The 142,199-nt window shown below is 44.9% G+C and overlaps 4 protein-coding genes and 1 long non-coding RNA gene across 13 annotated transcripts in view; 2 read left to right on the top strand and 3 right to left on the bottom strand.

The window, feature by feature from the left end:
* Positions 1–37,612, bottom strand: part of PKNOX1 (PBX/knotted 1 homeobox 1) — a 47,286-nt gene extending 9,674 nt beyond the window's left edge. The window contains exons 1-6 of one of the 5 annotated variants that reach the window (XM_069020405.1): positions 37,591–37,612; positions 15,751–15,832; positions 11,377–11,478; positions 9,163–9,290; positions 7,869–8,040; positions 251–421 (exon numbers count right to left, since the gene is read on the bottom strand). In XM_069020405.1, coding sequence (XP_068876506.1) covers positions 251–421; positions 7,869–8,040; positions 9,163–9,290; positions 11,377–11,427 — 522 coding nt within the window. In that variant the 5' untranslated portion in view covers positions 11,428–11,478; positions 15,751–15,832; positions 37,591–37,612. Of the gene's footprint in view, positions 1–250; positions 422–7,868; positions 8,041–9,162; positions 9,291–11,376; positions 11,479–14,268; positions 14,340–15,750; positions 15,833–19,422; positions 19,475–26,500; positions 26,588–37,590 lie in introns of those variants that run through there. The other 4 variants (XM_069020259.1, XM_069020351.1, XM_069020467.1 and 1 more) reach the window with 4 other exon arrangements.
* Positions 37,613–43,746: 6,134 nt separating this feature from the next.
* Positions 43,747–52,179, bottom strand: NDUFV3 (NADH:ubiquinone oxidoreductase subunit V3). Its single transcript, XM_069020127.1, has 4 exons — positions 52,085–52,179; positions 51,919–51,985; positions 47,764–48,720; positions 43,747–44,034 (listed from the first exon to the last, which is right to left on the bottom strand). Exons 1-4 carry the CDS (start codon positions 52,139–52,141, stop codon positions 43,877–43,879), a joined length of 1,239 nt encoding a protein of 412 aa, XP_068876228.1. The 5' UTR covers positions 52,142–52,179; the 3' UTR covers positions 43,747–43,876.
* Positions 52,180–52,235: 56 nt separating this feature from the next.
* On the top strand, positions 52,236–72,113 carry WDR4 (WD repeat domain 4). Its single transcript, XM_069019995.1, has 11 exons — positions 52,236–52,357; positions 53,877–53,939; positions 54,651–54,797; positions 57,063–57,219; positions 57,781–57,893; positions 59,944–60,004; positions 61,018–61,116; positions 66,083–66,147; positions 66,799–66,982; positions 67,872–67,941; positions 70,979–72,113. The coding sequence occupies exons 1-11, from the start codon at positions 52,236–52,238 to the stop codon at positions 71,158–71,160; spliced, it is 1,263 nt and encodes a 420-aa protein (XP_068876096.1). The 3' UTR covers positions 71,161–72,113.
* Positions 72,114–88,428: 16,315 nt separating this feature from the next.
* PDE9A (phosphodiesterase 9A) lies at positions 88,429–124,465 on the bottom strand. Of its 5 annotated transcripts, XM_069019535.1 has the most exons (17): positions 124,409–124,465; positions 122,521–122,598; positions 121,616–121,659; positions 114,568–114,622; positions 113,673–113,743; positions 109,488–109,572; positions 105,250–105,331; positions 102,518–102,592; positions 99,443–99,529; positions 96,324–96,428; positions 95,159–95,241; positions 94,159–94,315; positions 92,922–93,035; positions 92,148–92,252; positions 91,292–91,420; positions 91,004–91,099; positions 88,429–89,421 (listed from the first exon to the last, which is right to left on the bottom strand). In XM_069019535.1, exons 1-17 carry the CDS (start codon positions 124,441–124,443, stop codon positions 89,371–89,373), a joined length of 1,452 nt encoding a protein of 483 aa, XP_068875636.1. In that variant the 5' UTR covers positions 124,444–124,465; the 3' UTR covers positions 88,429–89,370. The 5 variants fall into 5 exon arrangements, with proteins under 5 accessions (XP_068875636.1, XP_068875546.1, XP_068875879.1 ...); XM_069019445.1 differs by lacking the exon at positions 124,409–124,465 and having other exon boundaries at positions 122,521–123,030; XM_069019778.1 differs by lacking the exons at positions 121,616–121,659; positions 122,521–122,598; positions 124,409–124,465 and adding an exon at positions 116,238–116,317.
* LOC138112565 (uncharacterized) lies at positions 112,991–116,534 on the top strand. The gene is made up of 2 exons (XR_011151771.1): positions 112,991–113,077; positions 116,107–116,534. It is a non-coding gene; the product is annotated as an uncharacterized lncRNA (long non-coding RNA).
* Positions 124,466–142,199: the final 17,734 nt, after the last annotated feature.

Genomic DNA, 142,199 nt, shown 5'->3' with positions numbered 1-142,199 from the left:
GGCACATTTCAACAAATTTGTCCATCAGGCAGTGGCACACAGGTGTGCACAAAAAAAAAACCCACAAAACCAAGAAACAACAACAAAAAAACCCAAACAAAACCCCAACTCTTTGTATTCTTAGTAACTGATTTGAGAAAATACAGGAAACTGCAGAACCTCTGTTTGCAAACTGATAGCAACACAAGTGTAGCTATAGGTTCCTAAGGAAATCTAAGCAAAAATCCACTGAACAGCACTTGAAACACACCTGAGATTGCACAGGTGAATAAGGACTTCCAGGCTCTCCACTTAATAGAGTTTCACTGTTCATTTTTGTCTTCAGGCAGGCAATGTAACGACTGCAGAAATCCTTGCAGAGTTCATTAACCTTTTCTAGCTCGAGCAGATGGATACGTAGAACTTGGATTGCTTTAACCATCTGAGGGAGAGAAAAAAAATTAGCACCAAAATAACTGTTCGTTAAAAAAGAAATATTTAATGTGAGATTTAAGCAAACACTACTTTCCAGTAACATCCAGATCACCCAATTAAAGCAGAGGTACTAATTGCTAGGTCCTGGAATGTGAAAGGAACACAAGTAAACTGCCACACAGGGAAAACAAAACAGGAAACAAAGTCATCTTTGTCACATGTGACACATCAGAAAGACAGAGCAGCTCAGGTGTCACAGGGCACAGGATGAGCCTGGATGTTCATGTGGTCTTTAACCCCCTCGTACAACTCTGGGTCACAGACCACACAAGACTGGAAGTGATGGAAAGCAATCCCATCCACACAAATTATCTGGAAAGCAGGGCTGGGACAGGCTTGGCCAGCAGCAGTTCTCTTGAGATGTATAAATCAGAACTCCCAGGTTCAGCTGCATGTTACACCCTGACAAGGAAACCAGAAAGGTACAGATGAGCTTGACATACAGTGAGAAAGAAGATTCTCCTGTGATTAAGCATAAATTTGTCACACAGATTGTTAGGGAGGATGAAAGCTTTTATTTTTCCATAAAATTAGAATTAAGAGGTCCCAAATTTAGTCACACTGTTCAACAAAGCTTAAAGTAATCAAACAGCTCTTCAGTGCTACAGCTTTCAAGTTCCTCTGTGATTGTATGTGAAAGATGAACAACTCTCAGGTAAAATCTTGTAAGAACTTCCAGGTGAGGAGACTGATTCTGAAATACAAAACATTAAATACAGAGCACTAAACCAAATTAAAAAACCCCCCATGTTTAAATGGAAATCCAAGTACAGGAGATATGTATGTGAGGAGAATACTTGCCATGCTTCATGTGAGAAAAACACTGTAAGCCTGGATAACCAATGGCATTACATACTGCATAAAAATAGCTTAGGTGATTGTAAGGGTCATGGCAGAACATCAGAAGCTAAAACCAAATCCAGATGGTCTAAAAGCAGTAGGAAATCCAGGACATTCAAATATGTACACAACACACCAGCAAAGCAATTATTTTTTATACAACATGCCACCCCCAACATTTCTGTGCTGTGCTGGATCTCTGAGAAAAATATCCTTCAGTTTTATGAAACTGAACAATCGTCATTTTGAAGCATAGTACAGAGCTTGACTTTACAATTATTTGGAAAAACCTGTCCTATACAAGGGGTTATTTACCTGGGCAGACCACTGAACCCAGTGAACAGAAATTATACCTTCCAAACTAAGCTACCCATGACTTCCAACTCAAGAAGCCAAATGGGAGCTGAAGATGCCTTCACCCAAAGGAGATCAAGGCAGAAAACTTCTGGGCGTGCTCCCCTCTCCACCATGACACTTTATCTTTCACTGAGACACATCTTTTACTTGTTTTTTCAGCAGAATATATTCCACTTCTAGGACACCCACTCAGTGTAGACTATTGTGTGTTAAAACAAACAAGATGAAAAAAATTTAAGAAATTAAGTGATTAAAAAGAAAAAAAAAAAGGAAATTGTGCTTCTTCTCAGGGTCAGAAAGGATAAAAACTCTCATACATCTTTCAAAAAAGAGCTGCAGAAAAACCTGAGCTGTAGATTTGAGGGAGTTGATCCAAATGAATATCTGGTAACTCTTTTGACCTATGACACTGAAAGCCTTTGAAACACTATGAGCAATGACCCAGCACTGAGACACAAACCAGTGATCTAACCCAGCCCAGGTTGCTGTTTAAACAGTGCTTAAGCACCTTTAAACACAGCAAAGTTAAAGCATGCAAATTTAAATAAATTTTAACACGAAACAAAGCTCATCTGTGTTTCAAGAAATTCTGTCTCTATTTCAGAGACAAAAAAGCTTGAAATAGAAAATTCTTCATGTGTGACAATCAACAAATTGCACATAATATTAGTGAATGCTTTAAACATTCAGTTAAAACTGAGGTAACAAAATATGCTTTTGGACACATAATATTTGACCAGGCTAGAGATTAGTTTATTTTTGCTTAGTCAAGAGAGTTGGGGTTTCTTAAACATTAGCCATATATGTATTATTTATTTATCAGCATGTGCTTGGAGGAAAAATGAAAGTCCTTTCTTCAGCTTAAACTTAGTTTAAAATTGATGGTTGATACTTGAGATGAAAATTGAATTAAAGTCAAAATTAACCACAAACCCAGACTCAGTAACACTACCCAGGTTTCTGCAGAGCTCCTCTCCATCACACTACTCCTGCAGGAAGCTGTGCTACTGTGGTTAGGAGGAAAGCAAAACTTTGTAAATATGCCATGCCTGTCACCAGGACTTATTGACTCATTTACAACTACATTAACTGTGGCCATATGGCTGCTGCTCTCTTGCAGCATGGGTGGACTGAACTTAATGTTAGCAGAAGTTCACTTTTCCCTTAAAACTACAAAAAAATCAAGAACTCCTGATAAAATCACCCATGTTGGACAAAAGTAAGACAAAGAAATGTTTTCAGACAGGCCACAGCAGCAGTAATATTTCATTATTCAGTGCTGCTGTGTAGAACATGCCACAGAATAATGTATTTTTATAACCAAATTGATTTAGTCTTTTCAGCTGTCTAAATAAACCTGGAGTATAATTTCAGAGAAATGCACAAAGATGAAGTAACCATGAGATTTGTGTATATTCACAGAATCCTAGAATGGTTTGGGTTGGACAGGACCTTAAAGACCATCCTGTTCCAACCCCTGCCATGGGCAAGGACACCTTCCACTATTGTTGCAATTGTTTTAAGTAAAGATAATGGTAAATTATTGAGCAGAGAAAGAAAAGTTATTGAAAAACTTCCAGTTCTTGCTATCCAGAGCCTATTCATATATAAGTATGTCTCCAAATTTAAGAAATGGTATCTTTAACCCTAAATATGCTTCAGATTGTGGCTGTGTCCTGCCTTCAGTGCCTCAAGCCCGTGGTGCAAAGGCACAGACGCAGCATGCACTGCCTTGGTCATGATCCCCAGCTCACCTTTGCTGATGTGAAACACAGAGTCACAGTTTTTTATGGATTTCAGACCACACAGCAACTACATATGTGGGCAACATACACGAAAGAATCTCCATATACTGACACATATCTTCTCATGCAAATGACTCTTTTCAAAAAGCCCAATTAAAAGATGTACATTCACAGCTCACCTAGCTTGCTGACCCAAATCTCCTGGGACAATTTAGATTTTCAGGGGAAGAACACAAACTCTGGGAGAAGGGGTATTTTGCTTTCATTTGTTTTGCTTTGATAACCTCTCTCTTCTATTTTGAGTCCCCAGCTATGAGACATAGATAGAAAAGGTATAGCTAGACATTTATGGGACAGTTCTGCAAATTAAACAGCAAAAGCACTATTCAGAAAGGCTTGTTCAGTCAATATTCAAATGACATCAGCTGACTTCACCACTACAATTCTTCCTGACACAACTAAAAATTCAATAGAATTGAGAAGAGGGTACTGAACCAAAAATCCTTACCCCAAACGAAACAAAAAACTCAGGGTCTTCAAAAAAGGCAGTGTCCTGTTCAAATACAAAAGGCAGAGTATATTTAACACTCCTTTTTTTGTATTGTGTCTAGACTTGACAAAGCCATAATGTGGGGAAATTTAAAAAACCCACTCATATGTGGGAAAAGTTTACTCTGAACAGAAGCAACACCAGAGGCAGGAACCACCCTGAGGCAATGTGGTATTTCTGCAGCGTCTGGGTTAGCAGTGAGCAACAAAAAAGTGTAAAGCAATGGATATCTTAAAACATAAAATAATCTGTGAAAGGTCTAAAAAAACTCTCTGCAAGCACTCATGCTGAACAACTTCTCAGACATGGAGGAATCTGTGTATGTCCTATGCACAAAAGGAGACTAATGGAGAACAAAGAGCAGCTGGTGCCTTTTCAATCCAGGATCTGTTTTATCTGTGAAAATGAGGCAGAGATAGCAAAGGGCAAGGGGCAAAGGGTGTGGAGCTCTGACAGATGACACTCCATGTTATGTGGATACAGCTGAGCACACTTCCAGAAAGCATGTGCACTTCAGAACCTCTGGCAGCAGTACAGACCACCAAAATCTGGTTATTGACAGCAAACACATGTCTTCTGACACTGATGCTTGATGTAAGGATTAAGGGGGATGTAAAGAACATTCCAAGATGGTATGGAGGAAGTTAGATCTCTAGGACAGCACATTTGCAATGTACTAAGAGCATGAGCACAACCTTCAGCTTCCACTTCCTTCCCACAGGATTTGAAAACAGGAGCTCTGCAGCACAGAATCACAGGGTCATCCCAGAGCACATGGCACAGGATTGCACTCAGCCTTGGGAAAGACACTGCAGAAGTAAAAGGCCTGGTAACAACTCTCCTGGATTGACCACGACCATTTGCCCTGCTGCTTAAGATCACCAACTGATGCTGTTGGAGAGCTTAACTGGGAAGAACAGAACCTCTAGAACAGAATCCCTCCATGCAGATAGTAACAAGGGTTTGAAACCTGGCTTACAAGCCAGGCCTAGCAATATCCTTAAAGTTAAGTTTCAGGTGGATGCTACCTGCATTTCCCAGTGCTGAAATCCTTTTTAATACGAATGCAGGAAGCCACCAATTAATTCAGAATGGGAATTATAATACCAAAGTAACGAGATAATCTAGACCATAGCTTAGTAAGAGCTACACAAATTGAAGCAAGCATCCATTGCTCTTAATGAACTTCCTTTCTGGTCAAACTGATCTAATGCCTGTGCCACCCAGATTAACATTCTGTGGTTCTCTGGATGAACTCCAAACTCCTCTTGTGGAGTATTCAAGATGTTTCAAGTGAGTGAGTGCACAATGTGGAACATTGCCAGGACTGTAAGTGACTCTACAATCACTATCTATGACTCTTCATAATTTCTGTTATTTAGTTAATTAGCCCACAGGCAGCATGGAATTATATTCTGCTGTTTTGGAGCTGTCAGTTGAAGCTCTGTCACAGAAACTGCAGTCTGGTTGAGTTCTACTTCCCAAAGAGGTAAAAGGAAAAAAAATGAAGCAGCTGACCAATGTCCTTAGTGTAGCAGGCCTGTGACTCTCAGATTGGACGTGAATTTGGCTCTTTAGAGTGTTGTGATGCTCAATTCATCTCAGTTTAGCTCTGGCTCCAAGTTGATCCTACTGAGCGAGCATTTACACCTTATTTGTTTGACTCTGCTCCACCCTCTAGCCCAGTCTAATTATCAGTCTTAACAGCTTCTCCTTTCAGATGAACGGCTGAATTAACATTGGAGTTAAAAAGGGAAGGACAGCAAGAGCAGAAGATGTAACAAAGGTGCACAATAGTGTTTCTCTCTACTAAAGAGAGACTTTTTATCGCTATAAAAAATATGTATGTGACAGAAGGCAGAAAAAATTGCCCATCTACAGCCTCCCCTGAGGCAGGCACCAGTATTTCAAGCTGAAAAAGAGACTGAAAGCCATGCTAGCCACTTCACAGCCTGACAGAAACTTGTGCTCCCTGCCCCAGACCAAACGAAGAGCCTGTAGGAACTCAGCTGTTCAGAGCTCCCAGCCTCCAGGACAGGCAGAGGACACGCTGCACTCAGGTTTCACTTGGTATCCAGTAGCAGAAAGTCACAGCTAACAATACGACCACAGGACAGGAGTTCAATGCCAAAGACTTTTGATTTTGCAACGTGGTTCCACTTTAAGCTGCTACTGACCTCAGCAGCCACGGAATCCAGGACATAAACAAATACCTCCTCACCCACCTCAAGCAAAACCAGCCAGAGTTGTGCAGCCCATCGGCAAAGGGAAAGGCCACATAAACCAAGGGACTTGGTCACTAAAACCACAAACAGGTCAAGGACAGGAAGGACTATCTGAACACACCAAGCCCAACTACAACCAAAGCAAGCTGGATCTGAGAGAATGTTTATGCATGACCAAAAGCAAGGGAACAGGCCAAGGCAAGCAGAATCTTTGGGAAACCAATCTTTGGAGGCTCACGGAAGCCACAGAATAGCTGAGGTTGGAAGGGACCTCTGGAGATTGTTTCATCCAACCCTCCTGCTCAGAGCAAGGTCAGCTAGGGCAGGTTCCTCAGGGCCATGTCCAGCTGAGTTTGACTGTGTCCAAGGATGGAGATTCCACAACTCTCTGGGCAGTATTCAGTCACCCTCACAGTAAAAAGCTTTAATGGAACTTCCTGTGTATCAATTTATGCCCATTTCCTATTGCCCTTTTAGTGGGCACCACTGAGAAGAGTCAGTCTGTCTTTTTATTCCCCTGTTAGTACTTGGCATTTCCCTTTGCTGAATTCCAGGAGATTCCCATTTTTCTGCTTTGCCGAAAGCAACAAAGTACCTTTGAACGGTGGCAGAGCCACTTGTGGATCAGCTCCTCCTCCCAGTTCTGCAACACCTGCAAACTTGCTGAGGGTTCATTCTGCCCCATCACCCCAGTCACTAATGGAGATGTTAAACAGCTCTGGTTCCACAACCAGTCCCTGGGGAACAGCACTTCTGAGCAGCCCTCAACTGGACTTCATGCTGCTGACCAGAATCCCTTGAGCCCAAGGGTTCACCCAGTTTTCAGTCCATCTCACTGCTCATTGATCCTGTCCATGTCTTACCAGTTTGTCTATGAGAACACTGTAAGAGACATCCAAAGTCAAGATAAACCACAACCACTGCTCTTTCCTCACCCACTGAGCCACAGCTACTACATTCCAACTACTAGATTTCAGCTGTGCTTCTGAAAGGAAACTGTGATTAGAGAGATACAGGAAAACAGTGTTTTTGTGTTAAATTCAGAGAGTTACAAATTAAGAAAATAACCTGAGGCTTAGCAAGTCAGCAGACCTGCTTCATGCAGAACAGAACTAACTCTCATTTTTGAGTAAAATATTGAAGGCAAGTATATTCGAAATGGGGAAATCACAGCTTCATCAAAGGAAGGACTTTCAAAAAGCCTAAAGGAGTCAACGACATGAAAGAAAAAAATTGTATATGTTAAAGACTTTCTAAGCTCATCTTATAACAGCTCATCTCTAACTAGGTGAACCATGATTTAAATAAAATTGGAAAAAAATTTACATCAATTACATGTTTTCGATAAATAAGTTAAACACCCAACACTCTAAAATTAATTTGCAGAGTCAATCTGGCTATGGAAAGGATTTGTTTCTTCTTGTCTCCAATACATTCATGTCAGCCAGCTGAGAATAGGAAACAACTGTGAAGAGCCTGATGTAAATTTACAGATAATAGGGAAAAGGGCATCAGAAGAAACGGAAAAAAATATTTTTAAGCATTAATATAAGGAAGAATCTCTCACAGGCAGAAAAATATGAGGAGAAACTATGATTACCAGTTGAGATCAGAAATTAGGAAGAAGCTGCAAATGTGATGATTGTTTGAGAAATGAAACAAACAGCTAATACTTACCAAATTGTCGGTTTCTGGATCTTCACAGAAAAAAGGTTTTCCTTCTTTCTCCTGCTTCCTTACAAAGTTTTCGATATCTACATCAAAGCTGGCAGAAGTTGTGCCTTCTGAGCCTTGTGTAGATTGTTCACATTTTTCAAATAATAGTGCTAACAAGGGAAATAGTGGGTGCCTAGAAAAAAAAGTTTATATACATGAATAAGTATTTTCACTGATGTGAAAATTAAGGCATCTAGCTCAGAAAAGCTCACAGTCACTCATGGGTGTGACAAGTTCTGGAAGAGAAGGCATATAACACCACTGGCTAGAGCAAAATAAGATAGGAGTTTATTTTCATTTTGATTTACCACACTCCAGAGGCAAATACAGCAGTAAAATACATATATATTTAATTAAAGAGAACAGTCAAAAGCAAAAAAGCTCTGACTATTTAATTCACTGTAATTGAGTGGCATTGAGATAGATTAACACAGTGCACTAGAAACAAGATTTAGGATTTACAAATAGGATGAATGCAGATTTAAATGAAGCCTGCTAAAATTCATTTATTCTTTAATGTGAGCCATACTTATACATCATGAAATAACTTTAAAAAATTGAGAAGAGTATTCAGGCTGAGCTCAGAAGCCTCCTGTGAAATCATGCACTGAGGAGAAGATGATGTAGTTAGCACAAGTCTGTAAATGAATGGATACATCCTTCTGCCTCAGGTTGGGGTTCTTTTTGGTGTTTTGTTTGGCTTCTTCCCTTTTTTTTTTCTTTAACCTGAAAACCAGTAATAATTCTGTCTTTATAAAGTAGTTAAAGAACACCCAGCCCCATCAAAACTCAGCAAACTGCTTAGCACAGCACTTAACACTGAAAAGTCTCAAATTAGTGTGTTCATACATCAATATTTAATCCATTTTGAGCTAATTACTGGGGAATAGATTGTTATCCCTCAAGAAAAAGGAGTAAAGATTGACCCAAATACAATAAAAGTAAAAACTTGTATTAAAGATAAAAGCTACAATATGACAAATAGTGACCACAGTTTAAAGTCTAAGTAGCTTGCTAAATTTTGCAGCCACCCTTGGAATACCCTTGGAATTGAAGAATCCCACCACCTCAGGAGGTTTTTCCTTGGCTGATGACTGACAGTGAAGCCTTTTTGATCTCCTTCTTTCCCTACAAACTACGGAGACAGCCAAGAGATCACCTTATTTTAAGCTACTTATTATTTCTTTATTAAAAAAAATAAATCCTCTACTCTATCCTTTACCCTTCAAAACACAGAACACGAGTCCATCACTACCTGTAAATGGCCTGCTTGTCTGCATCCATTGGAGTCTGAGATTCTACAGGGGCAGGACTCACCCCTTCGGCATCAGTTTCAGAGCAGTTGGGATCTTGTTCAGTTTTTAACTCTGTTACCACTTGCATCTGTAGAAAAAAGGGTAAGTTCTAAGTAAATCTGTAGCCCTGACGTAAAATAAGGGTACTGTGTTCTAAGGGAAGAGCAGTGCAAAGGGCTCCTAAATTGCCAGAAGGTTGGTGTGACTTGGCAGTGACTCAAGAAGTTGTAGCAGTAACAAAACCCATCTTTTAATCCCTGACACTTTTTGATGGATAAAGGTCACTTGAAGTTTTAGCATTTGGCTTTAAAATGGGAATGACAGATATTAGCAAATTGTTAAAGCATTTTGTTTCTGCAGTGGCTGTTTTTGGAACAGCCTACAGTACACTGCTCCAAGAAGTTTATGGGAATGTCTGCATAAAAATCCTTTAGGATGAAATCAATGTAAAGAAATTTATCCTCTTAAGTTTTCTTTCTTATTTCTTACTGTGCCTTGTATCAGGATACTGAGGAAAAGGATCTTCTTGGGTTTTCTGCCCATTAAAATGCACATTTTCTTAAAAAGATCTGAAATATTCTGTGTCCCTCAAGTCCTTCAATTATAGGAGCATAATCTCCCATGACCTTCAGCACTCCATTTTACATATTGTAATGACCAAGTATTTTAGGACTATCAAACTACATGAAAACAGCAGTAACTCCTTCTACACATCCATTTACCACACATTTATACCATGGAAAAGTGACACAGAGCCACAGCTTCACCTGACCACCTCCTAAATTGCATTAGGAGGCTGGGTATACCTTTGGGGTGCTTTGAAGGTGCTGAAAGTGGTTTTTCCATCACCTCCAGCTAAACACCTTTTGGACTAAAAGGTCTTACAGGAACCTGAACTGTGAAAGTCACAGTTCCCACCCCTCAGCCTAAACTCTTTGGTTTTCTCCCGTTTGAGCATCTGCACAAAGACATGAAACCACTGCAATCTTTTCTCTTACTTCTCTTTTATCTCAAGTAGAGGACAGATGCTGTTCTAGGTATCTCCAGGCAGCCAGAACTGACAGCTACAGAGAGGAAGGCCTCCTGAAACTATTAGAGAACCTGACTTTAACAGAATTTAATTTATTTCCACACAACAGGAACAGAAAATTTTTTACTATTCTGAACACAGTCTGGAAGAACCAAAAGGTTTGTGCTGTATTACCTGCTGGGGCCAAGCCACCTCCTAGCAAAGTCAGAAACTGAGAAAATCCAGCATCTCTCACCCAACAGAGCAGCCTGCCTTGCAAAGAGCTCCCTCAGCAAGCAAAAATGATTTTCAAGCCAGAATGCTTGCAAAAAAAAAAAAAAAAAAAAAGATGCAACTAAAGGACTCATTTCTTGGCTAATGACAGGAAGGAGGAGCAAATTAGGGGATGACTCAGACAAGTGATTATAAATGTTGGCCATAAATCTGCAGAGTTCTGTTAGGGTTCTATCTCCCTAGGAGGAGGAAAAAGCTCACTTAAAACTTCAAGGTTTTTTTCTGTGGGCCATTTCCAAACTAGAAAAACAGCAGGCACTCAATTTACCTGTCTACCTTGGACACCAAGAGCTTGAAATATGCAACAAACAGGAAGAAAAAGCTCTCTCCCAGTGTGTTATTTAGAAAAATACATATTTGACTTTCACTGCCACAGGATGGTATGTATTTGCTGGGGGAATAAAGTCAAATGCGTAAGGTAGGTAAGAGGAGAGAGAGAAATCACAATTGCAATAAAAGAAACAAACAATAAAACTAAAAATCAAAAATCTGACTGCGTTCAGATTAACATTTTATAAGAGATGTGGAAGGCTGCTGGTTTTCTTCTGACTGTTCCCTGTTGTTGCCATCTGCTGACAGAAGTACTTTTATTTGTTGCTTAGGGCTGACACAGAGTGACAGAAAAATGGGTCTTCAGAGTACAGGTCACCTCCAGACTTGTCTCCAGTTAACAACATTTTAATTTGGCAATTTAAAGTGTACAAATACACAGCCTGTTGTACAAAAAAAGAAACAACATGACCAGACATAACATGAGTATGTTTCATTATTCCAGCTTAAACAAGACCAAAGCAGGCACTAAGCACAAAGTCCCTATTTTTTCCTTCCTCCTAACTGTATTTAGCTCCTAGAGAAATGAAAACACACCTACCTGTTGTCCATCTTGATAGTTGTCTATACTTAATGTCTGTGTTGCCATCATGGTTATTAAGACATTAATTATGTCAAATCATCATAAGCGTGAACAAATATTCTTTAAAGAAAAAAAAAAGAATCAGTTACAAAAGTGGCCACTTAGAATCCAGTTCTAAACGATGAAGAAAAAATAAAGGTAAAATTTAAGACTTATGCACACCTCTTGGAGAGTTTATTGATAACAATGGCCATGTGCACATTCAAACAACAAAAAATTCAGTTTGGAAATATAGCAGGTTTCATTAGCAAAAAGTTCATAGCATCTTTTTATATTTTAAAGTAAAAATTTTAATAAGAGGCTGAGGTTCTTTTGCACTCACAAACTTCAAGTAAACTTTAGCACTAATTTCTGCACTACTTAATGGGCATTCTAAGATAAAACATGAAATCTAGAAACAGGCAGGTTTATGTTTCTGTGTTTTGAAAAGGCTACCAACCCATTGAGCATTGCTGAAATAATAATAGTTAAAAATGATGAACCAAATGCAAAATGTTAAGGAATACCCTGTTCACTTATGAGTGTGAATCCCATATTCTAAAGTAGGACCTGAAATTACTTTCAGAGACCCAAGGCTCAAATCACTTCTGAAACCAGGAATTTGCCATCCAAGCCATTTAAGGTTCAACAAAGAATGGGACAGTATCTAACAATATCTTAGATAATAACAATAGCTAAATAATTTTAAGCAATTGGGCCCACGTGATTATAAAGTTTCAAAAGCGACCAAAGAATTCAGAAGTCTCAATTTCAGAGACACTTGATACTTTGGGAAATACTAATTACAACAGGATTTAAACACAAGTATGTGTTATGCATCATGTCATTCCCTCTAGGCATTAGCTGGAGTTTGGTGCCCAGATGAGTTAAACATTTTTAAGTTAAGACACACAGTAATTAAAAAAAAATAAATTAGCAAAGCACCACCATCAGACAGTGTGCACCCATCAAATTACTACTTCACATTTCATTTTCTTGTCAGATTTGCAGCCATTACAACTGAAATCACATAGCTCATTAAGCTATTACCAGTAACTATTAACAGAGAAGTCAATTTTCCTTGACACATAGGAGTCCTAATGTTTAACTACTATTAAAAAAAAAATCCATATTAAAAAAGAAGTCACAGCTTATGTCTTGAAAAAGATAACAGCCAGATAGTAATTCCAGGTTTTCTGCTCTTTTCCACTTATGTCAGTACTGAAAAAACTAAGTTTTAAAATTTTTACCAGTTTAAGATCTGAAACAGAGTAATTTTTTTTTTTAATGTGTTCCATCACTACAAATTTTTCAATTATTTTTAAGTCCTTCCCTTACTATTCCATACTGCATATGACCAATTTTAAGAGCAGCTTTTACATTTCTGGATATCTTCCCCTACAGATTATAATAGTCTCAAGTGAGTGTTTCATTTTGGAAACACAGGACAAATTTCAAGGTTCCCTTCTTTGGATAACAGTTTCAGGCACAGAGACAAACCAAACTCCTCAGAAGAAACCTCAAAAAGCCTTACTTTGCATCAAATTCACTCACTGTAATTCCTACGTATGAGTGCAATGTTTAAAATCTTTTTTTAAACAGCTTCAAAGACCAGGGAAGTTCACCAGGATGATGTAAGCATGGCTTCCTCTACAAACTAGGTTAATATCTGTTTTTACAGAACATCAGTATTCTTTCTTTGAAACTCCAAAAACGTTACTGATTCCTCCACGAAAATTAAAAATACAAAGGGAACAACATAAGTGCACTCACTGGTAGAAGTACTTCAGATTTAAAAATCTTTTTTACAGTTATGAATCATTTAGGGTTAGAAGTTAAATCAGCATTAGCCACAATAAGTGAGACAGCTCTCAAAATACTTTAAGGGAACACATTCTAAAACATGAGCCCTGTAAGCATTTGCCTAATGTTTAAACATTTATTTTCTTTCATAAATGGCAGCTGACAGCCAGGGCAAGTGTCTGTCTGTATTGATAGACTGAACAGGCACATAGAAAATGCTGCTTTTCTTCCTTCTCAAAAGACTTATATTTAATTTATGACTGTGACATCCACAGCATGGACCAGACTATCTTCAAAATAAAAGCAGAATAGTTGAAACGATCAACAAAAAAAGAGCAAACACTATTTAATGATTATTTCAAAGCTGAATAAGTTCCACACAAAACACTGCTAAAGAAAGAAACTGGCTGTGGGGGAAAGATGAAATTCTTAGGCAAAAATGAGAAAATAAAAAGTAAAACAGTTGTAGGAGAAGGTCTTAAGAGTTCACAGGGATGTGAGATCATGGTAGTGGCATGAAGAAAAACCTGGAGAGCGAGGCCACAGAGATTATACATGTAAACTAGTAAAGACAGTAGGACATGGCAAGAATTTCTGGAGAACAAGACAAGCTGGACCAACCCCTCCTTCCAAATCTCCATAAGGAAGAGATGTTCCACATCTGGAAGGCCCTCAGGCCACACAAAAGAAGAAAGGAGGTGCACAGCTTTGAGCTAGATCCATAGATAATTTCATCTAGAAGGACTTTTGCCCTATTTTATCCCAGGGGAATGACTGGAAAGGATTCTACATGGGTATATCCTTTATTTCCCACAAGAACTTCCCCTCTGACTTATAATTACAGTAGAAAAAGATTAAGCTATTAGGCAAGATAGGAAGTGATGAGATTTAGTGAAGACAACCACCGCAAATCAAGAAGAACAAATTGAGCTAATCACACACTTAAATTGAGGGAATTAACTGAGGAATTACTTCGGTTCACTAAAAAGAAACATTTCTTCAGTACTCAGTAGAGGCAAGAAACAAACTATGTTAAACTTTAAGAAAAGTAACTGAAAAAGTATTTACAGATTTAGCTTTTATAACTCCATTTGGGATGCAGCACCCAGGGCTCGTTAGCAGGCACAGCCTCAGCAGATGCTCAGGCTGCAGACAGCGACGGGGCTCCTATCACTCCCAGATGTTTATCACTGCCATCCTGCCACAGCTAATTACTTCCACAGCTCCACCATCGAGCTCACACAACACATGGATGGTTTCTGATCCTTTTTACATCTAGTCAGCCAGGCTAGTTCAGGCCTCTCCCTGTTAAAGGTGGCTATGATGGAAAGCAGCTGACTTGGTCTGAAGTGGTTGTGGTGCACTCATACAACCCCTGCTCCTGGCTGACCTACTCGTGTGGTAATTTCTGGCTGATGTGCGTTGATTCTCAGCTCACAGCAGGACCACCTCTAACCAGCACACTGTGCCTTAGGACAGAGTATTTGGTTATCTGAGGGGAACCCAAGAATACATGACTTGAGAACAACTTAGCTTTCAAATGCCAATTATTCTCTGTGAAAGAAATTGAGAGTAGAGGGAAAACTGTGCGTTTGTGTTATATTCAAAGACTTACAAATAGCAAAAATAACCTGAGGGTGAGTCTGCCAGTCTGCTTCACACAGAACAGAACCAACTCTCATTTTATTTATTTTGAAAGCAAAGCATGTGGAAAACCCAAGGAAAAACTTAAGGTCATGTAACTGGAAGCTGATGCATGAACTGCAATCAGAAACTCCACTGGATACCTGTGGCGAAAGGGAATTCATAAAAGCATTGTGTTCTACAAAGCAAAGGGGAAAAAAAGGGAAGCCTTTAATACATTGAGGTATGAAGGGAAAACATAAAGCAGAAAGGAAGCTAAACGAGGAGGGGTAATCATAATTAGAAATGTGGCGACTATGTGCAAGTTGAGTGTGTAAGAGGAGAGATTAAAGGTGAGCTGAAACATACACACGAAGTGATCACTTGACATACATCACTCCTCACTTGTTCCACTCACTCCTTTATAATTAAGGGCACAGGGACCACCCAGTAACGTTAACAGAAGGTGCAAGTGAGCTGGTGGAGATCAGTGGTATCATTTTTAACATATACAAGCTACAACAGATGTTTGTAAGAGATATAAATAGTTATGCTTCAGGCTAGGAACTAACCACCAACCCTCTCAGGGTTGTGAGGGAACTGCCCAACAGACTAACAAGTAATCATGCTTTCTAATTTTCCCTCATACATGTTTCTTTGAAGTCCTTCAGAGAGAAATGCATGACTGGCAGATTTGGCATGGCTCTTTGTTCATTCTTATTTAACTTTAGTCCTGGTGCTTGCTATATAACATTAGATCCTTACATTCACACACCAAGTTAAAAAGAAACAAACATCAATTCTCTCTGACACATGAAAAGCATCTAGAACTGGCTTCCTTTTCAATACAGTACATGATGATAGTTGTTTCCAGGGCACGCTGTTTTCTAAAGAAGATAAAATATTGGCTGTGAGAAAGCTGCTCACCCCTTTCCTTCAATGAGTTGAAGAAGACATTATCTTGTTCCAGCAGAGAGATCCCACTGATGTACAATGTGAAGACAGAAACCTAAAAACCAACAGAGAAATAGTCAGAAGAAAACAACACCACAGAACACACATTCTAAGACTGAATATGATTTTTAAAAAATTGTTTTATTATGTTACAACCCCTCAAGTTTAAATGAACAGACAGGAATTTTTTTTGCACACTTTGCAAATTTTTGCATTGTTAATAATCTCTAATCACAGCCAGTATCCCACGCTTGAACTTCTTATCCCATTATTTGATCTTTCTCTCATCTTATTCCATTCTCTACATTCACCTTTGTCTCTGCTGACACCTCTAACAGAAGGCTCCATTTGGATAATAACTCACTCACTGTTCAACCTTCATATTTTACTCTTTGGCTCGGTGTCTGTCTGCCAAGACTAGACAAGACACATCCCAAAAATAAAACTACAAAATGCAAATAGGAATAACTTGCCACTGTTGAGAAAATTAAGCATGAAATCAAGAAAGGTGAGAGATTCTTTTTCCCCCATTTAAATCTCCTTCATCATAATCTAAAAACAATCCATGGTAAAATCAAAGCATGATGCTAGAAATGGGCCATTGTTAGGATCCTGTGTTCTGTGAAGACAAGTTCTGCTACAGGATTATTTGGCAATTTTAAAAAGCTTTCCAAAAATTACCACTTAAAATTACTTTAATTATATTTAATAGCACCCACTTGGTGCATTGAAGCTACTTTTAAAAGTAGTAAGGATTGCGAAAGCAGAGTAGCAAAGATTGTGAAAACGTACTTAAAAAACACAACTGCTGAAAAGCATTAAAAAAACCATCTCAGGGGAAGTTCCAGACCCTAAGGTTGCACAGAGGCCACCAGAAATTATATGATGGCTAAAACACAGCTGAAATCTTGAATCAGATTGTTTTTCACACAAAGTTCACAATAAGAACTGGAGAGAAGTAACTCCAACATTTTTGAAAGCAAGATGAAATTGGTCTTTGGATTTGAGAACCAATTCATGCACGTGTTGTTTTTCAAAAAGTGATGGTTTTCAGACAAGTTCACAGAAAAACAAAATGTGAAAGGCCACTCAATCTAGATGCCATCTCTGGTTCATGAAACCTGGCTCTAAACAGAGCAGGGAAGATATCTGAGACGTTTTAAGGCAGTTTAAATTTCAGCCATTGGTTAGAGATTGAACACTGAGCAAGAAGGAGTTTCAGTCCAAAGTGATATACCTGGTGTTGAAGGCTCAAGGAGCAGATGGCACATTAAAAGTTCTTACCACTTTTCCTTAAACTGTCAAAGATCTATGTCTTCAGAAAATGGGCTTCTCTCATTTTTGCAGCTTCTTAATTCTGTTCTGAGGACAGTGTAGTAACCCTCTTATTCCCTTCTTTGCATGCCATGCATTTTGGTACTCATTCTCCCTTCAATTTACTGGGCTATTTTTCAAACAAAAGACTTCTCACTATTCATGGCATCTTCAGAACGGAGGTCACTGCCAGATTAATTGGGACAGATAAATAGATAAATTATCCATTCCTTGTCTCTGGTCAGACATAAGGTGGACTATTGCAAATCTGAAAATCCTGCTCCTCCATCCTGAAAACAACTGCAGCCAAGAACCGATGGTGCCACTGCTGCCTGAGCTGCTCAGTCAAAAATATTCAATGTATCAAGAAGTAGCCCTTGCCTCCAAAGCCTTCAGCTGAAACTCTGAAGTTTCTGGACAGTTTATGAGATATGGAGGGCAGGAACAAAGAGGTGCTAAAGAAATGCAGGCCCAGCTGAAAGATGCTGCAGAGAGAAGGATGTGGCTGAGAAGGAAGTAGAGGATATTGCAGTGATATTGCCCTCTTCCAAGAGACACTGGACAACATTTAATACTGCTGTCTACCCTAAAGCTTATCAGCAAGAGAGATCTGAGCTTGCAGATCATGTCTTCTTGCACATCTCAGTGGGGGCAAGAAGAGGGAGTAGATACACCTGTTCAAGGGTGGAGACAACACCAAGGCACTCTGGAGTCTTAACCTGGACTTGCTATTGTCAATTTTTGTTTTCCTTTTATCCCTCTTGCAGACAAGCTTTAAAGTAATGCCATCATAATAAAAATACCTAACTATGAAACCAAAATGAAGGGCAACTTTGTCTCTCAGAAAGTGAATCACCACTGAGGTTTTTACTACAAAGTAAAATAGGAACTTGTTCATGCAAGTGTCCAAGAACCCTCGTTTGAGTCATCCTCTCATTCTGCACTTCAGCTCGCGGGAAGCAAAGACTTGTGTGTACATTCACTTGTACAAATATGAGCAGACACTAAGATCAGTGTATTTTTCTAGGTTCAAATAATGACAGTAATAATTGATTCCAATAATGAAGCAGTAAGCAGAGCACCCACGGCAGGACTCATTCCACCGTTGCTTCGGTGGTTATCCAGCTCCAACGACCCGCCCACGCAGAGTCATTCAGAGGAATTAAGAAAAACAAATCAATATGAAGTTGATGCAGACAAGTTTATGAAAGCTGTGCTCAGTGAGGATGTTCTCCTCATTCAGCACCAAGGTGGCTTCCATTTCCTCCATCTCATGTACTTACAAAGTAGAGTCATTATTCAGAATATTATACTTTGAAGAAAGACAATGTTCCTGCTCAGGAACATAATACCAGCCTCAGGGAGTTCCATCACAGAGATACAGCCACTCAGTTACTCTACAACAGCTATGCTGTCAATTGCCCTGGGAGTCAAGCCCTAAAAAGCCACAAAACCAATTTTTGGCTGCAGTAAAATGAGATTTATTTTGTGTCACTTTGTTCCCTTTATTGTTTGGTGGTGCAATAGAGTTATTTATATGTTAATCTTGATGAATATGAGATTACATTAAAAAGAGGAATGCAAATTATACTTTAGGAAACTGAAAATTAAAAATAAATTAAAATCCACAACTAAAGTTGAATTTCTTCAGAAATACAGGCTACACTCCAAGCTACCATCATGTAGGATTTTGAACATACGTACTGTGCAGCACTGACTTTATTCAGCAAGATGTCTCCAACAGTGGACCTACAGCTTTGTTGTCCCATTAATCTTTCACAGCATCCTCTTTATGTATCCCTCCATTTCAGATCTTAACAAGGCATACAAAGTATTCATATCACAGACCACCTTCCAAGCACCACCACACATTGTCACACAGCATGACCAACAACAAACCACCTCATTAAAAGATCTGTGTTCCTTTAGCAACTCACGCTTTGTTTAAACTCTGCTTTTGGTACATTTAATTCTGTAAATTCTCCTATTTGCAAATACCAAATACCAAAAAATATTATAAAAAATGTGCCAGTTTATAAGCTAAAATTGCATATGCAGTTAACTGATAAAATGAATATTAAGGATGCACAGAGCATAGGAATTCCTCCCGGCACAACAACAGAAATAAAATTGAGGGGATCTGGGTCTTATGAAGAACTCCAGCTTCTAATTCTGCACACATCCTTGGTGTGTACACCAGTGTATTTCTTGGGAAAGGTGCATAATCATGGGTCACACTCCTGATTCATGTCATCACCAATTTACCACAATCATCCTTAACAAGGATGAGAAAGATGAGGAATTCTACCTAACCCAGTCATAAAACGTCACCTCAGTATGCCAGGTATCCTGCCCAAGGTAGCTCTTGGAATTCTGGAAGGAAATCCTCAGGTTGCTCTCCTATTTCCTGCAAAATAGAATCCTCATTCTTCTGACTCTAGAAAGGTCCTCAAATTCAAGGAACTTCCTGCAGCATCTCATTTCTCCTACCCAATTCACACAGCAATTTGACCCTGTTTTATTAGCCCCATAAAGTAATAGTGAGGAATTCAGGGGACTAAACAGCAATTTTGGCAAGAGAAAAACAAAACTTGGGGGAAAGAAAACCTCCCTCTTTAATTATTCTAAGACTCCTGAGGGGTTAGGGTATGAGGGAGCAAAAATATTTCCCATCACTCCCTCATCCACTGCCAATATTCACATAATAAATGCAGATTCCTTTTTTCTGTATTTTTAATATTACAAACTGGAGGACTTTTTATGGGTCCAGCATGAGAATCCTCACACACACATCATGAATCCTCACACGTATTTTTTTGTTAAAGGACAGAGAATGATTTTTTTGCCGTCAGTTTTTATGTGCTGTCATAATGTGTTGGACCCAAAAACCAGGAAGATGGTGTCACATCTGCCTTGCTGCTCTCGTGGCAAGAGGGTGGCATTGGAAAGACTACAAACACCCCTTACAGACCAGCACTTCCACAGCTGGAACTGATTCTGTACAACTTTCCTACTTACTGATATTTACTTACTTTTTCAAACACAATTACATTTAAAATAATTAAAAAATCAATAAACAGAAAAAAAGGTGAGAACCCCACCACTCTCCCCATTTCCCTGGCATTCCCCACATGGATAAACAGGGTTGCTTATGTCCTAGACACAACTCCATCCCTTTGCCACTGAAGCCTTTGGAATATCCACACAAGCACATCCCGAATCTCTTACTTTTGGAGACACTCATGGAACCATATCCTTCCAGGCAAATTAAACCAAAGCAACAGGAAATCCTATTTTCATCATGATTTGCATCAGCACCCAATAAACTATGACTGAAATGAATCTTGTTTTGTGTTTATGCTTTGTGGTTTCATAAAGAAGACACAGAATAACCACCAGTCTCTCTGCCTTTATTGCTATTGAATACTTTACAATGTGAGCAGTTTGTGTAAGCATATGTTATGTTTTCCAACATTTTTATTATAAAACCATAAAAGTTTCCAATTATTCTATGAAGGGCTGAATTCCTGATGCTATTGAAGTACAGTTGAAGGGTGAGGAGGAGTTTTATTAAAATAATAACTAATTTAAAATGGACTTTGGATGTCGAATGGGTAAGAAAATGTTCTCTACACATTTTTGGCATTTAAACAATTCATCAAGATCAAGATGTTCCCTTATCAATTACTTCATTTTTATGTCTTTTACGATTTCTGGAATAACAACCCCATTAATGAATCAAGAGTTAACTTGGACTAGCCAAAAAACCTGAAAGTGACACAAAATCCTGGTCCTGCAACTCTGTGTCAAATCCAGTTCCAATCCATCACTACCTTTCCCAGAATCCTCCCTGGTTTGACACTAACATTGGGTCAAACCTGAACAACTAACTTTGTTTTCCTACTAAGTGTAGGCCTTAAAATGAACTGTTATTTTTTTTTTACAAAAATGATGATTAAATAAAAACTCTTCCTTTCCTGCTTGACTCTTGCTTCCTACCTCTCCCAAACACAAGTCTCTATCCCTCCAGGAGTTATGACTGCTGCCTAAGTGTTCTGGGGTAAAGAAAGACTATTTAGGATTAAACTTACCCATCACCTACTGCTGTGAGCTGCATCATGCTGAACTACTTGGTCCAGGTGATGACTGCACAGTCAGGTGACATGCAAGGACCAACAGTCAGGAAGATACTCATGTCACATGGAATATTCAGATAATTTAGTTAATAAATATTTGCCCAGAAACATATATAAGCCATGTTTTCCAAGAGCTCATGGTCTGTTGAAGTTTTTCAAGGAACAGCCATATGCTCCATGTGAATGCTTATGCTCCTTTCCCCTCTGCAACACTAAAATCCACAACTCAACTGCTGATATGCTCTTAAATAAGAATTCCCCCCTTCTTTTAAATTAAGACATTTACCTTCTCTTAGAGTCATTTTCAAGATGCTGAGTCATTTTAAAGTTGGCAGACTAACCCTGCTCAAACATATTCATCATGGCAAATTTCAGCAGGACTAAGAACTAAACTACATAAACCCCTCAAAATAATAATAATAAAGATAACCAGGTAATCTTCTTTCTGATATTGCTGCTAATATGGCCTAGAATGCAGAAAACTGGGCTAGAACACCTAAATTAAGTGATCACAAACTGACCCAGAAGTTCTTCAGTTACAAAAAAATACAACACAGCACACACATTTTCATTCCCCCGTTCTCTAGGCATGTTAAACATATACAAAGCTGCAATTTCTGTTCTCTAATTGCCTCTGTTTCCTTGGAATATAAAAGGCTTGGACTTTATTTTTCAGTAAATATGATAATATCCTTTTCCCTTTGCTTTGTTTGCTATGTAAGTCGTAAAAAGCCAAGCAGGATGTGAAGCATAGCCACACTTCCTAGCTTCTTCTGCCCTCAAGAAAAAACACAGGCAATTCCAAAAGCTCACCAATAAAATATATTGGAATTTGGAGGTTTAAAAGAAATGGATCCCTCTTTCAGTACACCAGAAGTAAGCTGCCATATTCTACTTTTTTGCCTGAATTTCCCATCAGCTGCAGAAGAGAGAGCTGCAGATCTCTGGGCACAGCAGGGTAAGGGACAGTCGGTGATTATCACACTCAACTCCCATTTTCAAAACTCACCTTTTGATTCTCTGTGTACTTAAATGGCCCTCAGGTTTAATAGCAAATACCTCTTTTGTACACCTAGGTACTAAAAAATGAGAACACCATGGCCTGGAGCAGCTGCCACATCAAACCCCAAACAATGTGTTCCTGTAAAGGATAAGAACCAACCATGCGAGAACAAGACCTAAGTTTTAATTCCCTTTCTAACACCAACTTTTGCCTCTCAGTGCCATACATGACGTGGTATCCCCTTGCTGCTGGCAGGGGAACCAAGTTACTGCCCCTCACCAACTTCATAAAAATGTGTCACAGCTCCATAACAACAAAATTGGCAGTTCCAGATCCGTGGTGCCATTATTTCACTTTCTACCCCACCCCCAGTTCCACCTCATGAGTCCCGTGTTCCACAGTTCTGGTATGAAACTGCCTCAGTGAACAAAGTGAAGAACCCACTACAGGTGTGAATATTTTAGTGTTCAGTTCCCTTGGGGACATCTAGAATGGTCGGGGTAAAAGATTTTGGCAACATCTGGCACCAAGTAAGCAAATGAAAGAACTCCATCAGCAGCTTTTTCTCCTTGCTCTTGGCATCCTCTTGCTTAGAAGAGCAGTAAGTTGTTTTACATTTTGTACAGCACTGAGCTGTGGCAAAATAAACCCCTCTGAGACTTCTCATTTTTAAACCTATAGACTCTTTGAACAAGTGAGACTGAAGTAACCAGCTGCTGCTGCAAGAGAGAGAGAGAGAGAAGTAACATTTGCAACATTTTTAATTTCACACAAAAGATTGCATTTGGTCTTACTTACACCAAAATAAAAATATTAATCTGCTTTACTGTAAGCTTTCACATATGTGCCAGTTTTGCAGAGGCAACATTTGGCTCCCAGACCACGACATAATATTCTGAAATACAATTTGGACTGCTTCATTCAGGACATTAACATGGCCATTAAAACAGGCAGTTCCACTGCCACAGTGGTGGTTCTGTGATCATTCACCCTCGGCCACTAATACAGGGCTTAATTTCACCAAAGAGTTACTCTTTTCCAGGAAATTGAACTGCTCCTGAACACTTCTAAACTTGCTGTGGTAGCAATCAGAATTATTAGGGCTTTATTAGAGCACTGCATTGACAGCACAGAAAAATACAGTTGGAAAGCAAAATTCTGAAGAAGGAATTACAGCTTGTAGAAGACTATCCATTTTAGAAGACTAAAGCATTTAAAATAAATTTAAATTTATATTTCATTCATTCTAAACTCCTTTCAGTCCTATCATGGAAGACTGCAGGGACTTAGCTTTAAAATGTTATTTTTATTTAACCCAGATATTCCGAATTGTATTAAGAGTACAAATCAAGGCTGTAAGTTACTTAGTCCCAGCTTGACTTTTTACATGCCAAAGTGAAATTTCCAAATACAAAATAAAATCTCCACCAACCCTAAAAACAACAGTGGACTCAAAATGTGAAGAATTCTTGGGTTTTCTATCAGCACATGGGAAATAGTAACAAGAAAAATTTCAGCCCAGCAATACACACAAGCACAGATTAAAAAAAAAAAAAAAAATGCATGGCCCAAACCCACTGAGGAGACCAGTGAGAAATGATCTGAGCCTCCAAAATCCCAGTGCAGCACAACAGTTCCTACACTTCCCATCTTTACCCTGTGACTGAAGCACACTGAGCTCTGCCTTTCACCACTGAACTGGAGATTATGTAAAGAAAACACAGTGAAATCTACACTGAAGTTTTCCTGGGGATACTTTAATTATGAGATAACAGGAAAATATGTCAAGCAGTGACAGTCAAGAGTAAAAATATACTGTACAGTTCACAAAATAAACTGAAGATAGAACATACATGAAAAAAACAATTAGAATTATTTTGAATAGACTATGTGAATTGTTTGGGGGATTTTTTTTCCCTCAGAAATGTTTGTAAACTTGAATGCAATGATTCTATATGCGGCTACACAGAGACTCAGAAAAGGATAAATCTGCAATTTTATGTGACAGAAAACGCACTCAAAACGCACTTGCTGTTCTTGATACTGTAGCAATGACACTGTCTGGAAATACATGTAAGGATGGATTTCTGATACAATCACAACAATTTGTTTCCCCGTTCAGTGTAATCCATAAAACTCACACATGCAGCTAACAGGGACTGACCAGGACACCATCCAGCTGCAGAAGCCATCTCACTTCAACCACACATACAAATACAGCTAAAGGGATACAACCCCATAGCACAGGCGGACCATAAACAGATGACATCCCATAGAGGACAGGGAACAACCTGTGAGTGTATTCACAGTAGGGAGAACAGCAAGATCTGTGGCTATCCTAAGCCACAGCTGCTACAATTCTCCTCATCAAACAATCTACAGTGAAACTTTGTGCAAGAGCACACTTGAGAATGAAATTAGAAACTATCTATATGTGCATGTTTTTTGTAAAAGCTAAGAAAGGATTTTTTTAGTTAAAAGAAAAAAATTAAATGAGATATTTAGCATACTTTGAGAGTGACCTACACCTTCTTGCTATCCTCCACAGGATCTTAGCCCAAGTGTTTTCCACCATCCAGAACATAATGCCCATGTTCCCTGTTCCTGGGATCTGTTTAATGGAATGCACACAACCTATTCCAAAGAGGGGTAAGGACAAAAATGAATCTTGCCTGGGCAGCTCTCAAGTGCATGCGTTAAAAAAAAAAAAAAAGCCAACAAACCAGCAATTCATTCACTTTGAAGGGTTTCATACCAGTGTCTTGTATTAGGAAGAAAACATTTACTGTGAGACTGGTGAGGCCCTGGCACAGGTTGCCCACAGAAGCTGTGACTGCCCCATGATCCCTGAAAGTGTCCAAGGCCAGGTTGGATGGGGCTTGGAGCAACCTGGGATAGTGGAAGGTGTCCCCGACTATGGCATGGGGTTGGAACAAGGTGACTTCAAGATCCCTTCCAACCCAAACCACTCTGTGATTCTTCCTCCCTAAACCACACCAGTCATTTACTCAGACAAAACTGCAAAAATGGACCAAAAACTTCAGCAGCAGCAGATTAAAAAAAATAAATGAATATTGTGACCTGTCTCTAAAATGACACTACATATCACCATTTAAGACGGAAAATATTTAATAAATTATTTTTTAAATTAGCAATAAGCTATACAGAGAATTATCACGAATGTGTTAACTACTTATAATGTTATATTGTTAATTGACAGACTCCAGCGTGGTGGGAATGAAGGAAAGCCATGGACTGCTCCATGAGACCTGGGACATGTGGCTCATGGAGGCAATACTTGGGGATAAAACCAGCGCTTGATTTATTATTGTTTACACACATCCCCAGCAGGGCCTCTGGGCAGTGTCAAGTCTCAGCTCCTAATTGCGGCCGCGTAAACACCCGGGAACCCTCGGCCTGGCTGTCGGGAAGGTGTCTGCTCACAGCCGAGCCGGGAGACCACGGGGTCACACCGAAAAGAAGATAAAAACGAGGGAGAGACCCAAAGCGGCTCTGCGCACACTGCCCCGACCGCGCTCCGCTTTCTATGAACGCCGGAGGCGGGCGTGGGGGAGCATCCCCTAAACCGGGGCAGCGGCCGGGGGGCATCTCCGCATCCCCTTCCTGCTGTCCCCCCGGGGCAGGACAGGTGTGGAGGGGGACAGGGATCACAGCAGGGAGAGAGGGAGAGCGGGGTGCAGCTGCCGCGGAGGGCCGAGCCCCCGGTCCGGTGCAGGGGCCCGCGGAGGCGGCGAGGGGCGGCGGCGGAGCTCGCGGAGCGCCCCCCGTTTCCCCCCCGCCTCCGAGGAGCGGCCAGCACAGCGCTGCCCCTTTAAGCATCGCGTCGCCTCCTCTCCCTTCCTCCCTCCCCCCCCCATCCCAGAGCCCCCATCTCCTTCCTCCTCCTCCTCCTCTTCCTCCTCCTCCGCGCGGACCCGCGCGCGCTCCCGCGTCCCCTCCCCGCGCGCGCCCCCGCCGGGACACAACGGGCGCACGGCGGCCGTTCCAGAACCTTCCTCGCTTCGCTCCCCCCCCCACCCCTCCCCGCTTTTCCCCTCCTTCCCCTCCCCGCGCCCGCCACCGCCCCTTAAACCCCCCGGTCCGTGCGAGCGGCGGCGGAGCGCGGGTGCCCCTTTCTCCCCTGGCCGCCGCCGCCCCGCTCGCCCCTTCCCCAGCCGCTCTCCCGCTTCCCCGGTGCGGCCGTGCCCGGGCGGCGGGCGCGCCGTGATGGACGGCGGGGCTGGAGCGGGGTTTGAGTGACAGCGCTTACCTCGGGTGCCAATCTTCGTCACACTGACAAGCGGCTGCAGCAATCGGGACCCGCACCGCCGCCGCGCGCGTCACCGCGCGCCGCCGCGCCCGGCCAATCGCCGCCCGCGCCGCCCCCGACGCCACGGCGCGCCTCATCAATATTCATCGATGGAGGGCGGGGCTTGTGCGCACCGCCCCTCCGCATTGGGGCCGCCCGTCTCGCCCTCATGAATATGGATGAGGGGCGGGGAAGCCGGGAGGGCGAGGCCACGCCCCTCGCCGTGTGTGAGGCGGGGGGATGAAACCACTGCTGGGGGTGGGGGGAGAAGGGAGGTACCAAGTGGCTCCGGCATGAGGGGAGAGGCGGGGGTGCTGTGGCGGTTTCCTGCAGCGTTCCCTCGGCCAGGGCTCGCTGCTCGCCCTGGGGTCGCCTCAGGGCGCGGCTCCCCGGGCGTGGGGGAGTCCCTTGTCTCGTTGTTGGGGCTGCGAGTCCCCGCGTCTTGTAGGGTGCCCCCGGGAGCCGCCTGGAGCGGGCGGGGGTGGCCCCGGGGAGCCCCGACTGCGAGAGCTGCGATGGAGGCTCCCCACAGGCTTTCCCAGGAACTTCTCCTGCGGCCTGCGAGGGGTGAAACTGCCCGGCTGATCCTTGTGCCCCTTCCAGCTCCGAACCTGCGCCCGCCTGTTCTCCCCAAACCCCCGAACTGCGGGATTTGAGTGAGGGCGGACCTTCGCTATCGCTCAGGGCCCTGCCTATGGATCAGGTGCTGCTCAGGACCCTGCCCATGGATCAGGTCTTGCTCGGGTCCTGCCATGCCCTGAAATAAGGATGCTGACCACACATGGGGTTTTTTTGTACTGAAACTCCACTTGGGAGGAACCAGCGCTGTCACAGCTCTTTCCCCCAATGCGTTACCACTGTTAAATATTCCCCCTTTTCCCAAACAATTCCTATATAAGGGGCAGGAAGGTGTCAGGAATGTGGTTTCAGATGGGTGCCCTGTGACTTGGCCGTTTTGCTGTTGGGATATTTAAAAAAGTGTCTCTGCTGTGCAAAAGGGCTGGAGTGCCTTTGAGTCATGCATGTCACAGGTGATCGATCTGTCGTCTCCACCTTGTTCCTCGTTCTCTAAAAGACTTCTAAAAGATCACCCTGCAACCCCTCGCTGGCTTTGAGAGCAGAGGTTTGCAAGGGGAGGAAGAAGGTGACACATAAAAAGCAAATCTCATTTTAGGAAGCTCAGTTTAAACCCAAAGGAGATTTACTTTCAGGTCTTTTAGTCCCTCTGCAAAAGCTGCCACTGGGATTCTATTTGATTATCCTGTACCCAGTAAACTGGGAATACCCTACATTTTTTCATGGTCCATGCCACTCTTCCAGTAGCAAGTCAGCTATTCTTTTTGTTTTGTTTTTTATATAACACTTTCCCGGCCAGGCCACTTTAAAAAGAGCTGGCTAATAGCTTGGCAATAGAAACAGCTACTTAAATGTTCCTGCAAGCCAGGTCTGCCCTCCGTCCTCTGCGCGTCACTGCTGTGTCAAGACCCTGCTCAGCCAACAAAGTTGCTTCAGGAATCTTGTCACCCTGTGCACACTGCCACCATTTGTCCACTGACAAAACAGTTGCTCCATGCCCTCGCCAGACCGCCTGGAGCCTTCACAGGAGTTCCTTTTCCAGCCATTTTTCCCTGCACAGTCAGAACCACGTGGACATCATGGTTGTGAGCAGAGAGGAAACTTGTACACCAAGCAGAGAGGGTGGGAGTGGAACTGAGCTGTGCTAATCCAGAGCACTCAGATGGGTACATCACGGCTCAATGTTAATGGGAATGATTTATTTAAACAAGATTAGGAAAAAAAACCACCAACCAACTCTTAGTTTGTCTCATTCGCAAAAGCCTCTTTCTCTGTTTCCGCTCCTGTGCTGTGCAACAACACCTCTCATACAGTTCCTGTGGCCAGGTTGGCTGCTTCTACCACAAGTTTCAGCTCTCATTATCCCTGACACATTCATTAGTGACACATTCACTAAACAGTGCTTAAAATTAACTCGTTCCCATGCCCAGACCTGCCTCTTCTTCAAATTTGATTCTCCCTGCAAACCCCTTTGTTCTCCTGCCTCGCCTGCACTTCTTTGGATGGGAGTTCACTGATTTCTTCTGAGAATGTACAGATTAAATTTAAACTAATTTAGTTTCTGTGTAATCTCTCCTCTCAGTGATCTTCAAAGCCTTTCTTGATGCCTTTCCCAACTTGAATTTCCTTTTCTCCTCCTTCTTCCCTTTGCTTTTCCTTCCTTTCCTAACTGCTACTTTCTATTCCCGAGCTCCCCCCTCACACGCAACAGGTGTAGAAATTCCTCATCTACTGGTTCCCCCTCACCCCAGTAATCCTGTATTTTGGTCGCCTTTGTAGTTAAAGTTACTCCATCTTTTACTCTCCTCAGCCTCTTACTCTTTTTGTGATTTCATTAGATGTTTTAACTCCCTTGATCTTAAAGCTTAAAAATTCTTGTGACCAGAATGAAGAAAGCCTATTTCCCCACACATCTGTGCCTCGTTGTTTGTTAAGTTTAAGGTGTAAGGTGAAAGTTTTAACTGAAATCTCTTCCAACGTTATGATTTATTTAAGGTTTCTCTTTAGTCAGTGGATGCTGTTGCCCAAAAGTTCCTGCTGCAGATTTTCCATGATTTGGGGAGAATGTGATACATCCTCCCTGTTCCACAACTTATTTTCATGAAAGTCACAGGAACTAAATAATTCTGTCAGCTTCAATCCTGTCGGGGGTAAGACACTAGATTAAAACATTATTAAATGATGTGGGTACACCCTCAGATATACCTCTACCTACATGACATGACTGTATAAACCTCATTCCCACAAGAAAGTAACCTAAAAATCATTCTTGATCAAACTCGTGACTTCCAGCTCACTGAAAGCTCTGATCCCACTCACTGTCAAGAGGTCCCTGCTTTTCAGTTTGTCTTCAGTCATCTCTGATACAGCTTCTGCAGGCTTAATTTTTAAAGCTTAAGCTTAATTTTTAAAATATCACATCTGAAATGGCTCCAGGAGATGAAGATTTAAGAAGAGCTCTAAAAATTACAGGACCATTGAGAGAGAGAAGCTGGCAACTTGGAAAACAGGAGCAGCAGGGGAAAAGAATGAAGAAGTAACTGAGATGAGTGATCCAAAGGTAAACAACAAAAAATATCAACAAAACGAAACAGAAAGAGAAAGGACGGGTACCTTTTCTTTCTGTTTCTAATTGTCCAGACAAAGAGCATTGTCCCTCATCAGATCTGCAAAAGAACAAGGATCCAATCCATAGGATGGAAGACAGAACTCCCGAGGAAATTCTCCATACTACAAATCTTAAAAGGATTATTACACAGCTGATGAGGTTTTATGCTCTGAGCTCCCATTGGTATGGGTGCACTCGCTTCAATGCAGTGGTGAGAGGGCTGCTTTTCTTTCTAAAAGAGCAAAAGCCACATGGCAGGGTGAGCGAAATGCCATTTTAATATTTTGTAATAGCAAATGACAAGTACATAAAAATGGGGTTTGGCAATATTCAGGCAAATAATAGAACACTCAGATTCTCTAACTTCTGCTACCTTCTTCACATTGTACGTATTAAATACACTTACTAAGTACAGCTCATTCCTTAAAGCATGCCCAGATAGGTTTCTGGGGTCAGGACCTTACTCAACTACTCAGAACAGTCCCCAGTATGTAAGAGCACCCCTCACACCTGGCACAAATAATTGCACACACTAAACTGTTGAGGTCCTGCCTCATCAAATGAGAAAAGCACTTTCCCAAATCTCTTCTCTGGAATACACTTTCAGTATCAATTTAGGCACAATAGATTGTGTAAGCGTATTGGAGGGCAAAACTCTATCCTACATACAGCTGCTAAAGGAATTAGGCTTACTCTGACATCCTTCAGCAATTACCACATTATGAATATTACAACTGTGTGCTAAACATAACATTCATCTGCATTTAACCTGTTCAGATCACTTCTCATGCCTCTTGACTCTGTACGTGGCAACTCTTTCATAATTAAGCTTTCAAAGGCAGCATTTACATGGAGGTGAAGGGATGGGCTTCCATGCAGGTGGCAGTAATCTGTACTCCTAACTTGTGGAATAAAGCCAGTAATTGCAGTGATAAGACTGGAATAATCTAAAGAGAACAGGGTTTCCCCCAGATTTCCATAAAAATCAGGTGACTTTTTAAGTGTTGATCTCCTGACAATAGGAGGCCTCTGCAGAAAACCAGTTTCTCCTTTCATCACTCCAAGGGAATAAAAAGGATGTAGGAAGACATGTCAACAACTTAGATGTCCTCTGGCTGTTTGGAGAGCATTCCCAAGAGCAGCCTTGGTGTGCCCTGTTTGCAGGCACAGCACATTCACATCTGCAGCCACAACTTTATGTGGTACAGGAGGAGCCTGGAAAAAATGTGTGATTTACTTTATAGTGGATACAGCTTTTAAGATTTTAAAGCCGAAATTAATGAGTTAACTCAGTCTAAATAAATGCTAAGCTTTGCTTGAACTAGATCATTGAGATCTGCGTAACTCGGCTGGGAACACTCCCTCTGGAGAAATTAAGAGCTCGTGTCCCACAGCAGGACTTGGGCTCAGACCAAGAGCTGGCACTGCAGTGCAGCACTACTGCAAGGAGTTTCTGTGCAGGGATCAGGATGCCATCCTTTGAATCAGCTGTTATTGGCTTATGTTTTTCCACCCTCTCTCTTCAGTAGAAAAATCAACCTACTTAAAGCCTCCTTAAACAAAAGGAAAAATTAGAAATGTCTTATTCAATATTTCTCCTCATGTTAAATCAAATTTGAATTTTCCAGAGCTGTACATTAGCTGAATCACTGGCTGCACACTACTCACTCCATCTGTTTATATGGTTGAGTCACTGCATTACCAATATTTTAACACGTTACTTGGAAAGAATTGGAAAGATCTGGAGGACAAACTCCCAGAGCTCTGTAAGATAATGTTCCCTTCTCTGTGTTCTGTAGCACCATACTCTACTCATTGCTCCCTTTCTGCTACAAGAAAGATGTTAATTGGAACAAACTGCTATTTTAGGAATAAAAGCACAGCTTCCACCTAAAAGCTGAAGATTGAGCTGTGATGTAGAAATCCACTGTCACCTCCCTATGTGCCGTGTCTTGCCCTGGGAACTGTGCAAGGAGTTCCATGGTGATGGAACAAACATCTTTCACAACCCAACTTTTTGTTGTATCTTTTTTTCACTTGAGATACAACAACATATACAGGTTGCCTTCTGAGGGCAAACTGTCTGCTTTTAACAGTGCCGAAAGCTGAGAGTATCTTAGTGTTCCAAGGTTCTTCAAAAGTGTGCTATATGTAAAAAGAAATTTTTATTTACCTCTGTGTAGAAGGTGAGGAGGGTGGAAGGGGGCAAAGAACAGGTTTGAAAAACAGAGTCACAAGGACAGAGGTGGAATTGCTGATTTTGTGAAAAATATAAAAAGAGAATATTTTGTATGAATCTCACCATGGAGGACTATGAATGCATTCATGTTATTTTGGGAGTTGAGAAGCAGAAAGTGAAACCAACTGAAATAAAAGAAAACCAGTGAGACTAGTTTTGCTTTTCAGACCAGGGGTTAGATCCAACTCTCAGAGAAGTCGGTGGAACAATTCCCACCAGCTTGAGCAGGATTTGGATTCAGCAAAGTGAAATGCAGAAAAAATAACCAGGAAGCACTAATGAAAGGTTCTCAAACACTGGTCTACAGAGCACTTTGTTCAGTCCGTAGAGACCTGACTTCCCTCTCCATTACTCATTTACTTCCAGCTGCTTTTATGGGTTTTGGAGCATTATGGGTTTTGGAGCTGCATTTTGGAGTCCTGAAGGACTGAGAGGTGTTGGTAACCAGGAATGAGAATGGCCGGCCAGCAGAGCTGGCGCTTTTGGAGATAGAAGAGGAAGGAATTCAACTGCTGAGCAAATAGGGAAGGAATAAAGAAGGGACTATCTGAAGGAGCAGAAGGACATTAAGCTGAAAGGATTAGGTGGCCTTCAGTGAGGATTAGGTGCTTTGCTGCCTAATGCAACTGTCTAGCCAGGCACCTAAGCTCCCAGCACAAAGCAAAAGCAAAGCTGAACCCCACACAGGCGTCTGCGCTGAGCTGAAAGCAAATAGGAAATGCCAAGGGCAGAAGCCTTCCACAAACATCCCCCTTCTTGTCTCTGCCAAGGTGGGATTTGTGGAAACTACCACACACCCCTACCCTGGGGTGAAGGTAGACAAGCCTGTCTCTGATGGTCCACACTGTAACACCTGCACCACCTCCTCCAGGCCCACGTCCACACTGACACTGGCACACATTCCTACCACCACATCTGGCTGAAGCCTAGATCTTTGGAGCAGCCAGGCCTCTGGACCAGGCTCTGGATCAGCTGATGGGTTACGCTTGGGGCAGCATTCCCATTAATGCTGTCAGGCTCTTCCTCAACACGAGGGGCTGCTGTCATCCGAGTACAAGGACACCACATCCATTTAGGTTGGAAAAGACCTCCAAGATCATCAAGTTCCACCTTTACAGATCTCTGTCTTGTCAACCAGAGCAAAGCACTGAGTGCCACGTCTAGAGGTTTCTTGAACACCTCCAGGGATGAGGACTCCACCACCTCCCTGGGCAGCCCCTTGCAATGCTTGACAACCCTTTCCATAAAGAAATTCTTCCTGATGTCCAACCTGAACCTCCCCTGGCACAGCTTGCACCTTTCTCAATCAGAAGTTGCAATCAGACCATCATATTCAATGGCCACTGGCAGACTTCTCCTCCATTAATTCCTTTATTCCCATTTTTGAACAGACTGCAATTCTATAATGTCCTTCTGCCTGCCAATATGTCTCTCCCGGAGTTAGAATACCCAAGTCAGCCTTTCCTCACAAGAAAGAGGAGATCTAAGAGACTTTCTAGACAGTTTTTCTAAGATTTACTGATAAGAAAACATTCTAGGAAAGAGAGGCTGTGTCAACACCTTGCAGAGCAGTAAGGTACAGAGATCCCCATACTGGCTGTGCATGAAATAGCTTTGGATCTGGAAGCAGCAGAAGAAATACCAGCCTCATGCTGTGCCCAGGTTAGCTGGTGGGCTGGGAGGCAAATTGGCTTGAGACTGAATGCTCTGCTAGCAAGGCAGCGCCGCTTCTGGGATCCAGGCTTGTATCCCTGCCAAGCTCTGCTTCTTCCTCTGAGGAAGACTGGCCCATTCAGCCCTGGGCTGGGGCTGGGGCTGGGCAGCACAGAGATGCTTTGTGCATGACATTCTCCCAAAGCCCTGCAGTGCCTGCAGCTACAGACCCACCTCCTCCATGGACCACCAAACTGGGCAGTGACTTTTCAGCTCTTTTCAGTCCACAACATCCTGTTTATTTCCCAGAGCAGGTGCAGATGCCCAGGGAGAGACTTAAGCCTCCTCCCATAGAAGGGGTGCGTGAAACCCCCCAGACCACACAGCCCATACCATCCCTGTAGGGCCTCATGGGTCAGGGGCCATGCCCATCCAGCACTGGGATTCTTCCTCATCACACACAATATTTATTCATTGACCAGCACAGACAACATGGGAATGCTCTGTAGGGGGATGTTTAGGTTCAATATCAGGAAAAAGCTTTTCACTCAGAGAGTGGTTGTGCACTGGAACAGGCTTCTCAGGGCAGTGGTCACAGCCCCAAGCCCGACAGAGCTCAAGAAGCCTTTGGACAATGCTTTCAGGACATGGTGGGATTCTTGGGGTCCCAGCTCACAGCTCCAGGCAACAGCCAATGCAGCCCTGGAGAACAGAGCTGTTAGCAAGTCATTCCCTTATACTTATGTAAGGAATAAGTCACATCAGTAAGACTTGTCTTTTTTACACCTAGTAAGTTAAGTTCATGTAGACTGCATCTCTTTTCTAATAATCTGTATCTTTTCATAGAAACAAAGAGTCCCAGAATGGTTTGGGTTGGAAGGGACCTTAAAGATCCTCTTGTTCCACTCCCCTTCCATGGGCAGGGACACCTTCCACTATCCCAGGTTGCTCCAAGCCCCATCCAGTTTGGCCTTGGACACTTTCAGGGATGGGGCAGCCACAGTTTCTCTGGGCACCCTGTGCCAGGGCCTCACCACCCTCACAGTAAAGAATTTCTTCCTAATATCCGATCTAAACCTACTGTCTGTCAGTTTGAAGCCATTCCCCCTTGTCCTGTCATTCCAGGACCTTGTAAATAGTCCCTCTCCAGCTCTCTTGTAGGTGTCCTTCAGGTACTGGAAAGCCACAATTAGGTCACCCAACATATTTTAAAAGCTTTACAGTCATAAATACAGCATTGATCAGGGTCAGACAGAACACACTGGAATCAGCATAGACCTTTCAAAAAGTGCCAGAAACAGTACTGCTTCTGGCTTTGTAGCTGTTCATAGAGCAGGACCAGCACTGCAGTCCATTTCATGACTAAACCTTGCTCTCCATAAGTAGTTTAAAGCAACAGAAAAGGCAGCGTTGAAATCCACTCTTCATCGAGAGGTGACTCTTGCTCTGCTCCCTTCCCATTTCAGGGATTTACAGTTCAGCTGCCTCCAGGGTTTGTTTCCCTCAATTCTACTTTCTGACAACTATCACCAAACCCAGTCAGAACTGTGCTTTTGTTTTGTACTGCCTTCTCCAACTCTCTTCTAAAAATGGTCATGCTTTTGCTTTTCTAGTCACACAGGAATCAAAAAGCTGTTTCAAACCCAGCGTGTTTGTCTCAGCACAACATCCCACGGATAAAACGTGTGCCTACTTTGCATGTCAATCTTCATTATTTTCTTTACTTCAATCAGACACAGGAAAACAATCATGAGACACTCAGCAAATTATTTTTTTCCTCAGTACTTTTTCAGGATGCTGGCATTCCTTTGGCTGCCAAGGAAGATATTCCCTGGCTCCCCAGTGTCCATAGGCAGAGCCGAGCTCCCATGCTGCACTGTGTGCGACAGACTGCGTTTGCACGGTGAGATTCAATCCTGTCTGCTTTTAGGGACATTCTTTCTTTTTGAAAACTTGGGAACAAAGTTTTACATTATCAAAGGTTTTGTGTTTTGTGTTTTTTCCCCCAATTAGTGTAATACAAGCTCCATGTAGCCAGAATCTGCGGTGACTATAAATTCCAGCTGCTTCCCTGGTAAGCACAGTGGTAGGACGCTACTGAGGCAGTTAAACATGGAAAAATGGAAGCTTTCAGAACCTCCATTTTCCTGTCATACCTAGAGCCAGCCTTGCCCCTTTTTCATCCTCCCGTTCCGTTTTGTATCACCACCTCCACTGCTGACAGTCCTCTTTTCAATGGGAATATCACAGCTGCAGCCACTGCCAGAATCTCTTGGCAAAGGAGCTGCTCTCTGAGTCAGAGCCTAATGCCATTACAAGGTCTGCAACAGCTGCAGCAGTCAGACATCTGCAAGTCATTTGAACATTTTATGATGAATAAAAACTATCCATTACATAGACCTATACATTATATATTTAACCCTAATACTTATTCAGTTACACTAACAATAACCTTTTCCCTGTGCATGCTGTAAACTTCTTTGGCTTCAGCACATGTTAACAGAGATACTCAGAGTTCCAGGCTGGTGGAGCAGTCCCTGTGTACATATTATCTAACTTTTCTACCTATTTAACCATGAAATGATGGAAAGAAAGAAAGAAAGTGAATGCAAAGCTATAAAACTCATACCATGCATAAGGAAACCATTTTTATATAATTACATGAGACTGCATACAAACGGAGGATACAAAACAATGAGAAACGCAGAGGAAGAATGAGAACATGGACTCAAAATGTATAGGGAAGAGATCTGATTATGATATGCACAGATCTCAGACCCATCCAGATGTCTCCAGCCAGCAACCTGATCCTCAACACCACAGCCAAGCCATTTGAAATCTAAAAAATCAGAATACCAAAGACAGGGGAGCAAGGCTTATGGAAAAAGAAACTGGAGTTGCAAGTAGTTAAAATCCTTTAAAATAATAATGACAATAAAGAAACATAAATGTGGTTTCATGAAGGAAATATATCCACAGCCACAAATTATGAAGTCAGCCCTCCAGGACATTACATTCCTCATGCAACCTGCTGAGCCTGCTCCACATAAATAGGTGTAAAATACACTCACCGGCTGGGTGACTTCAGGGATGGAGCCCCATATGTGATTCCCTACCACTGAGTCCTCTACATATGTACACTTTACAACACTAAATGCAAACTGGGCAAGACATACCTCTCCCTGAGTTTCACCAGTTTTAGAGTTTTAAAGAGACAAGGCGAAAGTCTGACGTGACAGGAATTACCATAAACTTTCCATGAGATTTATCCAGAGCCAGAATTTTCCTAGCAATACATATGCATGTCAATATGATTTGTTCATTTGTATCATTTGCAAACTCTTTGGATTCTCAGAAACACCCCTACTGCTTCCCATTCTCTTTTACACTGTATTTCATGTGACAGTTTGGTGCCCATCAGAATACCAGCATTGCTTTGGAAGCAGAATGTCAATTAACTTCCACTTTGACACCGAGTTAAATGTGTGGATTAATAAACTGGAGAACAGTGTAGGTTTAAGTGAGAATCAGCCATTAAAATTGCCTTACAGTTAGAAAAGTGACTTTTAGGAAATGTTTTCTTGAGTTGATCTCCTCCCTCTGTGCAGTCAGAGGCCAAACTATTTTACTGGCAATCCATCTTTATTGCTTGTGTTGGCTTTAATGTTTCCATTCAGACAATCCACACATTAAATATGAGAAAGGCCTAATATCCTAAAATCCTAATAAGTTTACAAACCATTCATTTAAAGGGGATTCAAAGGGAGTCCAGCAGAGTTCTTTTTTTTAAAGGGTCAGAAAAACAGTACATTTCAAGGATGAAAACCCACTTTGCCTCTGACAGATGGGACACTTTACTCGACGTGACCAAATCCCCGCCATGAATTTGTGGAGCACCTACCCTCCCACAAAATTAAAAAAAAAAAGGAAAAGAAAGGGAAAATCATGGCCCTTCTGATGGCAAAGATAACTCACCCAGCGTGACGTGACGCAATGATGCCTTTCTAAGTCAGCAGCCAGCCAGCTGTCTCCCTGCTGCTGCTCCTGCTTTTCCCATGCTCTGGAGGAGAGGAGCTGGAGCAGCCAGGCCACTTGCACAGCCGCTGTCAAGTCAAAGGGCAAGAGCAAAGCTTAGAATAAACACGTTGTTTTCACCCGCTCGCTTGAAGTGCTGCCAAATCTCTTAACATTAGCACGCATAAATCGGTGAGGATCACGGAGCCCGCGGCCCGAGCAGCAGCTGGAATCTTGTAGCTGTTACCTGGAATCTTAACGTCCGAAAAAACAGCTTCCCCATTCCTCGAGGCTACGTGGAAAATCTCAAAAAACACAATCATAAAAGTGCAGCCAACACCAAGGAAAAGAACCCCCAATTATTTCTTTCTTCAGTTCTCTTTTTTTATAGTCATCTCAAATTTGCAGCGATAGAAGCAGAGGGGGGAGGAATGGGGTGTCCTTTTGGAGATCTCTAAAGATGCTGGTTTCCCAAGACTCTGCAGAAGAAAGCAGCCATTGATTCTGGGGATAAATCCTGAAGTTATTCAGAGGGGAGGAAGACTGTGAAGATAAGCAGCTCTGGGCCCAACAGTAAAAACCAAACAGCAGGAGTTGAGCAGCTGGAGGAAGGATAGACTGCTCGATTTTTCTCAGTCCAATGGTGACCTTCAAGAGGCAGGAGTGGGGCAGAGTAGTGAAGTTCCTTCCCTGAACTCCAAAATACAACAGTTTCGAAATGATTCTTCAGCAAGGACTTGAGAGAAAAAGCTCCTTCTCCACATCCAGCCGCCAAGAGAAAAGGAGTTGAAAAACACCGATTTCTTATGGCTAACGGGAGGGTGATATAGAAGATGGAGTCCATTGACTGGTGTCCAGAGACAACAACCTGGTATGAATTCCAGCACCATTCCACTTCCCAGCAGCTGGATTTCTCACCAGGGTGGATTGCTGGTTTTGGACACCTCCCCATTTTTTCCTGTCTGTTAACAGCCTTCCACTAGTAAGTATTTGGAACAGTTGTAAAGCTTTTTTTTGTATCTCAACGGTCTTGCCATTGCCTGAATGCAGTTTCAAAATTGCTGGCATTTCTGCCCAGCCTATCTGAAGTGTATTTTTGTCACGCTGTTAATAAGCACTGCATCTCCTGGGAGAACCTCAGCTAGCTCAGAGCTCTTAAACGATGTGCGCCCCCGAGATAGAAGTTGTAGGAAAAAAATCTTTCCCATTTTTTACTAGTTTTTATTCTGGGTTGCTCGCTAAATAGATGTGATGTACAAAGAGAAAGTTGGGACCACTAACTCCTCATCTATAAAGCAAGGATGAGAACCTAAGGAATTATGCAACTTGCTGGGCAGCCAGAGGTCTCACAAATGATTCAGTCCAACACCTGAGTCATAAGGACCATCCTTGCTCTCAGTTCCTACATTTCCCTTCTGTATTCTATATTCTGAGTTTCTTTCCAGCTCCCTTCACGTTTCTCCCAATCCTCAAACTATAGGATGCAGCTCACTTTTAGGAATATCCCAGGGGAGTTTGGGAAACCTCCATACAGTTTACAATGGCCTTGTGTGGCATGATTTTAAACTAAATAAAAAAAGTATGGGAGGTGCCTTTTGGAAAAGGAGCACCTGGAAATGAGCAATGGAAGCATGGAGGGGTGTTGCTCTCAAATCCCTTTCCAAGCCTCCAGGGAAGAGTAACTCTTGCTCCCTTCTTTGAGACACGACCACGAGCCTTTGTGTAGCTCAAGGTGTGTTGTGGCTTGCACATTCCCTCTCCCCTGCCAGAAAAATGCTGTCACACATTTTGGAAACCAAGTGTACCCTCATGGCCAAATGGAATAGCAAGAGCACCTCACTATCATGGACAGACATGAGACAGGAACAGAAAATGGAGCAAAATCTCAACCAACACAAAAAGAGAAAGCATAAATAATCTACATTAGCTCATTTTTTTACATTACTGCTGTAGGAACTGTCTGTTTGGGAAGGAGCATTGCCATTTGAACCACATTTCAGACTGGAGTGAAAAAAACAACCCCACTAAGAATTTTAGGCATTGATTTTAACTCAGACACATGGCACAGGCTCTGTGAGTGTTAGAAGTTAAAATGCATATAGGCTGCATTCTGTGACACTACAGATTTACAGAAACATGTTCCTGTCAATCTGTTTTGCAATTAAAAGTTTGTAAAGAGGGCAGGAGAGACCAAAATAAATTTTGAGATTTGACCCACTGACTCCACACACTGAGCCAAATTTTTGGGATATTTCATTATAAACACATTTACTTAAACTTATGTCCCTAACTATGCATTAATACAGTCTTTTCTGCCCCTAAACTGCCACATATCCAAGATTTCCAGAGGTGGGTATGAATTTCCAGGTATAATTGAATGTGTGTAGGCAAAAATAAAAAAATGAGAGCTCAGAAATATCTGTAGATTGTATTAGGAGTGATCCTGAGCTGAACAAGCTGAACACTAAGGATAATATCTAAGCACTGAAACCATAGAGTCATAGAAGAAAGTATTTACAATTCCATTAAATAGAACCACATGAGAGGAGAAGGATAATTTGGAAACTTGGTGGGATATTTTGTTTAAAATCCTAAGAGTTTAATTAATATTATGCAGAGATTAGAAGAGTTTCTCTAAAAGGATAAAATAAAAACAAACAAGCGAAACTACAGCCCAAAACCACCCTGGTTATGGAGTCAATCACTTGGGTGTTACAGAAGTAACCTGGTCTGAAGGGGACAATAAGGGGGACATTATTGCTGCCTTCCACTACCTCCTTGGAGGGTACAGAAAGGACAAAGCCAGGCTTGTCAGAAGAGTCGCATAAGGATCAGCGTCAGGAAACAAAGAATTCCAATTAGACAACAGGTAAAGCTTTTTTGTTTGTCTTTTAAAACTCAAGGGTGTCCAAATGCTGGAGAAGATGACCAGAGAGCCTGTAGGATCTCCATCCTTGAGTATATTCAGAACTCAACTGGACAAGGTCCAGGGCAACCTGATCTAATTGCACCTGCTGCAGAGCAGAGGACTGATCTCAGGACTTCCCTTCCAATGTCAGTTTGCACAATTCTGATGTTATGATGCTACACAGGATACTGGGAGTGTGTTTTCTGCTCACTCACTGCACACCAGCCATTGACTGGGTCCACCAGGAATTCAAACTGTTTGGAACAGACAAGCATTGCACGATTATGGCATCTCTTGTGGTGAGAGAAAGGAGCTGGGGCAGGTTTTTAGGGCTTACTGGATGTGTTCTGATCGTTGAACACTGGGGATGTACTGTGAAAGATCTGTCAGTGCACTCAGTTAATCTCATTTCCCACATTTGAAAGAAAACTTGAAGAGATCCTTAATAGATTTCAGTTCTTATCATGACTGGAGGCCACAGGAAGCACCAGAAGGACCAAAAAAGTCTTGAACTTGTAATACCTAAGGTGATCACCACAAGCTCTGTTTGCAGTACCACTTCTGTACCTTGGATTAGTGGGTTTCCAGAGACCATCCAGAACCTTCTGGGCTCAAAATTAGAGATCTAAGTGTGAGAAAATTTTGAAAAGCAATTTTCTTAGCAGTTTGCTAGACTTAAAAAAAATAAAAAGACATAAAGTTTAAAAACCATTCCCTTTGACAAGGAAAGTGGTTGCTTCATCTTTTCAGTGAGAGGTTAATTAATTCCACTTTCCAGATCTTCTTGTACTCCCCCAGTAATGCAATTTGCATTGAAAACCCCACTTCTGAAGTCTATGCTGGATCTGAACAGCTGCTTTTCACAGTGACTAAGCTGAGACTTAATTTCTTTCACATTTGAGGTTTTCCAGGAATTACGTTAGTATCCTGGATTATACATTCTGCCAAACAAGGTCCCTGACTTACCTGGCAAGTACCTAGCACAGCAAGACAAAGTTACTAATGTTACAGAATTTGAGTATATCGTGTTGCATCCTGCTTGAAATTTAAATGTTAGCATATGACTCAAACACAGCAACATCTGATAATAGCCAAGGACAAAAAAATGAAGCCTTTTTCATTGACAGTGGGAAGAAGTCTTGGTGCTTTCCTTGCATTATCTGCCCTTTCCAGAGCAGACTGGTTCACTGAGCACGGCAAACCTAAGCCTGGCACCACAAGAGTTTTGAAGTTATTTGACTTCCAGCTTCATTTCAGAGGTGTGGAAGGCTCACCAGAAGACACCAAGGCAGAATTACATGGATAGAAAAGGCATCCACCACTAATTTTTGCTGTGATCATGAAACAAGGGTAGCTAAATGCCCGTCCCAGGACCAAATTAGAACCTTATTTAGAAATGCAGCTGACCAGAGGGTGGGAGTTGACTGAAAGCAAGACACATTTCTACCTCAACCCACTCCTCCTGGGCTGATTCAGTCCCTGTTTAGAACACCAGCCCTCCTGAGAAATAAAAAAGGGCACGAGGTGAGCAAGTCTGACTCCCAACAGCCACCAGTGACAGCTACCGTGGGTAAGCTGAGTAAATACACATTTCACTTTTACTGCTTAGAGTCTGACAATTTGCAGCCTCCTTCTGTAATCACAGAGCAGCTCAGAGCACAGTTCAGCACCAGTGCAGCTCTTGAGCTGTGAGGCTCAGGTTACTCCGTGGAGTCTCAGGTAATAACAAATCACAGCAGCTTTACTGGGGCCCTCCTGTGGGCCCTTCATAAAGGAAGACCCCGATTCTTTCATGTTTTTAATGTTAGCAGCAAATTTCTCTCCCTTTTACAAGTACAGTGTACATGGGACCATTGGTGTCTCTGAGTGACTTTCTGCTCTTTATTCCTCAGCACGTGGATTTATACATTAACAGATTTCTAAATTTCAGTTGGAGTCACCAACATGCTCTTTATTTTTTACAGGACAATAAAATTGCTTGCCAGGGGTTTCTGACTTAAAATTCTACACAGCAAATTGATGTAGGCCTCTTGATCCTTCTTACCACATTTTTGCCAAGTTAGAGTATAAAATATCTGCTCTACTAATTGCACCCAGGGATTCACATCCAATATCCAGATAGACTCCTAAAGCTGACTCTGTTTTCCCTTTGATCTTTCCTGGTCTGTTGCTTGAAAGAATACAGACAGGTGATGGAAAATGCTGGAGTTATTGCAAGAACTGCTTAAAGGCCAATTAACTCCAAAAAGCCCCAAAATGAACAAGAAGCCAAAATGGAACTAAACCCACAACAGCTGGCGGCCATCAAGGCCATTTTCCCAGAAGGCAGAAGACTGTTACTAATAGGATGGAAATACAGAATTTACTGAGACCCAACTGTAACTGCTGATAACGTGTATTGAGAAGTGCCTCATGGCTCACATTTTCTGCAGAGCAAGACTGAGGATGGACAGCAATTTTAACTTTTAGTGGGGGGAAAAAAGAAGTGGGAAATGAAACATACTCCCAGCAATTAGTACCAGGAGCTGGTTTTACCCTTATGGTATTTTCACCACATTTAAAAATAACATTCAAATGTTTCTATCCATAGAAATAGGTTTTTGTCCTCAGAGTTTAATCAACACAGTAAAGTCCATTAGGAAGTGCCCACTGAGATTCTCTTACATTTTAAATTATTTCAATTACTGCAGAACCTGGATGCTGGAGCCCCCAACAGATGATTAAATAAAGTTGTATGTTCTGTTCTCCCTTTACAAGAGCAGAGGTTTTGAGATGTTTCAATCACATTACATAAACCTGCATTCCTCCACTAACACAAAACATTCACTCTTGCCACAGGAGACAAATACTTCTTGTGCTGCTCCCAGCCAATGATTTTAAGTCCCAAATCCAGAATAAACAGAACCTCTTCAGAGCTGGGAACATGTTTGTGTGCAAGGAGCACAACCCACTGCAGTACAGTGACAACACCACCAAATTAAAACCATGGCTCGGACTCCACAGGCAGTTGAATCCCGAGGGATTCTTTGACATGGTCCTGTAAGAATGATCAGTATCAAAAGTTGGGAGACACTGAAAAGTGAGGACTTTTTTACACTATCACCAAATAATATATATGGTGAGGTAGAAAATATATTTTTATTCAGTGATGATTCATTTGCAGTTCGCTCATAAAAGCCAAGAAGTGAGGGACCCCAAGAGCCAGGAAGGACTGTTCAAAAGCCCAAGTTATTATGCCTTTATTATTTATTATCTGATTTGAATTATACAGATGAAGCAACAGTGCTAAATAGAACAATTCATCATCTTGCCTGGGTGTTTGTTATAACTGTGGTTCTTTCAGTGCCTTGGTGATGGTCTTCCAGAGGATGGCTGAGGCTGCCTGTACTTTGAGAGGACAGTGATATAATCATGAAAGGTGTAAGTGTGATATTCGTGGTGCTGCAGGTTCTTGTAGGTGGAATTGTCAAACTCCTCTTGAGCAGGCGCTGTGGTCTCTGTGAAAACAAACAGTAACTGGTGACTATGAGGATGCTACACCAGAGGACAATGTTTTTAAGCACTGAGTCAGCCTTCATAAACTGTCAGATGCCTCATCCAGTCAACATTTAAAAGAGAAAAGTCAGCAACTACAACAAAAGGAGAAGTTTCCTAAGCCCAGCTGGTGCCTTGTCTGGCCCTGAAGCAGCGCATTACTGTGCAGTGGGGAACAGGGATCAGTACAAGGCATCTCATACAGTGCAGGTTTTAAACCCAAACTACCACCTAATGCTGGGGGTGCACAGGGCAGAACATTCCATTTATCTTTGCAAGACATATGTCTGCATTTCCTGGCTTTCTCATAGTTGCCTTGGTTTTCATTCCAGCCAGAACAGTAGGTGACATTCTTAGCAAAGCAGGAGGGGCAAAGGAGCAGTACAAATGATGTATCATCCTGTCAGACCATGAGATACAGCTATTAGAGCTACTTTACAGATTGAATTTTTGCCATGGGGAGAAGTGATGGAATTAGCAAGATCTCCACAATTTAATTTCAAATGTGGTTATACCAAACAGTAATATATCAAGAGGCTTTGATGCAAATTTCTTTTTTTTGTAAATATAATCTTTTATACTTTGTATTAGCTCTACTCCAAAAAGAATAACCCAATAAAGTTATTTAGAACTCTTTACTTCATGTTAAAGCCAACATTAATTCTTATGCTTTTAGAATATTATGCAAATCTAGGCAGTGTAATTTACATAAAAGGTTCTCATTACAGGCTGATTTTACAACAAAGGAAATAGCAAGAAATAAAACTTTACTCCTAATATTAATTTATTCTTGTATACCCAGAGTTTTAACAATAGAAGAAGACACACAATGTAGTGAAAAGCTTTGTCATATAAGTTTGTATGTGGTGGTTCAGGTTAGACTGTATTAAGCCCTTTTAGTAATAGGTGCACCTACAATAGAAACACAAGAACTGCAACACCAGGATTTCCCTTTACTTATGACATAATGACTGCAGTGTGAAGCTATCAGATTAAGAGAAATATCCATAGCATTTAGCAAGGCTTGCTTATAAACCTCAAGGTAGTAAGTCATGGTTTCAGCAAAACAGGACAGGAAATAGCCCTGTGCCTACTGCTCAGTTCCTCCTGACACAGCTCATAGGAGACAACACTACAGAGAGAAGAGCCAGATGATGCTCTTTGCTCCAAAGAGCCCCAAGAACAGCCAAGTGGAGGCAAGAGTACACTCAACCTGCAAGAGACAGTTGTTCCAAATTCGGAGACAGATGTGCAAGAAGGAAAGCAGATGGAGACTCATTTTTCCTGCCCAAATACACTGCACTTGGCTTCTCGAAGGAAAAATTTATTCCTGACTTCATCCTGCCCACACTTCATCCTTGGTCTCTGCTTTGTCTCTTAAAGAGCAAGCACTTCATGGGATATTCTTCCAAAATGAATCACAGGCCTATTTCTGAGTTAGCAGCTACAACTTTGCTCCTCACTCAGCAGTTCAAGTCAGCAGGTTTTGCTGACTGCTCTACAAAGGGATGATATCACCTGAACATCCAGGTTTGTACTGAGAAAAATTCCTTTTACATCTTCTGTGTGGCTGCTGCAGAGTTTGCAGACAAAAGGGCACAGGGGCAGGACAGAAGTAGGAATTACAGGTGGTACAGGCAGCTCTGAATGTCAAACAAGGAAAAGCAGTGGCTGTTCTCAAAGAAGGAAGAGAGAACAAGATACATCTGGAGACACCAGACAAAAATAATGTTTGAGCATCTAGAACTCCACTGTGGATGAATGGTGAGAAAAGCATCATCTGTAGATAAAAAAATAGCCCATCCCAAATTTTTGTTCTTTTTTAAAGAAAGCTTATGCTTTCTTTACTGCAAGAAGGAACAAGCAAATCAAAATTATCACTTGCAAACAGTGCTGCATTTTGTTATTTGAAGTGCAGAATCATTTAGGATGGAAAAGACCTCCAAGATCATCGAGTCCACTCTTGGCTGATCACCACCTTGTCAACTGGACCACAGCACAGAGGGCCACTTCCAGTCATTCGAGTTGCCATCAGGGAAAAAGGCAAGGAAACAGACGAAATTATGAGCCAACCAACCCCTCAAACAGAAGGCAGGTCTTTTACTCAGCACCATCTCCTGGAAGCTGACATACAAATGCAACTATTTTGTCACTTAACCCGGTCAGACACTTCAGAGTCACAGAATGGCTGAGGTTGGAAGACACCTCTGTAGGTCAGCTGGTCCAACCCCAAATAATCAGGCAGGGTCAGCTACAGCAGGAGGCCCAGGACCCCATCCAGACAGCTTTTGAGTGTCTCCAAGGACGGAGACCCCACCACCTCTCTGTGCAACCTGTGCGGTGCTCCATCACTCACAGTAAAAAAAAAGAGTTCACTGATGTTGAGGCAAAACCCTGTGTTTCAGTTTGTACCCACTGCTTCTTGTCCCATCACTGTGTACCACTAAAAAGCATTACCTCTGTCTTCTCTGCACTCTCCTTCTGTTTATTTCCACACATTGATGACGTTCTGTCTGAACCTTCTCTTTTCTGGGCTGAACAGTCCCAGCTCTCTCAGCCTTTCTTCACAGGCTACTCCAGTCCCTCCATCATTTCAGTGGCACTTTGCTGGATGCTGTCCAGCAGCCCCACATCTCCCTTGCACTGGGGAGCCCCAAACTGAACACTGCACCCTGGGTGCACCTCACCAGGGGAGGAACTGCAGCTCCCTCAGCCTGCTCCTCCCAAGTAACCCTCAGGGGCCTTTGCTTGGAGGGCACATTGCTGGCTCACATTCCATTTGCTGTTCCCTTGGCCCCCAGGGCCTTTCCTGAAGGATGATATCCAAGCATGCTGCTTTTACTTCCAAGCAGGCAAATTCTTTAATTCAGAGTAGCAATGAGAAGAGGGGTCTCAAGAATGGCAGATTTATACTGCCTAAGATGAAAGGCAGAATCATGACAGATCAGGCCAGAGGGACATCTGCTACCGAGATACACAAAATGAGATCAGCAGGCAATTAAGAGGATGGCAGTAAATAAGAAGGGGAAGTCAGATAGGGAAGCACAGCCAAAGAGATGATTGCATGATGCATGATGGTCTTCCCTGAAAACACCACTGTCTCCTCCACAGCTCACTACAAAACTGACTCACTACTTCCACACGAGTTATTTGCAACCTTCCAGTCTCAGAATCAACACCACCTGTTTCTGGCATTACACTATGAATTTTCAAAGTCTACTGAAATCTGAAACACTGATAGATTGAAAAAAACCCATCAAAACCCCAAAAAATCCAAAACAAAACCAGAAAGAGAGCAGGGTTTAAGCAACAATGAGATGGCATCAAGTTTGACTCATGAGAATGGCAGCTACGAAATCCTTCCGAGAAAAGAGAAGAATGAAAACAAGTGTTGTCATATAAAACCCATGATTTTGCTCACAGTGGAAGCAATCTTGTTTCCATTTTATAAGTAACTGCTTTATGAAACTATAAATACAGAGAAATGAAACCGCTTCCTTTCACAGCATAGCTGGAGACTGAGTATTACTGACAGCTTAAAACAATTAGCAATGAACAACAATTTATCTTCCAGAGAGTCACTGCCACTCTGTCAGCTTCAGTACAAAGATCAGAGAAGATGTGGAAACCCTTTAAAAAAGTCAAACCTTAGCCCAGATGAATCATAAAGTTCAAACAATTTAAAGTTGTACCCTCTATCGTGCTGCTTTCTCCAGCCTGGACTCCTGCTTCCTGCGTGATCTCCTCCTCTGCCATGGTGCCCATCACCAACACTGTGCTTCCAGAAGTCTCTTCCACTTTAGGAGCAGTTACTTCTTTTGCTTCCAGCTCCTGTGCCTCCTTCACCTTTTCCTTCTCTCCTCTGGATATCAGTTTTTGCTTTTTGTCTTCCTGAGTCACTGCTGAGGCTTTCAGTTGAACAGCTGCTACCTGGGTTCCAATGGACTTTTCCTCCACAGGATCAGATTTATGAGTGACATTGGTCAGATCCAGACTTTTCACCACATGTGGTTCTAAGACTGACTTCTGCTCTTTTGGAGTGGATTTTACTTTGGGGTCTCTTGCTTTGGATTTTGATGTTTCCTGGCTGACTGATGTTTTAGAAAATTTGATCTGCTTTACAGGAGACACATTAATTTCTGGTTTGCGTGGCAGCTTCTTAATTCCATATTCTTTGAGGGATTTCTGGGACAATTTCTCTTTTGCCAGCATTGATGCCTTTACTGCTATGTTCTCAGAAAAGATAGGATCTCGCCTGGGAAACTCAACTTTAGTTTTAATGGGAACTTCTGAATCATCAATATTTTCATCTTCAGAATCTGAGCTAGAATCTGACTCTGAGCTGGATGAAGATGAAGTTTGTTCTTCAACTAACTCTTTCCTAAGGCCTCCTCCTCTTGCAGGTGTAGTGAGGTTTTCCTCCTCAAGGGAGGAAACAACTCCTCGCTGAGGAAATGCAACCACAGTTTTTCTTGACATGGACATCCTCGTGTCTTCAGCACATTTTGCAGCTTCCTTGGGGCTGGTACTAGATATGCTCTCCCCTTTGTCTGCAGACAGCAGGAGAGAGCTAGAAGACAACATTTTACGAAATTCAACTGGTGCCTTCCTGGCAAGCAGCTTGGTGCTTCCCTGTGGTGCCACTACATCTAGGAAACGGCATAAAGAGGATTATCATCATTGTATCTGACATTGCTGTTATTGATCTCAGTCACACAGTTTTAACTTTCAGAGATAATCTGGTACAAAAATACATTGAAGGAATTATAATGCTAAACACAGGCATTGCAAAGCAGAAAGTTTTAAGACTTTTTAAGTTAAAGGAACTGGAGTTGTAGTAGCATGTAACAGTTTTTGCTGCTGCAATGCCAAAACTCAGGAGATAAATCCTTATATTCCTCGTTTTGCCAGACTCCTCCAAGAGCTGGTTTTCCCTGTGCTTCAACTCTGCATCACTGGAAACGGTTTGCAGACACTTCCCTATCTCAGGTGAGCATCAGGATGGCTCGTTAGCCAAGCTCTTCAAATGCTGCTGCAGAGACAACGCTTGTCTGTGAACAAGCCAGCGAAGCAGACAAAGTAAAGAGACACAGCCACAGCTGCTTGCAAGAGTTATCCTGGAAGCAGAAGGGAGGGATGACTCCCAAAAGGCAAAGCAGCAGAGTAAGAGATACCTGAGGCCATCCATGAAGGTATTACTTGTTCATTGCCCACGTGACCTCTGCCAGCTGAGGTGTACCCCCACAGTCCAACACTATTTCTCCAAGACCTTATCTCCCACAGTCTTCACTTCCTATTTCTGGTTTGAGACCTCTTTGTTAAAGAAGTCTTAGAAGATCTCCTGATGCTTCATGTTTGTTTCTGTCTGTTTTTTCTCCCTCGTGGATACCTGCATTAAGCTAAACTCTCCAGACAAGGAACAAACAGTTGAAGAAGAAGGTAGCAATTTTCAGGTCCTTTCAGAGAGTACATAATACCCTGTGGATGCTTATTATCATCCTCAAGAGGCTGAGCAACAGCAAATACTGTTGTAGTTACAAAAAACAGGAGGTCAAGGAGGACAGGGAGCACATTAAGAAGATTCACCATGGCTTGAACTGGCTATAGCAAAGCCAACTCCATTACAAATTGCACCACTTCCAACCAGCAGCAAAATTCACCAGATTTCCAGCCCATTATGCAGATTTATCTGCAGAATTTGGAAATCCAGACCTACTTTATAAGACTATAAACTAAATGTAGTTTTCCCCTCACTAGTCTTTTACAGTAATACCCTGTATGATGAAAACACCACAGAAGAGACAAGCACATGAAAATAAAAGCAAAGTACTTTAGAAAGAAATGCAGAGTTTTTATCATAACAAAATACAATGAAAAGAAGTATCAAGTTTACAGGTAGTATTTTGAATAATTTCAAGCACATACTTCTCTCTGCCAGATGGAAGGTGCAGGATGGGAAGGAAGGGCAGGGGGAGGCAGGAGGATGGGCAGCCACCTTTGGAAGAGGTCTGACTCCCTGACCCAGCTAAACAGCAGCCTGGAGAGACTAACATGCAAGGAAGCATCACTCAGGATGGAAGAGTTCTTCAGAGAAGCATAGAGGAGGTCAAACTAACACAAGAATGGCCAAAGGAAGGACAGGCAAGGGAAAGCTGAGCAAAACCTGAAAAAGTATTAATGCTACAACATCCTAAGAAACCAAGAAGGCAGGTAAAATTCAACTTGACCATTAGTTACTGGAATAACACTTTAAACAGTTAAGTTTGGATAAGTGGAAAAGACAGACTTTATGATTAAAAGCTGAAAGACCCAATATGACTGATACACTTTAATTAAGGTATTTCAAACTTTGCTAATCTGTACCTGCATCACTTTGCCCAAAGAACACCACATCCGTATCAGTCACAGGAATATCATTCCCAGATGTGTTCTTCCTGATGCTTGGAACATCAGCATCATTCCCAGAAGGTGTTTAAAGCCTGTTCACACTCAGGTGACAGGCAGAAATTACAGGTCTATTTCCCATCACTGACTCTGTATGTAAACATGACTATTTTATCAAAGCAAGGAAAATTTGCACATCCTGTTCCAGTCAGAATCTGGCAAAGGCAGCTGCATCCTATGCATCTTAATTAACCTGGAGTGTTTGCAGGGGAAGCAGCTGGCTGGGAAAGCTGGCCTAAGAGGTCTCCTGACACAAATCAGAGCTGCAGGACAGTGAATCCAGAAACTGATACTAAAGTACATCTCAAATACACTTAATGCAAAAAAATAAATTGTAATAAAAAGCAATTTGCTGTTCAATTAATCTATGCAGTGAAGGCTTTCTTAATGGAACAGCCAGGCTTTTATTTGCTTTGGCATTTAGGAAGGTGGCAGAAGTCTGCATTCAACTACACTTTCAGTGATCTTTTCAACAGCAGTCAACAAGTCTGATCACTCCTACATGTGGTTCCATGGAGCTTTCCTGTTCCAGCACCTGGATCTCTAATTTGGGACAGGAAACCTCACTGAACCACTGAGCCTCCATTTACACAAACAAGGCATCAGTGTTTGAAATCTGTATTCCTGTTCTGACTTTGGTCAGGGACAAAATGGTTTCAAATACTCCTCAATGTGGGATGGAGGGCAGCACCCAAAACAAGGTTCAGGCTTGCAAACCTCTGGGGCAAGAAGCATTATAACCAAATTTAACACAGGAAGGACATGGCAGCTTCTTACACTGTTGTCTGGAGCTGCTATTTGGGATATTTGGACCTTGGAAGTCTTTCTCTAAGTCTTCCTATTCTTTAATCCTGGTAACACAAACATTTTGAAGGACAAGGGCAATCATCTAAAGTTAAAAACTAGGTTTTACACCTCCTAAAAACACTTCTAGGGATGGGGCATCCACAGCTTCTCTGGGCAAGCTGTGCCAGGGCCTCACCACCCTCACAGTAAACAATTTTTTTCTGATATCTAACCTAACCCAACCCTATTTTCTTTCAGTTTTAAGCCATTCCCCTTCGTACACGCTGAACAGTCTGACACTGTCCCATCCAGCCTGGCCTTGAATATTAAGGTGAACAGGGAAGAAGTGACAAGCTCATAAATATACAACTACACACATGTGTGTCTATGTATATGGCCTATAAATATATTCCACACAGCCAGGCCTTTACTTTTACTTTTATTACTACACGGTACATTTTACCAGAAACCCTCGTTTACATGGCGATGACCTTTCAGTCCTTGGTTTTTCCCAGCTTATGCAGCGCCTCTTCCGAGGCGTGACCCTCCTCCAGCTTTCCTCACCCACTCCTTTTACTGACACCCCGATACCTCTCACTATCTAACCACCCTCTTACTCTTTGGCGGCGCCGTCCCGGTGCCCACCGGCTTCGTGCAGAGCCCCCGCGCCTCCAGCAGCAACACCTGCAGGGGACAACGTAACACGAGTTAAGAAAGCGGGAGGGAATGCCGACAGCTGAGGGAGTTAGGGGGTACGGCAATCGGCCCGAGGAGCCCCTTTACCTCGCGGGTCACCCCCCGCCCGCCGCCCCTCAGCGCCGCCGCCGCCGCCGCCGCCATCTTGCTCGGAGCCCTCACGGCGCCGCCGGTGGGCGGGGCGGGCGCGGGGCGGCGCGGGGCGGTGACGCAGCAGCGCACGTGGCGGCGCGGGCGCATGGCGGGCGGCGATGGCGGCGGGCGGAGCCCCGGGGCCCGGCCGGCGCTGGCGCTGCGCGGGGCGATGGCGGTGGCGAGCGGCGGGGGGCGGCTGCTGGCGGCGCGGCCCGGGCAGGACGGGTCAGTGCGGGGCGTGCGGGGCCGGGGCTCTGCGGGGTGCGGTGCGGCCTGGTGGGGCAGAGCGGCGGAGGCCGCCCGGTGCCCCCTGAGGGGGCTCGCAGGGGCCCGTGCGTGGCCCCGCTGGCAGGGCCGGGCGGTGCTGGGGCGGTGCAGGAGCCGCTGGCCCTGCTGCGGTTCGTGCCTTTCCGTGCTCCTTGTCAGCGTTTTCTCGTATCGAAACATCACTTTAAAACTTTCCAGCCTTGGTGGTTTTCTGTCGTGGTTGTGCTCCCCCAGTTGGAGGTCACTGCTGTGTGAACGACTGTATATAACATAGAGATTATATATATATGTCTGTTACACATGCGTATATATGTACATAACGTATAGATGCCATATGTGGGTGTCTATATGTAACATGCATATGTAACATATGTAGGTATAGCACGTATATAGCATGTATATGTATAATATGTATAAAAATTACACATACGTGTATTATATATTACAATGTATATTGTTTTATATATACATGCATACATATGTATATACAGGCATGATGACAGTCTATTTTATGTCTGTAAGGAAGGTGCATAAAGGTATTTGTAAGACAGGGGCCAAGAGGATGGTGCCTGACTCTTTTCAGTGGTGCCCAGTGACAGGAGGGGGAGCAATGGCTGTAAAATAAAACACAAGAAGTTCCACCTCAACATCAGGAGGAACTTTACGTGTAGGGTGGCAGAGCACTGGAACAGCTGCCCAGAAAGCTCATGGAGTCTCCCTCTCTGGAGACATTCCAAGCCCACCTGGACGTGTTCCTGTGTCACCTGCTCTGGGTGGCCCTGCCTTGGCAGGGGGTTGGACTGGGTGATCTCCAGAGGTCCCTCCAACCCGAATGATTCTGAGATTCCATGTAGTATCTGAAGGGAGGTGTCAGAGCATGGACCAGGCTGTGCTTGGTGGTGCCCAGCAATGGGACAGGAGGCAAGGGGCAGAAACTGATGGCCAGGAAGTTCCATCTGAACATGAGGAAGAATTTCTTTCCTCAGCAGTGACTGAGCACTGGGACAGATGGCCCAGAGAGGGTGTGGAGTCTCCTTCTCTGGAGATATTCCAGAACTGTCTGGACACAATCCTGTGCCATGTGCTGTGGGATGGCCCTGCTGGAGCAGGGAGGTGGGAGCAGATGACCCACTGTGGGCCCTTTCAGTCTGATACATCTTGTGATTCTGTGACTGGGTAAATGCTACTGACAGATCTGTTGAGTCTGACAGAAGTAAAATATATGCAAAGTGCAGCGTTACTTCACCAGCAGAGGAGGATTTCCTTTTTGTCATGTGCATACTGTCCAAAATTACAAATTTCTGCTGCCTCTGTAGCACTTTGGGAGCCCACTTGGGCAGAGGTGTCTCCTCAAGATGGGGGCAGTTGTGCAAATAACTTTGAAATAAGAGCATGTTACAAAATAGTTGCCTCTCCTCATCGTGAACCTCCTGGTTATTCTAGTCCCAGTAATTTTAGGCTTGTTTTTCCCTTGCAGTGATGAGAGTCTCTTCGTGTACGACTGCAGCAGCACGGAGAAGCAGCCCTTAGGAGAGAAAGGGTGAGAAAATCTGCTCTTTTCCTGCAGGGTGCATCTCCTGAGCTTGTGTGGCAGTGAAGGCAGTAAAAGAAAGCTATAGGATTACTCCTTGAGCAGGTGAAGGGTTGGTTTTGCTAACTCTGATGGATATATATATATATCTATTTTTTTGTTTCTATTTCATCCAAGGTTTCATTCCACTGTGCACCTTTTTCTTAGAGAAACACAAGTGGCAAAATCAACAGTTCTCTCTCTTGTCGGTCAAGACATTTATGGAAATGTCCTGTGTTTTTTGTTAGATATCTAAGGCTGAAAAAACCCACAAAACAGTTACATAAGTTCTCCAGATCTGTTCTCTGAGTCATGAGAGTTCAAAACACACACACACAAAAAAGTATTTTTCTTAGTTTAAATCTAACAACTGGACATTGTTTTACTTGTAGCCAAACAGGAAACATTTTACTGTTTTCCCCCAAATATATATCAAGATGTGCTAGCTCAAATTTTTGTTTTCTAAACAGGTTGTGATGCAGGCTTAGGCCTTAAATCAGTTTCCTTTGTCTTGGCTTATTTCTTTGCATTAATGTCCATGTTGGCTCAACATTTTAAGCAGAAATAAAGGTGTTTCAAGTTTTACTTTGTTCCTTGTGCTCCTGGTAGTTTGGGAACAACCTCCTCAAGGATTTTAGTAGCTATCAGGTTGTGAACTGTTGTTCCCCTTCTCTCTATTAGGCAGGATGGAAAAGGGACAGATAAAGGAAGTGATGACATCCTGGCTTTTGCCTTCTCCTCATCAGGAGATTACTTTGCCTTGACAGATGACAACAAACGCCTGATTCTGTTCCGTACGAAGCCTTCCTGGGAATGTGTTAGTGTCAGGTAAGGTAGCAGGATGGTGCATGTTGTTATGGAGTTATGGCTGATGGATTTAGAGTTCTAAAATGGGAGTATTTGAAATGTTCATATTTGTTACTGCTTAGCTTCGTTTTTTTTTTTAAATTCCCTCGCTCAAACAAATTTAATGTTTTTGGGAATTCAGAGTATTTGTCAAGCATTGATGTGTGGTCTTCCCCATACCAAGAATGGGAATGCAGATGTTTATATCACTGGTCAAGGAAGGATAATCTCTTTCCTTATTCTAAACCCAGCGTTTATGTCTTTAAGAACTAAAACTTTACCCACTCCTGGTAAAGACTGGCGTTGGGCCTGTAAGAGTGATGCTGAGCAGCTCAGTGAGTGCATTCTTTGTTCCTTCTGATTTGGAAGAGAAGGTGTTTTGGGGAGTGTGTGAACTTCTACAAAAGCACATCTTTAGAGATGCTGCAGCTGCTTTTCTTCAGTACATTCCTCTTGAGGAAACAGCCTGTAGCTGTCCACCAGAGGTCCCCCAGTTCCAAGTTTTCTGCTGCTGCTTATGACAATTCTCTGTAGAAAAACCAGGACCATGAAGGGCTTCTCGGGAAAGTACCTGAGCATGTGACTTCTCTGCTTCTGGTGGTCTCTGACAAATATGAGACCCTGGCTGCAAAACAAAATCAAGTCTCTGTACTTGGCTCTGTGTGTAGGGTACAGGATGGACCTTTGGAGTTAAACAGTGTTGTAGTGAGGAAGTGGTCAGGGCATGAGAATGTGCCAGGGGAGGTTTAGGTTGGATATCAGGAAAAGGTTCTTCCCCCAGAGAGTGGTCAGGCACTGAAGAGGCTCCCCAGGGAAGTGGTTACAGCCCCAAGGCTGCCAGAGCTCAAGAAGTGTTTGGACAACACTCTTAGGCACAGGGTGGGATTGTTGGGGTGTCCTGTGCAGGGCCAGGAGTTGGACTCAGTGATCCTTGTGGGTCCCTTCCAACTCAGGATGTTCTAGGACAAAACCAGAAATGCCAAATTTCTGTTCATTCTGTGTCCTGCCTTCCCTGCTGCCCTGCCTTGTGTGTCTTGCCTGTAACATGCCACTGGATCATTGGTGTTTTAGTTTCTGCTGAAAGTTTTAACTAGGACCACAGCTGGATTTTTTGGGAATGTCATTACCTCATGTTGGGAAACTGGGAATACAGGTAAAAGGCTCTTTGCATGGATGACAGTGCCAAAGTTGAGCTTTGTGGCTTGTGTTGGTGTTTTGTGGCAAGATATATAAAGGTCTCACACAGTGCTGGCCTTTGTAGTCAGCTCGTGTCAGACAAAGGGGAACTTTCGAATCTTTGTGCTCAAGATCACAGGTGGTACAGTGAACTCAGAGCAAGACTTTCTGGTTGGCAAAGTAACCTTTTTTGGAACTATGTTGCCTGTGATCCTGTTGTTGTGGTGTTCCTTTAAACAGCCACTGAGAAGTGTAAGAATTTCTGTCTTCCTACCTGAAGCACAGTGTATTGTCCTCTTGCCTCCAGATGGCCACTGAATTTCAGAGTAGGTGAATATAAATATCCATTCCCTGTGATCCTTGGTGCCCACAGTCCTGTGCTAACACACAGGACATGTTTTCTGGCATATGTGGTCCTTATGTTTATCTGGGTAGTTGTAAGAAAGCTGGTACCTGCTACACTGGCAGCTGGAGCTTTGAGCTGATGGCAGATGATGAGGGAAACTCATCAAGTTCTGAGCTTTTTCTGGACAAGGAACCCAGAGCCTGTGTCTCTGTGACTTGGAATATGAGGAGAAAAGAGTTCCAAAGCTCACCAGGAAGGGCTTCCCTTTACATTACAGAGTGACAGCTGGAGGAGTAGTTTGTACAGTGTTTCAAAGTGTTGCTGTGAAGGACTCCTATTAGGACAAATCCTACCTTGTCTTTTTTGCGTGTTTAACTCATATTTTTATTATGTAGAGTGCAAGGAAGTCTACCAGCCTTCATTAGAGTCCTGGCATGCTGCCTGGGTGAGGTGCTCAGTTGAGAAAGTATCAAGCAAAATGCAGTCATGCAGCTTTTAATGGTCTCCTGGTCCTCTCCCCACCCCAGGTGTTTGCTATTACATAATTCTCTCATTTACTAGACTCAAAAGTGCTGTTTCAGCCCTGTAATGTTACTCTCATCATCGCTGCCATTTCAGTAATGTTGCATCTGAGAACTTTTTGCCCAGCCTCTTGGTCTGTTTAACTTCTGGACTTGCTGAAGCTGCCATCCAGAGCAGTTCAAGCTGTGCCATTTGTCTTTCAGGTTTGTGACCAGGAGATGCACATCCCTGGTTATCACAGCTGCAGAGGATAAGATTTTTGTTGCAGACAAGTCTGGTGATGTCTATTCTTACTCAATAACAGAACCTCAAGCAGATGGAAAACTTGAGCTGGGTCATGTCTCTCTGCTATTGGATGTGGTAAGTGTCTGCCTCTGTGTATTTACAAACCTGCATTCCTGCTTGTGCTTGGGTCTTTCATTGTTGCTCTTGTCCCACACTTGTGGTTTGTTAGGGGTTTTTTTAATTATATAAATGAAATGTGCTCTAGTTGTTTCCTTACTGAGTTTGTGTTGGCAGAGTTTGGTAAGGAAACAAGCTTATGAATGTTGAAAAAGTCTTCATGTTACAGTCTCAGAAGTCTTGGTGACAGAGTGGGAGTTCAGCCAGTCTGCCATGTCAGTTGAGCTCTTTAATGTGATAAGTTTCTTTTTAAGATGCAGGGGCTCTTCCACCTGTGCTGTTGAGGGTCAGTGGCTTTCACTGGACCTGGAAGTCAGTGTTGCTTGTCTTAGCAGTGAGAAAGTTATTCTCACAAAGATTTTACGCTTCCATTGTTACTGGAAAAGAGTGGCTTAGTGTTTGTACCTGCCTTTCAGGGTGAGGAGATACAGGTGGTTTACTGCTTGTCTTTTTTATTTTCCTAGTTAAGAATTTCAAGCCTTGAACTGCTGGGCACTAAAACTCTCCCCTTCCCAACAGGCCCTGAGTCCTGATGACCGGTATATCCTAACTGCAGACAGAGATGAGAAGATCAGAGTCAGCTTGACAAAGGCTCCCTATAGTATTGTATCCTACTGCATGGGACACAGAGAGTGAGTGCCTTCTATGCCAGAGCCATTGTGTGCAGCCATTCCCTGCACAGCCACCTTCCTCTACTCTGAGTGCGTGAAATCATCTCCTCAAATCACCTTAAACAACAGCTTGGTCTGTAACAGAATCCAGGAATGATCTGGGTGGAAAGAGACCTTTAAAAGTCATCCAGTGCAGCTTCCTGCCCTGAGCAGGGACATCTTCAATAAGGGCAAGTTGTTCAGAGCTCTGTCCAAGCTGGCCTTGAATGTTTCCAGGGATTGGGCTCTACCACCTCTCTGGTCAGCCTGTGTTTCACGAACTTCATTGTAAAAAAAATTTTTCCTTGTGTCTAGTCTGAGTCTACACTTAGTTTAAAGCCATTTTCCTTTGTCCTGTTGCAACAGGCCCTCCTAAAAAAATATATGTCTCCATCTCTTTTATAAGACCTGTTTAGGTCCTGGAAGGCTGCAGTAAGTTCTCCCCAGAGCCTTCTCTTCTCCAGGCTGAACAACCCCCAATTCTTTCAGCCTTTCCTTACAGCAGAGGTGCTCCTGCCCTCTGCTTGTGTTTGTGGCCTCCTCTGGACCTGCTTCAACAGGCCCATGTCCTTGTATGCAGGACTCCAGAGCTGGGCACAGCACTCCTCTGGGAGTGTTCTCACCAGAGCAGAGGAGCAGAATCATCTCCCTCCAAATGCTGGTCACAAGAGGCTCCAGAAATTGTTAGCTCAGGATGGAACCTACCTTAGTCTTAGGAAGGGAAGTCTTAGGAACTGTCTTTTGAGATTTGAACATATGCTAATTAAATTAACATCATCTCCATGCAGAACTCAGACTTGGAGGTTCTGTGGTAATACAAAAAACCTGGCTATATGAGCAGGATGGATGGAGCATTCCTGCTTGGACACCCGACTGCAGCATGCTGGAGACTGCAATATGAAATGTATTCAAGGAAGGGAACCTCCAAGAAGGATGGAGAGAGACTATTTACAAGAGCATGGAGTGACAGGACAAGGGGGAATGGCTTTGAACTGACAGAGAGTAGGTTTAGATTAGGTATTAGGAAAAGATTCTTTACTGTGAAGGTGTGAGGCAATAGTTCAGGTTGCCCAGGGAAGTTGTGGATGCCTCATCCCTGGAAGTATCCAAGGTGTTCATTAGTAGTTGCAGAATGAAAAGCAGTGTAACTTAATTGAAAGATATTCAAAAATTCAATATTTAAGTTAGAAATGAATAAAAAAGGGTTACATAAAGCAGTAATTGTCTTGTTTCACAGTCATGGATTTTCTTCTTGCAGTGGGGCTCATGGTGATTCTTGCTGGATCTATTGTGCCTGCTTTGTCCTGGAAGTTTGTATTACAGTGACCAAATATCTTCCTTTTATTTTTTCAGTCTATGGCTTTAAAGTTATGCCTGTTTCCAAAGGCCAGAGTGTCCCATTCAGGTGATGTTCTGCTCAGGTCACTGTATTTTAGGTTAGTGAGCTCTGAGATAATAATGATCCCCAGAAGTTCAGGTCCTCATTACTCACCAAAGACAAAGCAGTATCACCAACTTCTGGAAAACAGAAGTTCTGGCTGAATGTAGGCACTGGTAAACTGCCACATTAAAATTCTGTAAAGATTGCTTTTAAATGATCTCCAACTGTGGCTGGAGAGATGTGGCACTCTGGAGGCTGAGCCATCACTGTTGCATTTTAAAGGATCTGTTGATTCATGTTTTTAATGTGCATCATGAACTGAGAAAGGGGAACATGCTACCTGAGTAAATCTGTCTCCACTGGCACTTTTTGATCTAAATGACAATGTTCTCTGTTGGGAGGAAGTCAGTAGAATTACCTGAGTGCAGATGGGGAAATGCAGTTCTTCATTAAGTAGAAAGTCAGTGGTTTGTGTAGTGCATATTTCCTAAGTACTGGTGACATTTTTTTCTTCCTCCTAATTATCTTGATGTGGAAAATCTGTTTGTTTATTCTAAGGTTCTCTTTTAAAACTGCTGTTTTCTCTTATTGTGTATTTAAAGACCAGGGTATCAAACAAGAGAGTTCAACTTTTGACTGCTTTTCCTTTAGGTTTGTAAGCAAAATACTTGTTATACCCAACTGTCCTGACTTGCTGTTGTCGGCTTCTGGGGTATGTATTGCAATTTCTCCAAAAAAGTGTTGTTTTTTGTATGTTTGGGGTCTTTTATTATTTTTTCTAGTATTTTGGCCAATTTCCCTGGGATACTTGGAATAATCTCATGGTTTACAGGATGGCCTCCCTCCTCCTGCTTCCCTCTTTCTCTCTGCTTTCTTTTCAGTGTTCAGCCATTCTATTGTTGGATCACATAAAAACCTTTTACTGTGCTGATAGTAAAAGCCATCTTTGGGGATGGTGAAATTATCATTAACTCTTTGGAGCACAGATGTTGTCTGCTTGGATGAGAATTGAAGAAATGAGTATTCCCTCCCTTCCCTCCCCAGTCCTTTTCTTGAACTGATGGCATCCTGCTGCCATGCCACACCTGTACAGGGATGGAGTTGGCCTAAAAGAAGGGAAACAATATTCTTTGTTCCCCAGACTACCAAAACTGCACAGGAAGCAAACAGTGTAAATCACAGTAACCCCTGGCATTTGGTTTCAGCTGCTGCTCTTGCTTCCCTAAGGCTCTTGTCCCTCTAATTATTTAAGCAGCTCTAGTGCTGCACATGGCTGTATTTCAGTCTTAGCAAATGTTCTTGGATGGCTTTGTTTTTCCAGAGAGGTGTTTAGCCTCTCTTCAGGAGGTTGCTAAATCAAATGAGAATTTGGGTGATAACAAGAGCAGGGGGCAGAGAAGGGCAGGCTGAAAGAATTGCCATTAGAATGCTGAGCACATGCATGACTGTGCTATTGGAGACAGGCTTGAAATGCCCTCCTCCAGCTACCCAATTTCCACTTCAAAAGGAGAATTAAAATTAGCATGATTGAATAATTTAGAATGCAGGGGGAAATTATGTTAATTAAAATGCTTTATCTGCACTTTGAGGTCTTAACTAAATGACTATTTAGCAGCTTCTGTGAGGAGCTCTTCAGGGAAACGGGGTTTAGCTGAAGGCCAGGAGTGGCCTCTCTTTGCCTGAGTGCTGGTAGTAATAGACTTGTTTCCACTTCCATCTGTCCAGGACTCCACCCTGAGACTTTGGGAGTATAAAAGTGGAGAAGAAATGCACTGCTGTCAGCTAAGTACCATCTGTGGGCCTGAGGCAACCAAACCAGACCAGGTATGTCCATGTGTGCCGGTGCTTTTGCTGTGCTCCTGATCCTTGACACTGCCAAATGTGTTGGTTGCATTTTGTTAGAAGTGCTTCCCTTCTGTCAGTGGGTTTAGAATTCATGTGAGACCTAAAAACTGTTACAGTAGTCTGGGATTTTGGGAAAGGAAGACAGTCCCTGAAATCCAGGCCTGTGTTTCATGTGAATTTCTAAAATGTGCCAAGCAGTGACCAAAAGAAGCTGGTTCTAATTCTTCACAAATTCAAGTTCTGCACAGTGGACAAAGCCTTCACTTGAAATTTTTTTTTCCAAAAACATGGATGTTGTAGTCTCTTAGGCAGAAGACATCCTGTGACACTGGGAAGATCTAAACATTCACCCATTTTTTAAAATGCTCAGAATTTCAAGTGTTAAAGTTGCAATTTTTCTGAGCAAAAAGAAGCTTTGTAATATTTTTAACCAGTGACCTGCAGTGCTGCCCTGTGGAGTCAGAATGCTGGGCTTGTTATTTTAGGTTCTTTTGCAGCTGGACAGTGTCCAAAATTAAAATGTGCGAGTCCTACATGAAAACTGAACACCCCAGGAGCTCTCCTGAACTTCCAGCCTGTACATCAGTGGTCTCACACACACAAGTTCGGGGTGCTCCTGTGATTTGAGATGCTCACCTGATGTGAGCAGTCGTTCTGGTAGTGCTTGGGCTCTGGTTTTGTTTTTTCCTTGTCATTTAATGTGACATAAGACCAATTAGCAGTGAAATAGCACTTGAAATAGCACTGTCCTTGTCCCTGCTGTGTGCATGGAATTAAACCACCTACTCATCTGCTGGGTTACTTGAGTTCACCTCACCACCCATCCTGCTGCGTGTGATTTTTCATGTGAATCTCTAATAACACTTCTTTCCCTGCAGGCCACAGCTGCCTCCCAGTTGTCAGGTGACTGGGAAGCCATGCATGGCTCTTGAGGCAAAGCCACTGTGGAATCCTTATCCAGGCAGAAATTGAATTGAAAACTTCTGCCTTCCCTCCTTTGTGTTGTGGTTTTGATAGTGGAAGTGTGCTTTGCTTCACCTCCCCACATTTGGGGAGCCACTTTCATCACAGACTTCCAGTTTAGACACTGGAAATCTTGGGTTGGCCTAGAGTTCCTGTTAGCAGGAATTCAGGGTAATATCCATATGGACAATTTAACCTGCTCCTTGAACTTGGAAGTCTTCTTGAAAGCACACCTGAGCCAGACACTTGTCAGAAGCTATTTGTGGGGTTTTTGACAACTGAAAAACGGGAGGCACAAAATTAAGTCACTAACCCATCTAACTGATATCCACTGATATTCTGGGTACAGCAGGATTTGAGCATTTGTTGTAGAGGGAGTAATGGGTTTATTCTAAAATAATTTGCCTTCTAGATTTATAGGATCACTGAGGACAAGTAAGCAACTAACTGAAGTGGGGATTCTGTGATTAATGTTAAAAATGTTGCTTGTTGCTTAGACTGGCTTAGCATTAGTAAGAGGGCTTGTGTGTAAATTAGCAGTGCTTGGTCTGTTACTGAACCCTAATTCCACTGATTACAAAGAAGTTTATCAAAAAATAGTATTAAACTATATAATGAACCTTGAATGTAGCATTGGATAAAGTAACAAATGTCAAAAAACTTGTTGCTGCAGGTAGGAACTGATCTAAGAAAACATCTCCAACTCTCTTAGAATGTTTTTGAATGTAGTTTAGTAATACTTGCCTTGTCTCCTAATAAAATCCCTTCCCTAGGATACTCTTCATGCTGATGTAGTCTCAGGAGAAATTGGAGATGCCCTCTGCTTGAGGAGTCTCCATTTAGCTTCTTTACCTCAGTGTGAGTAAGCAAAGGCAGAAAGGGAAAGCCCACAAGCTGTGGGTCAATAAACAGAACACAGCCATTAAATAATAAACCTTATTCCTGCAGTGCTTTGCAGTTCTTCCATCCAGTGCCACATGTGGTGGTGTTGGAAGCCACAAGGTGGCCTGTTCCTTGAATCTGTGAAATGCTGGATACTGCTCACTCTCACAGGTGTTCTGCAGGGAGAAGGAGACTTTTGTTCTGCTGGCGTCTTAGTGCTAGAAATGCCAGAGGTGACGTCTGGTGACATGTGTTTAGTCATGTTGTGCATCCAGGTGTGTCACAGATCATCTCCACAACCCAGAGTGACATTTGTGACAAGCAGAGTGTCTGCAAATGACTCTGAAGCCAAGGATCAGATAGGGATAAAAGTGCTTTTTCTTTTTTTTTTTCTATTGTTATATTTAATTTTTACCATTGATAACCAGTGTGAATGCACTGGAGCTTGAAACACAGCTTGAAGCACAATGAGGATGGAATCATCAGTAATGGTGGGTCATGTGAGCACAAAAATGTGGGCTTATTTTGCTTGGCAGATGATGAATATGTGTCTGTTTGGGGAATGTAGGAGTGTTTTGAGCAGTGTAGCATTGGTTTCAGCTGATGGCTTGCAGATCCTCAGTTCATTTTCCCACTAGAATGGGAGTAATTCTCTAATTCCATAGTGCTATATAAATATTTTCCTGCTTCAGAGCTTTCACCTCATCTGATCATCTTGACAGCAGAAGCTTGTTTAAAGTCCAGAACATGAATTGCACAACTCTACCCCAATGCACCAGTACATTAATTTTTTATAGGGTCACCTCTTCTCACAGATGACATAAAAAGTTAATTTTAAGGTGTTGGCAGGCTGATAACAGTGTTGTATAAACACCGACTTAAGTTCAGAGAGTATCAAGTGAACATCTGTTTATCACAGAATGTTCTTGTAGCTCTTCCTTAACTGATTTCATAGCCTTGTCCTTGACCAGGAAACTGCTGTGGGTCTTACATTCATTTTGCTGATTTTTTAACTTACCCACACATGGAAAAGAAAGAACTTGGAAAGAAGATGCATTTTTCTTTCTCTTTCCAGATGTGACTAAAACTTGGTTCAAATCAAAACAACCTGCTCCTCCCTCCTCCAGTGAGGTTGGGGGAGAGCTGCTGTCTAATTCAAGTTCACAGAACCCTTTGTCTCTCTAGCAAAGCACATGGCTGTGTAGGTGGGCACTTCCCTGCATGTTTGTCAAGCAACAGGCAGAGAGGCAGAGCTTTGTTATTAGAAATCAATAGCACAGGTTTCAGCTTTTCTAATATATATATATATATATATATATATATATATATATCTTGGCTTGTTCCTTTAAGTGTCTGAAGAACCCACTCGTGGCTTACAGTAAATAGGAGCTGTCAGTTCTACTCCAAAGCTGTGGTGTAAGTGGCTCCATCCTGCAGAATCTGCATTTAGACATATTAGCTACAGAGAACCTTTGTGGTTCAGCCTACTCACCCTACCTGGTATTTGGAACCATCTTTTATGTCTGTATGAAACAGGGGTCCTGGGTCCCAGTGCTAAATAGGGACCAATAACTTCATATGTCTGCAGAGTAGCAGGAGATCAGTCCCAGATGTTCTCAGGAGCTCTGAATCATATCAGTCCTTTTGGTCATGGTTTTTATTAAGTGCTCCTTTTCTGTCCAAACAGGTGTTTGAGATGAGTGAAAAGTGTGTGCATGCTGTTCTTGCTTCCCCCTATGAAACCATATCACACAGTTTTTCTCATGTACTGGAGAGAAAAAAAAAATGGTTTTCAGCTCTGTTTATACCATGAATTAATTTTTTTTCCCACAGTTAGGTTTATATCTTAGTAGTTGCATCATGTGCTGTTGACAAAATAGCTTCTGGTGTTAAACTTGCTGACTTGAATTTTTGGAAGCTGCACAGCTTGTTTTGCTTTCCTACATGGAGTGCAAAACTGTGAAACGAGCACCCTGACAGTGCCTATACATCAGCTGGTAGCTCCAAGGGTAAAATCCTTGGTTACTCCCAGATTCACCCTAACTTAGTGAACCAGAGGTTCTGGCCACTCACCAGTGTCGTGTTAGGGAAAGGGGTGGAGGTAAAAAAAAAAGAATACTTGAGGAATCAGAATTCTGCCAGCAGAGTGTCAAAAAGATGTATTTTCCCTGCCCTAAAGGAAATAACTCCCTGCTTCTCTACTTGGAAGGTTTTAGTCATCAGCAGTGTTGGTGTTGTCTCTGCTTATAAAATACACTTGAGAACCAGCCTTTTGCTGTTGCAGTTTTGCCTTTCATGTTATATAACAGATACTTTTGAAAAAGCACCCCAGGACATCATTTTGCAGTTTCTCTGTTCCTCCCAAGTTCCTCCCTACTCCAGGAGCCTCAAATCAGTTGTTTCATATTTCAAGTAGAATGGTTTGTGCAGCAAAGGTGCTGCTTCTCTCCCAGGTAAAACTGTGTAACTTCTAAATTAGGAGTGTGGTGCAGGATTTTTTTTGTTGTTGTGTTGGTTTTGTTGGGGTTTTTTAATGAGGGAAATGGCCTCAGGCAGTCTTTCCTTGTTGTTCAGAACACATTTTCTGTGCAGCAGGATGGCTTCACCCAGGCACAGGTTGAAACAGAGGCAGCACAGCAGGGATATTAGGGATATTAGCTATGCATCACTATCTTCGTTTTTTAACAAACAGAACAGCAGCTAATAGCTTGTGTTTGTAATATCTGAGCTGCTGGAGTGATATTCTGCCTGAGCAGGCTTAATGTCAAATGTTTTTGCCATTAGCATTGCAGGAGAAAATGTTGGAAGGTGGTGTATTTTCCTTCATCTGTTGGTTTGTCTGCTAATGGTAGTTTGCTCAAACCTTTACATTTGATCTCTGGACAGTGTGGAAGGGAGAAGTGTGGAAAACTTCATAGAACAGGAAAACTGGTACAAAAATAAACTTGACTGCAGTTTAAAGGTAATTATTTTGCTTAACTTGGTGTAAATTAAGACACCTGCTAAATTTTAAAGGCTCTTAATGAAATGGAATGTGAATTTTCAGCCCATAAATGGTCTTAACTTAGAAGGATGGTTTTTTTTTTTCTATTCCTAATAGAAATACACCGTGTCAAGAATAACCTACTGCTGTCAAGGTGGTTATGTTGCCATTCTGTGTGACAGGTAAGAATAGATGGAATAATCCCTAAAATCATCACAGCTCCTGTGAAGGCAAGAGCATCTTTCCCTGCTGGCTGTCCTGGCTTTCCCTGAGCCTGCAGTACTTGGTATTGTGGGTCTTCAGATGTCCAGGAATGCCTGTGGCCTCACAGGGAGCCTCTGTGTCCTCTACTTGTTCTGAGTGCAGAGGGGAGTACAAGGGTTGCTGTAATTTTGTGCAGTTTGTGATGCCTTTCCCTCAGTGGAGGAAGCACGAGGCTGGGAGGTACAAGAGCTAGGGGATGTTTTATTTTGGCTGGTGCTCAGCTGTATATTCCTTCAAGTGCAGCCCTGTAGGCCAATGTGCCACAATGCAACACTCCTCATATAAATCCTTAGTAATCCTTATGAAATTCCCTTTACTACCCTTTCTTTTAAACAGAAGGCAGCACTGACTGCTTTTTCTTTCACATAACACTTGAAAAGCCATTTGACATGTTGGGTATTTACAGCTTCTGACTCAGGTCATGTAAGCAAACTGTATTTGAAGTGCTTATTCTAACCACTTTGCTTTGGCTCTGTTGGGAATTAGAGTGGGTGTCTGTAGTTTGCTGTACAAGTGATGGTTGTAGGTGGATTCGGTAATAATGGTAATTAAGTTTTTCCTCTCAAAAGTATTCCCACAGTCTACATCTTTCAGCTCGATGCCACTGCCCAGCAGCTGGTTTACAAACAGCAAGTCTCTCTGAAACACAGAGGTTGGGACATTGCATTTGAGGAAACAGGAGCTCTGTGGATTTTGCAGGAAGACAAGGAAGCTCCTCTTCTTTTGTACAGAGCATGTGATGGACAGTGGAAGGTACTTTTTTAATGCTGAAAAATCCTGAGTTATTTGGTGATGTCTTGAGGCCACAGCAGAAGTGGAGTTTGCTGTTCCATGAAAGTTAAAAGGCACCTTTCTCTCTGCCTTGAGATGGAGTAAAAGCCATAGATACACATCTCATTCTTCTCACCTGTGTATAATGCAAAGGTGTGAAGAGCTTGTTATGAACACCAGTCTGTTTGTTCTCAGCTAAAGCTGCCATCTGGCACAGCAGGATCAGAGTGCTTGTCAGCACTCAGTACTTTAAACCATTGCCTGAGCTTTCTGTGGGCTACACTTGATGATTTTTAAAAAAACCCAAACCACAAACCAACAAAATCCCTTTTGCTCAGGAATGCTTTCCACACAGCTTTCCTTGTGCTTGCCTCTGAGGGATCCTTTGCAGGACAAGGCATTTTGGGAGCTTAAGCGAGTTACTTCATTTTCACTGAGTACAGGGAATCAAATTTGGGGTATGTGCTATCAAGTTCTCTTTTATTGCCTGTTAAACAACTGGAAACTCATCTGTTATCCTTGTAAGTCCCCAGCTAATTCTGGTCTGGTTGTGAAGTGGTTTTAAATGAAACTTCTGAGTATGTTCTTTGACCTTAACGTGTTTCCTGGGATATTTCTTTTCCTCACAGATTAGTAAGTGGGAATCAATTCTTTTTTTGTTCAAATGGCAAAGCTTTCCTAGCAGAACTTGAGATCTCAGGCCAGGTTTCAAAAACAGCTCTTGAAAAAAGGAGCCTGGGAGAGATCATGGAGGTTTTACACTTGCTCTGTTTCACTGCACTCTTCTGAGAGCTGTTGCATTTTTCAGCATGCTGTGAAACACAAAATTGTCTAATCCCTAAATGACATGCAGCATTCCTTCTTTTCCCAGGCTGTAACTGATGACAGAGGATTACAGAAGATGTCAAAATATATTCAAGACAACTGGACAGTATTTGAAGGTGAGAAATTTGGCCTAAAGGTTATGGGAATGCAGATTTTACAGCTGAAGCATAAGATTTAGGAACAAGATTGGAGTTCAGGTCAGTTCAGCTGGCTGTTGAAGTCACTCAATCTTTGTTTGCTCAGTTTCATCACACTGTCTGGTGTGGAAGTCAGTGCAGATAATGAAGTGTGTTTGGGTCACTGTTATCACAGAATGATGTAGGTATTTAGAGCTGAATTGCAGCCTTATAACTTTGCCATAGACACCTTATCACAGGGATGTATCCAAACACCCTCTGGCAGAGCTGCTGGAGTCTGTCTTGCTGCTGTGGTATCAGATACTGGTGTTTGTTGTCTTGTCTCCTGCCTGGGTGTGAGACTTGGTCACAGATGTAGTGGAAACAGGATGGAACAGCCATGGGAGGAGCAGCTCTGCTGTAAAGATGGGCTGCTTGGGTCCACCTTGGCAGGGCAGATGATGTGAAGTGTGGTGTGGCTGGAAGGTGTGAGCCTGGATGGGACAACAGATGACACTGGTTAGTGTCAGGGCTGGCTCATTTTGTTCTTGCTTCCTGCCCCACTCCCAGTCTCTGTCAGAAAAGTAATGCCTGGCTTACTTGTTCAGAAGCACCCTATGTTCCCAGGATTTTTTGTGTTTTAAAAAACACTCAGCTTTACTTAGAAGCTGAAATTAAAGCACTGGTGGCTGCAGGGTAGAGAACAGTTGTGGCATGTGCTAAAATCTCAATTATATATTGAAACTTCATTAATAGAAATTTCTCTCCTGTGCTTTGCTGGGAGACTGGGAATCTTCCTTAAAAAAACGTGTTACAGTTCTCACCAGTCTTATGGTCTATTCATGGTGGCCATATGTAAAGCTGAGAGCTGCAGAAATGTTCAGTCTGGTGTAAAGTCTCCTTAATATCTGGTATTGGATGGTTTAGCATGTAGCTGTCATTAAGTTGGTCATTAAGTTGTAATTAAGGTGGTGCAGTCTTTGCAAGTCAGGTGCTCCTTTGGAAGGGAGATGTTTGCATGGAGATGTTGCAGTCTTGAGAGTTACAGCCAGGTGGATAATTAGGAGGATGAGGTCTGAGTGAAAATGAGCACAGAGAAGTAAAGAGAGCAGGCAGGGGGAGAGGTTCTGGGCATAATTAGCCCATGGAACAAACGAGTGTGAAACGCAGTCACTGGCTCATCTGCAGCTGGGAAGGGAGCACAGCTCACATGACAGGGTTCATTATTGTTAATTAGTAAGTGGAGGCTCACTTGATAAGCACTTATTCCAGTGCATAATGAGTGCTTCAGAGGTAGTTACATCTTGTGAAACAAGTGATCGTTGCATTGTTTGAATCCAGTCCTAATCCCTGCATATTGTCCTTTTATAGACTTTTCTCACCTGTTTGAGGTTTCTGTAGGATTTGAGATTCAATGGTCAATCTGGAAGTATCACAGAACAAAGACAATCCAATCCCACCCCCCTCCCATGGGCAGGGACACCTTCCACTAATCCCGGTTGCTCAGAGCCCCATCCAACCTGGCCTTGGACACTTCCAGGGATAGGGCAGCCACAGCTTCTCTGGGCAACCTGTGGCAGTAGCTCACCACCCTCTCAATAGTTTCTTCCAATACTGAGTCTAAACCTACTCTCTTCCATTTTGAAGCCATTCTCCCCTGTACACATTGAACAGTTTGTGCTATAACTCATCCTAGAAAAATTAAAGAGGAAGATTTAGTGCAGACTGATGAAGGAAAGAGTAGCATGGATGTTCAAACCAGCAGCACCCAATTTCTCCCAGGACCAAGGGCCAGTAAAACTCTTACTGAGTGCAACACTAAAAGTAAAAACCTGTGCTTTGCTGAGCAAGGAGAAGCTGCATTTTTTACCAAGAAACAGGGGGATGCTGTATTTGTGTTTCTGTGGAATAGCACACTTAGCTTCAGAACCAAACCTTAGCAGGTGCTGGATTTCTCTTCATTTGTCCTTTAAAGATTGTGAATTTTGTTCAGTGGGAAAAGTGGAGAATGGGAGATAATTGGCTTTGTCAAGTGCCATTCCAACAATTTTTTAGAAATATGGCCTTAGCCAGCTGGTCTAATTTTGTATTCTCTACATAAACAGTCTGATTGGGGATTTTTGGATAGCAGTTAGTTCCCTGCTAAGCTCATCTAAACCTCCAGCCTTGGAGGGGATGTGAGCAATATTACACTGAATTCACAGAAGGTGTAACAAAGCCATTGGAGCAAATGCTTAGGAATCTCTGTGTGCTGTAGAACATGATCATTTGAAGTCTAAACCTTTGGCCTTCTTGTAAGTTAATACTTCAGGAGAAAAGCCAGCTAAGCACAGTTAGGTGGCAACTCCCTTTTTAGTGTTTGGGTGCCAGGGAACAACTCCAGTGGTTCAAAAACAGAAGCCCTGAAGTCTGCAAGTGTCCACTGTGTGAGGAGAGCTGTGTCCTCTCTTTGCTTCAATGTCAGGTGCTTGATTCTGTATTATTTTTTTAGCCTAAAAATGGAGGCTGTGCCTGGCTGGTGAATGCTGAACAGCTGCTTGCCAACAAAAATCAGGCTTACACAGTGTAAATGTTGATATTTAATCACAGAGTGGTTTGGGTTGGAAGGGACATTAAAGATGATCTCATTCCACCCCCCCTGCCATGGCCAGGGACACCTTCCACTATCCCAGGTTATTCAGAGCCCTATCCAACCTGGCCTTGAACACTTCCAGGGATGGGGAGTCCACAGCCCCTCTGGGCAGCCTGTGCCAGGGCCTTACCACCCTCAAAGTAAAGAATTTTTTCCCAATTTTTAATCTAAATCTGCCCTCCTTCAGCTTAAGGCCATCCCCCCTTGTCCTGTCACTACATGCCTGGGTGAAAATCCTTGTCCAGCTCTCTTGAAGTCCCTCGAGGTACTTTGGAAGGCTGATACAGTGGATAGGACCACAGTAAATGAATTGGAATTCCACCATCTAAAATGACACTCCAGGAAGTAATCGATGAGACCTCTTAAGGGAATTAACACCTGTGTTCTTGCTTTGCCCACCTGCAGGTTCTGTTGGTGCAGAGAGCTACTACAGCAACCTCTACAAGGCCTCCTTTGATAACATGGACGAGTACCTGCAGAGGAAGGAGGAGAGGTCACAGCAGCAGAAAAAGAAAAGGCAGGATCTGCAGCGTGGTTCCAATGGACAGGCAAAAAAAAAGATGAAGACTGAAGAGCCCTCACTATGACTGTTGTGAGCTTGTGACTTTTGCCTTGAGGAAAGAAAGTGATCCAGCTGTGGACTTTTTACATATGAAGTGAATTATGCAAAAGGACTGGTTTAAAATTTTATTCAGGTTTTCAGGCAGGCTGATGTGACAATATCATGTTTGCAGCAAATAATGCATTTACAACATACCTAAACTTTCTAGCAGAATACAGTGTTAGTTCAGTCCTGGGAATCTCTGATGCATGTTACATGAATATTGGAGATGGTATTTTCCTTGAAACGGGATTTTCTTTTTGCCTGCTGTGTTCAGGCTTTCTTCTTCAGGTGGAGACACACTGATTAAAGTGGATGCAACTTTTTTTTGATTACTTTTGGTTTGGGTTGTTTGGGTTTTTTTTTTAAACTTTTAAAAAAGTCTGTTAGTTAATGTAACTAACTAAGTGTACCTGGGTATGGGGAGGGGAATGTAGAAAAAATTCTTGCTGGATATGAGATGTTTTAACTGAGACTTTCCCTTCTCTGTTTTTATCCTTTAACTTCCATTCATATGGTTGGGATTTTGCCTGGCTTCCAATCCATTATGTCTTACTTATGGGATATTTCTATAGGAAGAAGTGCAAAAGTTAATTTTGTATGCTGCAAAGTAAAAGTAAAATGTGTCAGTCAACTTTGTGTTACTGGAAGCGCCTTCCATTGCAACATGATTCTGCTGTGTCTGAAAATCATGTGAGAGCAGAGTTTGGAGTGCATCCTGCTTTTTTCATGGAGAACTTTTCCATACTCTAATTATCCAAGAGACACATCTTCTTGAGAAGTTGTCAGTAAGAGCCTTATGGGGCCACTTGTTGCTGCATCACAGGGCAGAAGATGGTGTTCATCTGCCAGATGGTATCATGTTCATGTGGAACATCGTGTCCTTCACAAAACCAGGTGTGGAAATCTGTACAGCCCATTAAAAGTACTCAGATTTAACCTGTGCACTGTGAGTGGTTCTCTCTGGAGTGTCTGGACACGTAGAATTTTTGCATTCAAATGCAGATGTGTGGCCCAGCTGCTTGGTCTGCTGACAGCTTCTACCTTCCCCTTCTCCTCTGAAGGATGCTGAATGTCAGTAATAGAGCTCAACAACAGGTAGGGAAATTTCCTGGTGGTTTCCCTAAATCCCATGCTGATGGGAAGCTGTGAGGAAAAACCCTGTAATTTCAGTCTTCTGAAGGAATGTGTGGGGTGGAAACCTTCCAGACTGTACCTGAAACAGTCAGTACAGTGGCACAACGCTAGTAATGAGCATTTTTCGTGGTCCTCAGGAAAGGATGAGAAGCTGCCATCTGAAGTGCTTTGATATTGGGTAGGAGAGGTGGCTTGGAGAATGAGGCACCTGTGGTGTGATGGTGGCCTTCAAAACTTTGTAATTCTTGTAGTGTTCATTTAATTGAAGAGGAGCTCTAGGGAAAGGAGGTGGGGAAGCACTTAAGGAAGCTCCAGCCTCAGAGTAGCTTTTATTTAGGAGTAGAGTTTGCTGGTGTGCAGATTCTGTAAAATACTACCAGAAACAGGCTTGTATTCAGACTGTGTGAACCAGACAGGACAGGAAGAAAAGGTTCTGAACTAGATGTTTTGCTAGCTGTGATAAAGAAATCATCCCATGATGAAGTTTGCAGATCCAATGCAAACTCCAACATTTTTGAACTAATTTGAATCTGCAGCAGGAGCCTGTACTGAATCATTTCTGCATGTCACCAGGTAATACTGAGGAGGTGGTGTGAGCTCAAAGCAGGTTCTTTTTGTGTCACCAGAACATTATTTTAGCCAAGCCTTCTGGGCAAGTATTGCTCTGATGCTCTGACCTGGCCCTGGGCAGATTTGGGCATCTTGGAATTACAGAATGGTTTGGGTTGGAAGGGAGTTTGAAGATCATCCAGTTCCAAGCCCTTCTGCTAAAAGCCCCATCCAACCTGGCCCTGAACACCTCCAGGGATGAGGCATGAACACACTTCCAAGGATGCAGGAGGCTGTGGGTGTGCAGGGCTGATGGGGCAGGTCACCTGTGACACTCCTGCTCACCACAGAGGTTTTTACCCAACCCTACCTTCTCTTCAGCAGCTTTGATGCTGAGTGGTAGGAGTCCATGTGCACAAAAAACCCCATTTTCTCATGGAAGGAAAATCTGAGGAGGACACAGGTAACTGCCTTCAGTGCTTGGCTGCAGATCCTATATGTCAATATTGTTAAACTTCTAAAGGATCAGAGACTGCCATGGCAATTCCTATTCCTGAGGGATATTTTTCTTCAGCTTAGGAGAGATAGACCTTGACAGTGATCTCTACTGGCTGCAGGCACTCCTGTGATCCTCGCCCTGCCTGCTGTCCTGGAAGAAACCCAAATTTTCTTCCAACACTTGAACTCATGGCAGATCGTGGTGCGTGGGAGTGACATGAGATGTGATATCTGGCAGATGGCTCAGGCCTTTTTGTTCTTCTTCCTGCAAGTTCTCCTTTCCTATTCCATTTCATGTTTCCTTTTCTGCACACAGCAGTTCCTGAGCTTCAGTTGAGACCATGTGTGCCTGTGGATTGCTTTGAAGGGCTCTGTGCAAAGTGAGCAGAGAAAGGAAGCTTTGCTGGAAGGTGTAAATCCTTCCTTTAGATGTTTTCCAGTCTGCCTTGTCTGACTGGAAAACACACACAAATCATTAAAAGGGAGGGGATACCACTGCTGCAGAGAGGGAAACAACACTCCTCTCCCTGGTATTTGAACTATTTTTTTCTAGTGGTTAAACCTGATGTCACTTGCTTGTGTTTATTTTCTGAACTTGAACCAAGGCCTGTGTGTGTGCCTGGCAAAAGGGGGTGGGTCAGCAAGGGTGTAGTTTTACAGCAGGACTGGAAACCCTCAAACCATTCCAAGAATATTTGTAGGCCACATGAGTTCACCCCATGCTGCACTGGAGCTTTTTGTGGTGATTGTGCAACTCCTCTGCTGAGCACTGACACTCCAAGGAGCTTTTAAAAATGCAGGTAGGGGAAAATGTGTTTCTTTTCCTCAGCATTTCAAACCAAAGCATATCCTTCCTATCCCTGTTGCTGGGATTTCACCAGAAGCCCCTTCAGCAGCACACAGTTGAACAGAGTGACCTTTTATCTGTCACAGCAGGAAGGAACCCTAATCAAATGCAGCCCAGAACTATGCTTTGGAACAGGCCTTTCATTTTTAACAAAACTTTGGAAGCAATCTTGTTCTATAAACAAAAATGTCTGTAAACAAAAATGTTCTATTCTTTAAAAAGAAAGACCCTAATACAATGTAGTTGCTTTATCTCCAGGCTAGTAAAAAGTTGCTGCCAATTTCAGCACACTCCAAAATCTGCTTCAGCTTTCTTTGATGAGCTATTTTGCTTTGATCTGAGGAGGAAACACCCTGTGGGTTTAACTCTTTCTGGTTGTCCCTGTTGCTGTCAGCCCTGGTGCCCTGGTATGAAAGGAGACCAGAAGGACTCGGAGTGTGGTGAGGGAAAGCACAATGGGATTTGGAGTGTGGTAAGGGAAAGCACAATGGGATTTGTCAATAATTGTGGATGCAGAGGCTGGAAAGAAAAGAGAATTGAATGTTGATTTTTAATGTATTTGCACAGTTTATCATCCACTACAGCACACCAATACTTCTTTCAAAGTTCTTTTTTCCCCCTCTCCTTTTCTATTAATAGAGATAATTGATGTGCTTGCACAGGCAGATGTGCCCATGGGCATGACCTGAACACCCAGCGGGGTGGCTGCCCCTCATTTCCTAACCAGCACTTACAGCCTTGACTTTGAACAGCTTCTGGAAAGTCTATTGCAGTCAGTGCCCATTGGAAATGGGAGTTTGGTGCTGTTGGTTGCTTAATTCAACTTTGAATTCAAACAGCTCTTTATAGCTGGGTGGAGGTATTAACTCCAGAGAATCAGCATGAAGCAAATACAGGTAGAAGCAAAGAGGACTTGAACACAGTCATGGAGCCTCCCCTGCTTCTGTCAACAGCAAGGCCCAGTTCTCCAGGGAAAAGCTTTGAACAGTTATTCACCTGTCTGAGATTTATCAGATTTACACCTACAGGCAGGATATACTATTTCTGCATGTTGCCCATAGGGATAATAAGAAATTAATAGTCTTATCTGGCATGGAAATTCTGATTTTGGACTGTCAGACGTAGTCATGTATATGTGTGTGTATATATACACACACACATATAAAAAATAAATATGAATAATATATATATATATGTATAAAAATATATCTATGTAAGAAACCCCACACCAAACAAAAAAACCCCCAACTATTCACGGACCCAAGCTTCCTTCTAACACAAAGTAAGCAGATCCTTTCCCTGTGTTGTGTCTTGGTGTTATATAACCCTTTGGCTGAAGCTTCACTTGCAGTGGGAAGAGAACCACAGTGCATGTGCCCCTCACCTCCTCAACCTCCGTGTGAGAAAGAGACAACCTCAATCCTGTGAAAAGTCCGGGGAGCAGCACAGGTTGGCACTTTTGAGTTTTCCATGCCTTGTGTTAAAGAAAATACAGTATAAACAAGTAGCTGTTGCTGCTAATCCTTTCTGAAGTGACTGTTGGAGGGAGGCAGTTATGAAACAAGAGTATTCAACACGAAAACACAATTAAGCATCCATTTTTGGCGTTCCATCTGTGCAGGTTTTCAGGCTTGCCGCTTGATTCACTGCCTTTACAGCTGTGCTGCAACCCACCAGCGTTTTGTGCTTTTAAATAAGAGCTGTGTTAGTGTATTTTCTCATCAGCATGTTGTCAAGATGGCAGCATCCCGTATAAATTCTGGTTAGTTTTTTGCAGTGCTGGATGTCTTGGATTTCTCCATTGACTTTTCCCCTTTATCACTGCAGTATTTTACATAGCAGTGCTTCCTTTGCTTTCTAGTATTTCAAATTTTAGTATTTCAAAGCTCAAGAAAGGCAGAATGTGACACACCATCTATAACAAATTAAAAGCAACATTACTCTGATTTTTTTCCTGTTTCCTGCCCTGTGGAAGACTTCATATTATTATCTACGTTCATTTAGTTTTACCTGAAGTAATAAATCATCACTGCATCTAAAGCCAACAGTATTCAGCAAATAAACCAGCAATTTGAAAGTGAAAGCTTCTTATCTTCAAGGAAATTGTAGTAATTAGTCACTGTCTCTAAGATTTACATGTGCTGTGTTTCCGGAATACTTTACTGGGAAATTCTCTTTTGTAAACAAGGCAGAACTGTTCTGTGTCAGGCAACTTCTAGGAGGAGCAATATAAATCAGCTGGTACTTCTCAGCTTCCCTGAAATCTCTTATGGGAGTTTCTTTAGGGAGAAGAGCAGCTTTTACCTGCTCGTTTCAATACAGAGGCACAGGGACTTTGGTCATTACATCATAAAATTGAATTTCAAGCCTTTTCCCTCTCTTGACACTGCCTTCATTAAAAGCCAAAGAAGCTCTCCAAAAACCCAAAGTGACCAAACAAAACCCCCCATCTAAAGCCAGGTAAATAAGATTTCAAGATTTTTGTCAAAAGCAGTCACATCAAGTCAGGTTCTGTCCCTTCTCTCCTCTCCATGGTGCAGCCAGGAGGAATTTTCAGCCGCTCCTTGTTTTTTTTCAGTTTTGTAACCCAGCATAGCTAGAATCTACAACAAAAAGAAAAAATAAAAAGAGGAACATCTTCCTGTTCCACCTTTGCAGCTGCAGAGAGCCCTGAGCACTCACAGCACTGGGTCAGGTGCAGCAGCTCCACTTGGACGTGTCAGGCACCAGCATGGAAAAGCTGCTGCTGCACGTTCATTTCCTGTAAATAAGCAGTGGGTATATTCAGGAAGGCACTGGGAATGAGTTGACAAAATCAAAAAGCAAGAGGTTCTTTTCACCCTGTCAGCTTTTTGTTGTGCTTGCTGGGAAACCCAGCAGCGTTATCAAGGTAGCAAAGGGGAAATCTGTGGATGAATTAATGACAGCTGCTGTGGTTCTTAGGAGGTTCCCAGGTCACTTCTTGCCCTGTGGCTTTACTGGCACCACAGAGGCAGTGCCCTGCCTGGTTGCTTGCCTGCCCTGTGCCACCCTGCCCTGGCACCTGGTTTCTCCCACGGAGGCTGAGGGATGCAGTCTGTGGCTGGGGTTCTTGCTGCATCCCATTTTGGGAACACACAGCACAGCAAGAGCCACTCTCTTCACTGGCTGGGTGTGGGAAGGGGGCTCCAGTGCCTGCTGAGGGATGTGGGAGCCATCAGAGCCCTACAGCCAGCTCTCCCTCTGCTCTGATGTGTCTTCTCTGCCCGATTCCCCTCACTGCACCCCACCTGTGCTCTGACACCATGCCTGGTGCTCCTGCCTCAGCCTGGCTTCTGACACCTCGTGTCACACTGACAGGAGTGACAAGTGCTAGGCTCTCTCTGCAGGTGTCACTGCCATGACTGCACCAAATGGTTCAGTGATGAGAAACAGAGAAGCTGCTCTCCTGACAGGGCTCCCCAGGAGCTACAGCTGCCTCCTCATTCCCACACTCATCCTTCATCACTGTGAGAGATGCCACCTCTTCTTTCCACAGGCAGAGGCAGGTCCACGTACCCTGTGTGCATGGGGAAATACAGGGAAGGAATTCTTCCCTGTGAGGGTGCTGAGGCACTGGAACAGATTGCCCAGAGAAGCTGTGGATGTCTCATCCCTGGAAGTGTCCAAGGCCAGGCTGGACAGGGCTTGGAGCAACCTGGGATAGTGGAAGGTGTCCCTGCCCATGGCAGGGGGTTGGACCTGGATGGTCTTTAAGGTCCCTTCCAACCCAAACCATCTGGGATTCTTTTTGTAATATAGATCACATCAAAATTGCAAGAGCTGAAGAAAGGGTCAGGAAATGGCACTACCTGGTGAGCAATGATCACGGCAGGAATGGCTGCCTTGATCCTTAATCCCTCAGTGGGAGATATTAGGGATGTGAAGGCATTTCACCACTCGGACATTCAGTCCTTTCTGCTGCCCTGGGGAACAGGGTGGCAGTGAGCGAGCTCCCTACCCACTGCCCCTGCTGATCAGCTTCCCTTGGTAACAGCAGGTCTGTGGGAGTGAGCCTGGCAAAGGCAAACACACGGAGACAGGAGAGCTGGCAGGCTGGGGGAGCTGCCTGTGCCTGAGAAAGAAGTGTGGCTGTGTCTCCAGCTCACTTTTGCCATATTTTTACAGGACTTTTTAAAAGGGCATGTACTGATAGGGCAAGGGATAATGGGTTTAAAGTGAAAGAGGGAGGGGTTAGTTTAGGTTTTAGGAAGAAATTCTTTACTGTGAGGCACTGTGAGGGTGGGGAGGCCCTGGCACAGGTTGCCCAGAGAAGCTGTGGCTGCCCCATCCCTGGAAGTGTCCAAATCCAGGCTGGATGGAATTTGGAGCAACCTGGTCTAGTGGAAGGTGTCCCTGCCCATGGTGGGGTTTTTAAAATGAGTTTTAAGATCCCTTCTGACTCAAACTGTTCTGTGATTCTGTGTTTTCCTGCCCTGGGCAGGAGGCAGGGGGGCAGGTAGCGTCACAGAGGCTGAGAGATGATCCCACCCTAGCCAGCTCTAAGCCATGGAGAACATTTGCAGAAGCAGATGCCAGAGAAGCCAGCCTGGGGCTTTGCTGGCAGAGCTGCTGCTGCCCTGGAACCCCCCGTTTGCAGCACTCAGCTGTCAGAACCTGCACTGCTGCTGCCCACACCCACCTCACTCTGGGTGGGCTCCGTGTCAGACAGAGAAAACTCCTGTCCACCTGCAACACATCACACAAGACCCAGCCCCGTCTGCTCTGGCTGAGCCAGGTCCTTCAAAGCCTCCAAACAAAAGGGGTTTAGCCCTGGTGAGCCCTGACCATCCATTTTTAGCCTTGATGGAAGGACAGCCAGCTCCTCTTGGAAAAGACACGGCTGCACCACCCCTGTGGCGGGCACTACTTTAACCAGCCCTTACCCAGGAGGTGATAAAGTGAGTGTGACCACCTGTGATGACATTCTGCCCTGCTCCCCAGGCAGCATTAGGCATTGATTTCCAGAGGAGTCACATGTGGTGAGTCAAGTACATCCCCACGTAAAGGAAAAGCCTTTCCTGGGCAGGCAGAGGCAGCCGGGTCTTGCCCCAGTGCTCTTTGCTTTGTGCCTGTGAGTTCAATGGGCTCTTTGCACTCAGCTGGGCTGAGCACGGTGTTCCCAACTCAACTCATCCACTTCCAATAAAATGACTAGTTCATGAGGGAATCACATCTAAATTATCCTGGTTTAAATCCACCAGGGGAGCTGAACACGCAGGGGAACGCAGAGATCTAGGGCAGGAAGGGAAAGTCTGTCTGGATCCGAGGTTTCAGCCAAGCTCCTCTGGGAAGTGAGCAGATCCCCTCTGCAGAGTTTCCAAGCAGGATTCTGTCTGTCTGTAAAGGAGCTGCATCAGTTCCTGCACACCCTGCCATGGGTAGGAGTTGTGCAATCAGCAAATCATTCCTGAACTACAGCAGGAGAAACGAGCTGGGGCCATCACGAGCCAAGCAAGAAACTTCAGCTAAAAAATAGTGCAAATGGCTTTGCACTGGCAACTTCTTTCTGGAGGAGCATAATTAGTGTTTTACTGATTGGGTTCTGCATGCCTGTGACTGTCCTGACTTGTCTCTCAGACCATCTTGGTGACCAGAGGTGGCACCAGCGCTGTGTTCACACAGGGGTTCACGAGCAGGACCTGCATGAGCAGTGAGGAGGGTGGGAGGAGGCGTTTGCTCTCCCTGCAGAACGTTCAGCACCAGTGCTACCATCATCTACTGACTCATCCTAGGTCATGCAGTGCATCACTGGAATTCATTTATGTCCCATTTCGGGCTATGTGGTCAGCTCCTTGAGGCAGAAACTGTTCTTCACTAAACACCTGCAGACTGCCCAGTAATTTGGGACTACCACAGTATGAAGCCTTCTTCCAGAGAAAGTAACATGCAGGATTAGAAGTGGAAAGAAAATCAATGACATGTACTCTAACTTCTCCTAGGAAAAGGAGACACCCATTCCCACCTTATCCTGACAGATATCTGTCTCCTGGTGGAACATGGCTGTCCTGGAGAAAGATGGATGAATTTTAAACGGAGAAGCTCCCAGTGCAATGAGACAGTTTCAGGTACCCATGTGGGTAAGCACTGTGGAAGTGTTTTAGAGCTAGGCTGAAGAAGCAGTGGTTAGATTTGAGACATTAGGCTAAGATTTGAGGTCAAAGTTGCAACTTGAGCCAAACCCATTTTGGATGATTCACATCAGAGACCCTCACTAGCATCTGTGATCACTGTAAAATTGCCAACTGGTAAATCTCAGCTTGATATGGAGGAAGAAAATACTGGAAAAGCTTCATGGCAGACTCAGTGCTGAGAGGGCAGGCATTGGGTCCATTTCAGCTGTTGTGGTTTTAGGGGCCTGTTTGTCTTTCTGGTGGCTGTGCCTGTGGGACCACTCAGGGCTTGATGGCTGATGCACATTTTTTATGGATTCATATTCCTGGCAGAGGTGTTTGAAGTGATCAGTGGCTTTTGATAGTTGCAAAATTTACTGCCAGCACCATATAATCACTGAGAAAAGTGGCTATTATCCTCCCCACCCCGCTAACTCGTTGAGGATAAAAAAATAATCTAAACATTTTGTGTAATTTTCTTCTTTGATCCTCCCTTGGCAATTCTTTAGAACAGTGGTTGTGCAGCTGGGAGTGGGGAGAGTGATGTGGGTGTCGTGAAGGATTTCAGTGTGTTTTGTGAAGGGATAATGAAACAGCCCTCAAAGATGGGGAGTCCTTTCAAATGATTATTCCCCTTCACCTGTGTAAAGACAGACATCATTAATGTTCTTCTGAGACTTTTTGAACAGTATGTACCAGGAGGAAATGTCAGGCTCTTATACATGTCCTTGTTGTTATGCTGCCTTTCCCTACATGAGAATACATTTAGATGGGCTAAAAAGAGGTTCTTAATGGAGTAGAGTAGCTAATACTATAATTCTGAAAAAATGAGATACTGGAGAAGATAAAAAGTTTCAGCTTTGGGTGGTGTGGGGCATGGCTGGAGCTGATGCCAGCTGATGAAGCTGTATTTGGGCAGAAGGAGGTATAATCATGCCTGATTTAAACCCTGCAGCCGTCACGTGGCAGAAATACTCCTGTTAGGCCTCTTGCTTCCATGAATCTCTAATTGGAATTTTGTCTAATGAGCCTGGTATGCAAATCTGTGTGCAAATGGAACTGCCAGACCTACCTTGTTAAAGGTTGTATTGCACCCTGAGAGACACACCAGCAGCACGGAGACATTTAACTGGTGTCCAGGTGAGCAGTGCCTTATTCTGGTACTTGGCAGCAGTGCCTGGCGCTTTGCTCCTGGTCAAGGCCAGCCCAGCCCTCAGTTTTATTCTTGACACACAGGCCCAGGTAAGAGGTGTGAGTGTCCTGTGTCCCACTGGCTCAGCAGTGCCAGCCCCGGCCTCTGCTGCCCTGGGGACTGCACCTTGGATGGACCCCCTGCAGCAGGAGGAACTCCAGTGCCCTTCCCGAGCCTAAAACAGAGTCCCAGAATGGTTTGGGTTGGACACCACCTTAAAGATGAACTTGTTCCACCCCCTGCCATGGGCAGGGACACCTTCCCCTATCCCATGTTTTTCCAAGTCCTGTCCAGCCTGGCCTTGGACACTTCCAGGGATGGGGCAGCCACAGCTTCTCTGGGCACCCTGTGCCAGGGCCTCACCACCCTCACATAAAGAATTTCTTCCTAATAGCCAATCTAAACCTACTCTTTCCTAGTTTGAAGCCACTGCCCTTTGTCCTGTCACTCTTTAAAGGGGCTGGCTTTGCTGGGAGTGCAGATTGGAGCATGAACTCCCCTTCCTGAAGATCAGAATGCTCCTGCTGCACACCGAGAGAAATGGCAAAAGGATTTGGCTGCAGATGCTCCTCTAATGCCTACTGTGATTCCTCCTCCTCATCTGGGCAAGGAAGGAAGGAAGGAAGGAGCCCCACAGCACAGAACATCCGTGGCTGTGCTGCCAGTAGAAGTACAGCAGCAGCTGGGATTGCATGTGCCACATACCCAGAGCTAATCCAGGCACTTTTATCTGCCCTGCGTGACCTGGTGTGTTTACAGAGAAGTTCATTTTCCAGGCAATTCTTTGGAGGCACCAGCCTGCAGCTTCAGGAAGGCTGCACTGTGTAAATGCACGTTCAGAGGGCACATTCTGGTATGACTCATGGTGGTGGAACAAACTTTTTGCTGAGCTCTGAAGAAGTCAGGGCTCAAAAAATAAAATTTAAAAACCTCAGGCAAACCCCATCTGGCAAACAGGCTTTGATTTTGACCCCACGGTATGGAGTAATAAATCCATCCATGAAGCACAGCACAGGACTCAGTTCTTTTTTCGAAAGAATGTCCCAGGGGTTGTTACTCACTTTTACAGTCTGCAAACACCATTCTCCCTCTGCAAACTCTGAGCTCCTCCTGTAAGTCACGCCATCGAACCCCTCTCCATGTACAATGAGTCTTTCAGAGTGATTATTGTCTCCCTGGTTAAATGTTAACGACCGGGATGAGAAAAGACCTTTGTCCGAGAGATAAATTCAGAGGTGTTACAAGGTTGTTGCACTGGAAATAATGGGCTTAATCTCAGTACTGAAAGTAGTAAACACTCTGAGTTAGCCTACACAGTTCATGTTTGAAAGAAAGAGCTGTACCATACAAATAGGTACAAGCTTTTAATACTAATCAGCTTGTAACATTTTCAATTTAATTTTATCTATTTTCATGCAAAAGATGCCTGGATCTGTAGAACTCCTACATGAATTCACCATGTGAGTGTCTATAATTCAGTGCAGCTCAAAACTGTGGGTGCTGCTGAGTGTTCACAATTTTCTCCTCAGTAGAAACAGTTAGATAAATACATAACTAAAAACGTAGGCTTAGAAATGCAGTTTTTCTGCCTTTTGCATGTACTTGCCAGTGGAAGAAGCTGGATGACCTGTCCTAGCTCAGTGTTTAATGAAGATTTTTAGCACTGTGCAGCCATCGGGCAGCACCTGATGCTTCCTGCATGGGTGGAAAAGGCAGCCTGAAGCACAGGGCAATGAATAAATCACCATGCAGGGTGAAGAAATGAAACAGCTGGTAGGATAAAATGAAAGACTGTAAATAAAGGGGAGATTCCTGTACTTTTTGTCCACTACAAGCCACGATCTCCCTGGCTCTGGGTGACGCAGCCTAGGCTCAACATCCCTAAAATGGGTGATGTGTCCTCTGCAAGAAAAGGAGCTGGGAAGAGTCACTGACCCTGGAGATCTGCCCTTGGCAACACACACAGCAGGCAAGAGGAGGAGGAGGAGGATCAAAGTCTTGAGAGAGGGGAAGAAAAAATTACAGCCTGGAAGAAATGAAATTGCCCTTTATGACACATTACCCCAGTGAACCTTCAGGAGTACATGGTGTTTTAGACCATGTTACCTGTCACCCCATAACCTTTAGGAACATATTTCTTCAGTTCTTCCCCACAATAAGGAATCACCTCCCTGCAGCCAGACCCTGCTGGCCAGTCCTGGAGGCACCCACTGATGTCCAGTTGCCCTGGACAGCACAGGGGAGTGGTGGGAGGGCAGCTGCCACTGGGGAAGCACCAAATTCCCAGTGTGAGTGTGGTTTGGTGGGGGCTTAACCTGCTGCCTGCACAGCTCCCTGTACCCTACCCGTGTCTCTGCTGCCCACCACACTCCACAGGGTCCAAGGGCAGCAGGGATCCCAGCCACAACCATGAGTTTCCATGGCTGTTTCAAAGCCTGGCAAGGAAAAGTGGAGGAAAACACTTCTAATAGGCATGTTAGGGGGTTGGTTTTTAACAGAACTCTGCCTGAAATGAATAATTTTTTTTTTTTAAGGGAAATAGTAGCTCACACACATAAGCACTGCTCTGAATGCTCATTTCATTTAGCTGGGGCTTGTTCAGTAAAGAAAATGAAATTTCCATCATTCAAGTTCGTACTGGTTTTGGGGTTTTTTTTTTTTGGTGGGGAAATTCACTCATCAAAAGGGAAATCATTCCACTTTCCTCAAGTGGTGGTCAGTGCCCCAAGCCTGTTGGTGTTTGAGATGTGTTTGGTCAATGCCCTCAAGAACAAGCTGTAACTTTTGGCCAGCCCTGAGGTGGTAGCACGAGCACTGTGGGACAAATTGGCTTCCAGGGCTTACCCAGGGCAGCTGCTAACTGGGCATTCCAGAAGGCCTGGCTTGGGCAGACGAATTTGAGGATTTATAAGTTTTTGTGTTGATTTTCTCATGCCATTTTCCAGCCTGGAGTGTGTCCCAGCTGTCCTGAGCCCAGAACACCATCAGTGGGCTGAGAACAAGCTTTTTTTCCTCATAAAATGACACAGCAGCTCCAACTCCCTGTAAGTTTGGAGCTTTAGGGCAGAGGATCTGCCGGGTCTGCCAGCCAGGCTGTAACTGTGCTTCCACAGAGTTTGGAAAACAGAGATTTTTCCTCAGAGAATTTATAGCCAGTGTTGGCTGTGACAACACTGGTTTACACTTTCCAAACCCTCCTGGTTCTAAGTTTGTCTTGCAACAGAGCCAAGTGGTGTTACAAAAATGTCTGCAGATAGCTGCTTTATGTGTGTGCTTGTGCCTGAGTACACCTGTGATTCCTGATTACGTGCCAAAATAGCCTGAAAGCTTTTTATTTTAGTGTGGGTGAGTTTGATTTCTTGCTAACCAAGAGCCAGATCTGCTACACCACGAGGTCTGACCTGCTGGTTACAGCTCCTTCATTTATGAGGACATCTAATAAGTGGGTTTGGCCAGAAGTTTTTATTTTCTGACAATAAGAACTGTTGGTTTTTGCATCCAAAAGCCACAAGGTGCTTCACAAATGTGGGTGTCCCTGCTTGAAAGGAGAGGGAAGCCCTGTCTTGCTGACTTGCTCTAGAAGGGATTTGAAGCCAGGCAGATCTAAATTTATTATTAAAACTTACTGGTTTTGTGTGCTGTCACAGCACCCACACACAGACCTCCAATGTCACTTTTTTTCAGAGTCCAAAAAACATCTCTGCCTAGGCACTGCCATGGAGAGCTGAGAGAAAGGAGAGATCACCTGCTGCTGTGCCATCTTGCCGAGAAAAGGAGCATCCAAGCTCTTTTTAAATGCACTTCAGAAAGTCTTTATTGCATTTTGCTTATTCACAAGGGTGGCTCAGGAGGGCAGGACCAGCCTGGTGTCCTCTGGACCACAGCCTGGAGCTGAGATGTGCCCAATTCCAGAGCAGTGATTTCTTTGAGCTGGGAGTCAGAGCAGCAGCTGGATGGCCCTACACGAGGCTGTCCCTTGACATAAATCCTAAGCAGAGTGCATGCTCTTAATCCCACAGACCAGGCACGAAGGTAGACTTGTTCTTCAGATGTTTTTAGAGAGAATGGGTAGTTTGCAGTAAAAACATGCTGTTGAAAACAGGAAAATTGAACAGTGCATGGCAATGCTTCTCCTGAGAGGCTCATACTCCCACATGGAGCAGATGCTGTTGTTACTGCTGCTCTGAGGCAGCACTGAGATGAACCATTTCCATGTACAGATACTCCTGTGGCATTACATGACCTGTGTATTACCAGACACTAAACTTCCCTTGTAAATTGGCTGCTGTGGGGGTACTCACATTTTTAAAAAGCTGTTTCCCTGACAAGACATGCAGCCCCAGTTTGGTCTGGTTATCAAACCATACTAAAAAGAGGAGTAATGGGGCTGTGGGATCTCACAGCTTTAAAAAAAAAAAAAAGAGAAGTAAAATCCCAGAGCTCATCATTAGTTTCCCAGGATAAATGGTGTGGAATTGTTATAGCCCATTTCATGTTCAGCTTTGATCACAAGTCTAGGAGTAGCAAGGCAAGGCTGGAATGCACCTGGCACTGTCATGATGCTGAAAGCTGCAACAGGTCATGGAAAGTTCTCTCTGAGAGACCTGCTGTAAACTGAGACAACACTGAGACACAATATCCACTCTGATTCATTGGAATAGGGGGAGAAAAGGTTAAATCACACTTGAGACATCTTTCTCCCTGCCTTGAAAAACTTCATTCTCATGCTAAGTCTACTTTTAAAATGTCACCTTGAAAATGTGTGACATTTTAATAGGCTGATTGCCAAGATTCTCAAATCCTTTAATTAGCATATGAATCACAACGTTAAATATTGTGGGAAAAGCATAAGAAACTAGAATTATGAGAGAATGCCTTGCCTTTCCCTTGGTTAAATGCATCTAGGGAGGACTGTCTCTTAGAAATCTAATATTACAAAGACAAATGAGATTAAAAAAAAGCGCTGTGGTATTCCCATTTATGCCATTAGCTGGTTGTGGTTGCATGAGGGTTTTTTTTTACAGCTGCCTGTGAATAGCAGCCTGGGTGTTGCCTGTTCTTTCAACAACCTTCACAACAGATTACAGCATCACCACAGTCACTGCTGCATGAGGATGGGTTGCATTCCCTTTCTCCACGTTTCTGACGCAGCTCCAAGAAATTCAGTGGGATTTCACCAGTGTCTTTTGTTCATCTCTCTCCAGTAAACAGGTTTTTGGTTGCTCCTAAAAATGGTGGAGCCAAAACAAACCATCAGTTCCCCAAAATCCTTCAGTTAGGGAAAGCCAAGGAGCCTTCACTGTGCAAGTAGCTGCTTTGTGCCAGGGTGCATGGCTAGGCTGGTGGGTGTTAAGCACATGGATAAATACTTGCTGCATTAGGGTTTGTGGTTAGAGAAAATCCTTCCAACTGAAACAAAACTTCCTATGGGTGTGTAACTCTTAAGGAGTTTTAGTGGGAGGAGGGTGCAGTCAAGTTTGTACAGCAGGTTTTCTCATCTCATGTGAGTAGCTCAGTGCAGGACCTGGCAAGGCCTAAGCAATTGTTCATGACTCCTGCACAGCTCATCTGCTCTGGGAGCTGATTTGTGACAGAAATCCGCCGGAATGGAGATGGTAAATTTGATTTACTTGTGCAAAAGTAGTGAAAATTCCACAGCAGAACAATCCAACACAGGCAATGTACTTTGGATTATAAGATTCAGTAAAGAAAAGGGGCACAAACCACATAATTCAGATTCAACTTTCAAGCAACAGAAGTTTGAGGTTAATCAAAACTAGGGTGTAGTTCATCCATTCATGAAGATGCCTGTGTGAGCTGGAGCTGGCCCCGTGCTTGGATCTTCCCATTTCCCCTGGGATCTGTTCAAATCCAGGGATCAGAGCCCTTTCCAGTTTTCAGCAGAAAGCCCAAAACCACACACAAAAAGCTGTTTAAAGGAGGAGGCACCAGCAGACAGAACTAGCTGTGAGTCTGTCCTGGGTCTCTGGAAGCTTCCAGGTAGGAATAGGGTAAAGGGATGGAAGTTTCAAGGTAATTTGGATCTCCCTGAGAGATTGGAAAGTAACTGAAATAATAGTTTTGTGCAAATGAAAGAGACCAGACGTGGGAAATGGCACTGGGGGAAGAAACAAGAGTTAAACTCATAATTAATGTGCAGAAACAACAGGAGAGCGAATCTGAATTTCCAGAGCAGGAGGCAGGATTTGCTGCTCAGGGTTGGTGCTAGAGACCTGCCAGAGAGGATGAGCTGCCTAAGGTGTTTCCTGGGCCATGGAGGGAAAGATTGGCCCCTTCCTGCTCATCTCTCTGACAAACCAGCTGCAGCTTTGGGCTTTGCAGAGTTGCAGCATTTGTGCCACCCTTATGGCAAACACACCCAGCAGAGCTGATGGGGCAGCTCAGCCAGGGAAAACCTGGGCAACATCCACGCCTGTGGCTGCCAGTGTGGGAGATGCCAGCACACCAGGGTGCATGCAATCCCTGGTCCCAGCAGCCACGCCACGATAGGACCTAAAATTCTCAGGGAGAACAACCTTTCCCAGCTGGGAGAAACCAGGAGCAGGTGAGCAGCATGGCTGTGGCTTGACCCTTGTGGGGGGCTTATTCCAGCCTTCCCTTTGGTGAGGTGGTGCACAGGAATAAATCCCAGCATTGCCTGTTCACACAGCTGCAACACCCAGGCAGGGCTTGGCTCCCAGCCATCACAAAACCATCAATGGAATTGAAGCTCCTTGTGATGTACCACAGGAATAATTCTAAGGCTTCTCCTCTAAGGAAAACCGTCCCTCTCCTCTCCTGTACAGCCCCTTACCTTGTATTCATTATGGGAGCTTTGGTGTTTAGGAACATGGATAGTTCTCATGTCAACACATACACAAAATGAAACAATAACACCCATTTCTGTAGAAGAATATATTATTTAGCAGATCAGTTTAAAAGTAAAAAAAAAAAAAAATCTGTACATCTTTGAAGGTGTCTCTTGTTGGGGTTTTTTTTGCGTCAACAAGGACAAAAATGTGTTTGCACCCTGTTTTTTTCAGCTTTGTGCTCCCTTCTTTGCTCGTGCTGAAGGACCCCACGGTGTCCAGCTGTACCAGGCCACAAAGCGACCCTGCGAACTCACTAAGGTTTCTTCTGATTTCTTCTAGTGTAGAAAAAAACAACAACAAAAAAGAAAATTGCATCCACTATGCTGGGCTTCTGAATGTACTGTGAACACTATAAAATTCAGAGAATAATGCAGAGAAATGTGTCATTAGAGCCTACCAGGCAAACAAAAATGTATGCCAGGACCCTTGTCAGTGTATAAGCATCTGGTGAGCTATGCTGTGATTAGCATACTGCTGTACACATATAGAGAGTATCTTGACTAAAACCACTCCTGGTGCCAGTGGATCATTTCCCAGAAAAGGCTCCTTAGCTAAACTCTGATTTGTCTCTGCAGGCATCTTGGTCACCAAAAAGGCAGATCTGCTGAAGATTGGAGCCGGGCTGCAGCCTGAGCAGTGTCCGCAGGGAGAATCCTGCTGGGAGGCTGTTGTGGGAATGCTGGAACACAGGGAATCCTGCCAGGAGGCTGTGGTGAGAATTCAGGAGCCTGGGGAATCCTGCCAGGAGGCTGTGGAGGGAATGCCAGAGCCTGGGGAGCTCGCGGTGTCCGACGGCAGCAGCACCTCTGGGAGGAGGCTGCGGGCTGTGGATCCATCCCTGCCACCTCTCCCTGTATGGTCCTACTTGGGTTTTGATGTAGCCACCACGTCTGCTTGGCAAGTACAGCATTTCTCAAAACCAGAGTAGCCTCAGGGCTCGTGGTTTTTTTTGTTCAAAGGCTGTTCTGTCTCACTTTTCAGTACTGCCGGTCGTCAAAGCTTCGCTTTTCTGTTTCTGCAGCTGGAATGAAGAGCAAAGCAGGATTAATCGCCCTGACTCACACTCACAGCGCTGCTTGCCAGTCCCATGCTCAGCTCTCCACAAGCCATGTGCAACACTTCCTGGGAAATAATAGGCAGCAGCTTGGAATATCACAGGCATTGTTTCATCCAAACAGCTCTGGATGAATGTCCTGAGTAAACAGAACTCAGTCTTTCTCATCAGCTATTGTACTAGGCTCTCAGATTATTAATTAAATCCTCTTGTTTCAGGATATTTCTGAATTCAAGCAGCTCCTATTTTTCTGAGACCTCTTGTGCCAATATACTATAATTAAAGCTCCATCAATTTGAATAAAAATGTAAACCAGAAGTAAAATTTCAGCTCTACTTGAAATAAGAATAAGACTCGGAAAGTCTGGCAGTCATATTTGAGTTCTTTTGCCCTTGTTTGAGAAATGCTCCTCTCTAAACTGAGAAATGCCTAAAGGACTTTGCTCTCCTTTAAAACTTAGTGCCCTCAAAGCCTGTGCTCTTTGATCAACAAGCCTTGGTACTTGAACTGCTGAGGGGCTTTTCCTCCAAAGCACCTGGGAGGAGATGGGAGCTACAGCAAAGCTACTGTTCCACTCATGGATGACCAAATGAAGAAACCTTCATTACCCGGGTATCAAACAATATCAGCACAGCTGGTGCCCCAGGGCACTTCCCAATCTGTTTTTATGATGGAGTGGCTGACAGTACCCTGACTACATGATGAATTTTTTCATGTCAGAAAACCCCTGCTCGGTGATGCCATTTGGGCAGGTTTTGTCGTGGGTGTCAGCAGGGAAAAGAGGCACTGGAAGAGGTGTGCAAGGAAGGGGTGCAGGGCCATTCCCACAGGCTGCAGGGAGCTGGATCAGCACTCTGACTGCTGCCCTGAGCACTGGTCTCTGCCCTGCCAGGCTCCTGAGGCAATGCAGACATGCTGAGAGAGAGCAAATGTGGTTACCTGGAATTCCCACCTCCCCTGAGCCTCACATGTCAAAATGAGAGATGCTCTGGACATGAAGGTCCCTGGTGGGCCATAAAAGGGCTTCACTGGTTGTGTGTTTAATCCTCCTGGGTGCTTTGCGTGACAGAGTGATTCCTCATAAAATGCCAAGCACGTCCTTGATGACACACACGTGACTGTAAGTTCCCTCCCAGAAAATAAACTCATGCAACTGGTGCTGCAGAGCCTTGAACTGCCCAACCCCAGGACATTTTGCTGCAGTGTAACCCAGGCAAACTCCTTCCCCAAGGAAGGGAGGGCAGATCCCTCCAGGAAGAGATGTTTGCCAATGTGCTCCCTTCAGGGGGTTATTCCTGGGGTTTGTGCCTTGCAAGCAGCTCCTTTCCCATGTCCATACTTGTGTGGAGCCTGGTGGACTCTGCAAGGACATGTTCTTACTGCTTGTGGCACACACCTCTCTTCAGCCAGGTGTAATGAATGTGTTTCTCAGGATAATGATGATGCCATAAGCATTCCCACTGTTTTGGAATTAAGCTGCTGCTTAATTATAATGTTTGGCTTATTCAGTCATGATGTTTACTGTATCAAGGAGATAAGTGGAGTTTACCTCTTTCATAGCATCATCTATCTGTTTTAACCCCTCGTAGTGGTCCCTGGATTCCCACAGAGGCTGGAGCATCACCTCCTCCACTTCTGGGAATAGCTAGGTGGACACAAGAGAAAGAATATCGACATTTCCTTTTGCATTCCTTAACTTGCTGCATTATTTAGTTGTACATGCTGAAAACAGTGTGGCAGGGACATCCCCATTTCCCTGGATAGCTAAACACCTGGTGGGGCAAACACTGAAGCTCTGCTCTCCCCCTCTTTGGTTTCTGGCCCTGGGTGACTTTACCTTCGTCACTGTTTCGAACATGGGGATGAGGACGAACTTCAGGAATCCGATCTGTGCCGTCGGCTTGGTCACTTTGTCGCGGTCCATGAACGGCGCCACCGGGAGCCCCTCAGATTTTTCTCGGTCGCTCTGGAACAAACCCAGAGTTAGCAAATATTAATCCTGGCTAGAAGGCTGTGAGGAGAGTCATGCACCAAGCCAATCAGTAGCCCTCAGATACAGATCACAGAGGTATTTGAAGATAGCACAGAATAATGACGTGTTTCCCTCAGGCCAACGTATCTGCTTTGTTGAGGGCAACATCTGAGTAAAGAGAATTCTGTTCAGTTATTTCTGCTCAGCACCAGCATCAAAGTGTTCACCTCCATGCTTACAGGGAGCCCAATTCCCTTTGCAAACGCACTGGACTTGTGAGGTAAAATATATCAGAGCATTCAGAAAGCTGGTAATGGCTCTTGCTGCTCTCAGAGAGAAGGAATAGTTCTGTGATTTCCTCATCGTTCTCCAGAGAGTGATTATTTTCAGGTATTCAACCAGAAATTACATCTCCTTCTTTACTAATGATTAAAGAAAAATCAGTTGCATCCACCTGCTTCCTGAGCAGGTTGTCTTGCTGGCATCCTTCTCTGACTTTCTGTAACAGAAGCTTTCCATGGAATCGTAGAATGGTTTGGGTTGGAAGGGACCCTAAAGATCACCCAGTTCCAACCCCCTGCCACGGGCACTGAAACTTCTACCAGACCAGGTAGTTCAGAGCTAGAACCAGACTGGGCTGTCAGGCAGTGAAGCACCTGTGGGATGTGGAAATAGCAGAAAATTGTGCAATTGTGCAATTGCATCTCTCCTTCACTCTTACCTGCATAAAATACTCCTCCAGTAAGCAATCTACCCAGGGCTCTGCTACTTCCATGGGGCGCACTTCGTTGGAGATGTCACAGCATTTTATCAGTACCATCTTCAGCTGAAAGAGGATAATACTTTAATGCTGCAGTCTTAAAGCCAGCCCTTTTCCCCCTCTCCACAACCCCTGTCCTTGCAATGCAGAGGGAGGCAGAAAGGACAACCAGAAAGGACAGTTTCAGGATTAAACCAGAGGTCTTAAATGATCTGGATCCTTTTCCCTCTCTCTGTGTAAATCACTTATCCCCTCTCTGCCTTGGTTTCCCAGTCTGCAGCCCTGGGATGTGTCACAGTGGGATGTGCCCTTATCTGCAGCATGAGGAGATTCAGTCACAAGTGACCATTAAGCTTTTTGTGGAGCACTCGGGAGGCAGCTGGGAAAAGATTTCCCTGGAAATCAAAGACAACTGCATTAGGAAGTAGAGGAGACTGCAGTTTGCACTCTTGTGAATATTTTTTTCCCCACAGTAAAGGACAATAAGAATTTGTGACCTGATAGAGTAAAATATTTTATTTTCCTGATGGGACTCCAGGATTTCTAAAGCTGGAATAACCTATTTAATATAGAGCACTTCCAAATTGTAATTATTTTTTGGTGGGGCAGAGAATGTAGGAGGGTTTACTTTTTGATAATATATATTGAATCTTGGTTTTTAAACAAACAAAAGTTAATCTGCAAGCTTTCACTCCATGCACAAAAAAAAAAAAAAAATCCACAAAATCTCCTTACACAGGTCATGTGTTCTTCATTTGTGTAATCAAAATTTTCCATTTTTTCCTTGAAAGAGTCCATTATTTCTGCATGTCTCGCCATGTCTGTAGCCAGGATTAATGTAATTATCCCCTAGCAAAGAAAACATGTTCACATATTAACTTGACATTCCTTACAAAGTCTGCTCTTGCAGAGCCAAGAAGGGTCTGTCTTGCACACGAAATGCCTCAGATGCACTGAATTGTTCATGGTGGAAGGGGAAGTTTCTGACTTGAAACTGCCAAGGAAACTGGATTATAAAGAGTTCATGGTACATGAGGATCATGGTATTATGTGATATTCCAGAGACACTGAGGTTTTCCCTTTCTGATTGACTAATTGTAGAAAAGCAAACTGTACAACAGGATGTTAAAAGCCACACTCTGGCTGCCAAGATCCACTTTCATCTCCTTGGAAAGCACTGTGGGGTTTGCTGCTGACTCTTAGTGGCCCTGAGACAAAAATCATGATGGGGATGTCAGCTGTGCCCATCCTCTTTGGATTAAGGGCTTTGAAACACTCGGATGTGGTCAAGGAGCTCTGTATCCTCCTGCTATGCAAAGTTTATGATGGGAAAACATGTGGTTAATTGAAAGTTGTGGGTTTTCAAACACAACAACCCATTTTGGGACCATGCCAGTTTCCCACACGCTGGCAGAATCAGGAACTCCAATCAGCCTTCAGGCTTCTCCACTTGGTGTGTAAGGAAGGTGTAATGTGGAAATTAAGACTGGATTTTGGCCCTCAGAGCCCTAATGGGAATTGTTACATTGTTCAGTGCCTCAGAGATGACTGTGGTGACTCTCCCTGTGCACCAGGGCCTCTTCCAACAGTACAAGTGCTCTGCTATTGCAAATCTTTTCCCCCTTTGAAGCCCCTCTTAAAATTAATACAGTATTCCCTTAAAGCATAAACTTCTGCCGTGAGAGCTTAATTCTTCCCCACTCACAACTAATTGGCTCCTCCAACAACATAAATATCTACCCCCAAAATACCATAGGCTTTAATAGTCAGGATGTACTCATTATTCCTCAGCAACGCATTCCAGGGAGTGCTGCTCTGGAAGTTTTCCAAGAATCCCTCTCGGATCCTTCCAGCGTGAGGGGCTTTTACAGCCCTACCCTCCAGGGAGAATGAATCACTCTCACTGTGGAGCAGGGAAGTCCGTGCGTGTTTACATCCTCAGGAACAGCGTGTACAGGAGCAGCACTCCTACCTGTCTTATCTGTTTGAACTGCTCCTGGTCCACGTTGGAGAAAATGTTGAATTCGGGCTGGGAGATGATCTGGAAAGCCACGGCGCAGTGGTGGTTCTCCAGCGGGGAGATGTCGTTGTAGCGCACGGCCAGCTCCGTCCGCGCATTGATCTGGTAGCTGAGGGCAGGGAAAACCGTGAGGGAAAAACTGCTGCAGACACCCGCCAGCTGCTCCAAACCACGCTGCTTGCTCTTGCTTACATTCTTTTCAATGCTTATTCAGTTAGCTGCAGCTTTGGGGTTTTTTTTGGTTGTTGGCATTAAATCAGATTTTCGGAGAAAATAGGTATTGCTTTAATGTAATCGCATGTGCTGATTCCCATTCAGGGGATGAACCTTCCCCTACAGGCTTTTTTTCCTTCTTTAAATTTTACTCTATCTCTAGTTTAAAATGACATAAAACCAGAAGGAACTCTCTGGGTTTAATTCAACCCCCACTATTGGCAAATGCAGAGATTCTCACTGATCCCAGTCAGAACTGGGTTCTGCCCTTATTTAATGAATGGTTACAAAGAGATCAGATTCTCTCCCTTTCACATGCACACAAAAGTGTCCATGGGTCAACAGCAATAATTTCCTCACATCATAATAAACAGAGTAAAATGCACTTCATGATTTATAATTATGAAATAACGCGTAAGCTAAATCCCCCTTTGCATTTTAGTGTAATTATTCCATTATAATAATTTATAGCTCTGTTACCAGCTGTCAAGTATTTTACCTTGTTTTCTCAGGAGTTGGGGGAAAAAGTGTTGGAATAGAAATCTGAAAAAAGACATTTTCCTTACAGAACCAAGAACAGCTGGCAAACCCCAAACCAGACCTGAGCTCTGCTTTGGCCCATGTGTGAGTGAAGAGCAGGGCCTTGGGAAAAGGTCAGGCCTGATCTACCAAAAAATGCCAACCAGTATTATCTTCCCAATAGATTTTAAGGGAAGAGAAAGCAAGAGGACAGACTTACGTATTGTTATAGCCTGGATGGTCCAAGTCATGGCACACTGCTGCAGTCATGAGAATCAAAATGTCAATTTGGGAAAATTTCTCCTGTAAAATACAAAACATGAAAGTAGTATTATGATTTCTACTTTCTCTATCCCTATAAATCAAAATAAATGAAGAAACCAGACATATTTACGTTTTAGAGAAATGCAAATCTGAGAAAAATGAAGCATTTTTCCTTAGGTGAATTTACTTCAGCCAAGAACGCGAGACCTGCCTTCCCTTCCAGTAAAAATGACTCAGATTTGCCTTTGTTGCATTAAATAACAGCAGCTCAGAGGAGGCAATTTCCTTGAAACTTGCTATTACTGCAGAGATCATACAAAAGCACTGAGACATTAGTACAGTCTCTTAAAAGTCACTTGAGCACCCGATTACTTAAAGGGAGGGATGGAAGATGGCTCTGTTGCCATTGCATTCTACATTAACTAAAGTTAGGAAAAGAGAGAGAAAAATTAAATGTTGGGTTCCCACAGCTTTTGAATAGCCCAGACTTACATTAAAGCAAATTTTTCTTCATACTGCTACTGCCAAGAAAACAGACTTAGGCCAGTAACTGATATGTTTAGCTATGGAGAAGAAAGGGGTTTTTAAAGTGAATAAAAGCGGTTTTGTAAAGAATGAAATGAACATATATATGAGCGCAGGTTATCCAGACAGTGAATGAATTTTGGGATAAAATAAAGGTCAAATATGTGTTCAGCATACAATACATGCCAGGCTATAGGTACAAGCACAGCAACAAGCACACATTTGGAGAACACCTCTTGTGGGAACATTTTGTGTCCCAAACAAAGAACATACCCACAGAGCATAATTCAGTAGGGGTTTGGCTGTCATTCCTAAATGTTTCACTCCATCAGTGTACAAACTGTGGGCATCCAGGAGGTGAAACTACCTTCCCAGCAGCCTCAGAAAGCTGTGTAGGTGCTTGGGGTCAGGAATGGGATGGCTGAGTGGGCAGCCAGAGGTGGAAAAGCAACACCTCTCCTCGTGTGCCCGGGGACTGAGCAAGTGCAGCCTCCTCAAAGGCCACCACTGGCCAGCAGGCTGGTGGCCCATTTTGCAAGAGAACTGGCACAGGTTTCACGATGGAAATTGAGTAGTCCCATCGAGGGGGGTCATACCTGGAGGCTGCAGAGCGAGATCATGCTGTACATCATCTGGGTCACGCAGAAGCAGTGCCGGAAATTGTGGAAGGGGTTGTTTCTGTAATTGTCGTGAATACACAGCTGCAGAGAGAGGGAATGAAGCTGTCAGAGATGGCAGAGCTGTTTCCCAAGCACTGTATATCCTTAAAGGAGTCCTGTGGAGCCCAGGATTATTCTCTGCCAGGACAGAGTGACAGCATGAGGCCTCTGACACTTTCTGCCTTCTCCGGTGAGATTTCTGTGTTCCAAGAATTCACCAGCAAGTAAAGCTCACAGAAAATCCCCTCTCATACCAGCCAGCAATGGGCAAATATCCCAGCACAGCTGCATCTCAGTCCTTAAGACAGGACTCTGTGCTCTCATCCTGACTTTGTACTTCAAACCTTGCAGTGGCTAAATGGTGACTTTGGGGACTGTAAAGGGCTCGGAGCCCACCCCTGTCTCCCTCTCCTGCTGAGTACAAACTGCACCTCTGATATTTGAAGGCTAAAATGTGGCTGTTATTTCATTTGCCAATGCTCAGAGGTGGCACTTTGGGACATGTTGCTTGGCAAAGGGAAGATGTGATGCACAGGCTGGAGCACACCTGGGTGGGCTTCCTGCACCAGGCAGCCTGGGAGAGGTTGAGCTGTTATAGGCTCATGGAAGCCATTGTTGTGTGGTTTAACTTCCTACATATCCTGGCTTGGTTTCCCTAATTCCAGAGGCAGGATGAAGCCTGTCCATCCCTGTGTCCTGGCTCCTTCCAGCCAGGCTGGCTGAGGGAGGCTGGCACAGCTGGGTTAACACATGCCACGGTCATTATTCCAATGCTCCTTTGGCTTCCTGTCCCTCACAAAGCAGCCAAGAGTCAGCAGCACTGTCAGACCCTTCTGCTGAATCGTCCCATAGCCTGAACCCCTCCAGGCAGAGAACCCTCATGCACATGCTTCAGTTTCTGGGACTGAATTAATGGCATGGACAGAACTCCTGTCCCCTTCTCTAGCTAAATAGTGAATTTACTTCATGACTCCTCACACCCCATCAGGATCAAACCCTTTAACCCATCACCTGACTTCTGGGAAGCCTCAAAGCCCTGGATAAGGTCAAGAGAACTGTGGCATTTCAATGCTTATTCAATATCTGTGGGTTTCATTGCAAAAGCTCTGCTCAGATTATTCTGCAGCGAAGATTTTAGAAACATATTTCATTATTTAAAATGACTAAGGAATGGCACGATATGGTTGTCAGCCAGGCTCACAGGGGGTGAGTATCTCCCAGCCTACACATGGACACCCATGGCACTGCACAGAACTGCATGGATGCAATGTATACATCCAGCACTGGAGCCCAGAGCATCCCAGGGGACTCCTGACTCAGAGCACTGAAGGGATGGAGTGACTGGGTTGCATTAGTCATTCTTTCCTCCTCTTCCTGGAAGATTTCTGTAGCCAGTGGATGTGGGAGCAAGAAAGCCAGGATAAGCATGAGGTGGCTTTTTCTCTCCCACTTGAGTTCAAAGTGATGCTCATACTGTGCCTGGGGAAGTGTCTTGCTTTGAAGCAGAGCCCTTGAGGCTTTTAAAAATCATCTTTCTTTCTGCAAGAAGATAGGAAACCTCACCCTGGCTTACCTTTGTAGAAAATACACAACAAACTCCCCTTGTTGCTCAGTGAGGCTGTCTTAAATGTTAGTGGTGACAAATTGCTTGGAGACACAAGCTAGGGGAAGCTGCCTGCAGCAATGTGTGTGGGTGGCCTGTTGGTGTGTGTTGACATATCACCTTGCTTCCCATGTTTTCGGGCTGTGAAACAGGAGGAGGGGATCTTCTCTTTTATTGCCTTTGTGTTACCCTTGTTTGTATTGGGTTTCATCCCACCCCTTGTCTTCAGCTGCTTTATAAGGTCAACACCACCGAGCTTTTCATTTGCCTTCTTCAGAGAGAGATTTACCAGCTTTAGATCATTTTTGGTATCTCCTTTAATGCAGTCACACCATTTTTCTAAAAAGGCTTCACCAGTTTGCTGGGAATAAATTCCAGGTGAGCCTTCTGCCTTCTGTGGTGACATTTTATCCCTTATTCCAGGCTCTGGTTAGCCTTGTGCCTCGTTGGCTCCCTCCTGCAGCAGGGCACCAAGCAGTGGCAGCCCCTTGTGCCTCCTGCCATTGCTGTACTGCAACACGTGATGAACCCAGTCTTTTCTTTGTCTTTTCCAGCCACCTCCTGATTTTGGGAAATTTTTTTTAGGCATCTACATCCATTTAAAACAGTGCCCTCTATTCTCTGCAAACTCCTCAGGGAATTAGAAGAGATTAATGAGATGTAAGTCTTTACTAAAGGAATCCTATGAAACATCTGTGTAATGAATTCAGACCATGATGTTTTTAATTATTGTCTCAATCAATTTGTCAGACACAGAGGTAAGATTTTACTAATTATAATTCTTCAGGCTATCCCTGGATCCTTTTTGACAATGGATAAAATATTTACTGTTCTGCAGTCCTCTAGGAACATGATGGGTTTTCTCTAAGAAAGCCAATATATTCTTCAGCTTTTTAGCAAACGCTTTCTTATGCTCTCCCTTGGACCTGAAAACTCATTGCTTTTTAAATATTCCAGTGTTTCTCCCTTAGACATCTCACTTTTGGTATGATCTCATCTTTCTCACATTTTGCATCTCTGCAACATTCTCACATCAAAGACTGAAGCAAAGAAAGTTACCTTCTCAGCAATTCCTTTTCCTTCCTGCCTTGCTCTTTTACTCCCTGTGATTTAGTACACTGAATGATTATTGCACATATTGGCACTTTTTAGCTATATCTGAAGACACTTGTCTTGCCTCCGTTTACAGTAGGTATCAAGAGCATTCAGCAGAAATGAACTGCTTTCAGTAATAGAAATCTCAGCAAATGAATGCAAAACAGTTAAAAAAGAGTCATTTGTGACCACAAGAACACAGACATTTTCTGAAGTACTTAAATTTGAAGAATTTGTATAGACGGACTGCTTTCACTGGGATTACTCATGTGAGTCATGTTAATTCCATGACTAAATGCCTTGTTTATTGATTTTTGAATGTGAAAAATTGCAAACACCAGTAACTTGAAATACTCACCAACCACCTCTTCAGTGTGATAGGATTGATGTTGAAGTCTTTTACCAGCCCAAGGTCGTGGTACATGTGCTCCAAACAGCTCAGCATCTGCAGCCAGGAATGGGCAGGTTATTGTTGGCTCTGTAAATATCCCTTTAGAACACCCTGTGACATGAATTTTCCCCTTGCAAGCATCAAATAATTGCAGAGCCCTCTTTAGATGAAAGAAAGATGTTCAAAGATTGCATGATTAAAGACAGTGCAAGAGGGGAGACAGAAAGGGTCTGAAAGCTTTTTGAAGCAGACGCTGCTGTTGACTTCACAGGTTTTGTGCAGGGCTTTGAATAGCACACCAGCACTCTTTGGTAATTTGTGATTCGTGTGTATCACAGCAATTCCTGCTCACAAAAAAAGAAGTATTGCAGTTTTTCTAGTTCAGCTGTGATGTATTCCATCGCTCAGTGAAACCAGTGGGAGCTTTGCCCTGGCTGGACAGAAATGAATCAGGCTCTAGCTGGATAGAAAATGACAGCAGAAAAGAAGAGATCCCTAAGGAAACACTTATTTCAGACATGTGTCAATATCTTCCTTCTTTATGACTTCTTGTGAGCTCCTAACTCCACCATCTTAGCTCAGATTTCTTGTTTTAAAGATTTCCCATTATAACCCTACAAAATTGCAGCAGTTTTGTGATCGTCCCCTCATGGAGACTGTAACTGTGAGTCCCAAAAGCTGAAATGCAAGGGCAGGCAGCCCTTTTGAGACACCACCTGCAGTAGGAAGGGGGATGCAGATAATTTAGCACCACATTTAATCATCTGGGCTTGAAAGAATTGGAAACAAAAGATATTGATAATCTCAAGCGTTTGGGCGCTTAACAGCTTCCACCAATCAGAAATTAAGAGGTTTCCTGGATTTCAGGAGTTTAGGTACTATCTGCATTCCCATTTCTGAAGGCCAAATCTGCAGGGGATTGAATGTGGCCATTGTGTTAGGAAATGCAGCTCTTAGACTGTAAAGCAATCCACGAGTTTCAACATGATGAGTATAGTGTCACAAATACAGCCTTGGAGGCATTTCTAGTTAGTTTTCTGTTATTTAAGCTCTTAGAAACTCACCAAGAAAAAAAAAAGATTTAATATAATGAAACTTTGTATTTATCCAGGGAATAAACATAATTCACAGAGTAACAATGGGGCTGATTTTGAGTCATCCAAACAGGAAGAGACTTTCCTGCAAGACCTGAGGGACAATGCCATGAGCTGAATTCTGCTCAGATCACACAGACAGCATTTTGCTGAAGATCCACTTGTCCTGGTAGAATATATGTTTTGCAATAGTTTCATAGAAGACTTTCCAAGACAATAATCTTTATCCAGAAGTGCTGAATTATCCTTAGAAAAGCAGCTGTTGCCAAGAGAGCTTTGGGTGTGTGACGAGGCGACTCAGTCACAGAACTCCTGCCTCTGAACACAGGAGAACCTCAGTTTTCACGTTTAGCTTTCTTGGTCAGCAGCAAAAGCTTGAATATGGGATTCTTTTAGGGCTTGAAAAGTGAGAGGCCATTTGAGAAAGAGGACCCAGGCTTGCTGCAAAGCTCGGTTTACTGAGATGCTGCAGAGCACATTTTTCATTTGCTTACAGATGACTGTGGTTTATGACCTGCCTGTCCCACACTGAGCACGTGGGCAAACACTCGCTGCTAAACAAGCACTGACAGAATTGAAATATTCTCTGTAAACATAAAGCAGAGCTAAGAGGGTGAGATAAACCCATATGGTGCTCGGCTCACCACAGCTTGTGTGGAATCTCATTTCTGAGCAGACTCCTCCTTGCAGGGCAAGTTTAATCTCCACACCCTCCTGTTTGCCTTGTTCATGCCACCATATAATGTTTCCTAGCCCTCTGAACGAGTTACTGTGCTAAAGCACTGTCCCCTGGCCCACAGGAATCCATGGATAATGTCTCTCCTCATTCTTTCTTAACAGTCAGAACAACAACAAGCCAGCAGTGTTATGGTCCACCTGTCAGATTGTAGTTCCCTCTTGCTGCAAAGACCTGACAGGCATTTGTGGCCATGGTACAGAGGGAAAGAGCTGGCGAGGGAGCAGTGGCTGCAGAGCACCTCTGGCCACATGAGGAAAGCTCTGCCAGCCTCAGCGAATGGGAGATGGACCTAAAGCCACCAGAGAGCCCTTCTGTTGTTCCACCAGACACAGGAAATATCCTGAAGGGGATATGCTGTTCCTGTGGCTGTGCATGGGGTGTTTTTCCTTGTCATGCTGAGCCAGAATGACTCTGCATGCACAACCTCTGATGGAGGAGGTAATTAAGGTGATTGCTGCTGGGGCTGCTTCCAGAACTACCTGAGCTTTTCCCTGGGAAAAAAACAGCACTAAACCCCTGGTTTAGTCCTGTCCTCCACTACGTTTTTCTGAAGTGAGGTTTGCTAGTATTTGCTAAATCTGGTTTTACATTATGTTATAAGCTGTCGACTCTTAACATCCTTCTCCTTCACGCTTCCACAGAGGCTTACTCATGGACCTTCCAGAACCTTCTGCAGTACAAGTGATGAACCATGAACAACACTAATAGCAGTAAGAAAAAGAAGAAAATGAAGCAATAAGAAGATACTAATTGGTTGTGAATGCAGCCTTGCAACCTCTTCAGAACAAACTGCAGAAAAACCCTCAGCTGAAGGGGTGTGAATCAGTGCCTGCACCTCTGCCTGCTGCTTTATTGATTTGAGTGGACTTATTGATGATGTGCTTAAGCACACACTTCTCTGGGGATTGATTTGTTCAGATAAAATGGTATGAGAGAACTCATGTGGCAGTAATGACAGTGCACCAGTTGAGGGACTGCTAGGAAGAGATTAAAGAGCAAATAAAGAGGGGCCAGGATATGATAAGCAGCATAATCTACCTGGCATCTGCTAGGAAGAAGCACTGCATTCTGGTGTGGTATGGAAATAAAATAAATGTATAGAGAGTAAGGGGCAGGAAAAAGGGAAAGACCCTGAAGACTGTCTCAAAGGGCTCTTCTGACCTTGTTGGCTCTCAGAAAGTGCCAGCCCAGCTAATGTGGCATCCTCACCTCGTTGGGCTCCCACAGCCAGACATCAAAGGTTGGTTTCCGCAGAGCCTCAATGGTCTCCTGGGACAGCATGTACTGCAGAGAGAAAGGCAGGAGCTGTAAACAAGGGTGTCCCTGGCATGGGAATTGCTATTGGCATGTCCTTGGGACTCCCGGGGTTCCATTCACAAGCCATGAACCACATTTCCCAAGGAGAGAGCAAATGATCTCTCCCTCTGGCCACCCAACCCTCCTCATCCTTCCCACCAGCTTGCAGCTGCACATTGGGCCAGATCCTTGTGGAGCAGGGCTTGGGAGAAAAGGGAGTGGAGGTGTTAAGGACAGGGTCATGGCTAAATCCAGCACAGGGAATCAAAGGCACAGGGCACAGACCCATCCCTGCTGCACTGGTTCTGCTGCCTGCAGAGCATCGGCGGCACTCGAAGCTGCCCGTTGGGGAGGGGTGGTGTGAAGTGTCTCTGCTTACAGTGCTAAATTAGCTGGTGGGGATGATATGTTTATTTTCAGATGATTTATGCTCTCACTTTGAGTGTGTTTTTCAAGAGTGCCCACAGTTTCAAATTGGTTGTCGGCCTGCAAGATTCAAGTGATTTTTTATCATTACGCTCAGAAGCTTGAAACAAAATCAAGCTCATTCACCAGTTACGGCTGTGTACAAAATGAAAAAAAGGGATGTGGAGGGTTAGAAGACATGGGGATATCAGGATTCTACAGATTCATCTGTTCAAGACTCTATTCATCAGTGGTTTTGGGACTCAAAAACCTTGTGGCTTCAACTGGCCCATTTACCATGGCTGTCTCTGGGTTGGGTTTACTCTCCTGAGCAGGTGAATGACAATTTCTGAGCCATCAAATTGTTTGATACTTAATTCAAGGAGGAACACCACTGAAGATTAATTTTCCTCCTTCAGAAGACAAGGAGTTTTGCATTTGCATATACAATGCACATTTAGTGTGACTTTCTGCAAGAAAACAGCGAATTAGCAGTACAGGTTTGGTGTTGCAGTGACGTCTTCCTTCAGCCTCATTGACATTGGACAAATCCAGCACCTGACAGCTGATAAAAAATTTCACAAATCTCCTGATGCCTTAGGTTTTAACTTTTATATTTTTCAAATCCTGTACTGCCCGGTGTGTAACTCTGAAGTTTCTTGTAGCCTGTTAATTTCTGCCCTCTCGTGCTAGGTTGACATAACAAAGCCTCTCCAGCCCTGATCTCCAAGGACACCCAGAGCATCCTAGGCCCAAAAAGTATAAACCAAAAGCCTCTAAAGGGGGGCAAGCTGAGGGGAATTACATCATTAACTGAAGCTTTAATTGGAGAATTAACCCTGATATGCAAATGAACCAAACCTATAAAAGTGTGAGGAACTCATGACCTGTTGTCCACCTTGGGGTCCATCTTGGCAGTGGCCTCTGGCTCCCCAGGGGGTACCTTTGAAGGCCTTTCAAATAAATACCTACCTTTATTCCCTTACTCCTGTCTAGTCTCTGTTTCTAGGAGGCCTCTCAAGGCATCACTCCAAACCCCCAAAATCCCATAAGCTTTGGTCTAGGAATAATGCAGAAATACAAACTACCAGTTTACTCTTCAATGGAAGAGTAAAACTACCAGTGCAACTCTTCATAGCCCTTATTCTTAATTCAAGATCCTAATGCAGCAGTCCATCAAGGTTTAATCTGACATATATACTTACCAGGGGAAAAAGTCTGGCTTAGAACTGATGTGTTCTGTTAAATCATGTGTTAGTGTCACGAGCACAAGCCTCCTGGGCAAAAGTTAATTAAAAGAAATAGAAGTCCCACAGTCTCTGCGTCAGTGGAGGTCACTTTTTCCAGGCAGAGCAGCATAAACAGCAGAATTTACTGCTCTGCAAGGCTCTGCAAGGCTCTGAAGACAAATGTGCACAGAGCCGTGTCTGTGTCATGCACCTGCATCACACAGGACCACGAGGATTCAGGGTGGCTGAGCCAGCTTTGTTGTGTGCAAGGAGATGCTCATGGTTAAACCTTGATTTGCACACGTGTGAGCTGGTGTTTTGTCAAGGTCTGAGCTGGGCACTGGGCAGGCATAACCTGGCAGCTTTTAATAATTCTTGTGGGCAAAGACTGCTGGTTCTGGGACCACAGGCCCTGTGCTCTTCATGGTTTCAGCCTCATTCATCACTGTGGATTTGTACTTTCACTTGCCCAGGAGACATTTTTCTTCCAGCATTACTGTTTTCTCTAGCAAATACACTAACTCATTTTCACGGGGACAATGAATCATTTTGGAGAGAATCCAATGTCGCATTTTCTCTTTGTTTCCCTAGGTGAAGCATCCCCATAAATTACTTTTTAAATTAAAAAATAATCCATTAGGAGAAAACAGGCAGCAGCACGACTTTCAATCAGAACACAGAATTGCAGGGTGGTTTTGATTGTTGCTATGAGCAGGGAGAATAAACAAATACAACTAGACAAAAGATCGTTAGATGTTGATGAATGCACAATGTTCATTAACATTTCAAACACTAATGAGCTTTCAAGTATTAAAGACTACTGAGAATTAAACTTTAAGTCACCGCGGGCAACTGACAGCTTTTTCCATTGGCTTGCAGGAGTTTTGGATCAGACCTTGGATTTAGAATAACTAGGAATTAATGGCTAAGGAGTCACACTTTGTAAAGCAGAGCTTGTCAGGATGGCAGCCATGCAGTAGGGTTATGGGAAGAGCAGGGATTGTGTGGTACCTTTGGGTAGGATGGTACATCCCGCCGGGGAGCCGGCCTCTTGTTTTCATCCAAAAAGCTGTACTTGCAGGGACAGTTAGTCCTGAAATGAAATATTCATCTGTTAACATTGAGGGAACAGAAGCACAGTGCTTCAAAAAATGCCAGAAGTGCTCTGGTCTCCCAGTAGGCACCGCTCAGAGAATCACCCCACTCCACAGCCTCTCCCTTTCTAATGCGGTGTTGTTCAAATGCTTTGGAAGTGTCATCCTCTTTAGGATTTTCTCCCTTTGTGCAACACCCCTGTTGCCCTTTCTCAGTCTATTTGCATTCAAGAGAGGAGCATCTGAGTTCAGGCATGTATCCATGGATACCCAACCACTTCTCCTTAAACCAAGCAAATTTCAGGGAGCAGCTTGCTGTCCATGGTGGGCATCCTTCTCCAGGGCTGCCAGGGACCACGCTGGGTATGGACTGGCACACCTGTGCTGCTTTTCTGGTGAAGGCACCCACTGAGCCTTGCTGCAGCCCTTAAGAACTTCCACTTTGATGGTGTGACCTCTTTAGCTGCTGCCCCTCGTGTGGGACAACAGCAGAGAGGCATGGACTTGGCAAGATGCCTCTGCTTGGTTCCCTGATCCTGCAGGAAGGGAGGCATTGCCAGCAGTTATAGGTAATTAACACTTGCCTGGTTATTAACACCAGCACCCACTGCCAGTTATCTGCTCTTCTTTCCTCTGCATGTGGAAAAGCCAAGCTGATGCTTTCCCATCTGAGCAGAGGACCAGGGGGGACCTTACTGCTCTCTACAATTCCCTGATGAGGTTGCAGCCAGGTGGGGGTCGGACTCTTCTCCCAAATGACCTCAAACTGTGCCAGGGGAGGGACAGGTTGGACATCAGGGAGAATTCATTCCCTGAAAGGGTGGTCAAGCATTGGAAGGGGCTGTCCAGGGCGGTGGTGGAGTCCCCATCCCTGGAGGAAGGAAGGACTGGACAAGGCACTCCGTGTCCTTGGGCTGGGTGACAAGATGGGAGTCAGTCACAGGCTGGATTTGATGGTCTTGAAGGGCTTTTCCCACTTAGCTGTCCACATGGACTTCATTAACTCTCATGTAAGGCCGATCTTACTGCATTTTGCATTTATAGAGTCATGGAATGGTTTGGATTGGAAGGGACCTTAAAATTCATCCAGCTCTACCCGCCCTGCCGTGGGCAGGGATGCTGCTCACTAGGCCAGGTTGCTCGGGGCCCCATCCAGTCTGGCCTTGAGCACTTCCAGGGCTTTATCCCTGTAGCCCTAACATTTGGATTATCCTTTCTCAATTTTCAAGCCTCCTGCCAAAGGAAGCAAAAAGAAACCTCCCAAAAGAAGCCAAGCAAAGCATTCCATTAACTCTATTTGTCCATTCTTGACTATTTCTTATATTTTGTATTGTATCTCTTTTTAGTGATTCTCTTCTCTGTTGGGAATTAGTCCAGGTCTCTTTTTTCCTCTTAACATTGATGTCTGCTCTCATTTCTGGTGGCAGTGTCTGAATCCTGTGAAAGTTATGTCATTTTACAGTTCATGGTTGTCAGCTGACTTCATCCAGCTGCCTTTTCCTGCCCTGTTTAAGGAGATTCTCAGTTGATGAAAAGCTGTCTTAATCATTTCTAAAGCTGCTTCCTCAAAACTCCACTGTGTGGGGTATTAGTTGGATAAAAATAGTGAGATTGGGGCATTCCTTGCCCTAATTGGAGCTGACTGCCAGGGTTAGCTGAGGGTCAGCCAGCTATCTCTAATTCCCAGCTGTAGTAGGATATTGAAGCCTTCATCCCAGCACACTGGGGAACACACCAGAGCCAGGATGCATCAGACCTTCACAAATGTAAAACTGTATCTGCAAATGATCATGATTTTAAATGACACCATCATGCTATTAGCATCTGCCAGTGGGGAGTGCAAAAAGCAGACAAGCAAAAAAAAAGCAATTTGAGGAGGATGCAAATGGAGCTGCTTTGCTCTTCTAAAGAAAGAGATGCACAATTCACTGTGCTTTTATAAACCTGGCTGCTCGGCCTTACTCTCTCATTTGGTAATGTGACAGCAAATATAAGAATAGGTAAACATCCATACAGCTGTGTACAATGTGATGTTATTGAAGGAATATAGGCTCTCACACATATTTATGTACATTAATTAAACTGAGATGTGATCCCTAATTGCAACCACAGTGTGTTATCTAGCAAATGACACTGCACAAGGGATGACAAGTCCAAATGAGAGCAAATACATTTCCACTTGGCTGGGACGCCTCTGTTCCCACACATATCTCATGCCAATGGGAGAAGACTTGCTCAGCCACCCTGGAGTGAAGCATCCCTAGGCTGGGGGCACCACAGGCTGGTGGCCTGGCTCCTGTGGGGATGTAGTGGCTTGGGAATAGGGAACCACATCTCATTCCTCAGCAGCTCCTGATGGGAGCCACCAAGGAGTGTTCTCTCCTCAGTGTTGTATCCACATCGAGCTGCTGCTTTGGGACCCAAACTCACAGGCTGCTGATAGTCAGGGGCAGAATTCTGGGCAAGCACGAGGGACTTTGTGCAGCTGGGAGGAGGAAGATGCAGCTCAGGGTAACCATGAAGAGCAGTGACAGAGCCATGTGGACACAGCACCAAAGTGATGCTGAGCAGAGCGAGTCCCGCTCCTGCTCCAGCGGGAGCAGCTGTGGGTGTGAGCTCAGAGCAAGCCAGGGTGGGTGTCTGTGCCCAGCTGAGCCCCACACCCACTTTTACCACAGCTTTCCAGCCTCACACCCCGTGCTGGTCTCTGGCTTTTGGAGCCTGTCACATCTCACCACAAGGCCTCGGTGAAGGTGACACCCCAGCTGGAGCTGGCTGCACAGAGCAGATGGAACACTCCCATTCTGGCTTTTCTTGTTAACAGGTTGTCGTTTAGACCACAAAATACAGATTGGAAGGTGACAGGATCTGGGATGGGAATGAGTCATGGCTGCTGGGACAGTCTCGTACTTCCTGATTTGGTGTGGCGGCAACTGAGCGAACACAAAGTTGCCGTAATTTCTTTTTCTGGACCTAATTCCCCGTCCACCTGTGCATCATTGTTCAGCTCTGCCAGCTCCCTACCACATCTGAAGGAAAGACACATGAGCACACACATTTCACACATCACACCCAGCACAAATCAGCGCACATGCTCTTGCATTTGCTGCCAACCTGGGCTCGGATTTTTCTCATGAGATTTCCCCACACAACCCGATAAGAAATGATGCAAGTCACAGGGCAGACTGCATTCCATCCTGCTGGGATAAATCTGAGGCACACATCTGAGGTTAATAATGTTACTCTGCATTTATGCTAATATGACAGCTGAATTTGGCCTTGGACTTCGTGGGAATGAATTATCATTGTGCCTCCTGACATATCTGGATGGCAACATTTATAAAACTGAGTCATTATTAAGCCTGAATCTTTTAGCACATCTCCCACTGCCCTCAGTAGGAAGCAGTTTTGATTAAAGGTCAGAAAATCTGACCCCATGAGAGACTGTCAAGACAGCATAGTTACATTTGCTGAGAAAAATCCCCTTCACCCACATTTTGAGCAGCATGATATATTCCTCTTCAGCAACCTTCCCAGATGTATTCCCAATCTTACAGTGATGATTTGTTTGTCCTAGTGGGGCATTTCAGTGACACAGGGGGCATTTTCCAGCTGAGACCACACACCGTACGAAATGCAGTTTTTTCTGCTGGTGTTTTAATTACAGCAAAACTGAGCTTCACCATCACAATGAGCCCTTGCATCAGAAAGTAAATTCCCAATTTCTTGCTGAATTTGAAATGGATGATTTATAATAGCGTGAGATCATAATTAGAGGAGCTGCTACATATTTATTTGGTAATTTCCCAGAATATACTGGAGCTGATTCGAGTGTTAGCTGGTTCCCAACCAAAGGCTGCACTGTGCAGAAGCTCTTTTCCCATTCTCTCTCTCCCATTAAATCTGGATGAAGAATTCCCATTCTGTATGGTGACAAATAACTCCCAACACCTTTTTCTCTATTCCCATGGCCCAAGCTAATTTAACTGGTGAATGGCTGTAAATCTTCAAACGTTAAATTACAGCCACTGTCCTTGATGCTTGTTGGTTTCCTTGCTCCTTTACTTCTAATCCCAGGAGATAATTGTGTGGAAACGTTGCATTAGGGTTTGAAACCAGACACATTCCTGTGGTTAGGTCCCAAGCAGAACTTACCTGCTGCTTCTCGCTGCCATTTCCTCCCTCATCTTTTTAATGTCGCGCTTGCATTTCTCAATCTCCACCACTTTCAGGCCTTCCACTGCCAACAAAGGAAAACAACAGGGGTGTTACCATGGCGAAAAGTCGCAGGATCTCGTTCCACAGTGGTGCAAAATTTCAGAGAGCTCTGCCACTGGGGTTATCCAGCGAGGCAGCCAGCTCTCACAGCCTGCCTCGGCTCTCCCACGTGCAGGTGCTGCCAAAGCGAGAGATCTTGGGAACCCACAGGAATTCTCTGCTGCCAATGCAGATAACAGCCACAGCGTTTTAATTCACTGAATGGCTATAACATCTCGGCTTTTCCTCAGCAGCAGGCAGCTCTTCTGGTGCCTTCACTTCTCGGCTGTAGAGCACGAATCAGAGGAAATCCTGAGCAAAAAAAAACCCCTCCCGTGATGGGATGATAAGCGCGGCTATGCAAACACCATCCCGGTAGGATTAGAATTCCCATTAAGATAAAAGGTTTTAATTCGAAAGTTCGTGCAGAGCATTAAGGAGCTCTGAGAGGCATTGCTGGATATAGGAAAACCAAAGTCAGAATGCAGGAGGGAGAGAAAAATGTTGAAAATTTGGCTCTAATGATGGATTTCTTTTTTTTTTTTTTTTAAATATTGAAAAATCTGTCACTTCTTTTTGCCGATCAATCCTGTAATCAAAGGTTATTTCTACATGCGGCACAAAAAAATCCTATATTTGCCTTCTGCATGTAATTGTGAGAGCCACGAGGCAAAAAGTTTGATTGCCTTTTTATGCAGCAGGGCACTTTATTCCACATAGCCCAGAGAGCCCAACTCAGTGAGAGTATGAGAATAATTCTCCCTTTTCCTTCCCCCTCGTCGAACCATCGGCGTGATCAAGGACATGGCACCACTAATTACGTACATGTCACTCATATGCAACCATCTCACATCTCATCTGTTTGCTGAACTTGTTGTTTGCATGGATGAGCCGTGGTGGCTCGGGGAACTCCAGGGAACGTGCAATCGGACAATCAGTATTCAGCAACTTTCTTAGAAAAATCGCTGTCTGGATCACACTTATCTGGAGAGCAGCATGTAAGTGACAAAACCCTGCCTTGAAGGGCACAGCTCTGGAGATAAGCAGAGACCCCGGTTTTGTTTTCCTTCTGAGAGTAACAACAAAGATTTGCAGCTGGAACAGGGAAAAGGGAGAGATGTGTACAAACTAAGCCCAGAGTGCCACATATTAGGAGAGGAAAGGGGAAGGGATTTATGCTTGTTTACTGGGATGCCCTCCACTTAAAAATCCCATTTAGAAATTGATATTTTTTTCCTGTCATTGTTACAGCCAGCTTCTTTGGGTGATCACAGTGTTGTGATACAGGCAAGCTGCTGTCCTGCTTATTGGATATCTTCATTCTGGATACCTGCCTGCACTTTTTTGGGTGTTTTTTTTCAACAGATGATGATCAGATGCAGGCCCTGTGCTGCTATGTACCACCTGGGTGCATTCACCTGGGAGAAATTCCTGGGTAGCCCATTTGCCAAGATGCCTAAAGGGTGGCCAGTGCCTGTTTGAAGCAGTGGGAGCCAAGCAGAGTTATCAGAGCAACAGGGAAGTAGGGGCAGGCAACTGCAGGGAGAAGAGGAGTTCTGGTGCAAAATGGCAGCCCTGAGCATTTTTTCGTGTTGCATCTCTTTAGTTCTCATCCCAAATCTCTCTGGGGGAGCAGAGAATTTACATAATTATTTTCTTAAGGTAGATGTGAAATGCTTACAAATTGCAAAGAGGTTTTTTTGCCAGCTTTCTTATTCATGTGTGGGCTGCTGTACAGAGAAAGTCAAGTCACGGGACAAAGCATTCCCAGTGCTTGCTCTGCGTGGACTCATTTTCCAAGGGGAAGTGACAAGATTTAGCTGGGATTTAAAAATCAGCTGAAAGATTTGGCTCCCTGAAAGCACATCTCTGGGGCGGTCTCTAGGCAGGAATGGGAAGGAAGCTGAGAACACTTCATGTGAGGTGCAGATGTAGTGCTGTCATGAGCACTTATCCCCACACACACACACACGTCCCCTCTGGGCAAGAAATCCTGGAGAGCACATGTGAAAGTGGTGGAAAAGGGATCTCTGAGGGAGGCAGAAGAAAAGGCAAAATAAAAGCACAATTCTTTCCACATTTGGCTTGCAAATGATAAATGGCCTTGTCATGTGCACTGATTAAGGACCCATTATACTATTCTGCAGCAAGAAATACCTTCTGAAAAGACCCTGTGCTGTCTAAAGAAATCCTTGGGCTGCATCCAGCACGAAACATGGCTCTTAGTGCAACCTCTGGGAGCCCAGCTCGAGCAGGGAGGTTGGACACTCCCTTTCTCCCACGGTTTTGCCTCTTAAACATGACAGCCCGGGGAGTTATTTCAGAATGCTGCAGACTGGGCTCTGTTGCAAACTCTGGGAGCCCGATTTCGAGCAGATAGATGGGTGCACTTGCAGACAGGCAGCCCAGGGAGCTCCTTGCCACAGGCTGAGTGAGGCTGCTGGAGCCGGGACGGGGAGCGCTCAGGCAGAGTGGCAGCAGATTGCTCCATCAGCTCCTGACTCCATCAGCAGAGGGACTCACTCAGGGGGAGAACCCTCCTTTGGGGAGCAGGGAATTCGGTCCACCTGCATGGCACAGCAGCTCTGGGCAGGCTGCCTTCCCTAAACCAGCAATAAAGTGCTGGAGTGGGCGAGTGCTCAACTTTTTCCTGCCAGAAATGGCATGAATGCCTTGGTTATCTCCCTCTACTGCCAGTGCTGAGAGGCAGTGTGTGCCAGAGGTTCACCAGAGGCCAAAAGCAGCCCCTAGCTGGCTGGGATAGTTGATTGCTCGGGCTGCCAAGGGAATACGAAGACCCACAGGCTTACCTCATTTGCTCTAATCCATGGCACTTAGCCCTGAGGAGTGGAGTTGGTTAGAAGTTTCACTGAAAATGCAGAGTGACTGAGTTAATTTTTCTCTTCTCTTTTTTGGGGGGGAATAAGCCAGCAGAGCCTTGGGAGAAGCAGCAGCCAAACAGACAGGGAGGAATTCATACCTGGGTTCCTTTCTGGGGGGTAGGCAAGCTGCAGGTTGTCCCCTCCACGGACACCCCTCAGCAGCAGGAGCCTGAGGCTGGGGTGGCCAACAGGGAGAGGTTTCCCTGCTGCTGCTCTTGAAATAAGGACATTTCTTCCTCTCCCTGCTGACAAAGGGATCAGTCTCCCCAAGCAGCTGCAGGGTCAAGGTAGCTTCTGGTCAGGGGAAGTTTCAGGAAAACAACTTCTTCCATCAACCAGAAAGTCTTTTTTTTTCCCAGCCAGCCCTAGTGGGAAAGTGCTTTCTGCAGCTGTGGTGCTGGGAAAGGCTCTCCCAGCTGCTGACTTCAACGCTGAGCAGCCACAAGGATGTGGCCTTTGGAGTCAAAACTGGATGGCAGCACCTCAATCATACCCCTTCCCTGCCTCTTTGGGACCTGTGTTCTGCATAATGTACTGAAGCAACTCAGAGGGTGCACAGAGGGAAACAAAACAACCCAAAAACCAGAAAAGGAGCTCACTGACCAGGTGAATTTGAGTTGGCTGCTGCACAGTAACGATATGGTGGTGTTACAGTGCGAGGATCTGGCTGACAGCAGGAGGAGGGTGTTACCCTCTGGAATTACAGACCAAATGCCCCAGTGAGGGTGGGATCAGGTTCCCCAGTGTTAGAGGATCAGGGAGTGCAGAGGGATGGGGGGGTCACGGCTGGGTGCAGGGAGGTGACAGACACCTGGGCCAGGGGGGACACAGGAGGGCTGGCCAGGGGCTGGAAGGGGGGGATGGGGAGGTGGGGACCCTCTGCCACAGGGACTTGGGAACAGCAGGAAGTGGCCCCAGGCCCCAAAGCTCAGTAGAGGGCTCAGCAGCCCCTCAAAGGGAGGACAGGAGGTGGTATGGATGCTGGCAGCACCAGCCAGCCCACCCTGGTCCCCACGCCAGTGCCACCGTGGGCTCCCATCATCCCCACGCCTCACCACGGGCTGACCTGTGGCCTTTTGGGCTCAAAGTTGGCCAAATGACAAGGGATTAGATAAAGTGGAGGGGCTGCTAGGAGCAGGACAGATCAGAGGGCACAACAAGGCACCAGTTCCCACTGTGATAGGAATAAAGGGACACTCACATTCAACCTTTTTCTCCAGCATTGCCAAGTGATTAGCTACTTCCGTTTTCAGCTCATTGATTTTAAAAACCCTGGAAAGAAAACCCTCATGTATTAATGTTATACATTTAAAGCTCTACCTACCCTAGGTGCTAACAACTTCTGCTAGAAATGTCCATATTTGTGTCTCTATGATTGATCTGCCCTGCCTCGTTTGCCATAAGGAAAAGCAGATTTTCCATGGAACTGCTAACATTTGGGCAGAAAATACACCCAGGTTTAATTTTCAGAAAAATTAACAAGTTAGGGTTTTTTTACGGCCCTGGGAATGTCCTGTGGCTCTACAATGCTTCATCTCCCCCTCTCTCAGCAGTGACTTGCTACTGTAGCCCCCCAGGGAAGCCAAGTTAAATTGATAATGCTTCGTCTCAGAGCAGCGTCTTGGTGTCTGCACACTCTGAAACCTCCTCCCCTCCTGTCGAGTTACGCTGCTGATTTGCTGGGCTGTGGTGGGACTGATCTGCCTCATTGAAACCAGCTGGGATTAAATAAGCAGCTACACAGATGTTGAGAAATCCTCTCGGAGGAGAGACGTTTTTGGGTGATAAAGGGGAAAAAATGAAACAAATCTGATGATTTGACTGTTCAGCAAAGAAGCATTTCTTTTGCTTCCAAAGAGGGAAGGAGCATTTACTACTTGGTCTCCTTTTTAGATCAAAGATAATCACTGAAATTGCTTTTGGTTTAGGCTACTGTATTGCTGTCAGCAGGAAATAACGTGTCCCAGACCTAAATTTGGCAGGCAGAGTGGGATTTGAAGGATGTCTTAAATGCCCCTCTGCCTCCTGTGAAAATTTCACTTCAGGCTGATAAAAGCAATAGCATTTTAAATTAATAATGATGTTCAGTTTCTTACCTCGAGAACTGCTCAGCAATCTGTCCCAATAAATTCTGGAACAATTCTTCTTTCTCTGAAAAAAATAGAAGGGAGACATGATAGAAAAAAAACAGAGGAAAGAAGACACCCTCATGCCTTCTGCAAAGTGGTGTCCCCAGGCTTCCATTTGATGGTGAGGCCAAAAAATTGTTTTGGTCCTTTGTACAATGTCAGGGTTTGGGAATGACTCCTCGTCTCACCTGCCTGCTCTTCCTGCAGATTACAGTCAAGGTTTCTCAGAGGTTTGTTTTTGGGAGGCTGGCTCTCTGAGAGGTGGCTTGTTTTAAGGCAGCACTTTTGGAGAGGAGACCCCTTTCACATGTCTTGGGCGGGACACCCTGAATCACAGCCAGCTTCTGAAAGCTCCTGCTCACAGTCAGTGTCTCTACACCATCAGCGCACTGTGACAGAGTGCCCATGAGCAACACCAAGCTCATGAACACAAAACTAAACCCAGCTTGCCTTTCAGTTCTGTCCTGGAGACAGATTTTTCTGGTGCAGATTCCTCAGGACTGCGCTGCTTTGCATAAACTCCGGGCAAACACGAGATGACAAAGTGCTGTCCCTGCAGAATGAGGTCTGCCCTTCCTGGTTCGTGGGATGGACACAGCAGGGTACAAGTTTCCCAGCCCCTTTTGCCTTGAGAACACAGCTTGGAGAGAGCTGCCACAGGGATCCTGTCAAGATCCCATTGTTCCCTGAGCTCCTGCAGCAGTGGCCACACTGGGAGCCCTCGTGGCAGCAGCTCCCCAGCTCCCGCTGCCAGCTCCGGCTCTCGGGATCTTCTGCTGGCTCAGGAAAGTCAGCCTGATTCAGCCCCAGCCTCTTCCCAAGACAGTCACAGGATTGCAATCACTAGCATAGGGAAAAGCAAACAACCCCTCAAAACAGGTCCCTAGATTTTGAGGGGCAGCACACTTTGGGAAGGAAGAAGTAGGATAGCAATGTTCTCCCATCTTTTAGTGTGTCCACACAGACAGGGGAAGCACAAATCACCTTTGCTGAGCCCTGAGCTGCTGTTTTGGGATAGTTCCCTCTTTCCCCCACAAGCTAATGCAAACTGCCCTGTGCTGCAGTCATTCCTGCACTGGGGATATGCTCAAGGAAAGGAAACATTGAGTGCACTCATAAACACTCTGCAGATTACAGAACACCTATTTATACCCTCCACAGAAACACCCCGATGGCATTTCTGCAGATACTTCTTGTCCTTCCCCCGGGGGAACACCATGCCTCACAAGTGCAATCACCCAGGCAAAACACATCAGGCAGAAATAGAGCCCAGCATTTACCCTTTATTTCTAAACAATATCTCCTGTACCTGTTGAAAGGATTTGCAATTCCTCACCTATTAGAGATGTCAGCAATCTTTGTCAAGAGCATTCACTTTGCCGGTCAAAACAATTTGGCTGTTACCCCCTGGATCTCAAAACTGGAGCGAGCATTCTGTGCTCGGAGAGTCTCAGATCTAATTCCCTTTTTTTTTTTTTTCCCCCCTTTCTTTTTTCCAACTCCCAGCGGAGTGGCTAGCAGAGGAAACGAAGAGATTAGTTCTTCTCTCAGAGACCCGTTTTCCAGTTTTCTCACAAAACCCGAGCCCTGAAACAAAGGAAACGCCGCGTCCTATGTAAGAGAGGAGGAAAACTCACCGTGTGCAGCACCTGGGATGGCACTGAGTCCGACAGTGAAAATAAGCAGAGAAACCCGTGTCCTCTCCCTTCGACGCTGCTCAGCCCTCTGACAGTGGCTGGAGCGTGCCAGAGACTGACAAGTTCCCTATAAACACTGTTCCAGTAAAAATAAAAAAAAAAAAAAAATCCCCAACAATCTTACTTTCATTCCCTCCCCCTGTCAAAACTCACTCGGAGTACTAGGAAATTCTCATCCAGGGAACAGTCAGCTGCAATCTGATGTTTATGGATGTAATAAAAGACTTTCAAAATGAAGATGTATGTTTTTATAACCCTAGGGTGCAGTAAAGATATATGACTAAGAGTGGCAGTTCGTCTCATCTTAAAGAGACAAAGATCCATTTTTCTGCCCTGTTCCTTTCCGAGGGGAAGACCTCTGGTAACCCCTGTTTCTGAAGAAAATTACACGTTGCTCTGACATCATTTAGTCTTCCTTGTCCCCTCCTTTGTAGAACAGGAGGGTTAAGGGTGCTTTTGCTCCGTTCATTACCCTCTGCCTTGTTTTTTTTATACCTCTGGGCAGGGCTGATGCCCCAGGTGCACACAGACACCTATTCCCTCGGATTGCTTCATTTGTTTTGCTGTGATTCCCTCTGTGAAAAGAAAAGCAAACCTGGCAGCACCTCTGGGCATGTTGCTGAGGGTCCTGTTGCAGCATCCCAAAAAAACCCCTCTTTTTTTCCCCCTCACCTCCCACCGGCACCGTGAATGTGCAGCGTTTACAAATGCAGGTGTTCAGCAAGTCAGGTGTTTGCACAACGCTCTGGGGTTTTTACAGCTGACAAATGACAACCAGAACCCCCCCTGCAGAAGGTGCTGCAATGGTTAATGCTGAGCAGGGGACAGGCCAGCTCAGGCTTCCCCAGGCTCCCCATGGCTCATTCCCCTGCTCGCTGCGGGCACAGGGACTCTGGCTCTTTGCCTCATGGCCTCTGCCAAGCTCAGCAGGGAGCTTGGCCAGGACACCACGGAGAAAGGAGCCATTCTGCCTCGTCCCCAGCAGGTTCTGGGAAGAAAGCAGGTGCGGGGGAATATGGCAGCAGCATTTTATCCTGCGACTCCCGCCGTGGCCGGGTCGGAGGCTGGCAGGGAGAGCTCACCTTCCCTGCCAGACTGGCACCAGGAGCAGGCTGAGCAGCTCAGGTGACCCCGCACTGGCACAGAAGGTTTATTGCCCACTGGCAGGTACCCTCTGCCTCGCACCGCCCTGCCCAGCAGTGCCTCTTCCTCTACCCTCTTACCCTCTGGGATCACAGCCAGGGAGCCACCTCCACCCTCCCACTCTCCCTGGCTCCCCTGGCCACCCTACCAGCCTCAACAGGCTGCAGGCAGGGAGTCAGTGGGGTTGGGGGGCCGGCTTGGCTTCCCCCTGTCTTTTCTGCTGTGGCCAAGCAAGGCTGGGAGGGCACGGGCACCTCCCTTTCCTTGCCAGCATCAGGCTGGTGAATTCCTGCCCTATTTCTCACAAATGCTTCTGCCTCTGGCTCAGGCTTCTGTCTGTGTTTCTCTTTCTGTGGTTTGTTTGGACCTAGGCAGTCAGAGTAATTAAAAAACCCACAAGCAGCCAGGTGGACAAAAGCCTCAGGAAGGGGTGAGCTTCAAGCCCAAGCCTATGTCCATGAATCTGTCATATCGAGCCCCCAGTTCATGTAACTCCCAGCTCAGGTTAATTTGGGCTGTTGCATGCAAATTCCCCATCAGGTGAGCAATCCTGAGCAGTTGGCCACATCCCCATGCACGCATCCATGTGGGGATGCACGTAAGGAGCAGCAGGTGGGAGGAGGATTTTTCTCTCCCAGTCTCTGCCTCCTCAGTCTTGCCTGAGCTGCAAGCATGAACAAGACTCCAAAAGGAGAAGAAGGAGATGCCAGAATAAGAAGGTTTAGACGCAGCGACAAGCTTCTGTCATTTTACCAATACCAATCTGCACAAGATCTCGGGTATTGAATCATCCAGGGGGAAAAAGCATCTCTGCAGATCTATAGTGCAGCCACTGCTGGGCTTTGCTGCCCTAACTTTGGAGCAGTAGGAAAGTCTCTGTGAATGCTTCCCTGCCCATTCAGGAGTGCAGTGAGTCACGCTCACTTGACCTCCACAACAGCTCCTTCCTCTGCACTATCAGAAATGTGACAGACTTCAATTTTATTCCCCAAGAGAATATTGCTGCAAGGGTTTGTTCATTAATTTGTCATCTCCATCAAATTGCAGAGTGTCTGAACCCTACTAATTAGAGCCACAACACAGTGGCTGGTTTGTGAGTTTTGAGCCAGTTCCACCAGGAGGACACAGACCAGAGCACTTCTGCTGTCAGGAGACGGAGGATGCTCACTCAAAGGGTTTGGAAATCCAAACAAACAAAAGAGAAGGGTTTAGCACTGATATTTTTCAGATCTATTTGGATGACCAAGAGCCTTCTGCTCCAGGGCCATAGGAGGAGGGACAGGATGTGACCCAGCAGCTCCAAAGGCACAGAACCACCCAGCTCAGGCCTCCGCTAACCCCAACAGTAACCACACCCCTAACTCCAAACCAAAGCTAAACACTAAACATAACCCAAACCCTAACCCTAACCCTTCCCTAAACCTAAACTTAACTCTAACCTAAACATAACCATCACCCTTCCCTAATCCTAACCAAAACCCTAACCATCACCCTTCCCTAACCCTAGCCCTTCCCTAAACCTAAACCTAACCCCAATCCAAACCTTAACCCTAACCCTTCCCTAAACCTAACCCTAACCCCAATCCAAACCCTAACCATCACCCTTACCTAACCCTAACCCAAACCCTAACCCTAACCCTAACCCAAACCCTAACCATCACCCTTCCCTAACCCTAATCTTAACCCTCACCCTCACTCTAACCCTTGCAGACAGCTGACCACTGACACAGTGGTCGCTGCCGCATCCAACACTCTCTGGAATAATAATTTTTTTATTTCCAGCCCTCTCCCATGACTATGGCTGGGAAATGCAGAACTGTTTCTTAGCAGGACTCCAGTGGGTATCTCTTCTGCTGGACAGAAGCCACTGCTTGTATTTTTCCTCCTGAAGGATTGCATTTCCCAGTCCCACCTTTTACAGCCTTTGTTCCCTGTGTCATTCCCCTGCAGCTGCCTGGGAGACTGCTGAAAAGAGGTGCATTACCTCCCACCACTGTGAAAATTGGGGTGACCCCCTTTTTGGCATGTATTTGGATGATTTGCTTTGGGAAGCAGAAGCATGCAGGCAGAGTTGTCTGAGAAGTGAAGACTAGAACAGAGCTGGGTTTTTTTTTTTTCTTTTAATGAAGAGGCACAATTTCCCACTCTGTTTATTCTTCCTACTGTCAGCAAAATGTCAGGAATGCTTAAGATTAATGACAAGCCATGTGAAAGAGAAAAAGATACCAAGGAACATTAGTTCCATCACACTCAGCTCAACTTTCTTCCTCTTTCCATAGCAGACTCTTATGTTTTGACAATCTATGGCCAGAATTTTTCTTGCCCTTTTCAGCTCAGTTCTTTGGAAATACTTGTTTTATAAAATGCAGGGAGGGAAGAGAGATCTTGCTGACGCAGTGAGCTGCTCTCTGCACAAAGCAGAGCCATGTGCTGTCACCTGGGGATGAAAAATGAGGACCTTGGGACAGTGTGAAAAGTCATCCATGGTCCTATACAAATATACGGTTAGCGTCATGTGAGGGGAATAAAAAAAATCATTAAAAAAAGAGTAAATTTTCTAGAAAGCCCCTTAATCATCTTATCAGATGGTATAACTTGGTGGCGTTCCCTGGTGGAGCCACGGTGGCCCCATTTCTCTGTCATGGGGCAAATGGAGACTGGTTACTCACCCCAGCTGGGACACAGAGCCACGTGCTCCACCCCACCTTTTCTGATGTGATAATGCCAGCAGAGTACTCCCAGACCAGGAGAGTGATGCTGCTGCTGCTGCAGCATTTGTCACGATAAGGAAAATAAGGAAATAGTTTGGCAGACAGCTTCTTTCCCTTTGCAGTCACATGTATCCCCTGGCTTTGACTACCTCCTTCTGGCAATCACTGACATGGGACCTGTTTATGGCTTGTTACAAATCTTACTGTGGGTAAGTCCTTCCTCGTGTCCCTGCCCTCTGTGCTCTCTTTGCTCTCTGTTCACCTTTGCTCCCTGCATGCTCAGTCTCCCTTCTGCTGCTGCCTCTCTGTCTTCCCCATACCCTCCCTTCCAGATGTTTCTGCCAATGCAGATGCCTCAGAGAACAGCCTCAGTTCCCTGTGCCTCCCCTTCTAGAAGAAGACAGTGCTGTGAGACACTCTGTTTTCTTCCATAATTCAGGACCCTAAGCCAGAAGACGAGGTGGGACCAGCAAAACCTCATCTCTCCCATCCCAACAGACTCAGCCGCTCCTGCACATTACACTTGCCAGCCCCAGGCTTTCTGTCTCACTCCTGTTCTGCCTCTGCACTCTGTGTTTCCAGGACAATCATGACCTCTTGCCCTTTGTCTCACCTATCTTCCCATTTGACTGCTCCAAAGAGTGTCCCCAGCTGATGTCCCCTCTCCTCCTGCAGCCCTGCCACAGCAGCCAGCCTGTCCCTGTGGCTCCAGGGTGCACAGGCTCAGGCTGCCCTGATGCGAGTGGCAGGAGATGCTGCAGCTTCACAGATGAGAGAAACCATGAGCCAGATGCTCGACAGGAATTGCCCCAAGCCAATGTTCTGCTCCAGTGTCTGAGAGCTACCAGCCTGAGCATGATACTGGCAGGCAAAGAGAAGTGGGAGGAGAGGCACTTCATCCCTGCCTGTGGAGTACAGCAGTGCTGTGGCTGGGGAATGTGCTCCAGATGTGTTCCTTCACCCAGGCCTTCTTTAATCGTGTCAGGTGAATTTAAATATTTATCACACTTAGAGCTACCATGCCCCCAACAGAAATTATGTTCTCTCCTCAGCCATTTGGAAATAACATGGAGTTCAAATGTTGTGCTCAGCTTTCCAGCAGAGCTTTGCTGAGGAATGGGCAAGTTTAACAAAACCCCAGAGGACAGGCTTTCATTTGTCTTGCCTGAAAAAACCCCACTGCTCCATGCAAGACTTTTCCCAGGGCATCAGGAGTGCTGAGTCAGACCAGAGTGAAGCACTGGGAAAGTCCCCTGGACCTCAGTCATTCACTGAAATTCATAGAAATTTGGGCACATTTTTTAAGCTTTCCTGCAGAACACTGTGATCAAACACTTCTTGTTCTGCTGCAGCTACAACCATGACACCGACATCGCTGGCTTTTGCATCATGGCCACATAATTTCCACATGCAAATGTTTGCAAATTCAGCTTTAGTAGATTCAGTTCAAAAGGGTCATTTTACCTGAGAGCTGCTCAGTCACGACAGGTATCACTTTGTATGGAGACCTGGAAGAGTCAGAGAGGGTTGATGTTAGCAACACTCAAAATGCAGTTTGTGTTTCACATCCCTTTGTACTCCCTGAGAAGTACAAAGAAGTATCTGAATCTATTCTAAGCTCTCTTGAAGACTGTGGGTTTGAATAAGCAATGGGCACTTTTTCTGAACACACAGCCTAGATTGTGTGATTTACTAGAAACAGAATCGTAGAACCATAGAATGGTTTGTGTTGGAAGGAACTTTAAAGATCACGCAGTTCCAACCCCTTGCCATGGGTAGGGACACCTTCTACTATCCCAGGTTGCTCTGAGCCCCATCCAGCCTGACCTTGAACACTTCCAGGGATGGGGCAGCCACAACATTTTTTTGCTCTGTGTTTTGCATCATCCTGTGCAGCAGCTCCCTCCCAGCTGCTGGGGCTCCATCACATGGTGTCAATAAGAGCAACGGCAGTGAAAAGTCATCATGAAATATGGGCCAAAACCAGCATGGAAGAGACCTAAACTCATCACAGGTTTTGAGTTTGCTTTTCAAGTAATCTGCGGTTGTGCCCTAGCAGAGCAATCGGGAGCAGGGGAACAAAGGAGCTCAGAGTTTGACAGCAAACGGGGAGGGATGGGAACAGATGTTCTGCATTAAACACCTAAAAGCAGTATTTGTTTCCTCAGACAATTACTCCTACTTTAACAACTAAAAATCTTCCAAACCAGCATTAGTGTCACAGGCCAGCATGCGTTCCTTACTGCCATCCCCCTCCCTCTGGAGAGCTGCTCACCTCCCACTGCACACAAAAGGCTTCTGCAGGCAAACACCTCCCTTCCCCTTGGGCCTGACCCTGCTTTCGAGGAGCAGGTGGCAGCAGGACTTACCTCTCTGTGTTTGCAGGCATCGTGGGATCAATGGACACCATGCAATTGTCCGCAGTCAGAAGGGAGATGGTCGTGTTCCTGAAAAGCAAATTCCAAAGGGGATTACTTGACCTAGAAATGCCAGCTGCAGTTCTGTGCTGCTGCATGTGATGCAGAGCCATCTTCTCTCCTGCAGATGCCTCTTTTCTCTTTGCTCCTGGCCTGGCCTAGGAGTGTCTGGCACCTCTGTTACCTCGGAGCAGAAAGGATAAAAGCACAGGACAGGGTAGGCTTGATGCTTCACCCATGTGCAACGTGAAGTGTGATCATTTTTTATGTCAGAGCAGACCTTGCTCCCTGCTAATTCATTTATTCTATTGACTCACTGACTAATAATTTCTGTTAAAAAGCTGTGTTTTGTGATACATTGACTCAGCAGCTACATATTGACTCACACTATACAAATGACTTTTGGTGCTATGAATGTCTTGAAATTATTTAGTTACTCATTTACCAAAACAAATAGAACAAATATCTTGCTGAATATGGTGTCTTTTCATATTTTAAATACTGTGCTAAGGGTGATCTCACAGGCTCAGATGTAAACCTTGGAGGTTTACTTTGGCTCCAGGATCCTGGTTGAAATGCAATTTTCCTTTGAAAATCTTCTGATGAAAATAAAATGCCAAATATGCAGTGAACACCCTGATTGTGAATGATTAAAAGTGCTAAACAAAGTTTCCTGGGTGATGGAGTGGAAGTATTTGGCATCACAGGGAAACGAGAGTTATTAACCTCTCTAATGTCAGATGAGAGGAAGTAGAACAAACAGCAAAGGGCATTAATTCTGTCCAGCAGCTTATGCAAATTCAATTTTATCTCTCAATCCCCAGAGCTGGAGTCATGCAATAAACCATGATTAAAAGACTGGCTTATTTTTCTCCTGCATTTTTCCTGTATTGTAAAGTTGTGTGTCCAGAGATAAAGACTTTGCCCTATTGCATCCTGCCTGCTCCAGGTCCTTATGCAGACAGCAGATCCCCCCTTCTAGAGGTGATTAAGGATCCTGGAGGTGATTAAGGGTTCTAGAGGTGACTTAGGGGCTTCCCTTCCCTTGCTCCACTGCCTGGAGGTGTTGCAGAGGTGGATGGATGGGTGGATAGGTGGATGGATGTTACACCAAGCCACCCTCCACCACACCCCAGCCTGTCCCACACAGCCACCCCTGACCCTAGACCCTCTGAACACAGAGGTTTCACTGGATACTGCTCTTTAGGTTGGAGGAAACAAATCCTATGTGGATTTTCCCCAAATGGAAAATTACAGCAGGAAGGATACGGGGACTTCGCAAGACAACATAAATTAGGAAATATGTGGCCTGGGCAATGGATTTGGGGATGTTTTTGCTCTGTAAAATGCTTCAGCTGGGGTACTTTGTGTTTGACTATCCCATAGCAGGGATTAGATTTTAAAGCATCTAAAGAGAAAGTTTATTACCTAGTGGCAATACTTCTTGTTGGCCCAAATTTTTCCCCTCAAAACCAGGGTCTAAGCATGTGGCTGCATTTCACTCAATATGGGCAAAAACATGGTACTGAGATATAAATGTAAGGTGTGCACAGCCTGTGTGTACTCAGGGCTGGGCTTCTTCACTTGCTTTTATGTTAGATTATTTCTCATCTTTCTACTCTATTCTACTCTGTTCCCCACGTGCAGCCAACACTGAGGTGGCTCAATTCCCTGCCTCCACACTTTTCCAGCTCTGGATTGCCCCAGTTTCTTCTTCCAGCAGACTGGAACGAGAGACAAGCTTGAATAGCAGCTAAATAAATCATGTGGGGCCTGTCTTTAAATTGTTCCCAAAGGAAAGAAACAAAAGTGAAATGAATGTCACAAATGATAGACCTACCTTGGTAACCCTGTTGCAATGCAGAAAAGGTCCATAATATCTTTGGAATTGCAGTATTTACTGAAGATCACCTTCCAAACAGAACAGCAGCAGAGGGAAAAAAATGAAGAAAAAAGAAAAAAAAGAAAAAGAAAAAGAAAAAGAAAAAGAAAAAGAAAAAGAAAAAGAAAAAGAAAAAGAAAAAGAAAAAGAAAAAGAAAAAGAAAAAGAAAAAGAAAAAAAGGATGGTTATTTCCCAGGGAGATATGAATCCTGCTCAGGTGTGCTCTGGGCTAATTTTAAGGCAGTCTGTGATTTCAATGATCTGATTTGATTTGTGAGCTGGAGTATTTCTCTACTCCTGTGTAATACCTGTGTCTTTGTTGATAAAGCAAGCAAGCTCTGGAGACTTAAGTGCAGTTCAGAAGTGGAGCAATAACATGTGTGAACTGAGAGCACAGGGTTTCTCAAAATGCAGTGTTGCTGCAGGATGATAACAACTGTAAATTTAAGGAGGTAAGAGCCTGGATTTGGGAAGAAAATTGCCTGGATTTGGGCAGGTCCTTGGATGGTATAAAAGAGCACTGCTTTTTGGACTATACCAGCTTACACTAGGTTCATTCTGATTGACTGTCAGCTGTTCCTGCTGTTAGGTCAGAGGCCAGACGTGGAATTGCAAAATTTGCCACTGTTACCTTGCCTTCTCCCAAACATCTCTTTATCCCCCCCACTCTTCCACACACACCAGGCAGTCCCAATGCAGAGGAGACTGAGCAAAACATCCCCCTGATCCCATTTCTGCTATTCCTGTGCCTTCAGTGACACAACCCCATGGCAATCCTGTGCCTTCAGTGACACAATTTTTCCAATACTCATGTGTCCATCAGGACTTGCAGGTGATGGTCCTCCCAGTTTGGGAATCTCTTCTGCAGTTAGAAAACATTTTGATAATACCATTACAGTACTTCTCGTCAGTCTCACTTCTCCCCTGTGCAATATTTAAAGTCTGTAATCTGAAGCTTGTTTATGTTAAATTATTTGCCCTGTATCTTATCACAGGTGAGTGGCAGGCCAGAAACAGAGCCCAGAAGTCCTAATTTGATGTCTTGTTGGATTCAGAGACAGCACACTGCTTCTGAGAGAAAAACACTCAAGAATTCAACATCGCTCTAAATGAGGAGGCTCCCATTTCAATAAATGTGTGTTTATAGGGGATCTGTGCTCCACTGAACCAGGTCCCTGAGGTTGCTTCCCAAACCCATGTCTCCTCTGTTGGGTGCATGTTGCACTATCAAATCCTCCAGTGCTCCAAATCAAAAGTCTTGTTCCTAGTGGACTTATTGGGGAAAAAGTAGCCATTGAAAAGTATCTCCACTGCCAGTGTGGGTGGAATAAAAGGAAAGTGTAGACATGAGAATAAAGGACTGGGTTTGAATGCTTCTGCCAGTGTTGTGTCCCTTTTCTCAGAGTAACTCGGAGTTCCTTTGAGTGACCCTGGTGGAGGCTTTGAACCTGCCATGCAAATAAAGTGCCTCATTGCAGGCAGGTCTGGCTCTCCTTCTCAAAGGCAGGAATAGCAAAAAGCAGCAGGGATGGTTTGTCCAGAGGCTGCTGGTGTTGACGGGATGGCTGCAGGCTGCAGGGCCTGGCAGTGGGGGAGCAGAGGTGTTGAGAGAGGCAGCTTCCCTTCTCAGTGCCTCAGCCCTCTCCTCTGACATCCCACCAGAAAGAGTCACAGAGCCTCCAGGTTCAGGATGCAGCAGCTCAAAGGCACTTGTGGAGATTGACCTAATGGCAAAACTCAGGAGGAAAGAGAAACTCATATTTTGCAGATGAACAGGGACATCAAGGTCAAAATTCTCCTCTCATTGTGAGTGTTGGAAATGCAATTTTTCGCCCCCCACAACCACCCCGTACTCAGACACAGTTCCTGTTGCCACCCATCACGGGTGTGAGGGGGGTACATGTCCCCAGAGCAGCCTTGAGGCTGGTGACCCAGGAAATAAGGAATGTGCCAGCCGGGATGACTGCTGCGAGGGGGCTGGTGAGGTGAGGACCACGCTGGAAAAATAACATGCCACCATCTAATTAATGACTCCTCTGAAACGTCTAGGTGCCAGGAGGTCATTAAGCCTGTAGCCTCACTTTGTCAGCCCTGACTTTCAAGTGCTTTGATTCCTAAATTGTCCCAGCATTGGTGTGCACAGCTCCCCTGCGCCTCCCCCACGGTGCCTTTCAGACTCCAGGGGAAATCCCTCACCTGGAGGTGTCACACGGTGCCAGCCAGACCTCTGCCACTAGAAATGGGGAAGCCATGGGAGGTCCCAGGGGATGCTCTGCTGCTAATGCCTGCTCAGAGGTCAGGGCAGGGACAGACTGAAGTACCAGGATAGTCTGGACAGCACAGCAAGCCCTGGCCAGGCTGGTTTGCTCTGGAGGTGCATGGGCACCTCAGCAAGGCTCCAACCTTTAGTTTTCACTGGTGGTGAGGAGCCTTCTTACTCTTGAGCAAAGCATCAGGGGTTTTGTGGCAAAGGAGAAGACGATAGTGGTCACTTCAAGAGGTGGGTGTGACCCACACCTACACTCACACCCTGTGTTTTTGCCCCAGATGAAATTACTCCAGGCAATATCTTCATAAAACTTGCAGGCACTTGATTGCTGAGGCAGGTAGTAACTGCTGCTTGGGAAATGGGTGTGTTTTAAAAGTCTCTGTTGCCCAGTGATTGACCCTTGGTTATTTAAGCACAGAAGCAATCAAAGCAATAAAAAATAGCCAATGGAGTTCAGAGAGGGCTGAAATCTTGCTCCCAGCAGAACCCAGCATCCTGACAGAATGATAGCTGCTAAAATTGGCTGGCAGAGTATTGGAGAGTACAACGACTGGTACATGCAGGAGCTGGGCAGATGATGTTAATTGTGGCTGAACAGAGGGTGAAGGCTTGTGATGTGCCAGGAGTGCTATTTCAGGTATTGAGGTTTCTTATTCTGGAAATCAATTATTATTGACCAGGACAGACAAGAGAGGACAAGATAAAAAAGGTTATTAATGAACATTAAAGGTAAGAAAGTTGGCCTGGCTCACAGAGAGCAGTAGGAGCTTTCAACGCACTGAGGCTGAATTTTAATGTTTCCTTTTACTCCATGCAGTAGTGAAAGAGTGGGAAGTGAAACAAAGGCTGTGATACTAGACCATGAGCTATCTCTATACATGCCTCTTAGTTTTCCATACTTGGCATTTTTACTTAGGTTTGCTAAAACTGGGTTTGTGAATCACCCACTGCAGCTTCGTACTCATCTCAGGATGCTTGTCCTCAGCTGGTTGTTTGGTTTTTTTTCAATCAAAAATCACATGCTAATAAAGTTTCCTTCTATTGCAGCCTGCTGAGCTTTTCTGAGCATCTCCCTTCTGCTCTAAAACACAGCAGCCAGCCTCAGATTTTCTGTAGCAATGTGCAATTTTTCCTGTTCTTGTCCGCAGGTTTGTGTTCCCAGCGAAGCCGATGCCAGTTGTGCTGGTGGAACACAACTGGAATGTGTTTTAGGGGATGGGAGGACAGCACTGAGTACTATTGATGGCTCCAGCACCGTATAGGAATCCTATTTGCCCAGAGTCCATTATCACTGGGGGGGCAGCAGCAGCAGGAAGGCAATGTGGGGACACTTGGCTGGTGGCCACACTTGGGCCATGTGGGGCACGTGGGTTCTCCCGTGACCTGCAGAGGTTGACCTGCAGCTTTGAGCACAGGCAGCCCTCCTGGCACTGGCTGCAGGACAGAACATCTCACCCAGCCCTGTGGAGATGTCCCTGCTTGGGCTGGTGTCCCAAAGCCTTTGCTGCTCAGCCTGGCTCTCCATGATCATACATTTCTGGCGCTGTCTGTGGGTCTGATCCACAAATTTCATCTCCCTTCAGGTCTGTCTCAGCTGTCTCTGACCCACAGTCACCTTGCTTAGGTCCCTGTGGGTGAGAAGCCACTGCTGAGATGTGTCTCCCAGCACTTCATCCCCTGCATTGATGCCTGGTGCTGGAACATCTCCCTGCTTAGGAGAAGATTGAGACCTTGCATAACAGAGGCCAAAGTCAGGAGACCACAGCATTTCCTACAACTGAGGCTGTGGGCTAAGATCATGCATGTATAGGGCTTCCTGTAATGAAATTCCAGGTTTCCTCATAATACACATCAAAAAAGTGCACAGTCATGCAAGTCAGCCCAAAAAATCCTGGGAGGAACCTCCAGGGATGAAGAAAGAGAGGATACAGGGACTCTGATATTGTGTGGTGGCACGAAAGCCTCCTGTATGACCAGTCAATAGAAGACACTCAGTTGTCAGTGTCATTTCTGAAAGCAGAGCCCAAACCATGTCTGAGCAGAGTCACAGCAGTGACAAACCACGAGGGAAAGGGAAACAGAGGCCTCTGCTTCAGCTTGCAGATTGATGTCTGAATGCCATGAAGAAAATCAGCCACATATGTACTCTGCTAACTGCATTTGCCTTGGATTTGTGCCAGGAGGAAAAGGCTGTATTCCTGAAAAGTCATGCAGCATCTGCAAACAGTTTTTTTTTCCCCTGAGAGTTAACATGATTTCATATTTCTGTCCTTGCTGCTGTTATCAAAACCTCTGAGACGGAGGGTGGCCCATCCCTGGGAACATTCAAGGCCAGGTTGGATGGGTCTCTGAGGAACCTGATGAATTTGAAAATGTCCCTGCTCATTGCAGGGGGTTGAACTAAACCCTCAAAGATCCCTTCCAACCCAATTCTATGATTCTACCACGTGTAGAAAAAAAAAAAAAAAAAGACAGGAAAAGCAGCCTTCTCTGAATATTTAACTTGTTTTTGTCAAGGAGTTTCCATCAAACCAAGGAGCAGCCATTCAATTTAGGTGGGGAATGTTCTCTCTGCCTTGGAAAGCAATGTGACGTAAATGAGGGAAAAGCAGAATGAATAATAACTGAGGCTTTTTGGAGTGGAAATAACATTTTGATGAGGCATGCAGGGACTGCAAAGTAGGACAGCACGGCTCGATGGGGATGCCTGGTTCCTGACCTGGCCCTCACTTCTGTGGGACTGATTTCTTTCCTGGAAACAGTTCTGCATGTTTTTGAAACATTTTCTTCTGAAATAAGGAGCCATTGTCTCTTAATCCACAGCATCCACCTCTGGTCCAGGAACAAGGATTTAAAAACCCCTCTCAGGAAGAGCAGGGATTAAGAGCCCTGGTGCTCTGGGCTGGCTTTCCTACTTGGAGAGGAGAGATTAAGGACTGTGATGGAGATTTTGCTAAAGGACCATTGTGCACAGACTCTGCAGCCTACCAGTTTACAACTAATCATATTATATTTTGCTTTCAGATAAGATGGGTAAAAACACAGCTTACAAATCCAATTTCTGTTCTATATTTGATCCTCAGAAGAGCTAATCCCCTCTGTAAACAGCAAACCCTGGACAGAACATTATCGTGTTCTGATCTGCTGTCTATAACTGGGTTTTCTTCCAAAAATTTAACTTCTATTTGATTATTTTTATTTTACCCAAGTAAAGTTCCTAAATAAATAATGCAAAAATATTTTTGAAGCCAGTGGATCCCCAGTTTCCAGTTCTACTTCTTTTTTTTCTGGTTTCAACCTGCTGTCTTCAATACTTTAGCACTTGGTCATGTCTTTCATTCAGCTCAGTGAGCAATGTTCAAAGTCAGGGCTGAAACCGCAGAGTTTAAACAACCTAAATTACAATCTTTCACTAATGAGTTTGGGGGATAGTGTGTCAGAAAAGATTCTAGTAAAACTCAGTTATGTATCTTGCACGGACTGTGAAAATTGCTGCTCCTTCTGCAAGAGCAGCTTTCACAGTGGATTTCTGAACTATTAAGGCAGAAGGTCGATGTGAAATTTTTCATTGTGATTTTCCCTGTCTCTCCAGTGGTCTCTGTTGTCCATACGAAAATGAAGGAGGATCCAGAAGTTTTAGGTATCCTCTGTAGGAATCACTGGAAGGAATTCATATTTCTAGATGTGTAAGCAAATAGGTCTTCCTCAAAAAATATCAATAAATGACCTCTCTGTCATAGTCCCCAATATCCAAAAGAAGCTTTACCTAAAATCCCATATTTAAAAACATTCCAGCTTTCTCATTCTTTGAACTCAGATACAAACATAGCATCAGCCCAACTATACCCAAACTCTCCATTTCCTTTTTTATTTCTTGCACTAATTAACAGCTGATATTCAGAAAACCACTCATTTATCTGAGCCTCAAATGTTAGGCAGCATTAAAAATAGTCTGCCAGAGTTGCCATCTGTTTGATGCAGTGGGAGCTTCTCTAAGAGAAGACCAGAAAATGAGTGCATGTGTGCTTGTCCATGTGTGGGGAAGAAAACACGAGAGCCCTCAGCTGAGGGTCTGAGCAAAAATGAAAACTCCCCCGAGCTCTTCAAACAGCACCTCTGTTAGAGGATGAGGAACACGGCAGATACTTTATCCCAAAAGCCAGAGCTCTGTAATCCTGCTGATTCACACTTAGCTTTGGGCAGGGACGTGGCTCGACAATGCTCATTTCGACACGAAATGGACATGTGGGGCTTGTCTGATGTCATTTAACCATCCACAGGCTCAGCATCTCTCGGGTGTCTCTCTGCCAGCTGCCCTCTGGCACCAGCAGGAAAGGAGGACAATCTCCAAATTAGCCCACATGTCTCCAAAACCCACCTTGGGATGGGATGAATCATCCCCTGGAGATGCCACCCGCCTCCCCAGTGACTACAGGGGACCCTGCACGACTCTCCTGGAGCAGTCATCACTCACTTCGGGATGTCTGTGAACGGGGTGAATCCCGTTCACTTCCTAATCATATTCAGTGCCCTAAATTAAGAAACAGGAGCTGCCAGACAGAGCTGACGTACCAGGATCCCGAGGCATGTGGCATGTGGTAAGTCACAATTCCCACCCCTGTAACATCCCTGAAAAGAGAGCTGTGGGAAAAGAGATTTTCCTCTTTTTAGGAAAGAAAAATGTCTACGATGCACTCATAGATGTGTGGGCAGTCCTGGAGATTGTCCACTGAGAGGGGCAGCATGGCAGAGGTTGGCTCTTTCACTATGAGCAAAGAAGGATCTCAGTAATTTTTGGAGTCATTGGGGCTCATAGAAAAAGGGATGTTACATTCAAGAGAGACTCGTGCAACCTACTGACTATACCAAAGGACATATTGCAGATAGTCCATCTGTCAGTACTAATTATTAATGGCAGAACACAACCAGGAACCAGCAAGGCTGATTGTGAGGGGCCAGGCAGAAAGTTTCCCATCTTCTGCAGCAGAAATAAAAACATTTCATATAAGTATTTCAACCTTTGACAAATAACACAAATGTCTCTATTCTGGCTTTTCTTAACACAAGAAGGGCACACATTTGCTGCTAATGGAGTACTAAGTGCAATTAACCCCGCAGCACACGAATGCCTGAGGCTTGAAATGTTTTGTAAATTGGAAAATAGGGATGCTTTAGCACCAAATGTTCTCAGTAGTTGTGAGTGAAGCTGCTTGTTCCAAAACTGCTCACACGATTAAAGTCTGACATTGGAACTGGCTTAGTAATAGAGGACTGTTAGAGGGAAAATATTAATTAATGGAGTGAGGAAAAGCAGGTTTGGGGAGAGACCAGCAAAAGGCTGACTTGAATCTGTATAGGAAAGTTCACAAGGAAGGTTCTAGAAACAGAATGATTTTGCCTTGTTTGTGCTGACCCAGAAGAGTTGTATATGAGGAGAATAAGCTACATTTGGCTGGTCTGAACCCTTAGGTAACACCAGAGTTACCTATGAGAAAAGTGTTAGACTGAGAGTGTTAAAGTTACACCACGTCTGAACTAGTGTGAACATCAACTGTAACAAATATAATAGAGTGTGACTTCACAAAGATAAACAGCAGTAATCAAGCCTTGCTGGGTGATGGGTGTGGAAGAGTTTTGTGCTGGAATTACAGAGCTGTGCTGGGAGCATGGTTTGAGGAGGTTTCTCTCCCCTAAACGCTCTGAGGAGCCCCCACTGGGAAGGAAGGAGAAGGGAGCTTAGGGGAGAGAGAAGTCCATGTGTGACATTATCTTTCACTTTTTTTAAAGTGCGGTTTGAAGCCATTTTTACTTCTTAAAATGTTTATGAGCTGCAATGTGACAGAGTCCAAGGAACCTGCTGTTCATTTCATGCTGCTTTACAAGAACAAGCAGCCACCTCGAGTTTACCAGGGCCAGCTGAAGTGAGAAAGCCAAGGTTAGCCAAGACCACTGGCCAGACTCGGGCTGTGCCACTTTGTACCCTCCCACACCCACAGAGATCTGCCAGCACTAAGAAAAAGGCCTTGATCCCACAAAAACATTCCTATGCCTCACCATGCTAAAGTAGGATGTGTCACAGAGCAGCCCTCAGAGGTGTCCATATCCCGACTGCCATGAACACCCACCCTGTGCACCCCTTTGGTGTTCAGCAGCTGAAAGGGTGTTCCCCTAAATCCTCAGTCCAAACAGACACAGGATGGGGTCCACAGGCTTGACTTGCTGTGCTGAAAGAGTCATCAGGATGCAAAAATCCTTCATCGCCTTGAAGGGACCATCACACCATTATTTTTTCTGCTGTGTTTTGTTTTTCATCTGAATCCAGTTTTGCAGGTTAAAAATAGCCTGGTGAGCCTTGGAAAAATCTGTTGGCTTTGCTAGAATCTGGGCATTTATACCACAGATGCTGCTGCTCTAATTGAAAAGAAAACTCACGTGACAGAAGCGAGTCCTGCGCGCTGATGTTTCGGTGCAACAACCACGGCACCAGAGCTCAGTCTGAGCCTTGTCCTGTTCGTTGGGAACCTCGGGCCAAGAGGAGCAATGGCTGTGGATGGCTCAGTGTCCTGCAACACAGGTCAGGTCAGTAGACACCCAGAAAGCTTGAACTCTATGCATTTCTTTGAGGGGGAAAAATAAAAAAGGCAAATTTTCTGTTTAACATCCAGAATGACTCAGTACACCAGCGAAATGACTCCAAAATTCTTTACTTGCTTTCTGAAGAGGAGGAAAATACCACCGAGTGATTTCATAGAATCCTTGACAAAGGCAACAGTCCTTTTTTTCCAGTTACTTCAGGCTCTGTAGCCCTCTGATTTTCCATATTTGTTACAAATATGATGTTGATTAAGACACTGGAAACACAAATCCTCTTGAAACAAGCATTTTTCTCAGAGGAACTCCTTAAAACTCTGCAAGGAAAGCTACTACCCTCTGACATTTGAAAAGGAGAGCTGTGAAGCCACCCAGCTGGGAATAAGGCCACTGGCTGGTTCCTCTCTGCTACCATTTAAATCTCAAAGGTCAAAAGAAAATGTTCCCAGTAGTTTCTCCATGGAAAAAAAGATTGGGCATGAGCTGGGGAATGTTTTTTCTTTTCCTGGTGGCTTTTTAATTCAAAACAGACTCAATAGGAATTTTTCTTCAAAACACAGCCAAAGGGTTAATAACAGCGTGAAGGAAAATCAGACTCCAGATCTGGCTTGAGTTTGGCCTCTCCCCACTGATGTTGGGGGTTTGGGTGCTTGACCCCATCTAGTGGCACTCCAGGAATCAGGAGAAATCCCAGTCCGTGGTGGTTTGTGGAGATCACCTTATCCTACATGGAATACAGCCACGGCTTCCCCTGGTCCTGCCGTCCTCTCCTGTGCCTGGCAGCAGAGCAGGCTGTGGCAGGGCTGGCACATGGATGTGTTTCCCTTCCCTGCTGTGCTCAGCCCCAGGTGCTCGTGAGAAGTGCAGAGGGAGGTGTGTGTCCAGGCAAGCGGGTAATGCACTGCTGGCTGAGAAGGTCCTTTAGAAATAAATAAACCAAGCAGCACTTCTTTCCCCCAGGTGTGCATCCCTTTATGGGGGTGCTGGATAGCAAGAGCATGACACTGGAATTTCATTTTTCACTCAGCTCCCAGAACAAGTGACCTCTTTGAAGCTGGTTTGTGCAGAGCCCTGGATCTGGAGTGTGGCTGTAATCCCACAAAGCCTTTTATCTTCCCCTCCCACAGCCCCTGCATCACCATACCTCTGCCAGCTTGGGGGTACCACTGGTGGAGTCTGCTGGGCTGGGGAGGGGGGGTCAGGTCCCTCCCAAAGCTGCCCCAGCATGGAGAGGTGTTCAGTCAACTCTGCCCACTGGAGGAGAGCCCAGCCCTGTGGTCAGCTTTGGTGAAGACAATTTTGTGCCTGGCTGTGGCTCTGGAAGGTCAGTTTACCTCAGTCCCCTCTTCTCCAGGCTGAACAGACCGAGTGACCTCAGCTGCTCCTCACACAGCTTCTCCTCCAGATCCTTCATCATCTCCTTTGGAAGCTTTGTAATAGTTTAATGTCTTTCTTATCTTGTGGCACCCAAAACTGCCTCCAGGACTCAACCCCAGCCCAGAGCAGAGCAGGACAATCCCCTCCCTTGCCCAGCTGGCCATGCTGTGCCTGATGCCCACCAGACATGGATATCCCTCCTGGCTGCCAGGGCACTGCTGGCTCATATTCAACTTGCCATCGACCAGGACCCCCAGGTCCCTTTCTTGGGCACTGTTCTCCAGCATCTCATTCCCCAGTCTATGCACACAGCCAGGGTTGCCTCACCCCAGGTGCAGAATCTTTTATTTTCTCTTGTTGAACTTCACACAGGTGATGATTGCCCAGCCCTCAGATTTGTGAAGGTCTCTCTGCAGGGTCTTTCTGGCCTCGAGGGAGTCAACAGCTCCTCCCAGTTTAGTGTCGTCGGCAAACTTACTTTGTATTCATTAGAGTACTGCGTCCAGGTTGTTTATGAGGGTGTGGAAGAGCACAGGAGCCCTCCAGAACCCCACCGGTGACCAGACACCAGCCTGATGTCACCCCATGCACCACAACCCTTTGTGCCTGACCTGTGAGCCAGTTGCTCATCCATCACTCCACGGTTATCCAGCTATGGGCTGGACATTTTGTCCAGAAGGATATTGTGAGACGCAGATATGGACCTCAGCCCTTCCTCTGGGACGTGCCGGCACCGGCGTGGTCCCGCTTTCAACCCGGGCTGATGGTGCCTCCTTTATTTTTATAACTCCTGGGAAGGATTTCAAAGCCAGCCAACTCCTCTTTCATAACCACCACGTCCCTCTGCCCTCCCTGCTGTGCCCCTCTGGACCTGCCAACACACAAACCTACTTAGTTTAATTCCACTCTCCTGCTGCAGAGCACTTTCCAGTGCTCATCTGAAGGGCGCAGGGTCCCGGGGGAGGCGGCGTGCGGCTCCCTGGGCCAGGTTTGTCCCTTCCTTTACCCCGGCGCAGAGGTGAAACAACTTCTCCCAAAGTCAACAGCACGCCCTGTGGCTGCACCGGTGGAAATTCGGGATGAGGCCATGGAAACAAAAAAATTGCCTCTGAACAGTTGCCACCACAAGTAGTGCTGGAGTGGGATGCTCAGTCCCACTGCACGCTGCCCAGCAGGGCCAGTCCGAGTTGGAGCTGAGCCCTTTCAAACTCAACAAGTGCTGCTATAATGAAGCTCGTACCTCGTTACTGGCTGACAAGAAGCTTAGCATTGATTTAATGAGTTCCCTTTAGAAGCCTCCAATGCCGCATTCCTTGGAAGATTAAGGGATGTTGCTTTTTTTTTTTTCTCTCCCTTCTGCTTCTTTCCAATGATTTTACTGAGAAGGCAGGAGAATCTGAGATATGCCCTGCTTACCGCTGTGTGAACCCCATTTACACGGCATTTTTACTTCAGGAATCCTTCCAAACATTACACAGGCGGAATTTTACATCTGACAAAGGAAGCAGATAACTTTTATCGAGCTTAAACCCCCTTAATGCTGCCTGAGTTTGCATTTTCTTGCTCATGTGACTGTGCCTCTCCTGTGCCTTTAGTGTTAAAAGTACTCTCCAGAGGCTGTTTGGAGAAATGCTGTATTTTTTTTTTTGAAACCAGCACAGATGACAGACACTGTGCATTACCGACATCTATGGAAACACTCACACCCTTTCGAAATGCCAAAACATTTTTGTACTGAACTGTACTGGTACCAGGGGCTCCGTACAATCCATGCTGCGGGGGGCCACCAGGCAACCAATTTATTAAACCCTGGCAAAAGAGAATCGGTGCCCTCAGCTCAGCAGAGCCGGCACGGACGATCTCACGGCAGCAGAGGGACCATCATCACCACTAAGCTACGTCTAAGATGGATCAAGAGGAGCAGCCTTCTCTGGGGAATCCGGCACAGATCTGGATTCTCCAAGGTCTTGTTCCCGAGGACACACAAAGTCTTGTTGCCGTGGATCTCCAGGGCAGTGGTGGAGGGGATTGGAAGCGTGTGTGGTGGGATGGGACCGTGAGTATCAGCTCTCCATCTACCTCGCCGCTGCGGCCGCTCACACAGCAGAGGGGAGGGAAGGGACAGGGTATCTTTGCTGTTTCTTTACAAAGAAGGAACAAAAGGCGAGGCTGGGTGAAACGAATTTAGAGCAGCAAGACGAGAGAGATTTGAATTTTGCAAATCAGAGTTTACTTGCTCTGGAGCCTCGCAGCAGCTCTCTGTTACAGAAAAGGCACTTGGTTTGCGGCCAAAGAACTGCTGACAAAGAGAAGGGGAAAAAAGACTTGCAGAAACGCGTCGGCATTGCTTCTGTTTAAAAGCAGTGGGCTGTCAGCTCGACAGCGTGCGAGCTCTCCCTTTTAGCCAGGACACGTCTGTCCCGCAGCTCTCCCTGCGCCATGAACCGTGCTTAACCAAACAAGGCAGGCGAATGGCAGTGAAAGTTTTAATTATCGGCGTCTACGAGCAACTTTGGCAGAGGCGGCGGGGACCGCGCAGCCGCCGGCGATGCAGCGGCATCGCACAAAGAGCCGGGCACCTGCCTGGCCTTCAGCTCGGCCGGAGGGAGATGCCCACGGCCAGAACCCTCCGGCAGGCAGCGTCCAGGGAGCTCGGCACGCTGAGCTTCCCTGCTCCCACTGCCTGGGGGGGAAACCTCGCCACAGGCTAAACTTTGTAAACACGGCGCGACGCCGCTCGGGGAGTGGAAGCCAACACGGCTGCGAAACCGAGGATCCCCACGCCGGCAGGGAGAGCTGGCAGCGAGTTAGTGTTGGCAGCGCCCAGCCCTCCCCTCTGCCAGCCTCCCCTTCCCCTTTCAATAAACATCCGTGTACAAAGCAGAAGGCACGCGGGATCCCCCCCTTTCCCCTCAAAAAGGGTTTGGAGCCCGCTGGGTGCGCGTCTGCCTCGCGGTGCGGGATCGGTCGCGCAGCAAACACCGCCCGCAGCCGCCGCCGCGTCCGGAGACGCCACTTGGTGAAAAAACAGCGAAAGTACCTTTTGAATTCTTCCATCAATATCCAAATAAATACATTTGGGCCGGTAAGTCGAGGAGGCAGATCCCATCTTGCTACAGCTGGGCTCTCACCGGACTTGTTTTCAGTGTCAAACAGAGCAGAAAATCAGGTTTATCCTACCCAGCCGAGCCACCGCTGCCTGACAGTTTGGTGTCCCCGCTCTTCTGTATCCCACTGTACTCTCATTCTGGGAAGGTCCCTCCTCTAACGTGCATGCATTTTGCTGTGCCTCTGTCTCTGCCACCTCCTTTTAGTTCTGCTTCCCTCCAAATCCAGCTGCTTCGGACAGGGAAAGACACAGGCTCCAGATGCTGCCTGCAAGCCCCCTCTCCATTCCCATAGCAACAACCCCTCTTGGCTTTAAGGCTGAGAGCTGCTGGGCATCCGCATTCGGGCTCTGACCCTGAGACTGGCCAGCTCCTGTTATGCACAAGATCAAGTGGCATTTATCCCTCGGGGGGGGGGCTGTGGAGGAGGAAAAACCTCCTTCATCGGGGTGGCAAGAGATGTCATTTGATTTTACGCTGAAATACGACCGTAATTATTAATTAGTGCCTCTCCTGGTGAGCTGCTTGCACAGTGCAAGCGATGTGACAGGCTCCCGTCTGGGAGTGCCCTGTGCTGGAAGTGTCCTTTCAGACACCCACTGCCAGCCGGGGCTTGGACCGTCTCAATCCAAACTCAGCAGCTCAATTCCCACATCCCTCCCGTTATCATTACAAGGACAGAAGGAAAAAAGCAGCAGCTTTCCCCCCCCCCGTAATGCTCCAGAAGCACGAAGAAAGCATAAAGCCCATGCTCTCGCCCACCGCCATCCGTGCCACCCCCGGAGTGAAGGAATTTGTTATTTAGGGGAACGTGAAGTCTCCTGGCAAAGGCGTCTCCCGTGAGGAGAGCAGGAGGGAGCGAAGCCCCGGCGGTGTGCTCGGGGAGCAGATGCCGAATGCCATCTGCCGTGCCTGGGCTGGGCTGCAGCGCCCGGGGAGCCGGAGCGGCGGCGGGCGAGGCTCGGCCACGGCGGGGACGGGCTTGGAGCCAGCGGAGAGGCGGCTGCTCCATGGGCTGCGAGCCTGCACAGCCGGGACACAGCCCGTCCTGCCAGCTTTAACTCTCTGGATTTTCTGCGGCTTTTCATGGAGGGGCTACAAAAGCACTGCGGCTTTTCATGGAGGGGCTACAAAAGCAAAAGCATTTCCTGGCCTCTTCTGTGCTGCAGGCTGGGGGAGCAGGGTATGGGGCAGGGGGTCAGGGCTGCTCACCCTGCCCACCCCAAGCCCTCTCTGCAGCCAGAGCGAGACACAGCTGACCCCAGCAGAGGCCAAGGGGCTTGGCTGTGGCTTGTCCTTGCCTGTGGTTTGTCCTTGGCTGTTGTTTGTCCCTGGCTGCCCCTGCAGATGCAGACAGGGCTCTGCTGCTCTCCAAAGGGGATTTCTAGGGGCCGGAGGGCTGAGTGGATCCCAGAGCCGCCTGGGAGTCAGAGCCAGGCTGACCTTTCAGGCTGAAGCCAGCGGTACTTGTAAAGCTCCCAGAGCCAGCAGCAAGGTGGTTCTTTTGGGAAGTGCAAGCCTTTGCTTCACATCCTTCCTCTGCTGGCTTGGAGCAGGCACTGGAAGCCTTTCAGGAGAGAGCCCTTGCCACTGTAGGGGTATCCAGGGGCTATCCTGCTGGGCTGTCCCCTCGGCTGTGCTACAGCCTATCCCATACCCCACTACCCACTCCAATATCCTCTAGGCTGTCTATCTCACAGACTATGCCGTGAACTATCCTGGAGGCTAACCCCTTAGATTATTCCCCATGGCTGTTCTGAGGTGGGCACAGCTTCTCCCACTTCAACAGCCCTTCCACACCAAGCCCACTGCTTCTGTACATCAGTCAGGACCTCTGTGACCCAGCATCCCATACCCTGCTCTGCTAAGCACTGTCTTAATCGTGGTTTACCATGATTCAGTCCTGAGTGACCTGATTGATGCAGCAGGTTCCTGAGGAGGATGGCCATGATGACAAAAATGCAGCCATTTGGACAGAGACAACAAGAGCACTCACTCTGGGGGATGCACATGGGGCATTTGGGATTGTGGAGGAGGAGACTGAGCTCTCCCACTGTGATCACCCACTCCAGGAGTGGTCAGACAAGGTCACTGGTACATTGCAGGATTTGGTCACACCTCACTGAGACATCTAATGATCAGTCTCACACTGGTGAGCATCTACTCTTGATTTTTTTTGTTTTTAAAAGCGACCAGCTTCCTCAGCCAGAAAAAAGACAAGCTTTGAAATCCAGGTGATCATTCTAGTCCTGCCTCTCCACTGTCCTTGTCCTATCTACTCTCCCTGTGTATTTAAAATTGTGGTTTTTAAGCTCCAGCACACATCCCACTCTCCCTAATTACATTAATACTTCTTGGAAAAACTGCTTTGCTATAAAGCTGCTGATATTGATCTTTTCAGGAACTTTTCATGTAGAAGTGAATCTTCAAAAGCTGAGCACTCAGAAATAATGACAAAAGCCTGATGCAATCGAAGGCACAGTTCAAGCCCATGCCTGGAAGGAGACGAAAGATAACATTCATCAAAGAGGATGTGCAGCTCCAGCAGATCACTGCCTGCCTTGAGTTGGTTTGACCTTCCTGAGTCTCCTTATTTCAGCACACACTGGGCAAGGTGGGGCAAAAATTATTGGGAAGTGTTATCCTATCTCATCAAATCCTTCAAACCCAGGATCAAATCCAAGCAGTACAGTGCCAGACAATGATTTTCCATCATTTGCCTTAGAGGAATGTTTTACCCAGCTCAGGGCAGCACCAGGCTCTTGTCCCCCTGACCACAGGTGGCATGTCAGGTGTTTCACAGCTTTGCTTTGCCTTCCCTCAGTTGTTTACTGAGGCCAACTCTCTTCATTTTGTACATTCAAACCCTGGAATGTGTCTTTTGGGGAGCTGCAGGGCTCAAGCCTTGGGCCCATGGATCTGGCAGTGCCCCAGACAGATGTCACTTACCCCGGGGGTGCTCCCAAGGAGTGAAAAAGGCACCTCTGTCTCCCAGCCCTGGTGTCAGTTCCCTGTGTGTGTTCAGAGGCAGCTTTATTATGGTTTCCAAGGTGTAACCCGAGGATGTTCAGATCCCCCATTGCCCTCGGACTCGCTGCTGTCGAGGCACAACTCACCCACGCTGGCTTTGCATGGGCTGAGATCTCCCCCTGCTGCAAACCCTTCTCAGAGGGCGAGGGAAAAGCTTTAGGGAAGAAAAGGGCTGCTCAAGTCACTCTCCATGCAGCCCTGGGGTGGGATGGCACCGTTCCTGTCTCTCCCATCTTTTGCCCTCTCCAGTCCTGAAGTCACTGACACGGTGGCACCGACACAGAGCACAGCCCTCAGCCTCTCTGAAACCTGATTTCCCTGCTGCACTCAAGAAATTCAGTGCCCCAGGCAACCTGCTGTGAGCAGCAGCACATCCAGACCTGGGGAGTGCACAGCAGGGATTTTCAGAGAGATGGAGATGGGGGGAAAGGGCCAGAAAATGTAAAAAATTTTGTACTGTGAACAAAGTTTGCCTAGAATTAAAAACAGAATAATATTTCTTTAAAATCAATTTTTCCCCTTACCTATTCCATATCTAAGCCTTCAAGGTGCTTCCTCTGCCCATTAATCCTTCTCTTGCAGGTCCCTTGCATGTGTCTGTCTGCTCCATGTCCCCACAGGGCCTTGTCCTGCTGCTTTACCTCTCCATGCTGCAGCCTGCTAAAATGCTAGATTGCCCCTGGAGCTGGGAAGGTTTCCCTTTCCCTCCCACAGCTCCTCTTCTCCCTGCTTTGCTCAGTCTTCTCTCCCTCTTTTCACCCTCTTTGGTGTTTTGCCATTTTTGCTTCTAGGTGTTCCTTCCCCACAGATCTGAAGTCGTGCAGACTTTCTGCAGGAATTAACTCTCTGATTTGTGCTGTTAACAGCCAAACAATGGCAGTGGCAGCTCCTCCATGCAGAGCACCACTGACCTTTCCAGCCCAGCTCTCACTCCTCTCCATAAACCCACAGAAAGAACACAGCGTGCTGCACATGGAAATTTCACCTCACTTCTTTGCACATTTCTTTTACACACTGCCAGGTTTCCCCAGGCCCAGTCCTGGAGGTGATCATATTGAGTGTCAGTTAGGGAATGACTGATTATTAATATTGGCACCTTTGTAGGATTTGTCCACACAGCCCTGGAAGTGGTGTTTGGCTCCTCACCATGCAGCAGCACAGCTCTCCACCTCACTCTTGGCTCCAGCCCCGTTTTTGGGTCCTGTTGCTCACCCCAGCACCATCCCCAGTCCACGCAGTACAGCCACACTTGCTGTAATCCTGGTTTCCATGGCAAACCCCCAGGAATGTGGGCTGGAATGGAGCTGTGACATCTGATGTGGCTGGTCCAGGGCACTGGGGTGCAGAAGCAGAGCTCTGTGGGTGGGAGATGTG

This window comes from Aphelocoma coerulescens, chromosome 1 (assembly GCF_041296385.1).
Source record: "Aphelocoma coerulescens isolate FSJ_1873_10779 chromosome 1, UR_Acoe_1.0, whole genome shotgun sequence".
NCBI lineage: Eukaryota > Metazoa > Chordata > Aves > Passeriformes > Corvidae > Aphelocoma > Aphelocoma coerulescens.
This window is presented reverse-complemented; position numbering and strand designations above follow the sequence as displayed.

Bases quoted from the DNA above. Each gene is read 5' to 3' on its own strand.
- NDUFV3 (XM_069020127.1), bottom strand. From the start codon at position 52,141: ATGGCGGCGGCGGCGGCGGCGGCGCTGAGGGGCGGCGGGCGGGGGGTG. The intron at 48,721-51,918 runs GTAAGAGGGTGG...GCCGTTTCCTAG, and splicing joins CGGGACGGCGCCGCCAAAGA to ATGTAGTGGCACCACAGGGA. The intron at 44,035-47,763 runs GTACAACTTTAA...TTGTTTTCACAG, and splicing joins AGAAAGCAGCACGATAGAGG to AGACCACAGCGCCTGCTCAA.
- PDE9A (XM_069019445.1), bottom strand. From the start codon at position 122,681: ATGGCTCTGCATCACATGCAGCAGCACAGAACTGCAGCTGGCATTTCT. The intron at 95,242-96,323 runs GTATGACCCCCC...TGTATTTTACAG, and splicing joins TCTCGCTCTGCAGCCTCCAG to GAGAAATTTTCCCAAATTGA. The intron at 94,316-95,158 runs GTAAGTCTGTCC...CCCTGCCCTCAG, and splicing joins CATCCAGGCTATAACAATAC to CTACCAGATCAATGCGCGGA.
- WDR4 (XM_069019995.1), top strand. From the start codon at position 52,236: ATGGCGGGCGGCGATGGCGGCGGGCGGAGCCCCGGGGCCCGGCCGGCG. The intron at 52,358-53,876 runs GTCAGTGCGGGG...TTTCCCTTGCAG, and splicing joins GCGCGGCCCGGGCAGGACGG to TGATGAGAGTCTCTTCGTGT. The intron at 53,940-54,650 runs GTGAGAAAATCT...TCTCTCTATTAG, and splicing joins CAGCCCTTAGGAGAGAAAGG to GCAGGATGGAAAAGGGACAG.